Source organism: Chenopodium quinoa, unplaced genomic scaffold (genome assembly GCF_001683475.1).
Source record: "Chenopodium quinoa cultivar QQ74 unplaced genomic scaffold, ASM168347v1, whole genome shotgun sequence".
Lineage (NCBI taxonomy): Eukaryota > Viridiplantae > Streptophyta > Magnoliopsida > Caryophyllales > Amaranthaceae > Chenopodium > Chenopodium quinoa.
The window spans coordinates 3,936,555-4,064,862 of record NW_018743285.1 but is presented as its reverse complement, the minus strand read 5'-3'; the positions used below and the strand labels follow the sequence as shown (position 1 = coordinate 4,064,862).

Sequence of the window (128,308 nt, the reverse complement as noted above, 5' to 3'; positions counted from 1 at the left end):
CACGCGGAAGAGATAGTGCCGGGTGAGACTGGAGAAGCCCAAACCAAGCAACCTCAAGAAGCCCTTGCTGCCGGCCAGGGTCAGCCGTCACAACAACAGCAATAGCAGCAGCAGTAGCTTTATTTTATGCATGTCTTCATCCAGCCTGCGTGCCGCGTATTCTTTGTATCTTTCCCCGGACAAGGGTCCGGCTGACATTTTAACTATATATATATATAATTATATATATATATGCCGACTGTGTCGGTTTTGCCTTGATATTATTTGCTTCTATTTTTTGCAATTTTTGCCTGGAATGAAATATCTTCTTTTTTCTTTGTTGCGATTTGAATGGATATATGCGGTGTGTCAGATGCATTGGCTCTTTCTGCCCCTGGACGGTTGTTTGCTTATAGTTAATCCAACTCTAAGCGGGTAGCCGTCCATACAAGCATCCGGATTAACAAATAGGCGGCCCTTGACCGTTTTTAAAACAGAATTATGCCTAATTAAGTTGGATCTGCTGGCGGTGCGGCTAAACCCAACCTAGATTACTCGTTTAACTGACTGCGGATTACCCTTTGGGTATCTGACAGTGCCGTTGATTGGTATGCAGGCGGCCTATGGCCGGACGTATGCATTTTAACCAATTGCGGATTAAGTGACAAGGTTTTGACCTTGTTTATGGAATTTGTAGCCGGTTGTAGTGCTTTTTGGCAAAAGCCAGCTACAGACCAAGATTTAATTCACCGTCTATATCTTGATTTCGATTGATCATTCGAACGGCCATGTGTTGTCTTTAACCTAGACAGTCGGTTAAAGTCGTTTGAGTTATGACCTGTAGAACAATGTACCACCCGGAAGGGAGATGTTCTCTTTGACGAATTCACCCAAATGGGCGTCGCCGGATGCCTGCTCATGTTGGAGCAGGCGGTTTATAATATGTTCGGCCATTGGCCTTATGGATAGCTAAGTTCGATACTTAGCCTTATACTCGGTTAGAGAAAATGGTTGCCCGGTTGTGCATTGCACATGGGACTTGGTAGTTGCCTCGTTGTGCATTGCACAAATGGGACTTTATACAAGAGATAATAATAAAAATAGAATACCCTTACTATTTACAAAAAATTTACAAGTCCTTAGAAGTAGTACTTTTTCAAGTTATCTACATTCCAGGTTTTGGCTAGCTGTCTACCGTCTGAAGTTTCCAGGCGGTAGGTTCCGCCTCTAACTTCTTCAAAAATCCGGTAGGGACCCTCCCAATTAGGGGTTAGCTTCCCTTGCTCATTTGCCTTACCGGTTGCCTCCATATTTCATAACACAAAGTCCCCCACTTTGAGGGGCCGTTTGTGTACTATTTTGTTGTAGGCCCTTGTCATTCTCAGACGGTAAATCTAATGACGTAGGGCGGCGTTGCCCCTGCGCTCCGGGAGTGAATCCAATGCTACTCCCAATTTGCCTCTTCATCATAGAGCATGATTCTGAGTGTTAGTTCATAAAGTTCAATTGGCAGGACGGCTTCAGTGCCGTATGTCATGAGAAACGGGGTTTCACCGGTTGCCCCTTTTTCAGTTATTCTGATGGCCCATAGGACATGAGGCAACTCATCCGCCCATAGACCGCCAGCCCTTTAAATTTTCTTCTTAATGCCTTCTGAGATGAGCTTGTTGAAGGCTTGAACTTGACCGTTTGCTTGGGGGCGACCAACTGATGCAAAGCAATGTGAGATCCCTTGATCTCCCAACCAGCTCTTGAGGGTAGGTGTTTCGATATGAGGGCCATTGTCAAAGACCATAGACATCGGAACCCCAAACCGGGTGATGATGTTCCTCCAGATGAAGGAGATGACATCCTATGTATTAATGCCCTTGACCGCCTCTGCCTCAACCCATTTGGTGAAGTAATCTACAGCCACCAGGATGTACCTCCGCCCGCCTGTGGCAGCCGTATACGGACCTAAGATGCCTATGCCCCATTTTGCAAATGGAACCGGTCTGTAGATAGCCGTCAAGTTAGTGGCCGGACGGTGTATGAGCCGGCCAAATCTTTGGCACTTGTCACACTTTTAACCATTTCCATGGCATCTGCCTCAAGAGTGGGCCAAAAGTATCCTTGTCGTCTGACCCTTTTTGGCTAGAGTTCTGCCGCCTATATGTGATGCACAAAAGCCCGAGTGCAGATCCTTTAGAACCTCTTTTCCCCTTTTAGGGGTCACACACTTCAGCAACGGCTGGAGGTAACCCTTTCTGAAAAGTTCTCCCTTGTATATTTCAAAACTCGAGGCTCACTTTTTCAGCGCAGCCGCTTCTGAAGGGGCGTCCGGCAAAGTACCGTCTACCAGATAATCCCGGATGGCATCCATCCAGGTAGAGCTTCGGTCCAAAACTCCAATGGGATCATGTTCAATGCTTCTTTTTTCCATGACTTCCCAGAAGACTGACCTAGGCGCATCATGATGGGCGTTAGAACGGTCGTACATTCCACACTCAATCAAACACATTTATTAACAAACACCTTACAAACCAAGCATAATGACAAGTAAGAGTTCGGTCCACAAGGAACGGGATATGATTGCCAAAGATCTTTACACTTAAGCTAACTCGAAGTCAATTGGTGAATTGGGGTTCGTCAAGAAGACAAACAAACTATGGTTCTAAATCAATGAATTAAAGATACTAGGGAATGAGATCCACTCAATCAAGGCAAATAGGCAAACGGGGAGTAAAATAGACAAGATATAGCAAGGACTATATGTAAAATCAACCTCATGCAATTAGAAAACAACTCACACTACTAAACTTAGATTCCTCATTAGTTTAGCAATAGATGATACATAATCAAATTACAATAAGTAATGACGTACTCAATTTACACTTCCATGTCAAATTAGGCATATCATACTATCAAGCTCCTTAGTCAAGGGTAGCTAAACCTATCATGAGGAACTAACAAGCAATCTCATATAATCAATTTAATTGCAATACAAACATCAATGCTTCTCCCACATTTGCATAGTTAACCCAAAAGGTCGAGCTTCACCCAACCCCTAGCAAGAAGACTACTCACAACTCATGTTTATCAACATGCAATCAAGAATTAGGGTTCTAAATACTTCAATAATTGGGGAAAAGTGGTTAACAATTGAAATAACTATCATCCAATAACAAATTACCAAGAACTAAGAAGATTTAAATAACATGCAAATACCAAATAAAATCTGAAATTAAAAGGAAGAAGGTTGGAGAAATTACTAATTGAAGCTTCAAATGTTGAATACAAATTGCCAAACTTTGAGAATAATTCTTGAATTTCACTAATACAATGATTTGATTTGATGAAAACTAAGCTAAATTAATCCTAAGGAATGTTTCAAACTAAGAGAGGTTTCTGAAAACTAGGCTACTGTACCCCCTTTTTAAAATGAGCTAAAGGGGAAGTATTTATACTCCCCGAAACACATAGGGAAATCCGTCAAAAGAAAACGGATTCCCAGCGAGGAGCGCCCGCTCCACAATGAGGAGCGCCCGCTCCTTTCGGCTGCACGCCCTCTCCAGAATGCTTCAATGAAGGATCAGATTTGAAAGTGTCAGGGAGGAGCGCCTGCTCCTCACATGATGCACGTCCGCTCCCCTGTTCCAGCAGCATGGGCATATTCAATCTTCAAAGGGAGTAGCGCCCGCTCCTGGTGAGGAGCACGCCCGCTCCTAACAGCACCTGAACTTGGGCAGAATGTGGCTAGAGTCGAGGAGCGCCCGCTCCCCTGGAGCGCCCTCTCCAATCTTCAATCCTCTTGTCTTAAACACGATTCATGCACCGAAAGCCTGCCTAATTGAGTCCATAGACCTGCAAAACATGGACAAACACAAACCAAGAGGGGGGGAAAGCCGAGACAAAACATTTTCATTCAAAATTTGGTTAGAAAGAGGGAAAATGATTGCAAAATCGGGTTTAAATTTACACAATAAGTGGTCAAACAAACCACTTATCACATCACTAGTGGCGGATGATGCCAATTTGGACAATGCATCCGCCTTATTGTTTTCTGACCTGGGTACCTGACTTAGATGAAATTCGTCAAGTGTCCCAGCCTCCTCTTTGACCGCCTGCAGATACTTGATCATCGCCGGATGGGTGGCCTCATAGTCACCATGGTATTGGCTAACGATCAACTGAGAATCTGAGCAGACATCAACTTTTCTTGCCCCTGCCGCCTTACACATACGTATACCGGCTAGCAAGGCCTCATACTCCGCCTCATTATTTGAGGCTTGGAACTTGAACCGCAATGCGTATTCATATTTGTCCCCTTCCGGAGACTTGCAAATTACGCTTGCACCACAACCATTCATAGTAGAGCTCCCGTCTACATATAACTTCTAAACCTGATCAGCATTTTCCGGCTGAGCCGGCCTCGTCATTTCAACAATGAAGTCGGCGAACGCTTGACCCTTCACTGCCTTTCTAGGTTCGAAGGAAATTTCTAGACTTTGCATTTCAATAGCCCACTTAAGCATTCTACCGGATGACTCCAAGGTTGTCATTGGCCGCTTGAGGGGTTGATCTGTGTAGACCACCACCGGATGTGCCAAGAAGTATGGCTTCAACTTCTTAACTGCCATGAACAGAGCGAGGCCAAATTTTTCAACCAAGGGGTACCGTAGCTCAGCCGGACGAAGAACATGGCTAATGAAATAGACCGGGAGCTGTATGCCGTCTCTCTCAACTAGGAGAACGGCACTGAGGGCATGATCTGAGACGGCAAGATACATATAGAGAACCTCTCCTGCTAGAGGGCTGACCAGCCGTGGCAACGAGTGGAGGTGCTCCTTCAAATTCTAGAATGCCGCCTCAGCATTCTCCCCCCATTCAAATCTAGTCTTCTTCTTGATTGCCTGGAAAAAGTAGAGGCACTTGTCACATGACCGGCTAAGGAATCTCCCCAAAGCCACCAGACAACCGGTAAGCTTTTGGACTTCCTTGACAGCGATGGGTGACTTCAAGTCAATTACCGCCTGTACCTTTTTCGGGTTGGCCTCTATTCACCTTTGATCAATCAAGAATCCAAGAAACTTCCCAGACTCAACACCAAAGACACACTTTTTGGGATTAAGCATGACCTTATGCCGCCTGAGGTGGTGAAGGTTTCTCGGAGGTCAGCAAGGTGATCCGTCTGTAGCTTAGATTTGACTATCTTGTCATCAATGTACGCCTCAAAATTCCTCCCAATTTGATTAATAAAGACCGTATTAATCATCCGTTGGAAGGTAGCAGCCGCATTCTTCAGCCCAAACGGCATCACCGTATAACAGAACAACCCTTGATCAGTGACGAATGCCGTCTTTTCTTGATCTTTTTTCCATAAGGGTATCTGATGGAAGCATGAGTAGGCATCCATGAAGCTCATCAAGGCATGACCGATTGTAGAGTCGACTAGGTTGTCGATCTTTGGAATTGGATAGCTATCCTTCGGACATGCCTTGTTCAGATCTGTGTAATCAACACACGTCCGCCAGGTACCATTCGGCTTTTTGACAAGGACGACATTGGCTACCCAATCAAGATAGTAGCATTGCCGAATGAACCTGACATCTAGTAGCTTCTTGACCTCGACGACTGCTGCCTGAGATCTTTCCTCGCCGTGGTTCCTTTTCTTTTGCCTAACCGGCTTCTTTTTTGGATCCACAACAAGTTTGTGGACAGCAAGATCCGGGTTGACGCCTGGCATCTCTTCCACTTCAAAGGAAAAAATGTCTTTGAATTCCTTCAACAGTTGGTGCAAATCTGCACCCAACTTTGCAAAAGCAACCGTCCCCACTTTTACGGTTCGTTCCGGACGGCTGTCAGCTAGAACATTATCAATATTTTCACCGGACGGCTGGGGACGGAGATCCTCTGATCGTTCCCCAATCAGTGATTGTTATTGCTTCTCTTTTTTGACGGCCACCAGGTGGTCCACCTTTCTCTTTTTGCCGGCTGCTTTGGAAGTAGGCGCGGCTTCCTTAAAGTCATCAAGGTTGATGGGTTCCTCGCCTTGGCCGGTTGCGGCCATCGTAGGCTTGACGTCTGAGAGATAACACTCCCTAGCCGTATTCTGATCCCCGTTCAGGGAACCCACTGACTCGTCATCCCTCTCAAATTTGATCAGCATGAGGGATGGAATGATGACTGCCTTGGACTCGTTGAGGGTTGGACGGCCCAGAATCAGATTTTAGGCGGTCAATTCCTCGACCACCAAGAACTTTAAGACCATGTGTCATCCTTCCCCCTTCTCTCCTAGCCAGATGGGTAAGAAAATCCTCCCCACCGGATGCACTACTCCTCCCCCAAAGCCAACTAGGGGGTGAAAGGCCTTGTGCATGCTACTAGGCTTGTACTTGAGCTTTGCCAAGCACTGGTAGCTGATAAGGTCAGACGAGCTCCCGATATCGATGAGGATCCGGCTCACTCGTTGGTTGGCAATCTTGCATTCGATGACAATTAGGTCATCATGAGGCCGCCTGACCTTGCTCCGATCCTTCTCAGAGATGAGAACCTTAGGGAAGGTATCTTTCGACGCCTGACCCTCATCCACTGAGTTGACCAGCTTCCGGATGTTATCCTTGGTACCTCGGATGGTAGGACCCCTTCCCGCGAAGCCGTCTGCTATGGTAAAGATGTGCTCTTCATCAGTGTCAGAGCTCACAGCCGGCTTCTTGGATGGTTGTCCATTGTTTGTCTTGGGGTTACCCTTGAACTTTACCATATAGGACTTTAAAGCCCCCTCATCAGCCAGACAGTCCAATAGCCGCCTGAGGCTATAGTAGCCATTGGTGTCATGACCGACATCCTCATGGAACTGACAATACTTGCTCTTGTCCCGACTGTTGATGGGACTCTTCAATGCTGCCGGTTTTTCAAGAGTGAACTAGTCTTTGATCTCCGTGAGGATGAAGGAGCAGTCCTTGTTGAACTCGTACTTGGGGACGTACGGCTTCAACTCTCTCTTTTTCTTCTAGGACGGCTGACCAGAACGATCCGCCGCCCAGACTTCTTTTCTTTTCTTGCTCTCTTCTTTCTTTGCCGGCTGAGCAGACCGGCTCTCTTTCCTGTTGGAACTTTTAGGTTCCGACGAGTGCTTGACGGCGCAGAGCTCCGTCGCCTGTATGTAGGCTTCGAATTCCATCAATGCCTCTTGGAGGGTAGCAACCCTCTTGCGGACCAGGTCGAACTACAAGGTTGACCCGTCCTTCAGACCCTTAAAGAAGTCTGTATAGGAAACTTCGTCAGACAGCCCCTGAATCTGAATTCTCATCAGATTGAACCGCCTGACATAGGATCGTAGTCCCTCCTTGTCTCCCTGTTGAATAGCCCCTAAGTCGAGACTTGTCTTTTTGGCAGGGATGTTCATGGAGAAGTTGGGCGCAAACAGGTATGCAAGCGTCTTAAAGTTTTTGATGCACCCGGCTGGCAGATCGCCAAACCATCATTGGAATATTGCCCTTCAATGTTGCCGGTAAGCATCGGCATCTGGTGGCGTCTTCTAACCCCTGCAAGTACATGAGGTTGGTGTAAGCCATTAGGTGGTCTTCCGGGTTGGTGGTACCGTCATAGGTACCGACCAACACATTCTTAACCTTGGCTGGTTGATCCGCCTCGGTTATCTCCCTAGAGAACGCCGACGGCTGTTCCCCAAGGTTCGTTTAGCAGCCGGAGCTGCCAGTCCATAAGCTGGACCTGCTGTGCCGCCGGACCCCCAAAGAGGGCCGGCTGCATATATGGTGATCCATACGGCTTGTATGGCTGTTTGGGCACATACGGAGCCAGCTGGATAATCTGAGGGCCAGTACGTGCGGACATGCCACGTGACTGGCTCTCTGGGTTTGTCTCCGAATACTTCATTGAAGTATTGCGGAAACTGTCTGGGTAAGTCGACGTTGAGGCCGACTTAGACATTTGTTGACTTCTCTTCTCCTGGATGAACATCCAGGCGTCAGAGTAAGTCTTTTTTGACCCATCCGGCTGAACTTGTCGGATGACCTTCCTTTGCCCTGATTCAGGGAAACGAAGTCTGGAAAAGTTGATCAGGGGCCCATCCGTCCCCTTTGGTTTAGGGTGAGGAGTAGGCACCCGGTCTTTGATGTGCTTCTTCCCGGAGGGAGAAGGCTTCTTGGCCGACTGACCCTTGTTGGAGCCAGTTGACTTCTTTATTATGTCTTTGATTTCCCCTTTGAAACTCATCATGAATTTCATGAGCTCGTCTCTGGTGACGGGGCAGTACCCTCCGCCGCCTGGGGTTGTCCAGCAGGCTTGCCGGCTGAGTTGCTAGGACCAGCTTTGTTTTCGCCCTGTTCCCTTATTTCTTTGGAACGGGTGCGCCTTGTTCGGAATGACCCGTCTGGGGCCACATAGGTGTCGACCTCAAAGTCATCACCACTATCCTGGTCCGTATGGACCTGAGGTTCGGCCGTAGGCTGCTTGCCCTCACCAGGCGGTACAGAATCAGATGTCATCTTAGAAGTACTCTCTCCACAGACGGCGCCAAATGTTTCGGGGTTTTTAGAGTCCCTCGGGAGAGTTACAATTCCGGGAATGCGCGCCGACCGTCTATACCTGCAAAACCACGAAACTCCGGTTGGGCGGAGTTCCGCCTCCGACGATCAAGTTAGAACATATCCTGATGTATAAATGTGCGGAAAGTAATGAATTTTCTCTCTGATTCAGAGAGAATTCTGCAATTAATATTGCCCGGTTTTTTGTGTTTGTATTTATGAATGTGTAATAAATGAGGATTTTCCTCTATTTATAGTAGAAGAGGATCAGTTCCCCTATTAGGGTTACAGTGCCACGTGTCAGCATCCGATTGGATTCCATTGACCTCTCTGGGGGGCTGACACGGGTCAGTATGCCATTGGGCCACGTGACATAGGGTGATTTTACCCCAAATAGTACACATTACGAATCGATTAATATTGACTCGTGTGATCTCTCATTTTACTTTTTTAAGTTCGATTCAACGATATGTTATTCACATGTTTTAATGACATACACATTTATATTTGCTTTAAAAATATAATGATAAAAAGTAATGGTAAATATTAAACTTTACGGTTTTTTCACCAAATACCCTTGAGTTTTAACATAATTCATCAAATACCATCAACATTTTCAAATTCACCATATAACATTCAGTTATATGAAAATGTCACAACATGCCATTTTTGTTAACTCAGTTAGTCATTAACGTTAATTGTGCCACGTGGCAGCTTGTAATCGGTTCTTATAAATATTATTTATTTAATTTATTCACTTTAAAAAAATTATTTAAAAAATTAAAAAAAAAACACCACCATTACAAGCCATTGCCACTCCTGCCGACGACAACCCCGACTACTGCTACTCCCTGGCTGGTCGGCGACCATCCCCCTTTCCCGCCAGCGACAACCCCGACCCTAGCCACCACCTTAGCCGAAAACTCAGCCACCACCTTAGCCGAATTCCCCAGCCATCACTTTCACCGAATTCAACCCCCTCCCCGCCTTTTCACCTTAGCCGAAAACCTAGCCACCACCCCGAAACCCCTGCGCCAGAAGCCCTAACCCTCTCCCACACGTTGCTGCCGCCCAACTTGCCAAAAACCACCATGACGAAACCCAAAAACACCAAAATCGAAACCCTAGATTTTGGTTTTAGGATTTCGGCGTACGTAGTGGTTCAGTGGGGTGGAGATGGCACCAGGACGGGGCGAATTCGTTCGCCGACACAGGGGAGGGGGGTTTGGGTGCCGACTAGTGGTTAGGGGATGGTTTATCAAGGGAGGTAGGGGGTTTTTCAAGGGAGATACGGGCACAGAGGTTAGGGGAGGGTTTTTTGAGGGAGATGCGGCCACGGTGGTTCAGCAGAAGAGGAGGAGCGCCGACGGGGGGTTTTGGTTGGATTCCGCGCCGGTGCGGGGGTTTTGGTCGGGTTTCGTGCCGGCGAGGGTGTCGGGATAGGGTGGTGGTTGGCGGGGGGGACATTGGTGGTGGCTAGGATTTTTTTTTTAATTTTTTGTTGATTAATTAAACAATATTTTAAAATTAAATAATTTAGAAGGGAACCAATTCTATGTTGCCACGTGGTATTATTAGCCTTAATGACTAACAGTGTTAACGTCCGTTAGTCATTAATGACATGTTGTGACATTTTCATAAAACTGAATGTTATATTGTGAATTTGAAAAATGTTAGTGGTATTTGGTGACCTATATTAAAACTCAGGGTTATTTGGTGAAAAAATCGCAAACTTTAACTTCAAATTATGTGTTATGATAATTTATTGCATTTCATAAATTGATATAATTAGCCAATGAACACACATACACGCATTCACATGAACATGTGCGTGCGTGTGCACTCACATAGGGTGATAAGGCTAGTGAATAAATATATATTAACAGACACATTAAGAATTACACAATTTAATGTCATTTCTTGAGGTAATTTTTACTTGCCAAAATACTAGATTTTCTAATTTTTCTTTCCTCATATCTTCTACGTAGTACTCCCTCCGTCTCTTATTTACATGTCTACTTCCCATTTTACACGAGAATTAAGAAATTTAGATATTCCTTAGAAATCATGATTGAGAAATACAAATATGCATGTGGGGTTAGAGAGAGATAGAGAGAAAAAAAAGGTAATTGGTAATTAAAGAGATGGAGAGAGAAAGTGTTGGAAAATGATATCAAAAGTGCAAAAAAAAAAAAAAAAAAAGGATGACAGCTCAATTAAAAAGAGGGAATATTGTCAAAAAGTACATTCTTTAAATAGAAATAGACATGTAATTATAAAACCCCCAAAAAGAAAAGTAGACATGTAAATAAGGGACGGAGGGAATATATTATAATCTTGTACTAGTATATCTCTACATAAATAGCTAGTCTCAACAATTGCAGCTTGAATCATTTTTGTATTATTTTTTCCCCTTTTCCTTCTTTCATTTTTAACAGTTTGCCACAACATTCAAACTTTTACAAGTACTCTTGGTCCCTTGACGTTCTCGCAAAATTGGAAATTATTCCAGGGAAACTTTGTTATACAACGATTTAGCTTCATCTCTACAGTTCACCTTTAGCTAAAAAGGTATGCAAATTACAATTACATGCGATACTTTTGGAGAAGGTCAATACATCTTCCGCATTATGTAACATTGCTAAATAAATTTGGATGACTGGATGCTTTGACAATTGCTCAGATTTCAATCGTAAACTTTATTTATTTATTTATTTATTTATTTTTTTTTTTATTTTTTTTGTTGTTGTTGTTTAGAGAGCCACAAAGGACGAGTGATGAGAATCGATCTCATGATCACTGGACCGGAAGAAAAGTTTTAACTACTTGAGCTATCCGTCACTCTCTCCTTTTAGATTTGGTAACTATAATGTATTCTGGTTTTTATTAAAAGCTAGGATAGGGAAAACAACATAAGGGAAGTGTACGTACTTTGTTAGTATCAACTATTCAATTATGGAGAAATATCAAGTCGTGCTTCTATCCACACCTTGATAAAAGATGGATTATTCATACAATAAGAGGTATTTCAAGATCACATTTCTCGACTGTTAAGACTACACCCTCCTAAACTAGGACGTTTTGCCTCATTAGGCTTTGATGGAGCAATCATACAAAATTTCTTTGACCCGAGTACTAAAACTAACATAGCAACATCCTTGTTGATGGCTCTTGGAGTCTTGGATATATGCAGATAGAGCAGGGATGGGATGGGTGTATCAAAAATCAAGCTTTACAGACGAAAGTTCAAGCTTGTATCGGAAACTGAATCTATGGTTGTAGTTGTACTTACAAATTCACAAATACTAGTTAATAATTTGATATGCTTAGAATTAAAGTCAAATTAATATGCAATTGATTTGGCCTTGTACAAAAATCTTTGATATCAGCCAGGGATTCAAATGGTGTTAGTATTCACAATGTTGATAAGCAAAGAATTCATCCAACACACATTTATTGTAAGGATTAAAGTGTTCAACTAACTTGCAATCAACCCACAATAGCAATGAACAAACAAGCATAACAATCAAGAACAACTTTGAAGGAATTAAAGCAAGTAAAAGGAAGACAATGTTACCGTGGGAAAACCCGAGAACCGGGAGAAAAAACCCACCCTTGCACTATGGAGTAATATTGATGATGAATGAACTCAAGAATTACAAGCATGAATTGTATAGAATTCAAATGCTCCTCACAAACCCTCTCAAAACCTCTCTATGTGTTTAAATGTTTGTGAATAATCAACAAAGAGGCTTAGAAAAGGTATATATAGTCTAGGTAGAAAATACAATCCAACGGCTAAGATTAAAGCAAATCGCACAAGCCGAAAACGAAGCGACGAAATAGGGAGCAGGGAGGTTCGGCCGAACCTACCCAGAGTTCGGTCGAACCTGGGGTGGTTCGGTCGAACCTCCTTGGGTTTGGTCACTCCTCCTCTAGAAATGTAAACTGGTGCACCTACTGACTTAAAACCGGGTTTGACCGAACTTTTCACAAGTTTGGTCGAACCTTAACAATAAGGCAGCTTCTATGCAATCTCCTTATGTCTCCATGTATTTATCTATCTCCACACTAATCCTAACAATCTCCCACTTGGAGATAGGATCAAACATGCACCATAGACTACCACATACACACTCCTTCCTCAAGAACACTTAATACATTCATCAAAACAATTTCACCATAGCACAACACTCCTTCAAATTAATGATGGAGTCCAATTGAGGTCCTACACAACCTCAAATTGTCACTAGAAACAGCTTTAGTGAGCATATCCGCCGGATTCTTTAAACCGGCAATCTTCCTCAAACACATCGTGCCATCCTTCACCAAACTCCTAGTATAGTGATAACGCCTCTTGATGTGTTTAGTGCGATAATGAAACATAGGATTCTTAGCCAATTGAACCGCACTTTGGCTATCACTATACAACGCACAAACATCTTGTTTCATGCCCATTTCTTCAAGGAAACCCTTCAACCATTCCATCTCCTTTCCCGCTTCCGACATAGCCACATACTCGGCTTCCGTCGTAGACATAGAGACACACTTTTGGAGCTTGCTCATCCAACTAATGGCCGTACCACCAATAGTATACACATACCCTGAAGTGCTTTTGCTTGAATCATAACATCCTCCAAAATCGGCATCAACAAAACCTTCCAAAACAACTCCATTTCTCCTAAAGCAAAGAGCCATACTTGAAGTACCCAACAAAAACCTCAATAGCCACTTCACGGCTTCCCAATGTCTCTTACCCGGATTTGACATGAACCTACTCACAACTCCCACTGCGTGAGCAATGTCGGGCCTCGTGCAAATCATAGCATACATCATGCTACCAACGGCCGAAGCATAAGGAACAATGGACATTTTGTCCTTCTCTTCCCTTGTCTTTGGGCAATCCTCCTTAGTCAACTTGAGCTCACTTGAAAGAGGTGAGCTTCGAGGCTTTGCATCAATCATGTTAAATCTTTTAAGCACCTTCTTGACATACTCCTCTTGAGATAACTTCAACACACCCGTTGAGCTATCCCTAGAAATTCTCATGCCAAGTATTTGCTTGGCCTCACCCAAGTCTTTCATCTCAAATCTTCTTGACAACTTCTTTTTCAAGTCATTGACAATTTCCATACTAGTTCCCGCAATCAACATATCATCAACATACAAAAGCAAGTAGATATAGCCATTGTCATACCTTTGAAAGTAGCAACAATGGTCACCTTCCGCTCTCACGAAACCATTGCCTAGCATGAAATTGTCAAACTTCTTGTACCATTGTCTAGGAGCTTGTTTCAACCCATATAGACTCCGTTTAAGCTTGCACACCAAGTTCTCTTGACCCGGAACTTGAAACCCTTCCGGTTGCTTCATGTAGATTACCTCCTCCAAATCACCGTGTAAAAACGCGGTTTTTACATCCATTTGCTCAAGAAATAATTCCTCCGAAACCACTATAGCCAACAAGATCCTTATAGTGGTTAGCTTCACAACCGGAGCAAAGATCTCATGATAATCAATGCCCTCCTTTTGTGAAAAACCTTTCACCACAAGTCTTGCCTTGTACCGAATTGTACCATCCGGTTCTTCTTTCTTTCGAAAGATCCACTTGCACAAAAGTGCTCTCTTGCCCTTAGGCAACTCAACCAGCACCCAAGTGTTGTTTTTCTCCAATGAAGACATCTCATCTTCCATTGCTTGCTCCCACTTCAACGAGTCACCCATTCCCATTGCCTCTTTATAACATTCCGGCTCACCGGAATCCGTCAACAACAAATAATGCAAGGATGGAGAATATCGGTGTGGTGGCTTGATTGTTCTTGATGATCTCCTCACCGTTGCTGGTGTAGATGGATCTCCATGAACCACAACGGGCTCACCCATAACTACTCGCTCATCCGTTTCCAAGTGATCATCATCATCCGAATCACTTGAATCCGAATCCACCGGAACATGAGCACCATGTTGAGGAGATGCTTGTTGAATTTGCACCTCAACTTCTACCTGTTCAACTTCCTTATCACTTCTAACCTTACCATCTAGCTCAACAAATTCCCGCTCATCTTCAATTGATTCTTTCTCAACGGATTTCCCACCAAAGTTGTCTTTGTACAAAGAGCTCTCATCAAAAGTGATGTCACAATGCCTAACAATCTTTCGATTCTTAGGATCCCACAATCTATAACCATATTTCTCACATCCATACCCGATGAAGTAACATTTGATGGCTTTTGGGTCTAGCTTGTCTCTCTTTTCGGATTGCAAATAGGCCACACAACCAAAGGTCTTCAAGTGAGTGTAGGACACCTCCTTACCACTCCACTCCTCCTCCGGTATCTTGAATTCCAAAGGTACCGAAGGTCCACGGTTTATCAAGTAAGCCGCGGTACTAACGGCATCCGCCCAAAAACATTTTGGAAGGCCCGCAAACAACCTCATACACCTCGCCCTTTCAAGTAAGGTCCTATTCATCCGTTCCGCTACCCCGTTTTGGCGAGGTTTACCGGGAATGGTCCTCTCCAAAACAATGCCATGCTCCTTACAAATGTTTTTGTAAGCTTCCAACTCATACTCTCCTCCATTGTCGGACTTGATTGCCTTAATCTTCTTGCCCGAAACATTTTCAACCTCCGCCTTCCAAGTCTTGAACTTCTCATTCACTTCCGACTTGTGCTTCATGAAATATACCCATACTTTCCGGGTTGAATCATCAATGAAAGTGACAAAATAGTGAGAACCACCAAGGGACTTGATGGGGTATGGGCCCCAAACATCCGTGTGCACAAGTTCTAGCTTCTCCTTCTTCAAGGACCGTTTGGTTTTTGTGAAAGACACCTTCTTTTGTTTCCCAAAAACACATGTCTCACAAAATTCCATGTCGATTGATTTCAACCCCGACAACTTACCCTTTGAAGCTAGCAATTTCATCCCTTTCTCACTCATGTGACCAAGCCGAGTATGCCATAGCTTAGTCCCATCATTTGCGGTTGTAGCAATCATGCTTGTACACCCTAAGGTAGTGTACAAAGTACCGGTCTTCGTGCCCCTAGCCACCACCATAGCTCCTTTTGACACCTTCCAAGTACCCTCACCAAACATGGTTCTATAACCGCTTGAGTCTAGTTGACCCACCGAAATCAAATTTTTCCTTAGCTTAGGTATGTACCTAACATCTTCAAGTTTCCATGAGCTCCCACTTGAGGTCTTGATCATGACATCTCCCTTCCCCAAAATTTCCAACGGTTCATCATCCGCAAGGTACACCTTTCCAAACTTGCCACTCTTGAAGTTTTGGAAAATCTCCTTACATGGAGAAGAATGAAATGAAGCTCCCGAATCAAGGATCCAAGACTCAATGGGACTATCAACACTCAAGATCAATGCATCACCGATTTCATCGCTTGATGCCAAGCTAACCGATGAACTAACATCATCGTGGTTCTTGTGGTTTGAACCACCCTTCTTCTTGGGATTAGGACATTCCCTCTTAGTATGCCCTTTCACACCACAACCCCAACACACAATGTTCACCTTCCCTTTCGACTTACTCCTCCCTCTAGACTTCGATCTTCCTCTTTGAGCACCTCTTTGTTGTCTTCCACGTCCCCTACCTTCACTAGAATAAGCACCACCCGATGACTCACCCGAGTTCTTCCTTCTCAAGCTCTCACTCAAGATTAAGTCCCTCACATCATCACACTTCAACTTCGACTTTCCGGAAGAGTTGCTAATGGCGGCTACAACGGTATCCCAACTTCTAGGCAACGATGACAACAAGATCAAGGCCCTCACTTCATCATCAAACTTAATCTCAACCGAAGCTAGTTGAGAGATTATTGAATTGAATTCATTTATATGTTCGGGGGCGGAACCACTATCATTCATCTCAATTTCAAACAAACGACGCATCAAGAACACCTTGTTCATAGCCGATGGCTTCTCATACATATTGGACAATGCTTTGATCACACCAACCGTCGTTGTCACATCTTTGACATTGTAAGCAACACTCTTAGCCAATGTCAATATAATCACTCCAAGGGCTTGTCTATCCAATACTTTCCACTCCTCTTCCTTCATACCCGATGGTTTACTAGTAAGGGGCAAATATAGGTTCTTTTGATACAAATAGTCCTCTATTTTCATCTTCCAAAACCCAAAATCCTTCCCATCAAACTTCTCAATTCTCAACTTGCCTTCTTCCATTGCAAATCAAACACACAAAGTTCACAATAGGTTTTCAACAACAAAGAATGCAACTTGACACCCAAGACTCAAACTTTGAACACCTAAAGTTCCAAACTTTGAAACTCAATCACAATTTCAAGTTTAACACAAACCCTAAATCATCAAAACACCAAAGATTCAACCTTGGCTCTGGTACCAATTGTAAGGATTAAAGTGTTCAACTAACTTGCAATCAACCCACAATAGCAATGAACAAACAAGCATAACAATCAAGAACAACTTTGAAGGAATTAAAGCAAGTAAAAGGAAGACAATGTTACCGTGGGAAAACCCGAGAACCGGGAGAAAAAACCCACCCTTGCACTATGGAGTAATATTGATGATGAATGAACTCAAGAATTACAAGCATGAATTGTATAGAATTCAAATGCTCCTCACAAACCCTCTCAAAACCTCTCTATGTGTTTAAATGTTTGTGAATAATCAACAAAGAGGCTTAGAAAAGGTATATATAGTCTACGTAGAAAATACAATCCAACGGCTAAGATTAAAGCAAACCGCACAAGCCGAAAACGAAGCGACGAAATAGGGAGCAGGGAGGTTCGGCCGAACCTACCCAGGGGTGGTTCGGTCGAACCTCCTTGGGTTTGGTCACTCCTCCTCTAGAAATGTAAACTGGTGCACCTACTGACTTAAAACCGGGTTCGACCGAACTTTTCACAAGTTTGGTCGAACCTTAACAATAAGGCAGCTTCTATGCAATCTCCTTATGTCTCCATGTATTTATCTATTTCCACACTAATCCTAACATTTATATATACTTTACACCATTGTCGAAATTTTGAGTTATCTTTACCATCTATTGTAACTCATCATTATCAACACCCAAATCAAAAGGATAGAGAAGACAGAATGTTATGATATCTAGTTTAAAGGAGGGTAATCTGACAAGAGATCATTGGAAAAATGAGATTTCTACCACTATACTAATGATACCAGACTTATGGAGTTATGGATAAAAGAACATTTTTTCGTGAACCATTATTTAAAACATTACCACTATAACAAGTGAGCCCCTAATTAAGGTTATATCAGTAAAACAATAATTTCATTAAATCAATCTACACAATAAAGATACGAGTATTAAATTAAGCATTTTATGAAACACAGGCTATTCGATTAGCAAAATATGTAACACATTACACATGAGACGAACCATTGCTTAGAGACATTTATGCAAGTTGAACCCAAAATTTGTCAAAAGCACCAACATGGTCGTCTCACCTAGAGAAGCACCAACATATTGCTTGAAGAGGTAGGAGACAAAGACTTACATATGGGTTGAGTTGCAAATTATGGGAGTTGTTCATTTATATAAAAGGTGGAAGATAATAGAGATGTATATTATGGGGATGATGAGAAGTCCCTACAATTTGGCAAACAATTTTAGAAGGCATGCACAAAGCATAAGCTTATCACCATGTATTTTACAAAATCCCATCAAAAGTAAAGTGGGCCAGGTGGTTATAGGAGATACCAAAGTGGGCTCCAATATAACTATAATTGAGGAACTTTTGCATTGTGAATGGACCATTTCTAGTTCAATTCAACTCTAGCATGCGTGGCATAACCATTATTGTACTCTCATATAAACTAAGATTTAGAAAGAGTGTCAAACACCACTGGTTTGATAGTTTTTAATTATTTTCTAATGCTTACTTCTAATTGATTAAATAATATATGTAATATATTGTTGTTTATTCAGAAATAGTTGTCGTATTGTCTACGAATTAAAACATTATTAAAATTGTTTCATTGCCGTATTTTCTATTTCGTAATTGCTAAATTTAATTTAGAAAGTAGCGTACTAGAAAATCTAAATATAAAGCAAGGCATGTTTTTACGACAATTTTCCACACATTTTATACTCTGTAATGAATTTTCTTCATCCCATTAAGATTGCACATAAATTGGTATGAAAAAAAACTACGGAGTATAGTATTAAAGCATAAAGACCAGCTAAAAAGACAAATTAAATGCATGAAACAATTGCTCACAATCTCACATTCTCTAGAATGCCATATTTATATATGCCATAATAAAATCTAGAAATGAAAGTTAAGCTAAATAGTCCAGCTCACTCCCGTATGATGTTGGTTCAGTCCCCAAGAATGCATTCAGGCTCTTGTGCAGTTGGGCTTTTAAAAAAAGGAATGCATGCTTTACTATTTCAAATTTTCTATTCAACTGTATGGTTACGTGCACTTGAAACGTCACTAAACACCGAGTTTTCTTTATTTTATTGAAAATATAGTTTAATTATAACATGCTTTATATTTAGTGCCTTCTCATATTTTTTTTTTATTTTTTTTTATTAGTTTCATGTCATCATTTAAAATTAGGTTTGGTTTGGCCTCTTGACAAAAAATAAACTATTTTGAGACAAACTAAGCACATAATTTCAAATAATTTCATATTACAGTAGTTGAGATAAAATTAGTAAATCAATTCATTATCTTAATTTCTCTAAAAAAGTCTTTTATTTAGATAAAATATCTTGTATGTAATAAAATTAATTGTGTTTAAAAATTTACTTCGCCTAAAATGAATACATTTTGGTCAAATAGTCAAAATAAGTCAAATATATCAAGATCTTACAGGTTTAGTCATTAAAATATCAAATCAATTCATATTTGCCCAAATTGCATTGTTAAATGCATGTCCCAATTCTCTCACTACTTGTGTTTAGATAGGAATGTGAAGAGAAAGGGGGGGGGGGGAGTGAGAAATGGACTTCTATCTTTTCTCTTCAAACCTATCTAACTTCAAAAATAAATGATTATATTTATATTTATATTTAATAAGCAAGGATATGAAGTTAAACATAGGTCAAAATCCGATACAAAGTGTCCTAATAAGACACAAGAGGTATGGCAACATATCATGGGCCATATTAATGGACATCAATTTCAAAATTTGCACGAGCATGACGAAGTGACCTACATGTTGTCTCGCTTATGTTTAATTATCAAAGCTCTATTAATCACCCCTCTAGCACATCATTCGATATGATTATGCTGAGTGCATGACACATGGAACAAGTACATTATGCATAAGCCTTGTTTATGCATATCGGCATGAACTCGACATAACTTTTCCTTTGCATATTCCAATCACAGTTGCTAAACACACGAGGCCCGATGGCCTAGCATATATATAAGCTTGCGTAGTCTGGTCTGTGCCCATCTCTTGATCTCTATAAGGATAGATATAAAGTATGTCGTCCAATGTCTTCTTTGCCTCTACTTTTGTCCCGCCTCAACCAATATAAAGTTGTAGACTAGAAATTCCAATTATCCAAATAAGTTAAATTGAATTCATCATTTTCTCCCTACATGTCTCTGAATCTAAACAATATGAGAGTTTAAATTATGCCATTAGGAAATTGAATCATATATAAAGAATAGAGAAAAATCTTACTTTGTATTATTAATTTACAGAGTATTTATATACAAGCCTTGAGTGACCACTATAGAAAATAAGTCAACATACTACCTTAAATAAAGAGATTACAAAGTTAAGACTATACTATACATGGCACTAAAATATATTAGAATAATATATATACTAAGATAGGAGATTGTGATTGATTGTAATCAATCATGCTCATTCATCAAGGCTGCAATTTAGGAGATGATTTCTCCTTAATTACTATCTATGATATCTTTCCTTCAATATTCCCCCGCAAGATGGACGATCTTGGAGCTAGTCCAATCTTGGAAAATAAATCAAGAAAGCGTGGCTTAGCAAGTGGCTTAGTTAGAGCATCAGCGAGTTGGTCCGAACCCGAAATGTGTTGAACTCGTAATGCACCAAGCTGGACTTTTTCACGCACAAAATGGAATGCCAATGCTAAATGTTTCATTCGTGAATGAAAAACCGGATTTGCCGAATAATGAGTCGCACTTAAATTGTCACAATAAATACTTGGAGTATGTTGTAGCTTGATATCAAGCTCTGAAAGGAGAGATTGCAGCCATAAAATTTCTGAAGTAGCAGATGCTACAGCCCGAAATTCAGCTTCAGTAGATGAGGTTGCTAGACCTTGCTGCTTTTTAGAACTCCATGATAGAGGATTGCGGCCTAAATATACAATATAGCCTGTGGTTGAAACAAAATTATCTCGATCACCAGCCCAATCCGCGTCCGAATAGGCGTGCAAGCTTAATGGAGAATTGCGGTGAAGAGTAATTCCATGAGTTAAGGTGCCCTTCAAATAGCGTAGCAATTGTTTGAGAGCAGCCCAATGCAAGTCAGTGGGCTTATGCATGTATTGTGATAACCTGTTAACAGCAAAGGCAATATCCAAACGAGTTAGTGACAAGTACTGTAAGCCACCAACTAAGGTTCGATATTTTGTTGGATTTGGCAGGGGGGGTGCCATCAGTGAGAGTAAGTGGGGGATGGGTCACCATTGGAGTTGGGACTGGTTTAGCTTCACTCATGGCAGCTCGCACAAGAAGATCTTCAATATATTTCCTCTGGCTTAAAAACAAACCATTGGCATGAGGAAGCACCTCAACCCCTAGAAAGTATGATAAGGAACCAAGATCTTTCAAGGAAAACCGAGTAGCCAAAGTAGTGACAAATTCTTGTAGACTTGTAGTAGAAGAGCCTGTGATGATTATGTCATAAACATAGACAAGTAGGTAGATAGTGGTATCAAGTTGACGATACATAAATAGAGAAGGGTCTGATATGGTGTTGGTAAACCCATAAGATAGAAGAAACGTACGAAACTCTTGATACCAAGCTCGTGGTGCTTGTTTGAGCCCGTAAATTGCTTTGTGCAGCTTACATACATGAGAGGGATGATCTTTGTCTAAGAATCCAGGTGGTTGAGACATATAAACCTCTTCTTGTAATGTGCCTTGAAGAAATGTATTATTTATATCAAGTTGACGAATTGACCAACCATTAGTGACAGCAAGAGATAGAATGAGACGAACTGTTGTGGGCTTGATAACAGGACTAAAAGTCTCAGAATAATCGATCCCCGGCCTTTGATGAAAACCCTTAGCTACAAGGCGAGCCTTATAGCGTTCAATGGTCCCATCCGATTTATATTTAATGCGATAAACCCATTTGCAACCAACTAGATTTTGGGTAGAGTGGGGAGGAACAAGTTCCCAAGTCTGATTACGAGTGAGAGCATTAAACTCATCTGTCATGGCAACCCGCCATTGTGGGTCTTTTAATGCTTGTGTAATGTTTGTTGGTTCAGAGGTAGAAGCACCAACTGTGGTATGGTGGGCAAACTTAGGATTAGGCTTAATAATGTTGTTTTGAAGTCTTGTGACAATCGTTCTAGTTGAACGAGAAGGGGGAGGAGGAGAAGAAGGAGGAGAAGAGGAGGTAGAGTGGGTTTGAGCGGAAGCATTATTAGGAGATGAGGGTGAGGTAGGTGATTGTCCACTAGAGGAGCCGCTAGATTGTTGTAGAATAGGAATAGTGATTGTACACCATTCATCAACTGTAGTGGCTTTGGAAGGTGTGAAGGATGCACATAAATCAGGATATGGGAAAACATCCTCAACAAATTTCACATGCCTAGATGTGTATATACGTTGTGTGGGAGGATGAAGACAGTAGTAGGCACTTTGAGATGGTGAGTAACCAACAAATACACAAGGTAACGAGCGAGGGTCTAATTTGTGTGAGGAATATGGTCGTAACCAAGGGTAACATAAGCATCCAAAATTTCTCAACTTATGATAATTTGGAGGGGTTTGAAATAGTTTAAGAAAGGGAGATATATTTTGAAGTGATGGTGTAGGGAGTCTATTTATTAAATATGTGGCTGTAGAAAAGGCATGAGGCCAAAGAGTAAGAGGGAGCTTGGCATGTGAGAGGAGTGTTAAACCAGTTTCGACAATATGCCTATGTCGACGTTCCGCATATCCATTTAGCTCAGGAGTGTGCGGAGGAGTAGTAAGATGAGAAATGCCATTAATTGAGAGATATGGAGTGAGTTTTTCATATTCACCCCCATTGTCCGAGAACACTTGAATTATAGGATGCTTAAAGAATTTCTCTACAAGGGCTCTAAATCGTAGAAAAACATCATGTGTATCCGACTTTTTCTTTAAGGGATGAACCAAACATATTTTGTGAAATGATCTACAAAAAATACATAGTACTTGTAATTATCGTAAGAATAAACTGGAGATGACCACACATCAGTAAAAATGAGATTAAGAGGGGCTTTTGATGATAAAGTAGAAAGAGAGAAGGGCAACTTGTGACTTTTATTCATATTGCATGAATTACAATAGGACATAGCAAAATCTGAAATTTTTAAATCAAAACTGGAATTTAAAGTCTTAAGAATAGAATAAGATGGATGTCCAAGACGATGATGCCAATCATGCATCGGTAATTTTTGAGTAGTGTAGACTCGAGGAGGACTTGGATTCCATTCATAGACTCCGGCTCTAGTTGGTCCTTGGAGTAGGAGTGTGCCCTTCAAAAGCTCCTTAACACGAAAAAAAGAGGGTAAGAACTCGATACTTGTGTTATTTTCTTGACAAAATTTAGAGATGGATAAGATATTTCTAGAGATAGACGGAACATGTAGGACATTAGAAAAATTAAAAGATTTAGATGGGGTTGAGAGAGAGAAAGAACCAGTGTTTTGAATGGGTAGAGTAGAGCCATCACCAATTACAAGTTCCTCGGTGCTATCATAAGGAGCATGAAGGGAGAGGTTAGCAAGATCATTTGTCACATGATGAGACGCACCACTGTCTAAGAGCCATGTATTGGATGGCGGGACATTAGCAGTTGCAAGATGAGCATGAGGCGGATGATACCCCTTTTGTACAGCCCGGGCTTGGGTAGCAGTAGGAACCCGAATAGTGGGGAAGAGAGCCTTGAATGTTGTGCATTGATCAAGAGCATGACCTTGATTGCGGCACCATTGACATTTGCCGAGGTAAGGTTTTTGTTGTCGAGGGACCTGATTACTACTTGGAGTAGGAAGGAGAGCGGGAGCCGGTGTGGACAGATGTTGATGTTTGGTGTTGGCATGAGCACGATATTGAGCAGCATGAACCGTGGCAGGGAATGGAGTAGATGAAACTGATGATGCAACCATAAGTTCCTTAGTGATGAGCTTCTCATGGAGCTCTTCAAAGGAAATAGGGGCATCCCTAGCATTGACCGCATCAATAACAGATTTATAAATATCATAATCAAGACCAAGAAGTACCTTATCAATGATATCTTCATGTTCCATAGGCCTTCCCATGGAGGCAAGACGATCAGTACATTGCTTAATGGCTTGCATGTACTCTGAAATACTTTGAGTTGTTTTGGTTATTTTTACTAAATGATCCTTGATTTGTTTGAAGTGACCACGAGATGGGTTTGCATAGGTAGAGGCTAGAATATTCCAAGCCTCTTGAACCGTAGCCGATTGAGAAATAAGAGAAACAAGCTCTTGAGATAGGGTACCAACAAGAGCACCATAGACGAGACGATCTTGGCGAAACCAAGTAAGGGCAGCGGGGTTGGCTTTGTAGGTACCTTCAGCATTATTGATTGAGGCAGGAGGGGAGGGAAAAGAACCATCAACATATTTGTATAGGTCATAGCCTAATAACGTGGCTTGAATTTGAGCTTTCCAAGCGATATAGTTGGTAGGGGTAAGCTTAATTGCATTGTGAAGGTGAAAAATAGTGAAAGGTTTGGAAGGATCATTAGAGTTGGGAATAAGAGCTTGATGATCAGAAGACATGATGATAAAGAGGGAAAAAAAATCGTAGCTCTAATACCATATAAAGAATAGAGAAAAAGCTTACTTTGTATTATTAATTTACAGAGTATTTATATACAAGCCTTGAGTGACGACTATAGAAAATAAGTCAACAGATTTCTCCTAAATTACTATCTATGGTATCTTTCCTTCAATATCATATACGTTTTCAAAAAAAGAACATTGAACTTAATCATATACTTTTTATACCACAACAAGTAACGTATACGAAGTAAATCTATATATGTATACAAATGTATTGCTAAATCTTAACACCCTTAGATATTGTGTGACTAAATCTTAAACGATTAATCTTATAAATAGCTGATCACATATTCATAATTCACATTTCAAAATATCACCAATTGGAGTGTTGGACAATAGCATAATCAATGGGTCAAGCATGTCCATAATCACTTGTGCTGACACAATAAAGCTAGCATAAGGACTAACAATTCCATATTTCTATGTACTTGTGTACGAAGTAGTTGTTTTGTTGAATCAGAATGAATTGCATAATCAATACAATTATAGGCGTATAACGTTCATAGTTGCAACCTAATAAGAGGTATATAAAAGTATAACATTTTCCGTGCACTCTTTTTGACTTGCTTAAGTATGGACGTAAGAAGATCCCAATAAGTAATAATATCCTCTTTTATAGCCTAAACCTAGTATGAATGTGTGATAATCATACTTTATAACAAGATCACTTGTCAATCATGCTAAAAATTTTCCCCTTTTCTAAACGCAAACCTCTTAAACTACCCTTTGAATCAATTAGGTAAAGCGAAATTTCCTCAATGTACTTGGACATTAGCAATTAGCAACCATTCTAATATTCATTTTGCCAATATTATTACAATTGGTATTGTCCTCTTTAAATGGCTAGCTTCTGCCATTTCCCAACACAAATTGTTTACACTTGCATTTGAGAGGATTTAACCTAACCTCAAAACCTAACCAACCCCAACCCCAAAAAAAAAAAAGGAAAAAAATAAAGGAGAAAGCGAAAGATAACTACAAGAAAATTAAAAAAAAAAAAAAAAAAAAAAAAAAAGAAAAAAAATTCTAAGGAACATAATTGCTGAGGATCAGAATTTTTAATCAATGTGCTGTGCTAAACACAAGGTGACACGTAGAAGAATATTAGGCGTGTCCATTTAACGAAGGTTGCGTGTTGGGCTTTACTTCTTGGATATTATTATGGGCCTTCCCATTTCCATTCAGGCCCAATTCAACTGCATGTTCAGTTGTAGTCTTCCTTTTTTCCTCAGGAATCTTGTTCTTGTCATAGTATATGAAGTACAGGATCAGTTGCATTGCTCCTAGAGCTGTTCCAAATCCATTGGGTACCTGCCCAAAACATAGGGAATAAAATTATAAGATTACGTTTTCGTATTGAATGAGTTGTCATATTGTCTTAAACAGTTAAACCCTTGTAACTGAAATGGTCCCTTAGTTACATACGTTGTTTAGTTTCCAGCATGAATTATGACATTATCTAACCCGACCTAAATCCGATCTAGAAACCGAGCAACTTGTATTGTTGCCTATATATGTAATCTTTTTTACAATCAGAAACCAACAAAGCAAAGTTGTACACAAAGTGATTGAATTAGTGATTACCTTCATGCTCTAGGAAATTGTGGGCTCAAAGACTGTGACAAGGAACTACCATACACCCCTCCAAATTAAATAAATAATAATGTTTGCTAACAAAATATTCCATTTCAAGAGTATATAATGAAGTATCTATTTTAAGTAAACTGTAGCACTAACAAACTTTTAATGTAGCTTAATAATGAGTCATCACATACCCCTCAAAAACAAAAGAAAAACTAGTCATTTTCTACCTACATTGTTGTTGTTACATAGAAGAGATTTCTAGCATTTCACATGAATTTATTGAATTTTTCTAAAATAGGGTACAGAAAATTAATGTTAATCTATAATTAGAAATTATATTACTAAAACATTGCATATTATTATGATAATGTGATTATGAAGTACTTACAGCAACGAAAGGATCACGGCCGATTAATCCGAAAATGAACCAGGAAGTACCGCACAAGAAGCAGAAGAGTGATAGCAAGAATGGCATGTATTCCACACTCTTTGTCTTAATCACCAATCTCTGCATTAAGAATTAAACTAATTAATCCCAATTTTAATAAATTACAGATTATATCATAATCTTCAAATGCACAAAACTAAATAATAGCTAGTGATCCTTATAACAAAACTATTTGCACAAACGTAAGTCCTCTTTAAATCAAATGTACTACCTACACTAGGTGCAAATCTTTAAGTACCGGGGTACGTCCTAATGTGTAATCATTGAATTTTCGAGTTTTGAATTTAAATCTCCTTTGGTGTTTTGAGTTTACGCTCCTTTAAAAGACGGTCTACTACTTATCGAAAAACAAAATCAATAATAATTAATCAACATTTTGGGGATATGTAACCTCATGTCAACCTTATATCCTAATGATAGATGAATATCAAAATCTAGCAACTTGCTAGTGCCATCCCATTATAGGCAGAATTTAGGGAGGTCCAACAATTTTCCATTTTAAGACCCTTATTAATTACACACATTATTTACTCGTATTATAATGTATAACTACTTAACCAACTTAACAGAACAATAACATAACATAACATTATAAGAAAAACGTAACATATAATTCAATAAATAAAACTTACCATAATAGAAAGAGGAGAACCATACATGATGATGGAGAAAACACTAGCAGCAACACCACAGAAAATCTTCCTATTGTTGCCATGAAGAGCAAGGACTGAAACAAGCGCAACGGTGGCGAAAATCGAGAGGATGATAAGTAGTAGACCTCCGATCTTAAGCTTTTGTTTTCTTGGAGCCAAGATTAGAAAAACAATCACATAAACACTCTCAATTACTGCACCAGTTCCATTGATTGTTGTCACTAGGACGTTGTTAGGGGACACAAAGGGTAGTCCATACCTGTTATATGTTACATGATCATATAGTATATTAGTATATTTCAACATATTTTATCAACATTATTATTAAAAAAATTGATGTAATTAAGATATATGTTAGATACTTGGTCATGACAACTTCTATTTTTAGTAAACTATTGGTTGATTAAAATGTTGAATTTTATGACCAAATTCCATTTTTGGAAAGTGACATGCTAAAAGTGTAACATCATAGCACACATATTCATGATTTATTATTTAATAACCACTAAAAAAAACCCCATTAAAAAAAGAGAAATTACAGCTAAAATATAGGAAAAAAAATGGTTATTAAAAATTAAATTGAAGAAACTCTAGAAGATTAGAGAAAAGGGATTTACCAAGCAGAAAGGAGGTTGTTGAGCAAAGTCATAACATAAGGTACTCCAGAGAATTGCTCGGTTGATTTGTTCTTTATGATCCTCTTAAATGTCACACTGCAATTAATGTATTTGGTACCAAAAATTTAATTAATTTCTCAACTAAATTTCATTACTAGATCTTACTGATTGAATAAGACCCACATCATTTAGTTTCAGAAATATAAATGAAAATAAGAATTTATTGATATTTGTATGTTTGTCAAGAAAAGGACAAAAATGACTATATAATTCCAAGAAAATGTGGAAAATGAAAAATGAAATTTGCTTCATTTTATCAAAAATTACACAGAAAACAACAAAAGAAAGAAAATTAAATAAATTTTTTTTTAGAAATTAATGGATAAAATTGTGAAAAAATGGAAACCCATTTAAATTCTTGGCCAAAAATTCATGGGTTATTAATTTTTTTAAAATTGAACAACATACACTGGAGCTAAGAAGAGGAACAGAGCAGTTGCATTTCCTGCAAGAAAACAAAAAATTCAAGAAACAGAATTAAAATTGCTTCAAATTACACCAACAACAAAAGGATGAAACAATTAAAATTTGAGCAACACTATTAAAAAAATGAAAAACCCACCAAAAACACCGAAGATGAAATGAGCAACATTCATCATATTTTCTGTTTGTGTACTTCAAAGTGTTGACGAAAACAGGGGAAAAACAGAGAATGTTTTTCTTTCGCAATATTCTAAGTTTTCTAAGTATAAAAAAACTCGAATTATAAGCTGGGTTTTTATTGTTATGTGAATGTCGAAGAGAGAGAGAGAGAGAGAGAGAGAGAGAGAGAGATTTAGTATTAAAGTGAGGGAGTTGGGAAATGCTAATGCCGTTTATATAGAGAAGTAGGAGAGAGAAGTGAGGAGGGGAAGAGAGAAAAAAGGGAAGGGTTTTAATTGGGTTTGGGAGGCAACTATATTTTTTACTTCGTCTGTTTCTTTTCGATGTTTTATAAAATTCCGCTTTTCTATTGTATCGGGTTTTAAATTATTGGTTTGGTTGACAATCTTTGGTTATGTAACCTATATTTTATCCACATCTTACCTTAAACATTTTACCTATAGTTATTTACCCTTCAAATGTCGCATTTATTGGATCCTACATCCTACAAGTACTTATTAACTAATTAAGTCTACTTGATTATTTACCAAACTTACCTGACTTCTTTCATATCTAAACGAATATGGTAAAAAATAAACGAAGAAAGTATATTTTTTCTAACCCGCATTTTTTACAGGCCGGGACTGTTAAAATTTGTTCTTATCATTTGCTGTTTTTGTTAGTCTGATTTGCTGCGTAGACAGTAATTGTGGACGTGTGGTATAGAGTCTGAATTCTGATTATGTCACGGTGCCTTAGTCTTCATGGAATCATGGGTGGTTTGATTGTCCAAATTATAAAAATAAAAAGGGATAAGATAGAAATAAATGAGATAGGATAACATAGAGATATAACATTCATAGCGTATATGGGAGCAACAATTTTATAATAAGGTTGAAATTTAATGCCAATTTGCTAATTTCCATTGGATAAAATACTTCGGCTGTTTCAGTATATGAATTATTGTGTGTTTTTGGGAGGAGGGCCTTGGTTGATTGTAATTTTGAGAATCGGAATTGAGTGAATGACAAAATTAATAGAATGTAATTTTTTTAATTGAGAGAACTAGTTTAGACTTTGGATGAAGGATAATCTAAAGAATTGTTAAGGTTAAGGATGATAAGGTATATTGCTTTGCTATAAGTTTCTCGGCGTGAATTTTTTGATTATGTTATTACAAGTATCATACGTCCAAAAGTCTAAAAATGAAATTCTAAAACATATGGAAATCAAGTTGAAAAACAAGGTGGTTAACTAACTTACAAGTTAAAGTGAAAGAAATTAAAATACTTTTCAAGTAAAATAATATACCATACATTTAAAATAGATGAACATACCCAATCTTCTTTCACAAAAGAACATGAGCTATATATATTTAACTACCAAAAAAACCTTTGTATATTTTTTTTATTGAAAGAACATACAATGTATAACAATAGAGCATGATATTGTGATAACTAAACATGAAACAAGATTATGAGATATACATAAGTTACGGAATACTTTTTTGAATGCTAATTTTACGTACATAAAAAAGTTATTGCGTGTAATCTACTCCGTATTTCATCTTCATTAAAATGATTTCATCATTTGGAACATCAAAATAAATCATCAGTCAAATTCAACTGCAAAAACATTAATGACCTCACTATTTAAACACTTTATTTATTTATTTATTTTTTTTTTATTTTTTTTAACAATTACTCTATAATCCGTCCAAACTATTCTCTCTCTAAAATTATTTAATTAGAAAATTTAATGGAGCAAAATTAGAGACATTAACTTTTTCATCAAGCTGGACTAACATTATCAAGTACAAAAACATTAACAACTCACTATTAATTATTGTGACAATTACTATACACAAATTTTTATATGTGGCTAGCCACACCGTATGGCCGGAGTTACTTAACCCTGACCGACTGAGTAACCCCTGAATAAGTAACTCCTATAAGTAACCCCTAACCAACTGAGTAACTCCTATAAGTCATAACCTCTGACCGAGTAGCCCCTAAATAAGTAACCCCTATAAGTAATCTCGGCCACAAAAAAGCACCGATTACTATATATATGTACTCCCTCCAAACTATTCTTTCCCTAAATTATTCAATTAGTAAATTTATTTCTCCAAATATTATCTTTGGTAAAAAATTAATGGAGCAAGTTAATAAGAGACATTATTTAGCTTTTTCATCAAGCCGAACGAACATTATCGACAATTATATATTTATATTTATTATTTTATTATCACTAGTATATAATCGAGTGTACATTGAGCATTGTGCAACGAATAAACGAAGCACAAGTTAAAAATATGGGCACATACAACTCTCTTAAAACGCCCGTGATATAACTATACAAGTAAGCTTGTTGCGCGGACTTGCGCCTTGTATTTTACAGGCTATAGCACAAGTAGTAGTGCAAGTTTAAGAGTGAACCCCCCCTCCAAATGTCAAATTGCATAAACTTTCTATAGGTAAGCCTCGCCATTTTCTTTTCTTCGAATTCCTCTATAGTCTATATAATTGGTCCTACGATTTTGTTACTAAGGTTAATGTTCGTATGACATCAATTTCAGTGGGATGCATGCATATATATTCCCCAAAAATTAGGAAATACTCTCTCTTTAATTTAAATATAAGTGGCTATCTACCCAGTTTTCACACATTAATAGACTTAGTTATTTATTTATTTACTATTTTTTTAAAAATCTAATTTGTGAAAGGATACCTAGTGTTCATAAAAAGAACCTAGGGTAGGTTATTAATTGTAAACAAAATTGGATTGTTTGCATTTTTATTAGTAGCCCTATATACGGAGTAGCAAATTTTAACAATTTTAAGTTGAAACAAATCTAAATATCAATGTTTGTTTAATAATGTGGTTTAAAAGAGGAAAATCGGAAGTTGAAGAGAGAATAGGGAGAATCAATGATTAGTGAAAAATTGTAGTTTTATTAGTTAACCTGGTTTTAGGGAAAAAAATTAGAGTAGTAAACATGAGCAATAATGAAAATAAACAATGAAATTTAGCTTAGTAATATTTTTGGTTTCACATCTCCATTTATTTACTACTCCAATATTTTTTAGGGAGAAAGTTGCAACTTGCAACTCCTTACATGCAAGTAGACAAGTAGTTTTATAGTGACAATATGAGCACTATAAGAAAATTGTCTTTTTGTAGCGATTGTACATTCGTTACAACATGCATTTGTGTTTGTAAAATAGAAGAGAAATCTGTATCATTTTACATCAATATAGTAAACCCATATGAAATTGATACGATAAACATAATAATATATACTCACCTTTTTTATAAACATTTATAAAATTATGGAAAAGCGTATCGTTTACAATCGCCACTAAAACCCAAAAATCAATACGAAAAACCTTTTTTACACTAGATTTTAAAATTTTGTTTGACAAAGATAACATAAAATATGTCATACCTTATCGGAAAAACATTTAATATTAGAGCTTGAAGTTGCATGTTTGAATCTTGTATAGATCATATGTAGGGATTATTTTTTTAATTTTAATTTTTATTTTGTAGAAAGAGAGTTCAGATCAACATTTGTGCAATTGTATCGCTACAATTATCACCACGATTGGATGTGGTTTACCGTATCGATTAATGAGGACAACCCAAGCGAAAGCGAAAAACACTACTAAAGGCTATGATAACGGCCGATGTTGTATCGGATAACCATTTGTTGGGATTTTTTTGATAGCAATTACAATTGATACCTAATATTAAAATAATCGCTACGAAAAAGTAATTTTTGTGTAGCAATTGTGGAAATGGGTAACCTCTTGAGTTTCGTGTCTATAGATTTGCATTTTTATTGAATACTTGTATACGAAATATGATATTATATGTTATTTTGTTTGGGCAAGTTCCAAAGTTTTGGGTTCATCTTATGTTTTATTAACCTTGTGTTATTTTGCAGTGTGTATAATTATTTATTAATTAATTATCTCATTTGAGAGATATTTAATTTGTGGATTTGTAAACAAAAAAAAAACACAAATTATTAGAAGTGTCAACTAATAATAATAGTAGACTGTTTAACTAATTAATCATATAGTGACATGCAGAATATAGTACATGGAGACCTAATAAAGTTGTTTAGTTCACTTCATCAAGAAATTATATGATGTGAAGTAGCGTGTGGACTAATTAACCTAAAACTATCAACAGAATTCTTCGTCCCCAATAATGATTATTAACCTTTTAACATGACAAGTTTTTAATTGATTTGCTAAATATGGAAAAATTGCTTCTGAAATAAGTAGCCAACAATAATTGGATTATTGGAAGCTTAAAAAATATCATGTATAGTTAATTATAGGGCCACCAAGTACCAGCTATCAATTGAGCAATTGTGGAAGGAATCACACTAATCCTTCAATTACTTGTACACTTTCCTCTTTGTTTTTGTTTCCTTATGATCACATACTCATCACTCTATACTCAATCCGTTTCAAAATACTTCAGCCTTGTGCTCTTCGATTGTTATTTATTGAACTTAAATTATTTTTGTTGAATTTGAATTATTATTACTGAAATTTAATTGTTTCTGTTAATTAAAACTTATTTTATAGATTATATATCACACTTCCTCAGAGTTTTTAATACTTACAACACACTTTTTCGTCATGCTATTTGAGGAAATGATTAGAAAATGATAGCGGACGAAAGTTATAAGAGTAAACCGTAACAACTTAACGCATTCTTCTTATTGGTGGTAAAATAATTTCAATTAATTTGTTGGTTTACATAGTTCTTGGATCTTCTTTAAAGTCGTGCCAAAACGGTGTGTTGCAAGTAAATAAATATGGAGTAAGACAGTAAGTATATGTTTGATTTTTTTTTTTTTTTTACAGAATTTTACTAATTAAAAATTATTTTCACCGAATTTAACTTGTTCTTAATACAATTTTTTTTTTTTTAAATAAATTATAAACTTAATTACTTTTGCTGAACTGGACTAGATTTACCGAACTGCACTTATTTATTATTATTTTAAGGTATGTAATTAAAGAGAACAAGGCCTTCACTCTAATGGATTGCATTTAAGCTATCTCATCCTCAACTTATCTAGGTAAGAAGTAAATTTTCACAAAATTAGGTTGTTAATTTTTAGCGAAACATTTTTTCGCCCAAAAGTTCAACAAAAATTTGTAACTCGATGTCTCGATCTAGTAATAGGTTAACCTTTCTTTTTTCTCAACAAATTGAGTACTAAAAACAATACGTAGTAAATAATTAGTAAGAAGAATACAAAGCCTGGCCTCAAATCCTCAATTGAGGAGGACATACTTTGTGTTTGAAAATTTATAGAGTATCGTAATTCCTAACCCGGCCCACATAATAATAAAACATACACATATACGATCGCATAAAAAATGTGCAAGGTATTATTCTACAAAACATATAGCCATTATAATTATATTATGTGTTTATATTTGTCTCATTTATCTAATCCATTTGGTGATCAGATGTTAGCAAATTTTTTAACATCAAGTACTATTACATAATTACATATATATGCCACTGTTAATTTCGAACCGATAGAAGGGAGTAATTTGAAAAACAGATTCCATGCTAACTCTTGATAAACTAAGGCCCTGTTCTGCCTTGCTCTCTGAAATCTACTCTGCTTAAAACTAATAATAATAATAATAATAATAATTAAAATTTAATAAATATAAAAATAAAAATAATTAATATTCATTAATAATAACTAATATTTATAGATAATAATTAATATTTAATAATAATAATAGTTAATATTTAATATTTAATAATAATAATAATTATTATTATTATATAATATTAATTGATAATAATAACTAATTTAATGGTAATAATTAACATTTTATAATGTTATAAAAAAAGTAAAAAAATCTATAATAATAATAATAATAATAATATTTAACGATAATAATGCGATAATAATAATATTTAATGATGATAATAATAATAATAATATTTAACGATAATAATGCGATAATAATAATATTTAATGATAATAATGCGATAATAATAATAATAATAATAATAATAATAATAATAATAATAATAATAAGAGCAAGATTAGCCCTGTCTGGTCTTAAGATTTTAAGTCATTGCCACATCAGATTTTATATTAAATTTAATTATTTATTTTTTAATTTTTAATTATGTTAAGACTTCTTAAGACTCAATTAGATTTATCTCTTTATTCCTCAGACTTATTTTAGATTTCTATAAAATATTTATTATTATTTTTTCCTTTTAACATATATATTTCAATATATTTTTTTTGAAATACATATATATTTTTAATATGAATATTCACATTGGTGTTACAAATTTCTAATCCAATTTAGATATCATAGTTGAAAAATAATAGCAAAATAGATCAAGATATCAATTATATATGTATAAATAAAAATTAAAAATAATTTTTGTATATAAAAAATTAGAAAACAACGTACATATAATTTTTTTTTTGAAACAACTTACATACATTTTTTTTAAAAACAACGTACATACAATTTTTTTTTTTTGAAGAAATGTACATAGATTTTAATGTATTTGAAATATAAAAAAGTTTTATTTATTTTTTTTTTTTTATCAAAACACAGTGTTTTGATGTATATATAGGGATAACGCTGTGTATAGTGTGTGAAGTTGAGTCTTGAATTTTCAAGACTCCACTTCAGATTTTTTTAAGACTTGGCTACTTAAATGAATAAAAAAAAACAAAGTCTTGTCTTAATACCAAAAACTTTAAAAATAATGATGTCATCCTAAGTCTTAAGACTTAGGGCTAATAATAATAATAATAATAATAATAATAATAATAACAATAATAATAATAATAATAATAATAATAATAATTTCTCGACAAATTCTCTCGTTTAGGGGCGATTAGGGCTGGGTAGTTTAGCTTCCACGTCATTATTCCGGCAGCATCTCCGGCGTAGGGTCAGGTCAAGCGAAGGGTTCGGCTACCACGTCAATTTCCCGTCGAATTTCCGTCAAAGTTTAGACAGTTTCAGGGCAATTCGGGGGCAGTTCATGGGCGAATTTCAGGTATGTTCCGCGTTGATATTCAGGCAGGTTCCACGTCCATATCCCGGCCATTTCTAGGCGCTAATAGGTCCGGCGAGGGCTTCCATTTTCCGGCGGTTTCAATTGTATTTAGGGGCATTTTTTCAGGCGTAATTTTAGGCGATCATCTTATTTTTTGGGTGCAGTTTCAGGGCGTGTTTTGGTGGTTTTCCAGCTACGATTTTTCAAGGCAGATTTGCTTCGTTTTTGGGTTGTTTTCAGGTGTTTTGTGGTCGAGTTTGGGGCTGTTTTGGGCGAGTTTCAGGCTATTTTTAGCGCAAGTTTCAAATGGTATTCTCTTCGATTTTCAGGCAGTTTCCTGCTTGAGTTTTCAATCTGTTTTCTTGTTGATTTTCTGCCGGTGTTCTGTTCAGTTACTCAAGGTTTGGCAGTGTTGTTTTAGGTAGTGGTGAGTTTTGGGTGTATTTTTGGTCTGGTTGGGTGCTGTTTTCAGGGAGCAGTAGCGCTTTTCTGTTTTTGGTGGTTGTGTGTAGCTATGTCAGCTGACCGTGTGAAGTTTCATTGTCCCTTTGTGGGTCTTAGTGGTTGTCAAGGTGGAAGTGGAAATGGCCTTACTAGAATTTCTTTTATTAAGCATCTTTGTTATCGTCATTGTTGTATTGGTGCGCGGGATATCACACGACATTCTCTTACTTCTAATTTGGCTATTTATACTGAGGTTGAAGTTACTTTTTCGTGTATGGGGATTTGGTTATGTGGAGCTTGCTACAAAACGCATACGCATCGTACTAAGTGTCGTCATAGTATGGGTGAGATTGTGTCACCCCCGGATGAAGGAGATATTATTGTTCGTTTTGTGCTTCATGATTTCTCCAAGCCGCAAGCTCCCTCTTTTCCAGCTCGGCTTGGATGCATGGGTGGTTTGGTGCAAGATTAACATTGTGGTTTTGATGTGGCTTTTCTTGATTGTTTGTTCTCTAAGGGGTTTCGCACTGTGAAGTCTATCCCTCCCAAGTGTCGTTTGGGGTTTTCTCGGGTTCTAAAAGGTGCTCTTGATAAGGTGATCTCTAATCCTGATGACATTTCTAATTGGGTCTCTTTGTTAGTGTTACCTCTTTGCACCCTTAAAACCTTTCGCCCGTGGAGTAGCTTTGAGTCTAGGTCTTCGGTAAAACGTCGGCATCAAGAAGAGAGTATTTCTCGTGCTATTTGTTCTTGGAGTGCACCAGGTGGTAATTTGCAGCTTGTGAAGGATACTTTGGCAGAGGATTCTCCTACTTTATCAGTGGTTAATGTTGAGGACCTTGATTTGGAGGAGCGTAATATCAAGCAGTGTCGTAGGAAGATTTGTGATGGCCATTACACCACTGCAGTTCGGGTTCTTTCTTCTTCAGGCGTTGCTCCTTATAATGAGGCCACTCTCGCGGATTTACGGTCTAAACACCCTACTTCTCCAGCTCTATCCTTGCCTGATATACCTGTTGATCACCTTCATCTCGTTACTACTTCTACTGTTGTTTTGGATCGGATTAAGAGTTTTCCACGTGGAACATCATGTGGTAGGGATGGTTTACGTGCTCAGCAACTTATGGATTGCTTGAGTGGTGCCGCTGTGGCTGTCTCAGATGAGTTAGTTGACTCTATTTACGGGGTGGTTAATCTCTTTCTAGCTAGAAGATGTCCTATGCAGCTAGGAGAGTATATTGCTAGTGCTCCTCTTAAACCACTTGTCAAGCCTGGTGGTGGTATTCGTCCTATAGCCGTGGGTACTGTTTGGCGGTGTCTGGTTTCGAAGGTGGGTGCTGTTATGGTTGGCTAGTCTTTAGGAAGTTACTTTGATGGTCTTTAATTTGGCGTTGGGGTTTCTGCAGGTGGTGAGGCAATTCTTCATGCTGTGGATCGGTTGATTGAGGACCATGGTTCTGATGTTGGTCTTTCTATGTTGTTGGTGGATTTTCAAACTGCCTTCAATCTAGTTAATCGTACGGTCATGTTACGTGAAGTTCGTCGTCGTTGTCCGGGCATTTCGCGAAGGGTTGAATTATGCTATTCTAATCCTGTCAGATTATATTACGGGGACCACTACTTAATGGTCATCTCAGGGGGTGCAACAGGGTGATCCCCTTGGTCCTCTACTTTTTGCTTTGGTTTTACAGCCCTTGGTTTGTAAAATCAGAGATGCTTTTGAGTTATGTCTTCAAGCGTGGTATTTGAATGACAACACTGTTATTGGTGACACTTTGGTGGTGGGGAAGGTTCTGCAGTTGATTATGGAGAAAGGGCCTCGTTTAGGGTTACATCTCAATGTGGAAAAAACTGAAGTTTTCTTGCCTTCAGAAGACACTCGAAGCAGGCTTATGGGTGTCTTTCCGCCTAATATTGCTCGACCTTCACGTGGTGTTAAGTTTCTTGGTGGTCCCGCTAGTTTCGATCCCAGTTTTGGAGGTGAGCTTGTGATGCAGAGGGTGACCAAGACCATTGCGCTAATGGATAGCGTTGCTAAGCTCGATGATCCCTAGTGCGAGCTGTTGATGCTTAGGGCATACCAGAGTTTCTAAACTCTACTTTGCATTGCATACTTGTCCTCCTAGTACTTTTGAGGTGGCTCAGTGCATTTTCGGCGGGGCTATTTGATCTTCCTTGGAGCGTATCGTTACTGCTTCGGGGCCTGGGTTTGACGATTGGCAGTGGCAGCTTGCCACCTTACCATTTGCGTTCGGAGGGCTTGGTGTTTACTCCGCAGGTGATGTTCTTCATTATGCTTTTCTTGCCTCTCGGTTATAGTCTGCTGGGTTGCAGACAAAACTTCTACGGCATGCTGACGTTGTTGGTCTTGGAAGAGCCTTTGAGGATGCATTGAGTCTGTTTAATGGAACGGTGGAGTCTGACATTTTGAGTAATCCTAGTGAGGTCGCTGCCCCTAAATTCATGAAGAAATTGGCAGATATATATTTCACAAAGGTTACCGCTTCTGCAGAATCCGCCTATTCTTTATCTCCTCGACAACATTGTGGAAGTCACAGCAGGGAGATCACACCTCTGCTTGGCTTCGGGCGGTTCCTATTTCGGGGTTGGGTCAGACGATGAACGCAAAGACTTACCGATGTGTGTTGTGCTACCGCTTGGGTGTTCCATTGTTCTCTGTCTCGACGCCGTGCTCTGCTTGTTCACGGGTTTTCACTGGAGATATTTTTGGAGATCACGCAGTGTTTTGTGCTGGTATTGTGGGCATTAAACATCGGCATAATGTTGTTCGGGATACCCTTGTCGAGGTTTGCTATCGGTCTGGGATTTCACCTAGAAAGGAGGTTGACATTGGGTTATTTGGAGGGAACGATGGGGCCTTCAGACCTGCAGATGTGTTACTTTATTCCTGGGATCGTGGTCGTGATGTCTGTGTTGACTTGATAGGGTCTTCTCTTTTGACACAGTCTGGGTTATCTGACTTTGTTACAGGACGAGTAGTAGCTGATGTGGCTCATCGGAAGCGGGTTAAGTACGAATCCAATTGTCGGACAATTGGATACGACTTCCTTCTTCTCTTTCTCTTTACTTGGGGATTTAGAAAAGGAGGCGGTTGCATTGCTGAAGCGGATCCAAAAGTTCTCGAAAACTCAAGACATTGGGGCACTTGCTGCTGCTCATATCTTCACTAGGATAGGATTTGCTATAGCTCGAGAAGTGGGGGCTCAGATTGTATCTCGGCTTCCCATTAATTTTTTGTAGGTTGTATGTAGGGGTGTTCACGGTGCGGTTTGGATCCCAAACCGCAAAACTGTGGTTTGTATATTTTTCAAACCGCACCAAACCGTACCGCTAAATGCGGTTTGGTGCGGTGCGGTTTAACCATAATTTTTTAAAAATATAAATATTTTTTTTAAAAACAAAACTTTAATTTTATTTTGAGATTATTAGTTTATAATTCAACTATTAAACTCTTTTTTTTAACCTTTAATAGCTATTAGTCAATGATTAGCTCTATTTTTTTAGTTCTTTTATACATTTTTTTTAATAAATATATAGTATAAAAAGCGCAAACCGCATTAAAGTGCAGTTTGCGGTGCGGTTTGATCTAATTTTTTTTGGAAACCGCTCTAAACCGTAAACCGCGGTTTGGTCATTTTCAAAAACCGCACCACAAAATTGCGGTTTGGTGCGGTTTAAACCGCACTCTGAACAACCCTAGTTATATGACATTGTCTGGTTTTTAGATATAATAATAATAATAATAATAATAATAAAATAATAAAATAATAATAATAATAATAATAATAATTAATAATAATAATAATAATAATGATAATAATAAACTGAAATCTGCTCTGTCCTGCTCTGCTCTGCTCTACTCTGTCATGCTCTACTCTACTCTGTCCTGCTATGTCCGGAAGCTCAAAAGAACAGGGCCTAAGCTATACTCATTGTACTTCTACTTCCACCATGGCGTCATTTATCCAAATCACATGTTTCGTTTTAGATAGCTGCGACTTTGATACTGTAGTGTACAACACAACACTTTTATGGTGCTTTGCACACAAGTATATACACAACACAACTTCAACCGCAAATTAGATGATGTTTGCCAGCTTCAATTCATTAATACGTAAAAAGTATATCATGTAGTGTGTGTCATGCATACTGCCATGCATGCATTATGCAAAGATTTATATCAGAGTGTGTAATAGTTTCGCAAGTGCACATTTATGCATGGTTAGTTACATGATGATATGATCTATACAATATTCGATCAATAAGTCCTATTGTACTATGTTGGCTATCAAATTCTGTTACACCATGATGATCGTTGCCTTGTTGGTCTATTTGATTTTATCCATCCATAGTCTAAGGATAAGGCCATAAACTATTCAACAGTCTTTTCTAGTATGTATATACACTGTGTGCACGATACGATACTTGGTATACCTCAAGCCTTAATTTATTCGCCTTATCTTATATTCTTATTGCCTTTTCATGTTTAAGATTAGAACTGATTGATCAAATCAATTCAAATCAGACCATAAATTAAATATTTAAGAAAATGGAGTGATAATAAATTAATAACAACTCTCACTTGCACCATACAAAAAAAAAAAAAAAAAAAAAAAAAAAAAAGGGTTAGATTAGACTATCAGATCATATATATTTAATTTTGTACTCCATATATTTTAATTTGTGTATAATAAAATTTTGTTCTTGCGCCCTATTTTTACTTTTTTAGGTCTCATAAAGGGTTTTGATAGGTTAAGATAAGATAACGGAAGTTAGTTCAAGAAACCTATGTTCCGATATGGTTATTCATGTACAATTAAATTACAAGTTTTAATAAGTTTAAATAAATTGAAATAAGTGAAAATCAGGTGAATAAAACACATCCTAAATTTGGACTAATATTAATAGGATAGAACGTAGGGGTGAGCATAACAGGGTGCCCTGTTAAAATTCTTAGAACCGAAACCGGAACCTGTTGCAACAGGTTCCTCAAATTGGGAACTGGAACCAGAACCTGTTGAATAGGTTCTTGGAAATCGGGAATCGGAACCTACAGGTACCGGTTCCGATTCAGGATACTCTGTCTTGTAATTTACTTAATAATTTCTTGCAGAATTTTTTATAAAAAAACTAGGTGGTCACTAATGTATAATGTTTATAACTCGCAAATAAAACAAACTAATAGTAATTGTTGAGCAAAATTAATTAACACATATATTTATAATTGTAATTTTGATATTTATTATTTTAAAAAATAGGTTAGAATTGGTGTATAATTTGAACTTAAGTGATACTTTATCAAGTTACAAGGTATCCTACAGGTTCCGGTTCCAAAAAGTTGAGAACCTGAACGAGAACCTGTTACGGTTCACCATTTTGCTACCCAGAATCGGAACTTCTTGTATAGGTTTTGGTTTTGTAACCTGCAGTTTCTAACATGTTTCGATTCCGATTCAGGGTACCTTGATTTTCTGCTCACCCCTAGATAGAAGAGTGAATTAAACTATTTTATTCACGTTGAACAAGAAAAACTTATACAGATTACTACACGTCTAAACTTACTATATAAATAAACTTTTGAGCACATTTTGAAAAGTATGTGTGAACTAATTAAATTCATATAAAGTCGTTACAATATATTATGAACCTTTTCAACTCATAACTTTTACTTATAAGTAATTACAAAATTAAACGGTGAAACATGTGAGCTGGATATCATGCATAATGCAACACTAGTGTGGTTGTGTGAAGAGATAAAGGCAATGTTTTGAATTTACGATATAAATCTTGAATACAAGTTTCATGTGATGGTCTAGAATTACTAAACATATTTTGTACTTCTTCCGTTTATATTTTACTTATAACAGTTTGACTTTTACACTATTTATATGCTCTACGTTGACTAAATTTGATTACTTATAACTAAGTAAATACATTATCACGTGGGATCTTGTTATTAGATTCATCTCGATTTATACTATTTTTTAACTTCAAATGTATATATTTTTTTATATATTGATAATTAAAGATATTAACGAATAAAATAATACATCAGTAAGGGTGAATATCTAAAGAAGTGTTGCAAGTAAAAAAAAAAATAGAGAAGGTATGTTCTTATTCAATTCTCATTATGGCCAATAAAGCAACAATAATTTACAAATTTACAAATTTGTGTAATGCAAGCAACTGATCCAATAATGCACGTAATTATTCTCGTTATTATGTGATCCCTTATTTTTGTTATGTAACCTGCTTGGACAGTGATTGTTTTCAAAAAAAAAAAAAAAAATCGAAACATGAGAACATTAGATGGATTGGAAGGAGGAGACCAAAATGTTAATAGGCTAAAGTCATAAAAAAATAATGTTATTGTACAATAATAAGATTCATACTCATAGAATTTTTTTATTTTTTTTTACAAAGGTAAGAGTAATGAGTGACTTTAATTTGAAGAAGGCTATGTAATGAAATGAAAGATGACTCATTCTAGAACTATATTGACTGGTGCCAAATGTATATTGACAGCTGCCAAATGTTTACGCTCAATCATTCATGCAAGTGTTTAAGTGTGCATGCAACTAAATTCGATTCCAAGTGAGTTACTACATACGTAAAAATGTAATGAAAAATGATTCATAGTTAATTAATTAATCATGATATTAATTATAGCAATACTAATAATCTATATTTATATTTATACTTAGTATTTAAAAACACAAATCACAAATCTATACTAAGCCACATGTCACCTTAATCACTCATATGTCACATGTCATCTCCCTTAATTTTTCCTTTTAATATTCCATTTTTAATCTATACTTAGTACGAAGTATTTAAAAACACAAACCACAAATCTATACTAAGCCACATGTCACCATAATCACTCATATGTCACATGTCACCTCCCTTAATTTTTCCTTTTATTATTCCGTTTTTAATATAAAAAAAGTAAATAAAATAAATAATGTTTAAGTCTTTATGCATTTCGAAACTTGCAAATTTAAGTAATTAAGAAAATTAAGTGTTTCATTTCCAATATAATAAATTAAAGTTAAACTAATTATTATACATTACGTAAATAATAAAATAGTCTTTTTATCTCCTAAACTTAAAATATAACTTAAACTAATATGTCATTTCATACCCCACAATACCCATGTATATATACCTAATTAAATTTCTAAACAACACTGACGCATATAACACAAACATGCAACACATTTCAAGAAAAAATAACCTAAGAAATAACACTTACATGGAACGGGCCAAAAGGCTAGTTTTATTTAATAGAGAAATTAAACATTATGAACTAGTAATACACTACTGCAAAAACTTTTTAGTGTTGAACTAGTGATACACATAACTGTTAGGGTCGAGTTGTATAAAGAAATTAAATCGTTTACACATTTTCAAATGATATGGTATGAATTAATTCAGAAATGCATGACAAAATCATACATTATCAATGTTATTGATGTTGTACTGTATATGCTTAGATTGCTTACTGGTTTTCATCTTTATCTCCATAATATTTATACGCTTAGGTTGTATGTATCATTTTCCTAATAATTAAGGGACGACAATTAGAATTTATTTATTTATTTATTTATGGTTAGAGAAGGATTATAACCAACTTTCAAGTCTTTCAACCTCTATTGATTTTTTATCAAGTAGTTTCGCAAGTACCTATTTGTGAGCGGGATACGTCGTATCCTTTTCCATCACTTTCAAGTATGTAAATATTTGGCTTGTATATACTGGATCGAAAATCAATAGGGGATTTTAAAAAGTGAATGAGAGAGCAGGAAGTAAACATACATAGTTAATTACTTCTTTTGATGTGTTTTGACTTTTAATATTATTAACAAATTCTACTCACAACGCAAAACATAGTCATGAGGTCATGCGGATCTTGTTGGAATCCTGATCTCTTAATGAGTATTTTCAAAATATCAATTTTTTATTATAATTTCTGCCAATTGATATGAAGTAATTAAAAATAGGTCAAATTTTCATCTAATTTGAAACCGAGGAAATATCTCGTATACTTCTTTGTATCATTGTCAAAACGGTTTGACAGTTCGGTTTCGGTTCGGTTTGAAATCGGTTCGGTTTGAAATCGGGTCGGTTTCAGTTCGGTTTAAATAATTAACGGTTCTATTCGGTTTCGGTTTATTCTTGAACGGTTTAAATTTGGTTCGGGTTGTAAACGGTTCGGGTAGTAAACGGTTCGGTGCAGACGGGTTGCGGTTTGTTAATGATTCGGTGTAAACGGTTTTTTATCCCGGTTTAAATTCGGTTCGGGTTGTAAACGGTTCGGGTAGTAAACGGTTCGGTGCAAACGAGTTGCGGTTTGTTAACGGTTCGGTGTAAACGGTTTTTATCCCGATTCAAACAGTTTCGGGTTAGAAACGGTTCGGTTCTTTTTTGGTTAAGTTTTATTTTAGTTCGGTTTATAACTGGTTCGGTTCGTTAACGGGTTCGGTTCTTCTACGATTTAACATTATTTGGATCGGTTTTATTTCAAGTTTACTAAATTACGGTTCGGGTTTGTTTTTTATTTCAAAAAATCGGTTTTTTATCGAGTCGTTTGGATTCTGGCAATTAAACGATTTTGGTTTGAAATTTTATACTACTTTCTAACTTTTTGCTGGTTAACAAGTTTTATATCAAGCCGAGATTTCATCACTTCATATTGAGGCATCATATTATATGCAAATTCTCATTAATTTTATAAATACATATCATGTTATGTTTCCAGTTTAGCCATACTGATCTTACTAGTTTATTACGAATTAGATTATAAAAGTTTAGTGCATTAATGTAATATTGTTTTACTATCAGATTATTATCTGCTTCTTATTTGATCATTTAGTTAATAGTGGACATTATACTGAGGTCATAATAACGAGGGATGAATTGAGGAGATAATGACCCGCACTGACCCGTCCAATAACCACCCCTAGTAGGAAGTGGTTTGTAAACGGTTCATATTATAAGCGATTCGGTTCATAAACGGTTCGGTTTATAAGCGGTTCGGTTTATAATCAGTTCGGTTTATAAACGGTTCGGTGCAAACGGGTTGCAGTTTGTTAACGGTTCGGTGTAAATGATTTTTATGCCAGTTCAAACGGTTTTGGGTTAGAAACGGTTCGGTTCGGTTTCCTTTCAGTTCGGTTTAGATTTGGTTGGTTCTTAAACGGTTTAACGTTAACTCGGATCGGTTTGGTTTTGGTTTTACTAACATGCGGTTCGGGTCAATTTTCGATTTCATAAAATCGATTTTTAATTGGTTCGGTTCTCATTCGGATCGGTTGAAACAACTCAGTTTCACCAGCTGGGTTCGGTTTTTGACAGTGCTACTTCTTTGTATGGAACTTAAGATTAGGCATGTAGGTGGTACTAGAATGTGGCACGAATTACAAGTAGATTCCACAAAACTCAGCTAACGTGTCAGGGACCCATGCATGCAAATGCAAAGCCAATGCTGATGCTCCCATGCTTCGATTATTTGATTCTCAATTGACAAAACTGAAAAAGAAAAGGACTAAAGAATGAAAGATTAGCAGGATGAATGAAGATTCTCATTCTATTGCTCCAAAAACAGCCTCAGGCTAACAAACACGACCGTGCCCACCACCGCCACCAGCAATAAACCAACCGATTATAATACAATACATCGCTTCCTTTTGTAACTCCCTATACACCAAAAAGATGTAATCAACCAGACTAATGTTATGTCAATTTCAATTCCGTCGAATTTGACCTTATCCATTATTATTTCCCGAATTAAATGAAATAGATGAATTAAATTGACTATAAAGTTTGTCGTGGGGCAATTTAGTGATGTGATAAAATCTCAAAACCTCATTCAAACATGTGCACTTATTATGAATCGCTGGACATTTTATTAGACCTGTGACCTCATGATAAGTTGCTAGATAAGATAGATAACTCCCTAACTATATACTATGTAACTTCTTCATTATCATAAATATTTCGTCTTCATTCAAATAAATTGTTCGGTTTAAACTTTTAACAACAGTTCTACTCGATCAATCTGAACGAGGAAAATGGCTAGTGTTTGCATGAGCCGATAAGTGGAATGTTATTTTGGTTGCAATTTATTATTATATTTCTAGCTCAAATCTCAAGAAATTGTTGTTTTTTTTTTTTTTTTTTTCAATTTAGCGGTGTGTATACATTTATTACGTGTACATTAGTAGGGATAATATATAAAAATAAATAAATAAATAAATAAATAATAAATAAATAAATTTCGTCATGAAGTCACACTAAAATTTCTAACACCGTATAATTTTTTTAAGGGTATGCTATATGTAGTCTTTAGGGTTACAAAAATAAGCATTTAATATTTTTCTTAATTTGATAGTAATTTAGAAATGCATAACAAGTCACGTGCAAATCAGTGTAATTAATGTTATATTTTTATTTGTTTTTTATTTAATTTTTTTTTTTATTTTTTTCCTCCTATTTTAGCTTCTTATATGTAGCGGTCCTTAAGAGTATATATAACATTTTTCTATTATTAAATATATTTTTTTAAACTGATACATACTCGTTTGAGTTTAAAGTTTATGAAAAAAACATATATTGATCAGTATTATATAATTAACAATGCTTATTACTTTGTAATTCTTAAACTTCAGTTGTATATACTTTCCATTTTTTAAAAGAGAAAATTTAAGTGAAGAAGTTACATAAGAGAGGACGAAGCATTGATCGGAAGATCTACACAATATTTGGATTGCATGATCCGGTATATAGGCTATATATATTTAGTTCATCTTATTTTTGCTTATTTGATCTCATTTGAACCTATTTTTCTATTAGCTTGACTATGTTTAGTTCACTTTATTTTTACTTAGATTAAATAAGAAAAAAAAAAATTATGGCCATAGTTTACATGCGATTTTAAATACTCCCTCCGTCCCATAATAAATGACACGTTGGACTTTTTTCGCTATTAATATATTAGCTTTGACTTTAGTTTTTTATTATCATAATAATAACATATTTTATCATATAATATGTTGTTAGATAGGTATTGATAAAAGTTTCATAATATAACTTTTTTTTATTTATTTTTTTATAATTTTTCATTAATATTTACTCATATAAAAATAATGTCAAACTAGTGTATCGGCATGTATGCAAAGTTTGGCTGTATTAGTTATTCTGGGACAGAGGGAGTAGCTAAATATTTTTAATTTCGTAATGCAAAAAATTTATTAAAATCATACTATTAATAAAACACACATTATTTTGAATCTAAAAATAAACCCCATTTGATAGAGTTTAGTTTTTTTTTTCTTAGTATGATGTACGCACGTATATATGGTCAAAATTTAGTTAAATCAGACAATTAGATTAGATCGATCAAATCAAATAAGCTAATTAAGATGAACTAAACATAATATAGCGTTCTTTTGAGTTAATTTTTTAAAAATCTAATTTAATACTCATAGGAAACACAAAACTTATATTATTTTGTCGAGATTAATTTATTTTTGTTGATTTTACACTTAGGATATGTTCAATTAACTTAATGCAGTTCAATCACTTACTCGAACGTAACTGCAATTATTTGAATTTATAAGAATTTATTTTAGAACATAATTATATTCCAAAACTTATGTTTGACCTGTCCTTATGTAAACTTATCAATAACTTAATACTAAAACAGACATCGGGAGTGACACGTGTCACATCCTGGTGCTGTTTTTTCCCTCCAAAATTCCCCTTCCCTTTTTAACCATTTTTTTTTTGTGAATATTTGATACAATTATAATAATATCATTTCAAATCTTTTATATTATCTTTATGACAAAAATATTCCTTTTTATTTGGTGCTTATAACCTATTAACTATTACAAAAATAGAAAACTGCTGACATCATCCTCTCTCCCAAACTGTATATGTGTCTCTTTCTCATAAAAAAATTTCCTGCCAAATGCACTTATATATATATGTTCAATCTTTTGAGGAATTGATTATTTTTTTTTATTTTAATCATTTTCATTTCAATCTTTTGACTGTGTCAATAACTAAATAAATAATTTTTTTTTTGGTTGGAACAAATAAATTGATATCGAGCTTAAACTTTTTAGGTAACTAGGAAGTTTTTTTTTAAGGTTTTAATGTTATTATTAATATATATATATATATATATATATATTTTAAAGGATGCTATGAAGTAAACATTAGCATTGTTTTGTATTTTCAAGGTGCTTCTATTTATTTAAATTAGGATCTTTAAATTACATGTATTTTTATTTTGTATTTTGAACTCTTAGATATGGAGTATATAAATTGGTATGCATATGGTTTGATTAGATCAGATTGGCTTTCATTTTTATATTTTGTAACTCATGTAATTTATGATGATAGCTGGATATCTTTTATGATCTAATTTATAAGTATATACGGGAAAATAAATAATATATAGAAATAAGCTATTTCATTTCAATAATTTTTGTAATCCGTGCATCGAACGGGTCTAATATAGTTCTTCCCTAAAATATTAATCTAACTCCTTTTTAATTATCTGATAGACGGAGTAACATTAGATTTTGGTAAAAAAGTAATACTCCGTAATAAAATTGATTCATATTATTGATATTAAAGAAATTACTTTAAAGCATCACTTTTATTTGTTAGACATAATAATTTCCTTAAAAAAAAAAATTACACTTACCGTGCATGGCACGGGGCCTAAGCTAGTTCATAAAAAAATAAAGTAAAGAAGTTACACAAGAGTATTTATGGAATAAGTGAATATAACTTGAACAAAATCGAGCCTATTTTTGTTGAACTTTTGCTTAACGTAGCTTATTCTTTTATTCAATTAAGTTTATTTGTGCTAAACTTATTTTTATCAGATGTACTTATTATTTTAGTTGATTTTAACTTATCTTTGGTGAAAATTATTAAACTAAGCTATAAGTGTTGAAAACAAATGAAATGGGTAATAGATTGGTAATAATCGTGGTTTGGGTATAGTTGGTGGTGGTTATAGTTAAGAATATGTATACAAATTAATTTAGTACATGTAATAAAAAATACAAGTAAAAGTTAATACTAAGACATGATCACCCATCAAAGTAATCATTAACATGATATGATAAAGCAAAAGTTCATATTTAAGTGGAAGGCCGGAAATGTATACAACATATGTTGTAGTTTTCTATAACTACTCAATATAAATTTTTTAACCAATCACAAGAGGAAAGCGAATACACCAAAGAAGCTAATAACACTAAATTTATTTTATACGATCTCTAATAGAATACAAAATGAAATCAAACAGGTCCGATTCCTTTTCCAAAATAATTTAGTATGTAGCTATCCTATAACTTTTTCTTGGAAAGATTTTTTTATCCATTGTCACTATAAAAAGTGAATAAAAGGTGGTGGAGAAAAACAAAGAAAAAACAAAGGCATGTAAGCTAATCTAAGTATATTTCCAAACTTTTGTATCAATATTCTATAGTAATGTAACATTTTAAATAATACTTTCCAAAATAATTGGATATAAAAAAGAATACAAATGTACAATAATAACAATATTAGTGCATTTCCCTTCAAAAAAAAAAAAAAACCAAAAAAAAAATATTGCATTTTATACCATTTTTTTTTTAAATTTTATAACAATGTGGTGGCAAAAATGTATTGATCCATACCAAGAACCAACAAAGCAAATAATAATTGAAATAAAGAAAATTCCAATGTAAGTAAGTTGTGTTCCATTTTGCTATGTCCAAATCAACCAAAATCTATCAATTCAATGGTCATATACTCATATTACATGTGGTGCTATGTACTCCGACCGACCTACTAAAAATATCAACATTATTCGATTGAATTTTTGCCATTTTAGAAAATGTGGTAAAATTATGGGATTTAAATAATTAAATTGGAAACTTGCGCGCCAATTTATGGCTTTTTTTGGCTGGGCAGCTAGCACTCAATGAAAATTCTTTTTGCCCTCGTTAAAAACGGTCTTTAGGCAAATGTTACATCATAGGACTGCAATGAGTCAAATAATTGCTTATAAAGTTATTAGCAATACGATTGAGAAGGCCATGTTGCCAAATTGGTATAAATTATATATTTCGCATAGGTTTTAGCAATTCGAATATAGGTCAAAGCTAATATTCATAGCGATAAGGTTTGCCGGTTTGGGTTGATGTTGGAACTTATCAACGTTAGTCCAACCTGATAATGATCATATTACTAGGTTGGGCTAGCCTAGATCGAAATCGGCCAAAACATATGGCAGAAGTCCTATTCAGCTTAAGTTGATGCCTTTGGCAAAAGCCTGAGCTGCTTGGCTGTTTAGAAAGATGAAAAATGTTAACCATTCCTTATGATCTGCTATTTTGTATGCAGTAGATTACACCTTTTAGCTAGCACTTCTATAATATCCAAACTTCAATTATTCTACTAGGTGAAGACCACTAGCCATTATGAGTTTGTGACTGCAAGAGAATACATGGATCCATAAAATAGTTGAAGAAAATGTTAATACTACTTAAAAGATACTACTCCATACTCCGTAAGACCGTAACAGTTTATTTATATTATTAGGCATATTATTGATGTATATCTTTTGTATATATTTAGGCTTGTATAGCTGTCTTTCCTTAGTTAGTTTTGACCTAATATGCATGTATATATTGGAGGGGCTGCAAGGTATCACTCAAAAAATAGAGAAGAGAACAAACTGTCATTCCTTCATTCTTGATTCTAGCATGGTATCGGAGCAGGTTGCTCTATAAGACGATTTTTTTTTTCTTCTACAATTTTTTATTGTTAACAATGGGCGACAATAAGGGTATTGATACTACTTCTCCTTATTATTTACACCCCACATCGAACACTGATCGTATTATTTCTCCGATCGTCTTGCGTGGTGCGAATTACAGCGAATAGGCTCAATTGATCCGCAATGCCTTCAAGGCAAACAACAAACTTGGGTTTATTGATGGCTCGATTCAGCCACCCAAGTCGACTGAATCTACGATGTATAATCAATGGGTGCAGGTGAATTCTATTCTTGGGGCATGGTTAAATAACACACTTGATACATCCATTCGATCTTCTGTCCCTATTACTGATGATGTTAGGGATATGTGGGAGGATATTAGGGAACGTTTCTCGGTTGGAAACGGTCCTCGAATTCATGAATTGACGAGTCAATTAACTCATTTTGAGCAAGGAGGCGACTCGGTGGTCGATTATTATGGCAAGATACGGATGATTTGAGATGAATTGGCTAGTTATTCAGCCCCTGCTTATACTTGTGGCTGCAAGTGTGGTGCAAAGGCTACATTGGTCAAGGAACGAGAAGACCAAAAGGTTCACCAATTTTTAATCGGTCTTGACTCCTCCATACATGGTACGGTTCGATCTCAAATTCACATGCAAGAACCCCTTCCACCATTGAACACGACGTTCTCTAAAGCACTAACTGAGAAGCGTCATCATTCCATTGTTCGTCATGGTGACAAGAAGACCGAGGTCGTGGGTTTTGCGGCACAAGGTTTCTCTCGTGGACGTGGAGCACATTCTGGCAGGGAGGGTGATCGACCTCGCTACACTAGCACATGTTCTCATTGTGGCAAAGTCGGACACGACAAGGATAATTGTTTCCAAATTTTGGGATTTCCTGAATGGTGGTATTCTGAAAACAGGCAGCAGCTAGCGGTGGCGGGAAGTCTACTCGTGGTGGCAAAGGAAATGGAAAGGGCAATGCCGCTGGGAATACGGTCAATGTTGCTTGCCAATCTTCTAGTAGCACATCAGGACAACAAATTGGCAATTCAGATCACAATGGTGTTCAACTTTCGGATGCACAATGGCAGCATTTGTTGGGTATGCTAAAACCCTCCCCCTCTAGTGACACTACTCCGAAGCATGATGGTAAGTGTTGGTCCACTCAATGGATTATTGATACTGGTTGTTCGAATCATATGAGCGGGAATATTAATTTATTCAAAAGTTTGTATGATGTTTCTCCGTCGCCGGTTGGTTTACCAAATGGCAACCAAACGACAGCAATCAAGGAAGGCACAGTTGTTTTGAGTCATGATTTGATTTTGAAGGATGTGTTATATGTTCCAGATTTGAATGTTAATCTTATTTCTGTTCACAATTGCTTGCTAGATTGAATTATTATATCACAATAACTGATAAGCTATGTATCATACAGGACCGCAATTTGAGGACCCTGATTGGAACAGGTGAACAATGTGACGGACTATATTGGTTCAAGCCGAAGAAGCGGATTCAAGCTAATCAAGCTACTGTGGTTATTGGGCAGCGAGAATTGTGGCATCCTCGTCTTGGTCATCCTTCTCGAAAAGTTGTGTCTCTTTTGCCTTTTATTTGTCAAAATAAAGCTCACAGTGAGAGCACTGATTTTTGTGATTCTAAGGATCCATGTGGTATTTGTCTAATATCTCATCAAACTAGAAGTGTTTTTCCGATTACTGAAAATAAAACAGTTGATTTATTTGAAATGATTCATTGTGATATTTGGGGTGATTACAAAGTTGCTTCTAGTTGTGGTGCTTATTATTTTCTCACAATTGTTGATGACTTTTCGAGAGCCGTTTGGGTGTATTTGATGAGTGCTAAGAGTGAGGTTAGACAAATAATCAAAGATTTTTGTTCTATGGTTCAAACTCAATTTAATAAACGAGTTAAAATTTTTAGGAGTGACAACGGGCATGAATTTACTTGTTTACGTCGTTTTTATGCTGAAAATGGAATGTTACATCAAACATCATGTGTTGACACACCTCAACAAAACGGTAGGGTAGAACGTAAGCATCAACATTTACTTAATGTGGCTCGGGCACTTCGTTTTCAAGCTAATCTACCTTTGACTTTTTGGGGTGAATGTGTTTTGACGGCTGCTTATGTGATCAATAGAACTCCTTCTCTTGTCTTGAATGGAAAGTCCCCGTATGAGGTGTTGTTTGGAAAATCTCCAAATTACTCAGCTCTCTCATACGTGTCTTTGGTAGTTTGCGTTATGCTCATTATCGTCCAAGGGTAAAGGATAAATTTGGTCCTCGCTCTCGAAAATGCATCTTTGTGGGTTATCCATTTGGTCAAAAGGGTTGGAGACTTTATAACTTAGAGAGAAAGGTTTACTTACTGTCTTGTGATATTATTTTTGTGGAAAATAATTTTCCTTTTGACAACATGGATAAACCTGTGAAAATTGATGGGGTTGACATTAATGATTTATTTCACCGACAATCACATATTATTGATGATGGGAATTATGGGGATATTGTAGCTAGGGGGAGTCATGAGAAGGAATACAATGCAAGGGCCCATGAGGATTTGGATGTTGCTGCTCCCCTAGACAACCAGCAGCCTCCACGGCCTGGTCGTGGCATAGATGCTCCAGCCACGGCCACCCCGTGGCCTGCTCAACAACAGCTTGCAATGGAGCAGCAAGCATCGCAACTTGGGTCTGGAGATAAGGAGTCTGCCACAGCTCACTTGCAGCAATCTCACGCCAATATAGAACCCTTGCAGCAACCCCACAACAACCCACAATCTTCTAATGAAGCTCCTCTTGGTAAAGGGCATCGTATCCGAACTCCATCAACAAGATTAAGAGGTTTCGTCACCAACACTGTTCAAACAAATACTCCCGTCACTGTCACTAGTTCATCTCCTCCAAAGCGCTCCTAGGGTACACTTTATCCTATAGCTTATTTTGTTAACTATGATAAATTCTCTATGAAACATAGGAAATTTTTGGCGGCGGTGACTACTTGGGTTGAACCAAAATCTTATTCCGAATCGGTTAAACATCCGGGTTGGTGTAAGGCCATGAAAGAAGAACTTGATGCTCTTGAACGACAAGGAATATGGACGTTGGAATCTTTGCCTCCGGGAAAGGTCGCTCTTGGTAGCATATGGGTGTATAAGGCTAAGCTTAAGCAAGATGGGTCTCTTGAGCAATTGAAGGGGAGACTTGTTGTTTTTGGCAATAGACAATTACCTGGCATTGACTTTAATGAAACTTTTTCACCTGTAGCAAAAATGGTGATAGTTCGCATGTTTTTAGCGGTTGCTATTGCTCGAAATTGGGAGCTTCATCAAATGGATGTGCACAACGCCTTTCTTCATGGAGACTTGGAGGAGGAGGTATATATGAAACTTCCCCCTGGATATGCACCTTTGGGTTCGGCGGGTAAGGTTTGTCGTCTTCGAAAGGCTTTGTATGGCCTTAGGCAAGCACCACGTCAATGGTTTGCCAAACTATCTTCCGCCTTGAAATTGTTTGGGTTTAAGCAATCAACTGCAAATTACTCACTGTTTTACTACACTAAGGGAGATGTGTCATTATGTGTTCAAGTATATGTGGATGATTTAATCATTGCAGGTTCGGGTCATGATGTGATACTAAAGTTTAAGACATATTTGCGTGATTGTTTTCATATGAAGGATCTAGGGGTCCTTAAGTACTTTCTTGGCATTGAGGTGGCTCGTGGTCATAATGGCTTGTTTTTAAGTCAAAGAAAGTATGTCCTGGATATTATAAGTGAGGCCGGCCTATTAGGGTCTAAGCCTATATCTACTCAGATGGAGCAAAATCATCAATTAGCTCGTGTTGAGGGGGAGTTATTTTCAGAACCTGAGAAGTATCAACGCCTTGTTGGGAGGTTAGTCTACTTGACTATTACTCGACCTGAGCTATCCTATTCAGTGCATGTGTTGGCTCAATTCATGTCTTCTCCCTTGATAGCCCACTGGGAGGCAGCTCTTTGTGTCCTTAGATATCTCAAAGGGTGTCCCGGCCAAGGAATTTTACTACGTCATGAGTGCAATTTATAGATATATGGTTTTTGTGATAGTGATTGGGCAAGTTGTCCTATGACACGACGATCTTTAACTGGGTATTTTGTGCTTCTTGGGTCTTCTCCGGTACGTCTCTTGGAAGACAAAGAAGCAACCTACAGTTTCTAAATCTTCCGCTGAAGCAGAATATCGTTCAATGGCTACGACTACTTGTGAATTAAAATGGTTGAAGTATATTTTATTTTGCCTTGGTGTACGACATGATCGACCTATGCGATTGTATTGTGATAGTCAGGCGGCATTACATATTGCAGCAAATCCAGTATTCCGTGAACGTACGAAGCACATTGAGGTGGATTGTCACTTTGTTCATGATTAGCTTAAGGTTGGTGATATTGCTACGTCCTACATACAAACGACTAATCAATTAGCGGACATTTTTACGAAGGCTCTTGGGAAATCACAATTTTTAGTACTTCTTCGCAAGTTGGGCATTCGAGATCTTCATGCTCCAACGAACTTGAGGGGGAGTATTAGGCATATTATTGATGTATATCTTTTGTATATATTTAGGCTTGTATAGCTGTCTTTCCTTAGTTAGTTTTAACCTAATATGCATGTATATATTAGAGGGGCCGCAAGGTATCACTCAAAAAATAAAGAAGAGAACAAACTCTCATTCCTTCATTCTTGATTCTAGCATATATAGAGTGTGGAAGTATTGCGCGGTTGATTCTTTTTTATTATACTTCGTAGTAACAATTGACGTAAATGTACATAAGTAAATTTATACTTTGTAATGATTTTGTTACGTAATTGCACCTAGCAATCAATTTTAATTTCGTCTTCTTAACGCTATGTTGTTATGTAGTTATACTTTGATAAATTACTCATATAATATATACGTGCACAAATTCATCAATCCTCGCTCGTCCAACATGTATTACTTGGTCATTAATCTGCAATACAGTGGATGATCAGCTAATTTTAATTTTAGTTGGTTAAAGCCTTAAAAGATGATACACAAGACATAAGATCAAATCTCGTCTATATCAGCTCTCTATCCTCGAAAATTTTGACTGCAAACATCAAATACTTTGTATAAGCTTGTGCCAAGTTTAAAAACTGAAAATAAACTTGTCCTACTAGAACCATTTGTGTATGTAATGTCAAACCCCACAAATTTGCTTCATGTAATAAGAGATCTCCTCGCACAAAAATCACCAAGAAATGCCCTTCTTCTCTATTCCCAATTTCGACGCCAAAATGTATGCAATTTAGATGTAATCCCTTTAATTTTTAAGGCATGTTCTTGTTTATCCTTGAAAAACCATGGGAAATCTTTACATGCTGAATCAGTAAAGTATGGAGTAGATTGTGATGTTATGGTTGGAACTTCATTGTTGGGTATGTACTCAAAATGTGGGGAAATAGTTGATGCACGTAAGGTGTTTGATAATATGCCTCAGAGAAATGTGATCACTTGGAATGCAATGATAGCTGGGTACTTGATTGGTGGGGATACTACAACTGCATTGTCATTGTTTGAAGCTATGCCGGAGAGGACAGTTGTTACATGGAATGAAATGATTCGTGGGTTCGCGGTGATTGGGGATACGACGATGGCTAGGGAGTTGTTTGATCAGGTGAATGTAGAGATGAGGACTGTTGTTACTTGGACTATAATGGTTGATGGGTATGCTAGGAATGGGATGATGGAGGCTGCAAGAGAAGTTTTTGAGGTTATGCCGAAAAGAAACTGTTTTGTTTGGTCAGTGATGATAAATGGGTATTGTAAGATAGGTGAAGTTGAGGAGGCTAAGGCCGTATTTTATAGAACTCCTGTTAGGAATCTGGTGATTTGGAATTCATTAGTATCTGGGTTGGCACGAAATGGATTTTGTGAAGACGCGATTGATGCATACCGTGAAATGCAAGTGGATGGGTTTGAGCCTGATGAAGTGACTGTAACAAGTGTTTTATCTGCTTGTTCGCAGTTAGGTTGTTTGGATGTCGGTAAAGAGGTCCATTCGAGTATCTGTGAGAACGGGATTAAGTTTAATCAGTTTGTTCTTAATGGTTTGGTGGACATGTATGCAAAATGTGGAGATTTGAATACTGCAAGGTCGATTTTTGAAGGGATGCGTCAAAGGAATGGGACTTGTTGGAATTCTATGATCACCGGGTTTGCTATTCATGGATTATGTCAGGAGGCTGTTGAATTCTTTTATCAGATGGAAACTGAAAGTGTTAAGCCAGATGAGATATCTTTTCTTTCTGTTCTTTCAGCTTGTGCTCATGGAGGACTGGTGCAAGAAGGTTTAAACATATTCTCGAAGATGGAAAAGTACAGAGTAAAAGCAGGTGTTAAGCACTATGGTTGCATTATCGATCTGCTGGGAAGAAGGGGGAGGTTAAAAGAAGCATTTGATCTGGTTAAGAGCATGCCGATGAGACCAAATGATACAATTTGGGGAACTCTACTAGGAGCTTGTCGAGTGCATTCAGAGGGCACTTTGGCTGAGGAGGCACTCGAAGATATTATTCACATGGATTCTAGAAACAGTTCACATTATGTTCTCCTATCCAATATTTATGCTGATTCAGATCTATGGGATAAGGCCGAGAAAATAAGGACAGACATGATTGACAAAGGAATAGAAAAGATTTCTGCATCTAGTTCATGCATGTTTGGCAGTAGAAACAGCAACTTTTAACTTGCGAGTCCTGTCATCTGTCTATAAGACTATAATACATTAATTATAGGGGCAAAAATGATCTTTCTATCAAATTTCTGAAGGATAAATACAGCTTTTGCAACTGAGTAGTTGATCGTTGTTCACCTTGATACAATCAAGGAACTGCTTGTCAGATGATGCCAATGATCCAAACATTCTGCACTTGAGAGGGTCCTTACAAGGTCTAAACTTGTGAGTTGTGACTTGACTTTGTATGTCTATTTTACAATATGTTTAGCTGACTGCAAGTTTGCACAATAATAAAGCAAGATTGCTCTCCTATTCTTGGACTTCTTGGATTAGCCATTAGTCAATTCAAACAACACGGAAAGATTCAGCGATTTGTTTCAGATCCTGGTAATGCCTCTTCCATTGGAGACCTGTAAAAATGGCAGAAACATATGGAGTTAGAATGTATAGCTGCACTCTAAAAAATACAGAGTATGGAATTAGAATGTATAGCTGCTCCCTACCACTTCCAGTAACACAGAATAGATAGAGCCGATTTCCAGCTGCAGTAGCTGTGATAAATATGTGAGGTGGCTCCAATTCAAACTGGTAATATCTTCTTCCTGAATGCTCCGCCACATTCGTGCTTAACACTCTACCTTCTACATTCTCTCCTATTACTTCTGGTCCAAAGGCACTAATCACCTTCTCAGGTGTTCCAATTTCTTCAATTGTAGTATTGTCCCCAAGTTCTATGCACATAAAGTAGCCACATTGAATCATGTTACTCATATAAAGTGTATGAATTCTTAAAACCGACACATACTCATTAATACCAACATATAGATGCAAAGCTAATTAGCCAGAAATCAGTTGTTTTTTTTTTTTTTTTTTTTTGAGGAAAATCAGTTGGGTTTTTTTAGTTTTCAGCCAAAGTTTTATTCTGGTTATGCTGATAATTTACAAGAACAATGCCATTGTGCCAGGGTACTTACCGTCTGCAAATCTACGGACTGGAGCAACAACGACAAACAAGCGGCCTTGCTTGGGGCTTGCAAATCTAAGATCAATTTCTGTGCCACCTAGATCTGCAATAGAGACAGGAACCTGCAATATTGGATCATGAAACAACTTCAGGAGAGCTAGTCTTCATGTTTTTTTGAGAATAGTTTGTGTAGATACAGTTGTGTTAAATGTCTAAGTTACAGTCAAAACAAGCAAAGTCCTCGTGAAACTGGTTGAATTTCTTTACCTCATCCCAATCTCCAGGGACTTTGAAAAGGTAAGGTATTATTGGACTCCATCCAACACCGTGGCCTCCAGACTTTTCATCTGGTCTCTGGTATGTTCTCCAACCTGTCTGAGCGTTATATGACTTATTAGCATCTTATGAACAAGCCATAAATCAAAGGGATGACAGAGGGGAATGAAATAGCTCGGGAGTTAGGAATTATAGAAATTATGTTGTTTTTGGTTAATGTGAATATGAAACCAATTCTATCACAATGAAGAGTTTGAAAGGTTGCACTGTCTTAAATTGAGAACTTAAAGATTTTACCTTTCTTCTTAATGTCCATAGTCTATAGTATTACTTTAAACAAGGTTAGAATTATTATAGTAGAGTTACTAAGGGGGCTTTTGGTTCTCTGTTCTCACAGTGGTATAAGTTTGGAATTAGGAATGAAATCTAGGTGGTATGAGGTTGGAACTTAATACTTAATATCATCTGTTTGGTTTTGCTTAGAATGAACAATTTTCTTTTATTTGATACCCGAAGACATGGTATGAACCATGCTCACCTCCCCTCTTGGGCTTTTAAGCCCCATAACTCGTGGGTTTGAGGTATGGGTTTGAAAATTGTAATTTTTTTAAACAAACACGAGGTATGGGTTTTACACTTTTACCCATCATAAACCCATATCTCATACCTAAATTACTTGAACCAAACGCCCCTTAAAGAGTTTTTTAGACACATGAATCATGTAAGTGATATGAACACTAACTTAGTGACTTTTCAATAACATTATCTTCAAGGGCCAGAATATGTATTGTCTTCTCTGCTGCAAAGAGTTTGTTTTGCTTCAGCAGCCGGGTACACCCCTTAGGAAGCCCACTTACAAGCTACAAGCTTAAACTAGGAGAAGAGATATAGCTTTATTATACCTGCATTACTAAGCTAGACACTCTTTTTTGCATATGCAGGGTATTCATTGTTCATTGGTTTAATGTCACAAATCTGCAAAAACATGCCCCACATCATAGTCTTTGGATCCCACAGAAGGCCCTTAGAGTTCAATGGGAAACTTGATCTTCAAACTAACAAACTTTTGCAGTCACCAAAAGCAGTGCATGACCAGTATATACTCAAGTGCCTACATGATCACTTCATGGACCTGATTTTCTTTCGTTCAATGTACTCGACTGGTCATCCTAGAGTCGTTAACTATAAATAAAAAGGCCAAGAATTGATCATTTTGGTTGTGAAATGTCTGACTTTCTCCAGTGACTTCTAATATGTGAATGTGGCTAATTGAAAGACAATTCTTCTGTATTGCAGTCTTGTCAGTTTTTTAAAATCTAGAAATTGAGCATGTTGAAGAGCTGACTTTGGTGCACATGATTGATGATGGTGATGTTGGGGACCGAGGAGAGCAATTTATAAGTTGAAATTGATGAGCATCTCAAAATTGGAGATACCTCCTAGGGGCCTTGACTGTTTCACAGAGTTGCAGCACTTCAAGAGTTATCTATTTATTTTCTTTATAATTGGAGATCTCTGCCAAAATGCATTGGTTGACCTACCCAACTTTGTGAGCTTGTCATTTGGTATTGGCCCAGTCTAAAAATACTTCTTGAAATACTTGGTAGCTTCTCCAATTTACATTATTTTGAGATAGGAAAATGTCCAAAGGTATCGACGTATGGAGAATCTTGCCACATATGTCAATTATTCGGTTCAACCCTGATTTCAACTGAGGTAAATTATCCCTAACTTAATAACTAATCTTCTGTTAGATCCTTTGTGGAAGCTCTAAAACTTATTTTTCCTTTCTTTTTTTGTATTAATATTCCAGGACTGTAACTTCCTTTTATTCATCACATTAACTAAAGCTTCTCTTGGGTGACGGTTACATTTATGCAAACTTCTGTTGTTCAAGGTTCCTTTTACCTATCAATTTATGCTTTTGTGTTATTGAAGCAAACTCAGAAGCAGAGCCTGCCTTGTCTGATATATCATATTAGGTAATAAGCTTTCAACTGCTATTATGCTTGATATTTATTGTATGCTTATCCCCAATAAAATTATGTTTGCAAGACCTAAATATTCAATCACTGGTATGCTTAGTGATTGAACTTTGAAGCCAGGGCAGTATGCAGATACCCTATGCTCATTTCCTATCCTGAAACTTTTCTACTCATTAATGAGGCTATGAAAATGAGATTGATCATAAGGTTATAGTTATCTTATTTTAGGTCTTTTTTTCAATATCAGTCTACTGATACCTCATCTGAAAGAATGCATCTCATAAATTATCAGGAAACCAGCTTTTGTTCACGTTATGTAGACACTTAGAGAATACACTGATTATGCACTTCTGTTCACATTTTCCCATAAGAAAAATTCCCCAATTAGATGTCAGATGATGAACAGTAGAATATATGTTTCTCAATTTTATTTTATTTAAAAAAAAAAAAAGAAAAAAACAGAAAGAGCAAAAGCAATATGAAATGAAGTCTAAAAATCCATGATAAGTAATTTAACCTTCTTCATTTGGCTCGGACAATCCAGGTACTCTGCCAGCAAGAGGCCCTTGTTTAACGACAGCCGAACCCGGTGCTGGAAATCCTAGAGCTGTTAGAGAAGCAAGCAGAGGAACAACCCCAGATTTCAGAACTAGTGATCTTCTCTTCAATATTCCTGAAGGAAACTTCTCATGATCAGCTCTGTCACTGTCTGATGTTTCTGCTGGAGTAACTAATGACTGAACAAACTCATTACGGATTCGTCGATTCTGATTTCGATTATGTTTTGGCAGATATATTTTCCAGGCTAAACAAGAAAAGCTGCTGCACAGAGTTGATACCATCTTTTCCTCTAGTTGTATTACAGGAATAGGTAGCAAGAACTCAGAAGAATTATGTACAGTTTTGTGAATTATGCTTGTAATGGCAGATATATGGTGTTAATACTCTAGTGTTATCTGGAAAATTTGTGTGTTATGGTTTTTAAATGGAGAATTCTGTTGAAAATTGAAGTGTTCTTATTTCTTATTGGTTATGTGTAGTCTGTGTACCTGATTGTTGTGAACATAGGGATAGAAAGTTGAGCGAACAAAACCCAAGTCTTATATTCCAACGTTGCTGACCTGACACGTGGAATATCAGGATTATTGTTGCTCTTCATACTATATCTAATCTTCCTTTCTAGAAAATCTCACCGATCATTATTACTAGCCCATTCATCTCATAACATAGCTCAAAATAGGATCCGATTAGAGCGTCTTCAATGGTAAACTAACTTTTAAAAAAGTTTGTCATGTCACATATGATTTCAAGCTAGACTCCATTGTACTTCCTCTAGTGTTTTTTTTTAAAGCTACACTTGAGTTTGCATATGCCGAGGCAAAACTTTAACCATCAATATATTTAATAAAAGATTAGTAAAAAATATAAAAAATTAATATATACAAGTAGACATTATGACAAATCCAACAACATATTATATGATCATCTTTATATATTATATATTAGTAAAAAAAATTAAGTCAAGGATGGCATATGAATAGTGTAAAATCTTAAGTGTAACTTTTAAAAAAAACGGAAGGAGTAGCTATTTTGTGCCCCAATTTCTTTATGCAATGTGGTATAAATTGGTTTTGAAAGTGTTGGCCAATCGTCTGAAAATTTATCTTGACAAGATTATTTGTGTAAATCAAAGTGCCTTCACTTTTGGCAGAGTGATTACTGATAATATCTTTGTTGCTTTCGAGTTATTTCACTATATGAAAAATTTGCTGAATAAGGGTGGATGCATGGTTATGAAGTTAGATATGTCAAAAGCATACGATAGAATTGAGTGGGATTTTTTGGAGGTTGTTCTTGATAAATTCGGTTTTGCTCAAAATTGGTATAGTAGTGTTATGGACTGTGTGAGATCGGTTACGTTCTCTGTGCTTGTTAATGGCCGGCCTACTGATGAGTTTTCTCCTAGGAGAGGTTTTCGACAGGGAGACCCGATCTCTCCATACTTGTTTATCTTGTGTGTAGAGGTTTTTTCTCATCTTCTTAGAGAGGCGGAGGAGTGGGGTAGCCTTCGGGGTGTTCGTATTGCTCCGTCGGCCCCTTCTATTAGCCACTTATTGTTTGCAGATGATTGTATTATTTTTTCTAGAGCAGCTGTGAATGATGCGGAGGTGATTCAGGACATTCTTAATACTTATGAGCTGTTGTTAGGTCAAAAAATTAATTTTGACAAAACGACTATTTCTTTTAGCAAAGGGGTGTTGAAATCAAGATGGACTGAGTTGGCGGGTAAGCTTGGCGTACGCATTGTGAGTATTCATGATCGCTATTTGGGTTTGCCTACGGTGGTTGGGAGGTCTAAGAAGGTGATTACGAGGGCAGTTAAGGAGAAACTTTGGAAGAAGCTCCAAGGTTGGAAGGGGAAGGTGCTTTTCAAGGCGGGTAGGGAGGTTATGGTAAAGGTGGTAGCACAATCTCTCCCTACCTACGCGATGAGTGTCTTTAAGTTTCCATCGTCTTTCTGTGATGAGTTACGGTCTTTGGTGGCTCAGTTTTGGTGGGGTAAAAAACAAGGGGAACGTAAGATTCATTAGCTTGCTTGGAAGAAGTTATGTAAACCCAAGAATGAAGGTGGCTTGGGGTTTCGGGACTTCAAGTTGTTTAATTAGGCGTTGTTGGGAAAGCAAGCTTGGAGATTGTTGTTGAAATCGGGTAGTTTATTAGAGCAAGTGCTTAAAGGTCGATACTATCCTAATTCTTCGTTCTTGGAGGCTGACATTGGCATTAACCCAAGCTATACTTGGAGGGGCATTGCGAAGGCTAGGTGGGTGAATTCGTCGGGGAATGCAGTGGAGAGTTGGGAATGGTGAGTCTATTTGGGTTTGGGGGGACCCGTGGTACCTAGTACTCAGTCCCGTTTGATTATTTCCCCAAGAGCTGAAGGTAATGCTGATATGCGAGTGAGTGAGTTGTTGTTGCCTGCTGGTGTTGGCTGGAATTATGAGAAATTGCACCAATTTTTTCTGCCTTTCGAATGTGACCGGATTGCAAGCATTCCCTTGAGCTCTAGGCTGCCTAGTGATAATATATGCTAGGACTTAGAGAAATGTGGGGATTATTCTGTCAAGTCAGCTTACAAGGCCATGTTTGATGATGATTGGAAGCGTGAGGAGGAGGCTCCTTTAATACCCCGTATTTTTATACGTATTATAATTTAAATTGGTATTTCTTTAAATATTTAAATAATTCGAAATGAATTATTCATGGTGTTTCGTTAATTTAAAAATAATTATTTTAATTAAAAGTTTTTTTTTATTCTTTAACAATCTTGAAAATATTTTATTTCATGATTGGGAAACTTTGGGGCATATTATTTTATAAAAGGAAATATCATTCAACCCTTCCTCTCCGCCTCTCCTCTTATTCTCTTCCTCCTCAAAAACCCTAAAAAAAAAAAATCTTGTTTCTAGGGGCTACCACCAACCTTTTGGTTGATGGTAAGCCCCTAATCTCTTAGTTTCTTACTAGTTTTTTACTTTATGCTCACAATAATTGTAGTCTCTCTATTTGAGAGTTTTTCTATCTTTATATCGGGTTACTTCTACCCGTATATCGGGTTAATTTTTCTCTCTTTTTGAGAGTTTTGGGGCTATGTTCTTTAATTTCGTACGAAAAATTGATTTGTTGATGAGGAGTTGTGCTATGTTGCCATGGAGGTTAATTCTACATCTACAACCAATTGTATCGAATGGTGTTCGATTCCAAAGCTACAATAGATCGAAAGACCCCCTCGTGAAAAGCTGTATCAAACAGCAGTGTGAAAGAGAGCATTTAGAAATGTCAGATCTAGATAACAACGATCGTAGTTTTGTCAAATTAGAATATTATTTGATTCAGTTTGTATTGTATTTGCTAGTTTTGATTTATATTGTAGATGTCGTATGACTTTTCCATTAATGAATTAACTTTCTTTTCAAAAAAAAAAAATTATAAAAGGAAATTTTAAAGTCAATGGTATTTAAGGAAAGTCAAAATGTTAGTTTGAATAGGAAAGAGATCATTAAGGGTAAAAAGGGAATTTAAGTTTATGAGGGTTTTAGAAAGGGAGTATAAATACCCATCACATGGGCAAATTAAACTTTGCCTAAGGTGGAGAATACCCAAGGCACCACTCTCTTTCTCTCTCTTATTTTCTCTTATTTTTCCCCTTCCCCTTTCTTTTTATTCTACACACCCACACATACACGTGGCCGGTCGGCCACCATCGCAACCACCACCAGCCGGTCACCGCAGCCACCAGCGAACACGCCAGCAGCCGCGGCGATACCGGCGGGCGCGGCAACAGCCCAGCCGTGTGTCGTGGCTCTACGGTGTTTAAACAAAAATAAAATCTCTTTTGTTTTTAATCCTAATCTAGCCTTTATTTAATTATTGGTTTTGGATTTTGTGATGATTTTTATGATGTTTGATAATAAGTATTTTGTATATAAATTTTAAGATTTAGTTTTGAATTAAAAAGCCCAAAATTATAAACCCTAGGTTTCTAAGTTTATGTATATTGATGGAAATTGTTTATGGGTGATTTAAATTATTGAAATAAGTGTTTTAAAACACAATTACATCAATTTTAAATGATTTAATAAAGCTGGAATTTTTATATATAAGCTGTAATTATGTTTCTTGAAAGGATTTTTAATTACCCATTAATTGGGAATAAAAGTAAGGGTTTTAAATTAAATTTTAGCTTGTTTTAGAGGGTTTATGAGTGATTTAAAGAGTGTATATATTGCTGGAAATTTGTGTGGAATAGCCGAATAGGTATTAATTTCTCTTTGTAATTTTGGTTTGTAGGAGATTTCCAGGTGAGTGATTGTAATACCCCAAATTTTTGAGTATATTTAATCAACGATTTTTCTAGTATTGAGTTTTAAATTTATAGTTATTTTTCAAATAATATATCTTTTAAAAAAAAATTCTATCCTTTGCCGTGAGATTTGTAAACAAAGTGAAATTTATTTCTTCTGGCAACTTTTTATTTCATACTCCAATATCCATCATATGTCCATTAGTTTAATTTATATGAGAAAAATATATAAGTATTATTATTTTCAGATTTAAAAAAAAAAAAAAAAAAAAAAAAAAAAAAAAAAAAAAAAAAAAACTGATTTTGGGATAATCCAGGAACAAATTATTTGAAAGCTATTTTATCTAAAATTTGAATGTTTGACCTTATCATAGTTAGTTTCTTGAATCTATCACAAACCTCAATCTCACCCAATTCCCACATTATATAATTGCTGGCCGTGAGTTTATCTCCATTCTCCATTGATCAATAGGTATGAGAGCTCAAAAAAAAAAAAAAAAAAAAAAAAAAAAAAAGAGAACTACTGTTCTTCTTCCACCCTTTATCTCCATTGATCAATAGGTATGAGAGCTCAAATAGCTCATAATCTCTTCTTTATCTAGATGACTTTAACTAGTCAATCAAGCTTTAATTTTCGGCTAGTAGTCTTTAATTAACACCTTTCATTGCTAAACCCGTAACTCCGTCGACGAACCCGACGATTTGGCACTCAAATTGAATCTTGTTCTTGTCTCCATCTTAGACCACCATAGCTACCACTTGCCGTCAACACCGTTTCCGTATTAGCACACCTTCTTCTGAAATAGCCAAATTCACCAAACTGCTCTTAGTATATACCCTTTTTCCTTGAAAAAAAAAATAAAAATACAACACATAAGTGAGAAATGATAAAGGGGCGAAGGGAGGAAGAAGGTTAACATACCTGAAGCTGGTTGCAACCCGTAGAATGGTGGTGGAGTTTCTTAGGAGCACTGACTCCTTACCCTTTTAGTGGACTTTAATAGGAAAAGCATTACTGATTTTCCTTTACGATTTCGTTTCTATTTTTTTTTTTATGTTTTTCTTTTGTTACAAAAATAAAAAAAAGTGTTTTCTTTCGTACTACTTATGTAAACGAGTTGGAGGCATAGCGTATGGTATTACTGACTTAGTATTATTATCTGTTTATTTGTAGACGGAGGCCTACTAGGTGAACGTTTTGGAGGTTATTTACCTTGAGATTTACGCACAATTCAAGGTAATTTTCAATGTCCACCGTGTTTAGAGTCCCGTTAGGAATCGTTTTAAATTTATTGTGTGCCAACTATGTGCTTACATAATTATACGTGATGGATGTGTTACCGTATGATATTCTGGAATTATATTATATACTAGTTTTCTATAATTGTGTACTAGTATAATATTTTCAAAAATTTGATTATTTGGTATCGTATGAGTTTTATATAATTAAAATCTTGGGAATTGGATGATTGATTATATGTGATTGATGGTCTCCAAGACTTATTGAGAAACGAGTTGTAACTAGTATGTCTTGTAAAATGACTCTGTTTTAAAAATATTGAAGCTAAAATATTGTTACTTGAGATTAAATTGATTTTGTGCAATACTCGTGTGCAATGTGATCAGACAATTCAATCTAGTAAGATGTACATTAAATTAAGAAGGGAAATGAAACCCGAAAGGGTGAAGAACAGGTTGCCCACTAGTGGTTATGGTTGCTACTAGTTGGTTTAAATTGGCGTATATTGCTGTTTAGTCTTCCTCCTAATCAATGGGTATTAGTGAGGGGTGTGCACACTAGGGACATTCTGTTTAATTTATGGCCATTTGGGGTTACGCGTGACCCTCTGTGAAGTAGGTGGTGACTGGGACTAGTCCCGGCTTACTGGCATTCTCTTCCCCTTTCTTAATTAAAGTAATAAATTTTATGTGACAACTTGATTTTTTTTTTCTTTACTTATTATTATGGTGTCGATAAAAGTGTGTTGGGTAAAATGTTTTCGAACTAAAATTATTATTTTACGGGATGGAGTTGGAATTACTCAGTTTATCTGATTTTGGGAGTTTTCTCTCTTTTTTTGTTTCTGATTTATTTTTCAGGTTGGTTAAAGGGTACTCGGTTACGTGTGAGGAGACGTTAGAATAATCACGTAACTAAGACCTTTTTTTTTTTGTTAACTCTGAACTTAGTTATTTTCCTTTCATTTAATGTTTTAAAATGTTTTACAGTTTGGATGTAACGACTATTTTATTCTTGTCGCCACTTAGATCACTTAGTTATAAATGGTATTTCGTTTTGCTTTGCATTTATTTTCTATGGAAAATAAGTGTAGTAGTAACACTCTCAAGGTTCGATGGTCAGTTTTGAAAGAAAAGGGTTATTCTTATTGTTTACAATGACCCGAATTTTGGGGGTGTTACAGTGATGTTATTTAGTCGTGGCGATTTTGAGATCATATTCAAGGTACGACGTTTGCGTACTTGGTAATTATTTGAATATGTAGAAGCATTCTAGGCTTTGTTTAATTAATTCCAAGTAGTATCATGACATGTGTTGGTTGGAATTTGTTGTATGATTGATGTTGGTAAATGATTTGTGATGTATGAATTATTTATGAAGAATTGGTGATTGGAATTAATTATATTGGCATGTTGATTATGAACCACATTTTTATTATTATCATGATGGAAGGCATGTTTAATTAAACTAAATGTTTAATTTGGTTTAAAATATGAAAAGGAAATTTTATTATGGTTTATATAATTTTTATTGATGCTATAAGCACGAGGAAGGAGTTATTTAAGTGTTTATGTACACGAGGATTAAATTATATTTTTGGTGCTTAAGTGCACTTAAGGTGTTCTAAACACCGAGGGATAGGATTTGTGGTGCTTTATGCGCTTAAGGTATTATTTAACACCGAGGTAGTTTAAAAAGGGTTCAACATTAAATTTATGTGGTCACTAATTATTCAAGAATTAAATTGGTATGTTTGATTTCTTGAATGAATTATAATGTTTGATTGTATTATGGTTTGAGAGTCATCACCAAGTATAATAATATGTAAAGCAACGTAAAGTGAAAGAGGTTACGCACCAAAACTCTTGGAACGTATATACCTTGAGTATAAACATATGGGGGGAGTTATGCGACTTTATTTTTTACCATAACTTTTACTGAGAGTATATGACGCTGTATATTCCTTTTTATTATGCGCAGGGATTCCGCCACTTACGAGTGGTTCTTTTATACTAGCGTGGTTAGCTCCCGTGTTAGTACCCCTTTATTGGGGTAGGTTAGGGGGAAACCTGTTCGATGCGTAATCAAATTAAATGGACATTGGTATTTGTCTAGTTAAGTGTTGAATGTCTTGTATACTTGTTTACAGGTGTAACAAGGTAAGTTATGTGATGATAGGATGAAAGCATGTAGTGTGTTTTATTACGCTTATGTACTCAGCATTACTGATTATGTGTTATATGTTTGTTTTACCTTGGCCCTACGACGACCCATTTCTAATGGCGAGTAATGGGGACAAGTAGAGAGAAGTTTTTCAGGTGTTGAAGCATTTTCATGATGGACATGAGTGAATAGCGAATCATGCTTAGTTTCCATAGGAATATGATGTGTTTTATTTGCTTTGAATATTATTTATTTATTATGCTTATAAGACTAACACAAAGGGTTTTCAGTATTGTTTGGTTTTAAGGGCCTACAATGGTTCCAAGCTGTAGGTTGACTTTGTTAGACTTTGTTTGATTTTACTTTCGTTTGGTTTGACTTTTAAGTTGACTTGTTTTGAATGGTTTTAAAGAAAGTCTTCCGCTGTGTGTCTTTGATATTTGTCTTAGCCGTTTTCACGGTGGCGGTAATATCTTAGATTTTCCTATTTCGTATTTTAAAAAGGGCAAAATAGGTATTTTAAAGGAAAGAAATTTCTAGGGTGTTACAGCTCCGTCAGCTGCTGCTCACTCCATTTGGAAAAGAATCTGGCAGCTCCAAGTTCTCCCTCGTGTCAAAATTTTTGCTTAGAGGGCTTGCCAAAATGTGCTTCCTACTCGCCGCAACATAAGTTACCGTATTAGTGGCTATGAATCGGACTGTTGTATCTGTGAGAAGGAATTTGAGATAACTATACATGCCCTTAGAGATTACAGCTTGGCTCGTGATGTTTGGAGTCAGAGTCGTTTTGCACACGTTGCTCATTCAAGGACTAGCAGCATATTAGAATGGTGGGAAGGTTGTTTGGCTGAATTTGATGATTTTGATGCTGCGAGTATCATTACAACTTGCTGGGCTATATGGGGTGCTCAAAACTCTTGGGTTATGGAAGAGTGGTGCGAATTCCAAACAACATTATGAGCTATACTGAGAAGACTTGTAGTAAAGTCAACGAGGAACTAAGCAAGAGCAGAAGCCGAATGTCTGAAGAAGGAAGGGTTGTTTCTTCTTCGTGGTCTCCTCCAGAGATAGGTTGGTGCAAAGTGAATGTGTGATGCAAGACAGGTGGGTGTGTTAGGCACTAGTGCTGTGCTACGAGACAAGGAAGGGGTGGTGTGTGCGTGTGGCACTTCCTAGTCCTACGACAGATGGGAGACATTAATTGCTGAGGCTAAGGAAGTGATGTTTAATTGGGTTGCAGCTAGCGAAGTATGCAGGGGTGGATCAATTGATGGTGGAAAGTGACTGTTTGCAGGTTGTTAATGCTCTTAGAAATAAGTCCAGTGGCTCTAGTGCTTTCTTTTTAGTTATAGATGATATTCTTGCCTTTTGTAATAGTTTTTCTAATATTAAGCGGTCTTTTGTGAGAAGAGGTGGGAACAAAATAGCCCATGAATTGGCTCATCTTCAACCTTGGGAGGTTGGCCAATGATCATGGAGTAGTGTTATCTCGCCCCGTGTATTGGAGCTTGCTTCGCTTGATTTAATTAATTAATCTCGCCCTTTGGGGTTTCTTCAAAAAAAAAAATTGACTTTCTTGATAAACTTTATAAATTTAATTATTTTAAGGATTTTTTGTCAAAAACTACCTAATAAAGCCCAAATTTTGTGAGAAACTACCTAATAAAAAAAATGTTGTAACAAACTACCTAATAAAAGGTTAAATGTTGTAAGAAACTACCTAACAAATTGTAAGATGTTGTAAAATACTACCTCTGTGGGAAATCCACCATTGACTCGCCTCAAAACACCCCCAAAACCACTGCTTTCACCCCAAAACCAACACAACCTACTTGAAATTGCCTCCACCACGCTGAAACCACCTTCCAACCCCAAAACCACCACCTATAACCCCAAAAACCAACATCTCGAATCACGAAACTACCCTCACCAACTCGAAATATCCTCTAATCACCCCGAAAACAACCTTACCACCTTGAAAATCAACCCCCGTGGTGGTTTTGGGGTGTTTTGAGGTGGGTCAACGTCATAAAATTAGGTTAATGGTGGAATATTCGGTTAAAGGTAGTATCTAACAACATTTTACCTTTTATTAGGTAGTTTCTTATAACAATTTTTCTATTTGGTAGTTTCTCACAAAATTTACATTTTATTACGTAGTTTTTGACAAAAAACCCTTATTTTAATATAAAAATCTCCAAAAAGTTTGAAAACTTTTTTCTCAAGTAAATTAGCTTGGCCAAGCTAATTTGCTTGGCCAAGCTAATTGTTATTTTATAGCTCCAATGGTCAAGCTAGTAGCTATAGACTTTTGAAAATTGCAAGCAAATCCCTAGTTACAACCATTGGAGTTGCTCTTAGGAGTGTGTAAAAGTACAAAAAATCTATAAAAGTACATTAAAGAAAAAAGTTATTATGATAAATATACAACAACATCTATTAACCTATACTAAAAGCAAATCCTTTCATGACACTTGTCATTACTTTGTAATTTTCCCGCCTTTTTTTTTCCAAAATCTTTAAGTAAATTATTTATACCGATATTTTCTTTTCAGTTTGAGAATCATATTCCATATATACCCAAATGAAATATTTCTGAATATCTTTTATATACTTTATATTTTGTAATATTATTGTCAAAGATATTTACAACCGTGCATTGTACGGGATTTTAACCTAGCTAATTAAAAAAAGGCAAAAAAACTAGGGAAAAAGTAAGAGAAAATACAAGTTTCTCAACATGAAAAACGCTACTAATATCTCAAGGGGGTATAATGGGCTTTTCCCTTGATAAGTTGAGGATACATTAGTCAATTCATATTACCATGTGCCAACTACCCAAATGGCGTGAATGTCGACGTTAATATCAGAAGTTCAGGAATCCTCAAATTTGTAGCAATGGAGGTCAAGAAATCTTCAATTCCCACTCTTCAATGAAGAAAATTAATGAAAGAGGGAAAGCTCATATGTCCTTTAGGGTTAACAATACCCTTAATTTATATATTTTTATATTAGGGTTTTCGTTGAAATCGACCGGAATCGGTAGTGTTTGGGTTGGAGTTTGTCGTGGTGTTGGGGTTTGAATAAAGAAGTGAGAAAGTGGTGGACTGGTGAGTGGTGAACCAGAAGACAAAAAAGATGAATAGAGGAGGAAGAAGATGGTGGCCTAATGAAGAAGATGGTGGCCTAATGAAGAAGGTGAAGGTGGGATGGAGTACTCACGCCGTGAACCCAATGCCACATCACCCACTATTGTAGATGTATTTATTAACTAAACTGCCACTAGAGAAACAACCTATGTTTCTCAATTGAGAAATTGGGGCTTTCTTAAAAAGTAAAGGTAATTTGTATGGAAATCCAAAAAAATAGGGGCAGTATAGTCATTTCAAGTAATTTAAAAATGAAAAGAAAAGAAATAGGAACAACATTTGAGACACCCAAAATTGAATGAGGAAACTGTACTATGCAACTAAAATGTTACTTTTTTTTCTTCTTAACACTAGTTATCAATAATTAAGTAGGAACTTATGTAATTTTAGATTCGAAACCAAAGCTGGTCAGGGTCGGGGTTGATTTGTAAACATTTTGAACGGAAACCATCGGATATTGGTTTCGATTCCAAATACATGTTTATATATACACTCCCCTATTCCTTAGGAGGCTGATTGAATATTAATATAGTATCATAACATTAATCTTTTTATTCGCACTTTCCACAACCCAAACCTCCCTTCCTCTTGTCCTCTCCCCCATATTAACGATATGGTTGTGAAATACTCGCCACCTAAGCCAACTATACCTCTTCACTCGAAAAAGTTTCAAACCTCAATATTTCACTCAACTCTTTTAACACTTTGTAGTTTGCATACAGTGTGTGGTCTAACTTCATTCTCCTTTTCTTAGATCCTTCATGGAGAAACACAAGCACCCTTCAAACTATTATCCTTGCTATGACCTTTTCCTTTCTTTCACTAGTGTTGATGGAGCTCGTTGTTTTTAAGTTTTCCTCTGATTAGTACAGTGTTGGCGCATGTAGTAAAACTGTTATTCTGATTTACCTATTGTTCTGAAATCTCCTATATATTTCTAATTAAATTTCGTTATTTAAAAAACTATGAAACTTCTATAGTTGGAAAGTACATATTAATACGAACGTAATGACATCTCATTTGATATGTTTTTATTTTACGGATTATTATATATTTTGGTAACTTTGACAATCAAATTAGTAGGATCAAATTAAAAAATTTCATACCATACTAGATGAGATCATGTGAATTGAACCTAAGTTAAATCTCAAGTCAGATTCGATCGGCTTTAGGTCGAATCGGGTCTCAATATCAATCGGTTTGATTGGGTTTAGAATGGTAGATTGTAGATAGATTCAACCGACCCGAAAAACCCCAACAACCCAAATCCCGACCCGTTTAAGTTCCACGGGTCTTCCACACTCATCACTCATCCAAAACAATTACCCGCTTCTCTTATCAATTTTCATACGAAGTATTTCTCTCTCCTTCTTTAGGGCTTTTATTTCTCTGAAAACCCTAGAATTCAAACCTAAAAATCCCCAAATTCACCTCTAAATCACCCCAATTTTCTCGCCGATCTTGCAAATTCAATCATGCCTAGAGGAGACGAATACGAAGACGACGAAGATTTGGAGCCAGAAGATGGTGATGAGTATGGCGAAGATCTGTACGAAGAAGAACCCGAGGATGAAGACGATGAAGACGAATATGGCGGCGGAAGAGGGGCTAAAGCAAGCGAAAAGAAGCGTCGGAGATCGGATTTTATCGATGATGTTGCGGAGGAAGACGATGATGAGGAGGAAGAAGACGATGATGTTTATGCTCGCGCGCGCCGCCATAAGAAGAGCCGTGGAGGTGGGTTTATTGATGATATTGCGGCGGAAGTTGATGATGAGGATGAAGAAGAGGAGGATGGAGAAGATGGTAAATTGTTTTTCTCTACTTTGTTCTTGATATTATGAATTAAGTTTCTTTTTTTTTTTTTTATTTGATGAATTGATTATGTTTTTTTTTTATTTATTAATTTTAGCTGAAATAGCTTGTTTAGTGGAAATTGGCTCTTGTTTGGAATTTTTATCTGATTGGTAGCTTTGAATTTTATTTGGCTTGCTTAAGTAGTGGGTTCTGATGATGCACTGATTTGGATTGAAATGGAGAAGTTAGGGTGAATTAAGCAAGACGTTTAGTGTTATCTGGGTGTCGATTATGCTCCGAAAAGTTGAGGATTAAATAGATTGATGCTGGTCGAGAGGCCTATTTTGGTGTGAGTAAATATGGAGTGATTTTTGTGTGAGCAATGACAATTTGAGTTTACTTTTCTGCATTTTTTGATCTGGTGTCATGGGTTTATTGTTCTTAGTTTGTTCGATTAAAAGATGATAAAGTAAGAGCTTTGGTTAAGTTTGATTAAATCCAGTGATCATTTTTGGTAATTTTCTGAATATGGCATCTTTGGAAGTTCATGATATGGTTTATGTGATCTTGGGCTCTTGGCCTCTTGGGTACTCATGTTTAACAAGAACAGTCTGTTCTTACCTTTACTTATGTACGATTAAGTTTAGCAAATCACATGTTTCCTTCTCTGTGCAAATAACTGCACCAGCATGAATTTTACAGTTCTGCGATGTAGTGTCCTTAAAGAACCTGCTTGGAGATATGATTTGCAAATAATCACTAGGATGATTCTATGGTATACGGAGTAATGGAGTATGGATCTTGTAACTAGATGTTTTTTTTGACGTGGTGGATCCCTATGCTCGCTTGGAAGATACGTAGTGGTTTAATTTTTTGCTTGATGCCATTCATTAACATTGATGACATATTTGCGATGATAGCTGATATCCTACTTTTATGAATCCTTTGTGTAATGTTACCTCGAAGCAGTCTCTTGCTGTCTGTGTTCAAGAGCAAATAGCATAGAAATAAGGTTAATTCTGAAGTACTAAATGGAGACTGGAGAAAATTTCTTGTTCCTCAATTGTATATGAGTGAGAAATAAGAATGGCATAGTATACTGCAGCAATGATTTTAATTGAAGTTATTCTTAATTTGACAATTTTAGAGTGCATCATTCTCAAGTTGACAAAGTTAGCATGTATCTCTAGCCCGAAGGAATGGTTACAGGATGCTATGTATTTCGAGAATATTACTAGTTGCAGTTCTCAAATCTTTGTAGTTAGAAGGAAACTAGAGATCAATTTCTGCCTACAATGACTCTTGGAAATGCTTAATGGTCTGCGTTTTTCCTGTGAAGATTTAATTTTATTGACTTTTGCCTAAGTTATTTCTTACTGCCTTATTTATTAGTGTTCAATAGCTAAGACTTGGCACACAGCATCATCTGTGTCTTACCTGACTGTTTGTCTCTGTGCATCCTTATATTTATATCAGTGTTCTCCTTGTGGTTTTCTTTTGAACATAATACCTAGTGTTCTCAAATCCTTATCCCTTTGAAGACTTCATCTACGATGGTTCACTGTTTCCAATTTTCTGTAAAATTAGCCACACTGTTATTCTTTTACTCTAGTTTAAGTGTTCGACCTATGTCTCGTACTTTACACTATTGATAATTATGTACTACCTCTAATTTCAAAAGTTCTTTACACTCACTATATGCACGGACTCCAATGCAATCTTTTACCATTAATACCTCTAATTTTGTATTGCTAAAAATTATAAAAAATTGATATTTGAAAACTAAATACCGAGACAAATCAAACAAAATCCCACATGACTGTTTTGAAATACGTAATAGTGAAAATTAATTGTTAAAGTCTTCTAACTATGGACACATTCTAAAATGTCAAGATCTTTCAGGTTCAGAGGTAGTATGACATAAGAGATTGATGGTTATTTAGAGGCTAATTATGTTATTTATCCAATAAGTGCTTATCAGTTACTTGTTTTTTGCTTTCAGTTTAGTTTAGTGTTCAACCTATGTCTTGTGCCATGAGCTTTTTTTTTTATGCAGATACTTACCTGGTCACTGTAATTGTGTGCCCAATTGGTTATTTTCTAAAAGTATTGCAAAAAAATTACAAACAATTTGAAATAGTATGGACCCATGGGCATCTTCTTTATTGACTCAATTGTAAGAGAGCCAGACCCACTGGCATCACACTTTTAAGTGTGCCTTGATTTTTTAAAAAATATTCAGCTGCCTTTGTATGTAAATGTCTATATTTACGTCTTTGCCACATAACTATCTTTGTGGCTGTATATATATAAAACTAGCTTTATGGGTGCTTGCCCATATCTTTTAATTCTTCCTTTACATCACATTGAATGCAACATATTGTTTTTCATGGTCTCAAATAATTAACTTTGACTAGTGATATCATAATTACATATTAGTACAATCGTAAAGTAGTTGATATTTAGAAAATGCACATAGACACATTAGGAAAATTTAATAAAATACCGCAGTAATAATCTATATTCATACTTTTAAAGTTCTTTAAATTGCAACATGGGGAACGTGCACAAAATTAAAGGTAGAGAGAGAGAGAGAGAGAGAGAGAGAGAGAGAGAGAGAGAGATGATCACAAACTTGTCCATGTGATTTTTAGTATTTGCAAGAACCCTTAACCAAAATTACAAGTATTGTAAGTTAAGGTTATATCGGGTATGTATAGTGTAAACAAAGATATTTGTTTTCCTAGAATATGTTTGTTGCAATATTTGTAAAAATTTCTTAAAAAAGGTAAACGTGACAACAGTGGCGGAGCCAGGATTTATAATTCGGGGGGACAAATTTTGGAGGTTAAAGTTTCGGCAAAAATCTCAAGAAAAAAATTGATCACCTAAATTGTTTAATATTTATTTGAAATCACATATGCCAATTATTTCTATATGGCAAAAGAGGAATAAAAAAGTTTTATTGTATATTAAGAAAATTATCCAACAAAAATGAATAAATTTATGTTTGTAAATCCCGTTATGTAATCACTTAATTGATATATACGAATTAATTACCTTATCATAAAGTCAAATAATTATCGTTAGAACAAATTGATGGTAGATATGAAGGGTCTGGGTTTGAGTTACATTCGAAAAAATAAACTCAACTTTCTCAAATCAATCATATTATTACATATGTATTTCGTATGTATTAATAAAAGTTAAAACACAGTTACAAACAATTAATTAATAGTAATCTATTTATTAGAAATGTAAAAAAATAGAGTTTAAGCACATAATAAAATTAAAAATCCTAAAACAAGAAATAGGAAATGAAAAATAAAATTAAAAAGACTATTGAAAATTAGAGTAATCAAAAAACAAGTAGGGGAAAAAAAAACAAAAAAGCTGAAAAATAGTAGAGTGGGGAATCGAACCTAAGACCAAGGCACAGCCTTACTAAGGACTCAACCACCAAACCATATTCAATATTGTGATATTTACTGTAAGTATATGATATTTATAGCCTTTTACTGTATTTTCTTGATTTTTTTTTTTAAAAAAAAAAAACTTTTTTTTCGAAAATGGGGGGACAACTGTCCTCCCTTGTTCTAATGTGGCTCCGCCAATGCGTGACAATAATACTAAAGGAACAAAAGGAAGTGAGTTATGTTACAAAGATTATTAAAATTTATAAATTTTGTCTTCAATTATGTATTTATAAATATAGGGAGAAAATGGTTGATTTTCAATTAATTTACATTGAGACCAACCTAAAAATCCCATATAATATGATAATATATTATCGTCATATTACCCTATTTGTCCAGTCTACTTAATCCATTTTCCTATTTGTTGTGTCCCAATTTGGTTGTCCCATTTCTTTTTAAAGTAACTCTTTTTCTAATTTTATTTTGAGTTAGGCCCCACCCTTACCAACCCATTTTTAGCTCCTAAATCTTCTCTTGTATAAAATCCTGTGCAAGGAATTGTAACGGAGGGAGTAAATGTGGTCAAATTTATTAAGTTGGACCTCAAGGTTGTAAATGTTACATCTATTGTGAAACATTAGAAGTATTCCTTAGCATTGTTTCTTAGGCTTTGTTCTCTTTAAACATATATAAATGATAATTCAGTAACTAATTTTATAAATCTGATAAAAGTCACATTCAGGAAATCCTGTTCTAATCAGTATAATTCAAGCTTATATATGTAAAATTCAATTACGTGTTATTCCCTCCCCTATGATCCCTATAAATCTATTCATTTTTTCTTATGGCACAAATGTTAAGGATAATTGTGTGTTCAAATCTAATAAATTAGTTGTTCTTGGATACGGAGAGAACAAATGGCAACAGATTGTTCTGAAGCGGGGAAAAAGTTGATGTGGAGGGAGAAATTTATATATAAGGGAACTTATTCTGGGAAACAACAGTGAGTGATTTTATAATTGTTTTAATCATTATAATTTATAAATTAGTTTTATTCAGCTTTCTGAGGGAGTAAAAATCAGTCTTAATTAGCAAAGATCTAACAACCTGAAATACACCTTTAATCACTGTTATTCAGTTAAACAATTTTAGTTTAGTAAAAATCAACTGAATTGAACAGGGCATTGGCTATCATTATTTGCAGTTCTTATTCAATATTACCTGTGTGTGCAGATTTTATTGTAGACAACTCAGCAGATATGGCCGAGGAAGATGAGAGACGGATGCATCGGCGACCTTTGCTGCCGAGAGAGGAGCAGGAAGAAGATGTTGAAGATCTTGAGAGGAGAATACAGGAACGGTATGCTCGGTCTAGTCAGGCAGAGTATGATGAAGAGACCACAGATGTGGAGCAGCAGGCCCTTTTGCCATCTGTTCAGGATCCCAAGCTGTGGATGGTGAAATGTGGGGTAGGATTGACCTATCCTAATCAAATTGGCTATTCATGATTTCATGTCTGTATGATTAGATCATTCTTTGCTTTCATTTTCGTATGACATCGGAGCTATTATCTGTTTGAAATATGTCAGATTGGCCGTGAAAGGGAGGTTGCTGTATGTCTCATGCAAAAGTTTATTGATAAAGGATCCGAGCTGCAAATTCGTTCTGTTGTAGCTCTTGATCACCTGAAGAATTTTATATATGTTGAGGCTGACAAAGAAGCCCATGTTAGAGAGGTGAGCAGAGACAACTTTGTTGTATATTAAATTTTTTTACTTATTTTGTTACTTCTATTACTTAGACTCTTTACTGCTTTCAGGCCATCAAGGGTATGCGCAACATATTTCCTAGCAAAATAACACTGGTCCCGATCAAAGAAATGACCGATGTTCTGTCTGTTGAAACAAAAGCGATTGACCTCTCCAGGGACACCTGGGTGAGGATGAAAACTGGGATCTATAAAGGAGATCTAGCAAAGGTAAAGTGTGCTTTATGTTTGGACCTTATGATCGTGTTGCCTTGTCTGAAATCCTTATCCTGGGTTTCTGTAGGTTTTGGATGTGGACAATGTACGGCAAAGAGTAACAGTGAAGTTGATTCCACGGATAGATTTGCAAGTTCTTGCTAACAAGTTGGTATGTAGCTTATTATGCTGGAAATTCTTTTAGTTAATGTATTAATACGCTGTATTATGCCATTACCTCTCTTTTGACATCAATATTGGAAGAAATTGATGGTTGTTAGATGTTTGCATTAACTGTTGTGTACTTTGGTTCATTTTGTATTTTTGATCTGCTTGTGAATTGGAATTATGCTCGTGCTTACTGTTTCATTTTCAGGAGGGTAGAGATGTCGCCAAGAAAAAAGCTTTTGTTCCTCCGCCTCGATTTATGAATATAGAGGAAGCTAGGTATTGACTTGGCTCCCCCCCCCCCCCCCCCTGTTGTAGCTGGATTTTCTTCCTGGTTAGCCGTTGACTCTTGCTTTTGGGCTTATTGTTGCTCTTAGGGATCTGCACATACGTGTTGAGCGAAGGAGGGATGCTATGACAGGGGATTACTATGAAAATATAAACGGAATGATGTTTAAGGATGGATTCTTGATTAAATCTGTATCCATAAAATCAATCAGTACTCAGAACATACAACCCACTTTTGATGAGTTGGAGAAGTTCCGACATCCCGGTGAAGGTGATGGTGACATTGGCAGTTTGTCAACCTTATTTGCAAATAGAAAGAAAGGGCATTTCATGAAAGGTGATGCTGTTATTATTGTAAAGGGAGATCTTAAGAATTTGAAGGGATGGGTTGAAAAAGTCGAGGATGGAAATGTACACATAAGACCAAATGAGAAGGGCCTTCCGGTACCAAAATTGCTTCTAAATTATAAAATGCTCCATTATTTTTAAGGATTATTTTGTTTATGTATCTTACATGCACTCTTGGTTTTGCAGAAAACACTTGCGATTAATGAAAAAGATCTTTGCAAATATTTTGAACCAGGGAATCATGTTAAGGTTATTTCTGGCTCTCATGAAGGTGCAACTGGTATGGTTGTGAAGGTTGATGGCCATGTGCTGATAATAATATCTGATACAACTAAAGAACATGTACAGTTCTCTTGCCTTGTTTTTATTCTAACTATTTAACATAACTGACAACATTGTCTCTTGTTCTTCCTTGAGTGATTCCTGAATTAATTTTTTTTTTTTGCTATTTTGTGTAACTTTTGGTTATTTGCAGCTTCGAGTTTTTGCTGATCATGTTGTTGAAAGCTCCGAAGTGACAACAGGTGTCACGAAAATTGGAGACTATGAGCTGCATGATCTTGTGCTGTTAGAGTAAGCAGCTCTCTTATCACTTCGTCCTCTCTTTTTTGCTGTATCCATTTTTTCCGTAGCTATTTTATTTATTTGTTTTTTAACAATTTTGTGTGAATTGTTTGTGTATTAACATTTATGTGATCTTGTGCAGCAATACAAGCTTTGGTGTAATCATACGAGTGGAAAGTGAAGCTTTCCAGGTGATTGTCTGTGACTCAACTGTTGGAAATGAATATTATATTTTGATCTCTTGTATGAATATGTCATATTTGTTTCAGGTGCTCAAAGGAGTTCCAGATCGCCCTGAGGTTGTGCTAGTGAGGTTGAGAGAGATAAGATCCAAAATTGATAAAAAGTTGTTTGCGCAAGATCGATCAAAGAACCCTGTAGCTGTGAAGGATGTTGTCAGGGTTCTTGAGGGGCCATGCAAGGTGTGATACATCTTTCTATATATTCCTGTGCACTTCTCTAGCCTTTAATTATGCAATCCTCTATATCCTCTATGATATCGTAGTATTGGTATTTTTTATTTATTTATTTATTTATTTTTTTATAAAATTTTTATTTGTATTATCTTTTTGACTTGCAGGGAAAACAAGGTCCTGTTGAGCACATATTTAGAGGAGTCTTGTTCATATATGATCGCCATCACCTTGAGCATGCTGGATTTATATGTGCCAAGTCTCAGTCATGTTTAGTTGTTGGTGGCTCAAGAGGAAACAGAGATAATAAAATAGTAAGGATCTTTATTCTTTCTAATTGAGGACAAGGGAGGGATTCTATTCACGTTATTGGGAAAGAATATCTTGTGTTTATTTTTTTTTGGGTTTTAGTTTGCTATATGAGTACACAAATTTCTTCGCATATCCCTTGTTATTTTAGTTCCTCTCAATTGCAGATGTCCAAGTCTGTACTCTATAGACACCTCTCCTGTTACAAAACCTTTCATAATCTTTACTAATACGAGTATATAGTTAATGATATTGATGGTCTAAGTATTGTATTGAAGACCATGAAAAGAGATGTGTTACTATGTTTAGTAACAGAGGAAGCATTAGGTTATCATTTTTAATCAAATACTACCTCTGTTTCGCAATGTTCATTCTGTTTTTATAATGTTCTTATCTTGTATGTTCTACTCCCTCCTTCCTAAAAGAATGACCCTTTTGGGGAGTTTTTACGGGTATTAAGAAACTTAAATGGGAAATACAAATGTATGGGAAAGCTAATAAAGTACATTGAAAAGGTAATTTTACATGGGATTTGCAAAAAAGTAGAGAGAGAAAGTAATAAAAGTACATGGAAAAAACAAAATTTACATGGGGAACCTAATTTTGACAAATATTATTGTAAATTGGAGGGTATTTTAATGTAAATGGGATGAACATTTTGGGACTAAAATTTGGCCAAAAGGGTTGTTCTTTTAGGGACGGAGGGAGTATATCATTTTACTGCATTTGCTGACTCCAGGTCATGATCGGGTTCTCATTGATTCATTTGCGTTTTTATCATTCTTTATTTCCAGGGTGACCCATTGTCAATTTTGAGAACTCCACAACGAATGCCACAATCTCCTGGAAGACTACCACCAAGGGGTCCTCAATCAGATTGTGAGTCCCTTTGCATGATTTTCCTTCAACTTGGCATGTGTTATTGACCTCAGAAGTGACCATGTTGATTTTCTTCCAACTTGGCATGTATTTTTGCTTGTTCCCTCAACTTTTCCTTGATATTAAATGGAATAACATACATTGTAACTTGTGATCATGTTGCAGTTGGAGGAAGGAATAGAGGAGGTGGGAGAGGGCATGATTCTCTCATAGGGACTACAATTAAAATACGTCTTGGGCCTTACAAGGGTTACCGAGGACGTGTGAAGGACATTAAGGGTACAACTGTACGAGTTGAGTTGGAATCTCAGATGAAAGAGGTCACAGGCAAGTATTTTTTTACTGTGTGATTATTGACAGGCATCTTAGTTTCTTACACCATGAAGCTAATAGCTCAACTTTTTTATTTTTTTAACAGTTGAGCGAAGTTATATATCTGATAATGTGACGGTTACTACACCATACCGGTAATAGCCTTTTTCTTTTTTACTGTATTCTTTGTTGTTCTGTGATATGCCGTGTATCTTACCCTTTTTTTCATCTTAGGGAACCAACACGATATGGTATGGGCAGTGAGACTCCTATGCATCCTTCACGCACACCAATGCATTCACACATGACTCCTATGAGAGAAGCGCGAGGTTGGTGTTTTAATATGTCTTTGTAACTTTGCATATCATGCTATAACAATGTGACTGAAATATAAGTCATGTTTCCTTAACATGCTTTGGTTACTGTCTTTTTCTAGCTACTCCCATTCATGATGGTATGAGGACACCAATGCGGAGTCGTGCATGGAACCCATATGCCCCAATGAGTCCAGCCAGGTCAGTCGTTATGCTTTTGTCTTTGATTTTGTTCTTCTTGGTAATCCAGTCGAACATTATGGCCTCTAGTAGATATAAGACTAGAATGCAAAAAATTAATTTTTTGAAAAGGCTATGTTGATATTTTATACTTTACTCCATTTCTGTAATGTTGCAACATGGGGGAAGTGTACAAGATTTTCAGAAGTTGGAATAAGTAAGATAGGCAAAATTGCAAACTTGCAATGTGATTGCATGTATAAACTAAAGCAACAAGTGTCGACAAGGGTATGTTGGTGTTTGCAGTGTAAAAGGAGATTCTTGTTTTCCTTAAATGGTTATGTTGTGTTATTTGTGAAACTTCGTAAAGAGTTAAGTTGCAATATCAAAGGAATGGAGGAAGTTGCTTTTCTTGAGCTGTAGACATGCCCTTTCCAAGCTAAAAATTGTCGAAGAGGCTGTTGTGGTTAATTAAGCGAATATACATTATTAGTTGCTGAAAATTAATGGATGATGAAAGTATATTAAATGGATTATTAAGTAAATTGCCGAAAGAAAGTGTTAATTTTGATTGTTTTGGATGAATGCCACCCTGCCAGGTATCTTTTGTTTTAAATCTCCTGATATCTGTTCTTTTGACTGATTCCTGGATCTTGTGATGTCAGGGATGACTGGGAGGAAGCAAATCCCGCTTCTTGGGGAACAAGTCCACAGTATCGGGTATGGGTTAATTTCTAAATGTTTTATAGCAAGTAATTTTTTATTCTCTTGAAATTTGCTTGACGTGCTTAATGCTCTTCAGCCTGGAAGTCCCCCCTCGAGAACGTATGATGCCCTTACTCCTTCAGGCTGGGCTCCAACTCCTGGTGGCAATTATACTGACCCTGCGACCCCAAGAGATGGTGCTTCAGCTTATCGTAAGTTATCTATCCATTCACATTTTTTTTTTTTTTGTGAACTGTTGGTGTCTCTTGATCCTTTCTTTTAATATTTAACTGATTTGTATCCTCATTCCAGCCAATGCTCCAAGTCCTTATATGCCGTCAACACCTGGTGGGCCCTTGACACCAAGTTCTGTGTCGTATCTACCTGGTACTCCTGGCGGGCAACCGATGACGCCTGGTGGTGGCGGCCTTGATATGATGTCTCCTACAATAGGTTTGATTTCTTTCTTGTGCCCCCTTTTGAGCTTCATCCAATACAACATTCTTCTCTCTTTTGCATTTAATCACATCCTGTTGGTTGATAGCTTTGAAATATGGTTAGCTACTTCCACTGATTAAGTATTCTATTTTGATTATCTCTCTGGAGAGGTGTCAATATCTACTGCTAGCCTCATTTATCAGTCGATTGCTATAATGTAATTGCGGCATATTAGGGTGTATCATTTTTGATAGTTTTAGAGAACTTCCTGGGCTGGTGTTTGGGTAATCATGTTGTAGGCTTGTAGCACCTTTGCTTTGAATGGTTAGGATAGAAATAAGCTATATGACTTGTCTTTCAAGTTTTGGCTGCAAATCCTGAATTTTTTCAGTGGTTTTCCAGTGATAATTATATTCTAGGCTTGTAGCACCTCTGCTTGAGTTGCTAAGGTAGAAATAATTGGGTTTATATGCTACGACTGTCTTTCAAGTTTTGGCTGCAAATCCCGGAATTTTTCAGCATGGTTTTCCAGTGGTCGTCAGGTCCAGATATGAATCATGAGAATTTTAGTTCTTTTAGGTAGGCAAGCTCAAACTGCTAGGTTGCTTTTGGTACTTTTCTTTTCGCCTACACTGTTTCTTGCTTGAAAGCCTGGTCTTTTATTGGATGTCTTTTTTAAAGGCTCACTCTGAAAATGTGGTCTGATTGAAATATAAGTTGGTCTCTGGTAATCTCTCTCTTTTTGTTTTTATTTTTTATTTTTTATTTTTTTTACATTGTTGTCATTTTGTGGTATGGATTGATTTCTTTTATAGTTATGTTATCTGTCACTTATATAATGTTCGCAGACTTGGAATTATGCAAGCTTTTGAATTAAAAATTTATTGCTAATTTGCAATTAAAATGAACTTGGCTTTTAGAACAAAAGCAAACCACTTGGCCTTTTAAGCTTCTCATCTTTGGATAAAATGACATTGTTTGCTTCAGGATAGTATGTATTGATTTTCAATGAGGTGAAGTTTAACAAGTATATTTATGGAAAATGTAGTATGAGCATGATGTTCTTGTGTGGGTTGTCTTGAAAATTTGGGATGTTTGGTGGGAACTACTTGAACCTGACCTATAGGTATATTTGTATGGAAGGTGATCTGCTGCTTTACTCAGTAAGCCTTCTGTTTGCTCAATTTAGATGTATAGAGAATCTGAACATATATTAATTTTGTCTCTGCGTGTAACGTTGATGTGCAGGTGGTGAGAACGAAGGATTATGGCTCATGCCTGACATTTTGGTTAATGTGGTCAAGTCAGGTGATGATTCCATGGTGGGAGTTGTGCAGGAAGTGCTAGCGGTATGTTCTTTTTTGTTTGACTATGATTGCTTTGCAATCTCAGAATTTTTCTGATGGTGTGATTAATTTAGTTGGCTTCTCTTGTATGTTAAGTTATTCCAAGAATTGCTGAAGTGTCTTATCATGTAAACAATGCTTCATGAAAGTCCACATATTTGTCTGCTAATCTGCAGGAGTGCGCAAATGTATACATGCAAACAATTGAATATTCGTGTTCATATTAGTGTCCTTGAATCTGTCTCATCTTTATTATTCTCTCAGGATGGTTCTTGCCGAGTTGCACTTGGAACAAGTGGCAATGGTGAGGTGATAACTGCCCTGCCAAATGAGATTGACTTGATTACTCCAAGGAAAGCTGACAAAATCAAGATAATGGGAGGTGCACAACGAGGGTTTACAGGTAAATTGATTGGGGTGGATGGTTCCGATGGAATTGTAAAAGTAGATGAATCACTCGATGTTAAGATATTGGATATGGGTATTCTGGCGAAGTTGGCACAGTCATGATGCAAATAATTTGATTTTCCGGGATGGTGTAAATTTTGTTCCATGAAGCACAATGTATATTTTAGATAGATTAATAGAGACGATTAATTTATAGGTCTTTTTTTCCCTACTTGTACGTTCATATCTGTTTTTTGATTTAGCTGCAATAATTTAAAATTACAAAGTTTCGAAGGGGGTGTTGAATAAAACAAGGGCTTTGGTGATTTCAGTTGTGCCAATCCCTTAATACCCAAAAATTACCCTGCTTTGCGTTCCAGTACCTTTAAATCTAACCTTTTCCACGATCTCTCTTATTCCAGTTTTCGTCGCACAACTTGAATCAATCACGAAATATAAGCTTACAGTAATGTTTTGTATTACACATTACACAAACATTTATTAGTTAAGAAGTTTTAAATACAAAGATGACCTTGAAACATTTTATCAACTAAATATCACACGTAGTAACGTGAAATGTCTTTAACTATATCTTTCACTGTTGCTGTCTTTGTCGGATTATAAGTATGGTAAGATGGGAATGGTTGTGGTGTGTTATGTAGTTCGAAGAAGTCACTGGCTTGGTTTGAAACTGTGGTGGTTAGCCATCCCGTGGTAGTTGTAGTAATTGAATTTTGCCACTTTTAACTAAACCGGTGAAGGCCCTCTATTTCATAGTATGTCTTCTCTTTGGATCACATCTGGTTAAACTGACAAGTTTGTTTTTACAAATTTCCTAGCCTTTTCGTCTCAAACTGGTCAAATTGGAATCAGTAAATGGCCTATTCTATAAGGCAACTCACGATTTGGAATCAATCAACATTTGTCTAATCGGTTAAGAAAGTGACCCTTAGCACATTGGGGAGTTACCTTATGAGGTTTTTTCGTAATTTTTTAGGGGGCTTTTAGTTCGGATAATAAAAACGGAATGGAAAGAAAATAAATAAGAGGTAGAAAAGAATCATTAACTATTACCTTTTCATTTGTTTGGTTTGATCATGGAAAGAAATCGGTTAAACTTTACTCCTTTTGTTTGTGTTTGAGGAGGATAAGGTATTTATTACCCTAAATTTTTGAGAGGTAACCATTACCCTTAGGTAATGGTAATTGTTACCAAACCTTCTAACCAAACACTCGATAACGATATCGATTTAATCAAATCCGTTTCCAATCCAAAAATTACACTAACCAAACATGCTCTTATAATGGGTTGGTAGAATCCCTTGGAAGCACATACAAACAAAATTTCACTGGGAAAAGCCAGAAATTTAAGAACTAATTCAGTAAAGAACTAAGATTCACAAAAGCCTGCAATCATACTAACATGCACTCTTTAACATTTTGGTATATCGAAAGTTTAAACACTAATTCTCCAAAGGCAGTCGAAGCACTAAGGGAAAACCCTTCCATATACGTAAAGAGAATAAAGAAGAAAAAACGACATTTTATTCTTTTATTTATTTCTTCATTCTTAAACTCTAAGTCAGCTCTATATAACAGTTCAAGCATCCATCCGAATAATGCACCTGATACTTTCACCCTTCAGCATGAGGTCGAAAGCCTTGTTGATGTCCTTGAAAGCGACTTCATGGGTTATAAATTTCTCCAGCTCAAGCTCCTGCATCATGTCATAAGATGCTAATGAGCTATTTAGTAAATGAGAAATTTGTTAGGAAAGATAGCTAGAATTAGTGGGATTCTTACCTTGTTCATGTACTTCTCCACGACTCCTGGGATATCAGTACGAGGCTTATAGTTGCCGAAGAAAGTTCCCTTGAGCGTCCTCTCGTTAAGGAAGTTCATGGGATGAGTCTTGAAAGCATCATCTTTGTTGGGCACGCCAACAAGAACAGCAACGCCCCAGCCCTGAAGTCGATCAAATCCGTATAATATAAATCAGTACATATCTAAAGGCGTAAAGGATAGTTCAGGCCTATTTTAATAGAACAGGGAGAGATATTATAAGGGGTTGAGAAATTGGATTGTTAGGAACGTACATCATGAACACATTCAAAAGCAGAAATCATGGCTTGAATATTTCCAGTGCATTCGACACTTCTGTCCACACCTCCATTAGTCATCTCAGCAATTACCTAATGAAAGAAGCATAAGAACATGAATTGAATAAATTACAGTAGCAGAAAGGTCATGTTATGTAGTCCTTTAGGAGTAGGGAGTAAGAAAAACCTCTTGAACTGGTTTGTCATGGTCTTTCGGGTTCACAAAATCAGTCACACCGAACTTCTTAGCTGTTAAACCGCAGTAAAATCATCAAATTATACTCGTACATATTCTAGACTTGTAGTAATGTAAACTATCAAGGATGGTATATCATGGTTTACCTGCTTCAAACCTGCTAGACACCAGATCCACACCTATGATCCTTGATGCACCAGAAACTCTGGCGCCCTCAGCAGCCTAAAGACATCAAGATATAAATGAATTTTACTAAGGTCATTGACAAAGTTGTATAGACGAAAATAAGTACATAATGTATTAAAGACGAGGTACCAACCGCAAGGCCAACGGCTCCTAGGCCGAAAACAGCAACTGTGTGACCCTTCTTTGGTTTAGCAACATTCACAGTCGCGCCAAAACCTGTAAAGAAAGCCCCGGAAAACAATAATTCAATCACATATTAAGCTTCAGTGTATTGTGTCAAGACTCAAGAGTAATGAATTCGGATTTTTATTTAGTACCTGTAGAGATTCCACAGCTCAGAACACAGACTTTGTCAAGGGATGCTTCAGGGTTGATCTTGGCAAGACAGCCAACATGAAGCACAGTGTATTCACTAAATGTGGATGTTCCGACGAAGTGGAAAATGGGTTGTCCTTTGATTGAGAACCTCGATTTCCCGTCGTTAAGCATCACACCTCTGTCGGTGTTGATCCTCAGGAGATCACACATGTTACTCTCCTCTGATTTGCAGTGTGCACATTCCTTGCACTCACCAGTGAAGATAGGCAGAACATGGTCTCCTGGCTTTAGCTCTGTCACACCCTCTCCAACACTTTCCACAATTCTACATAATCAAATGCACAGAAATCACTATAATCAATGCATATCCAGTATTATCATTCCTACATAAATACCTCTAATAGTCTAATGAATGTACCATAGTTTAATGTGATCATTAGTTTCTTATTAATATACCCCCTCAGTAGTCAGTACATAATTCATACTAAAATATTCTACAACATTTAGGATGTCAGGGGAAATTATGTTATATCTTTGATCATGTGAAGTTGGGACAGTTTGATAACTAATTTCAGACGGAGACAACATAAGGTAGGCTTGATCAATTAAGAATGATAAATTATGCATGTGTTTCATTCAACAATTAGAACTGAATTAATACCATTTAATTTAAAGAAAAAACAGAAAAAATCAGGCAGAACATACATAAAAAGAACAAAAGTTGAATTTAAGAACAAGAAGAAAGTGTCATGTAGGTGCTAACAATTTCAGTTATCCAATAAATTCAATGGAAAGAAACACTGAAACACAAAATTAACCATGTAGCACAAGAATGTTGAAGAAAATAGACATACCCTCCAGCTTCATGACCGAGGATTCGAGGAAAAACAGGTGTTTGCCCCTGAACAATCAGCAAAAAACAGATCATATGAGTAAAAGATTACATTAAATTACACACATTGAAAACAATAAGTAAAACATTACATATCGAATTAAGTTTAACCTTGGCCTCCCAGAAGTAGACATCAGTGTGACAAAGTGAAGTGAAGAGGATCTTCACTCGAACCTCCATTTTTTGTGGAGGTGCAACCTCCACTTCCTCTATCACTAATGGCTTTCCTGCTTCCCATGCTACAGCAGCTGCATTTTTCATACAAAATTAATACCATTTCTTATATTTTTCCGTTTTACCTCCTGTCACTAAAAGTTCTTCCTGTTCGGTTTAAATGGTAACTGCCACTAAAAAAAAAGTGTCAGGAAGAACATTTAGAGACGGGGGACTCTAGAGTCTAAAGAGTAGCTTTTATAGTTTTAGGCTTTTAACACTACAAAGTACAAATTGATAAATATAGCCTTGTATTTTTTATCATTTAAGGTCACAATTATACTAGGATATTATTCTAACATGCAAAGTATTAATTCAACACATAAATTGACACTATTAAATTAGTTGTCAATCAAAGCTCATAATTTCACACTATTAGATAACCTCACTATTTAAGTCAAAAATTAGTAAAGGTTAAATTTGTTCTTTGATAATAATCCAGAAATGAGATAGTATCGGACATTAATCAAATAGTTAAAATTATTGGATTGGGCATATTAATAAATAATGTCGACACTTCACTTTAAAATTAACATATTCCATCCCACATCAGTCCACCATTTAGCTAATAACCCATGATCTTTTCAAATAGTTAATTGTAATTTAAAATTTCATCACAATATCTACCAAAAAAAAAAAAAAAAAAAAAGAAAAAAACACTGACAAACAAAATTCCCAAACATCTAGAAACAGTGCTTAAAATAATTAAATTAAACCAAAAAAAAAAAAAAAAATTCAAAAACTGAAATGAAACATAAACTTTTATCTTTATAAAAAATATTTGAAATCATAAAATGGAAATTAAACTAATACCCATGAATAAATGCAGTAAATAAATCATTATGATCATACCTTTGCAACGAATAACTTGACCAGCAGTGTTCGACATCTTTCTGAAATTTGATAATTTGTTACACTTCTTAATCAACCTTTTCTGTATTTATATAAAAACAGGGGACTTAATTTTTCTCCAAGAAATCAACTTTTTTTTTTTTTTCTTTTTTTTTTTTGGATAGAAATCTTTAGAATTTTCTCCAAGAAATCAACAGTAATTGTTTTTGAGGATAACCGAATATTTGTCAATGTACCCAAACTTCATGGGCATTTATAATAAAAGTGGGTGTCCTTAATTTTCGTTTTCCTGTAATAAAAATAAAAATTAATTGAGTGTGTATTACTGTGAGCTGGTTTCTTTAACAGGTGACACGTAAAAACAATAGGCTCAAACTGAATTTTAAAACCATTTTTGTGGGTTTTTAATTAAACCCCTGGTTTTGCTCTACCACTTGCTACAGTGTTAATTGGTACGTTAAAAAGGTTTAACTTTTAAGTTATGGAATAATAATTTAAGGCAAATAGTGCCAATAATTACATAAGATAGATGCTTTGTTAATCATCAACTTGAATGTATTAATATGAAAAGGAAGATGATTGGTTATTTTGGTCAATTTCTTGGTGCTATTTATCCCATGAAAGAAAAGAAAAAAAAAAAAAAAAAATCTATGTTTTGTCAATGGATTTATGTTCAATGTATGGTACGGATTTTGAAGTACTCCTCCGTTTTTTTAAGTGAATTGCTAAATATCGCCCGCAAATCTCCACATAAAGCCCCCAAACTTATATTGAAGTTACAATATTGCCCTTTACCTTAAAAAAAAAAACACAACCTCAATAAAAATCAAAGTACGGGGATGTCGAGGCTCGTGGCGGCAAGGTGGTTGGCTCGTGGCAGCAAGGTGGTGGTGGCTCGTGGCGGCAAGGTGGTGGTGGCGCCAGGTCCGGCAGCCACGTCCACCGGCCTGGCGTCTGGGTAGCCACGGTGAGTGGCGTTTGGGACAGGCGCCAGTCACTGTGGCTGGGCGTCCTGCCCAGACGCCAGGCCGGTGGATGTGGCTGCCGGACCTGGCGCCACCACCAAGCGTCGGCCGTCCTGGCCAGGCGCCCCACCACCTTGCCGTGGTTGTTTTGTTATTTTTTTTTTTAGTTTTTTTTTTTTGTATAATATTTTTTTTTTTGGAAATTGAGATTTTTTTTTTCTATTTTTGTGTAATATCATGTTTTTTTTTTTGTTTTTTTTTTTTTTTGTGTAATATTGTGTTTTTTTTTATTGGAAATTGAGAAAAAAAATTTCTTTTTTTTGTTTAATATTTTGTTTTTTTTTTGGTAACTGATAAAATTTTTATTTTGAATTTTAAGCAAGTTAAATGTAAAAAAAAAAAAAAAAAAAAAATGGCCGGACCACCACCCTGGAACCGGCGCCTGGCCGGGACGCCGCCACCATGGTGGTGGCGCCTAGCCGGGACGCCAGTACCATGGTTATGGCGCTTGGCCTGGAAGCCTCAACCATGGTACAGGCGTCCTGGCTAGGCGCCACCGCCATGGTGGCGGCGTCCCGGCCAGGCGCCGGTGCCACGGTGGTGGCGGCTCCTCCGGACGCCAGCCATCTTTTCCGATGACATTCGTCGTCCCCCGGATCTCCGGCCTCCCCCGGCGTCCCCGTACGACTCCACATTTTTCGGTGAGTGAAATTTTCGTTTTCAGAGAAAATTGACAAAGGGGCAAAACTGTCAAATCATATTAATTTTGTGGGCTTTATGTAGTAATTTGTGGGTGATGTTTAACAAATCCCTTTTTTAAAAGCTAGAGTTAGAATTATGCGGAATTTTAGGAGGTTTAATAAAATACGAATTAAGATGTTAGTGGGTGGTGTGAGAGGGAGTAGGGATTATTGGAGAAGTGAGAGTCTGAGAGATGATAAAGTAAGTGAGAGTGGAGACATTAGTTAGTAAATATATACTTCCTCTGTTCCACAAATATTGCAATAAGGATGAAATTACGAATCCTAAAGCACATTAAATGTGTTAAATATCTACAATTATATAAGAGTAAAAATTATAAAAAGTTGATATTGTGAAAGTATTTTACGAGACGAATCTAACAAGACCCCACATGACTATGTTTTACTTTATGTATAAATCATACTATGTGGTCAAACAAGCGTGACGAATAGTGTAAAAGTCCAGTTATTGCAATATTACTCGAACGAAGGAAGTATTATTAAATTGTAAAGAGTTTCCAAAAGTGGAAGAATAGCTTTTGAGTTTTTCTACATAGTAACCCTATGGTATTCACTTTTCCAAGTTGTGCCCCTCTCTTTTCAAACTTCCACGTTGTAACCTCAAGCTACATTAAGTGATTACGTTGTAACCTTGGCATTATCGTACTGTTAACGGTCACCGTTAGTGTGACCCACTTTGTAATTTTTAATATTTTTTTCTCGATTTGTGTGCTGAAAAATATCCCGTTAAAGGTTTTAAGAGGGTCCAAATTGAGCTCGGATTTGACAATAAAAAAAAAGAAATAAAAAAAAAGAAAAAAAAAGGTAAAATTCCCGCTTTGTGAATTCTAATTTTAACTGCGGAAATCTGAATTCACAAAATGGGGCTTTTACGTTATTTTTTGCCAAATTTGAGCTCAATTTGGATGATGAAGGGCTAAAATAACCCCTTAAACGTCTAACGGAACATTTTTAGCACGTAAATCAAGAAAAAAGTTTAATGGGTGTAACGTGGGCTCCACTAACAACAACAACTAACGGAAAGTTAATGTCAATGTTACAGCGTAATCACTTAATGTACCTTAGGGTTACAGCGTGGAAGTTTGAAAAGGGGAGGGTATAGCTTGGAAAAGTGAATATCACAGGGTTACTATGTAAAAAAACCCATAGCTTTTTTTTTTTTTTTAAAAAAAACGAACGAAAATAATAAGTTTAGCTTTAAAAAAAACGGAGGGAGTATTACATTTTAGTGTAAATGTTGTTTTGCTATTTTGGTCATCGTCAGGTATAGTATTATCATCACTTGAGAGTAGATGGGGGAAATAAGGTAATTCCCCAACTACAAAGCAAATGTAATTGGTGGGATTCGAACTTGTAACCTCAGTTACAAGGTGAGTACTCCACCAAGCATGCTTGGTTAATTTGGATGGATTAATTGGATTAGATGTTTATATTGACGGAGTTTCCTATGTTTTATACGAACCTATATTATTATTTTTTTGTGCGAATACGAACCTATATTATTCATTGTAAATATATACAAATTTGATAATTTGTTACACTCTCAAATAAATAATAAACCTTATTTGTATTTTATATGAAGGAAAAATACACTTTAATAATCCCAACTATAGGCGATTTACTTCTAATAATCCTAACTAAGGTTTATTATCTAATAACCCCAACTTTACTATATGTTTGCCTCCAATGGTCCCAACCGGTCAATACTAAGTCAATGATCTGTTATAACACGTAATCATGACACGTGTCAACAAGTGATTGGCCTAAAATAAAAAATAAAATTAAAACATAAAAATTAAAAAAAAACAAAAAAAAATCACAGCCGCCCTTTCCCTACCGTCAAACCCCAACCCCACCCCCTAACCTCGCCGGAACTGGCCGACCACCCCCTTTTAACCACCAAAACCAACCGACCGGCCAACCCTGACCCCCAAAACAACCTGCCCAGCCAACCCCGGAACTACCTTGTTGCTGCACCGCCAACACCAACTTTAAGCTAGCCCTTACTGCCTCTAACCTCCACACCAACAACAAACTGCAACAAATATTTCTCCAGCCACCTACTCCTCGCAGCCGCACAAACCACCAGCCACCAACTTCCATCACAACACCACGCAACCCGAGGATGGAGAGGAGAGAGAAAATAAAGATTGTTGATTATATTTGTCCATGATTTATGCTTATCCTCGGATTTTCCGAAATATGCCCAAAAAAATCGAATTGGGGCTTTCTTATGTGATGTATAATTATTGAAATTGATTATCCCATGTGATTTATGTTGAATTGTGAGCGTTTTGATAACAAATGCATGTATTTTGGTTGAGAAATGAGCAAGTTATGTTATATCCATGAGCTTAGTACGGGACCTTCAATGATCTTAGTGCGGGACCTTCAATGGAGGTTCTGCCATTGTTGACCTTTTAATTATTTTTATGTATATCAGCTAACAAAAGGAACATATCAACTAACAAATGAAATATATCAGCCAACAAAAGGAACATATCTGTCAACAAAAGATACATATCAGCCAATTGATTGAACATAAACAAAAGGATGAAATCAGCAAAGAAAAGCAACAGGTAAGCTAACAAAATAAACATATTAGCCAACTGTATATATCCTCTATCAAATAATACATATCCTCTATCAAATAACACATATCCTCCACCAAATACTACCTCACATATCCTCTAACAAACTGTACGTATTCTCTATCAAAGATAAATTGTATATATTCTCTATCAAATACTACATATCCTCCACCAAATACTACCTCATATCCTCTAATAAACTGTACGTATCCTCTATCAATGATAAATTGTACATATCCTCTAACAAACTGTACATATCCTCCAACAAATAATATATATCCTCCAACAAACTATACATATTCTCTATCAAATAACACATATTCTCCAACAAGTTGTACATATTCTCTATCAAATAATACATATCCTCCACCAAATACTACATATCATATATACTTGCCGCACGAATTCTTTAGTGCGGCTTGCCGCACCTAATACCTTCTCTTACCATTATTATTATTGTCATCATCTTTATAATTATTATTATTGTTATTATTCATGAATGAATTAATTTCAATTTCAAATACTTGATATGCTTCCATTTTGGTCAATATGGTTTTAGGCTAATAATCCTTTTTATATGGTATACATAAATATGCATAGCTAATCAAAAGATAGAGCTGAGTTTTGATTTATTTCATGATTTTGATCCTAAAATCTCTATTTAAGCACTATAACACACACTCTATTAGCTGTAAAAACCATATCAAAGGCAGTAGTTTTTTTTTTTTTTTTTTTTTTTTTTTTTTTTTTTTTTTTTTTTTGAGATAAGAATGACTTCTCCTATATTGTTCTTAGTGATTTGTTTTTCATTAGTTTTCAATGGGTTATGTAGGACATCCTTCCCTAGCAAACAAGAATCGAAGATTATCAAGGTACGTTATTTGATGATTATGTCCCTTAGCTTCCTTTATTTGCTTATAATGCTGGATTATGTAAGTATGTAACTAAAAGTTATTTAGTCTAATATTTTTTTTTCCAACAGACAAAATATGGTGTTTATGATTGTGTAGACTTTTACAAACAACCGGCGTTTAATCATCCATTGTTAAAACACCATACATCCAAGGCAAGTGTCTTTGTTGTATTAATGTATTTAACACGTGTTATGCTTTGTATTTACAAGTATATTTTCTTATTCCTTTAATCTTTGGTTGTATTGTCAAAATTATCATAAGAAAGATAGATGAATACTCAAATTACAAATAATAATCCGATTCAAAAGTAGGGTATGCTAGACGCTCTGATTCAAAGGTAGGGTATGCTAGACGCTTCGATATTTTTGGAAATTGATTTCCTTGCTTTGTATTGTTTACATTGTTACAAGTCTGTGTACCAACAAAGTGTTGGCTCACTTGGTAAGGTTCTTACCTTATATTTGAGAGATTTTGGGTTTGAATCCTAACAAGTGAAGGTACTTAGGGGTAGGGATTCGCTTACCCTCCCCTTTACTCCTAAGTATTTGGCCCGTAAATACTGGACAAAAAAACCGTAAGGGTTGAAGTCTGGTCAGAAACCTTCTTACCATTTAAAAAAAAAAGTGACAAGTCTATGCTACGAATCACTAGACCTAAAGCCCAATTATACATGACTAATTCAATAACATGGGCTAAATATGCTAAATAGTATACCCAAATAACTTTCAATGTTTTTCAATTCAAATTAAATGACATACTTTAAATTAAATTTCAATTAGGCTATATTCTATTTATTTTATTTTTTTAGAACTTAGATTATTTGTTTTTTAAGGTGAAGAGAACTTGACTTATTTTTCCTTAACTTTTATTTATATGCACAGGTATTGCCAAAAAAGATAGAAGAATTTCAAAGACAGAAAGTTAATGGCTTTGGACTTAAAGATGGCTGTCCTATAGGGACCGTTCCCATTTTAAGAACCAACCCAAATTCCCATTGGGGCGAGGATCCACCACCTCCTGAACCCAAACTAGTACATTGCGTAAGGGTTATTTTTTTTAAATTTTTTTGGGTACAATGTGTCATTTTTTAAATAACAATAATTAATTAGATTTTCCTATCAAGAAAATTACTTTGTATATAATTATATTTTAATAGGTAAACAAAATTGCACCAATACATAATCAATTATGTAATGACATATTATTGTTTAGAAATAATTGTTAAATAAAAGTAATAATAACGTGATATAACCATGCAAATGTTTAAATAGCTATAAATCTGTGTAGGTTGCTGGAGTTCAGACGAGTGAAGATTCAAGTAGGAATTTCCTTGGAGTTAGTGGTACACTCCTTATATATAAACCTACTGTAAATGATTTTGGCCAATATTCTTCTGCGCGAATAAAACTTTTAAATGGGAAAGATAGCGTAGAAGCTGGATACTTGGTATGAAAATTTTTTAAATTATTGTTTTCAAATTATATCTTAGATTATAAGAGAATTATTGTAACACTCACTTTTGATGTCAACTATGTTAATGTGGTCAAATTTCAGGTAAATCCGAAAGTATTTAACGATTTTGAAGCACATTTGTATGTGAGTTTTGAGGTAAGCTAATATTCTTATCAATGTACTTCAATTCGTACCTCATAGGACAATATATAATCTCTAAATTATGTCAAGCACTTAAGTATCCTCATGGTTTAGGACAAGGAGAGCCTCACTTAAAATCCGTTGTTATTTCGAAATTTGTGTCAACAAATAGATTTTTTTTTAATCTACTTTGTTATTTAAATTTAGGATTTATGAGAATTCTCTAAACCCCAAACTCTCAATTCTTAGCTATGCCACATAATTTTTTCAAAAAAAAAAAAAAAAGCTATGCCACATAATCATTGTATTTTTTTTTTTTTTTTGATAAAGTCCTAAAGGACACTATCCTTCAATACTAAAAGCCATACGCCCATAATCAAATTTTTTGGTTATATTTTATGTTGATTTTTTTTTTAATAAAAGAAAGTAAAGCACAATATTGAAACATTTATCAAGCATAAAGCATAAAGCATAATCAACATTTGATAAAAAAAATTAAGAAAATGACAAAATACTGAAAAAAGAAAATGGAAGATAGAAAGTTTCATATTTAAACGGAAAATGAAAAACTAGAAAATTTGTAATCTTTGCTCAATTTGGAAGATTGAAAGTTTCATATATAAACGGAAAATGAAAAACTAGAAAATTTGTAATCTTTGCGCAATTTGTTTTAATGGATACATATTTTTTGGAAAATGATTCATCATGCATGGAAAATCGTTTCCAAGGGCGAAAAACATAATTGTATAAATAGTTTTCCTTTGTTTGTATCCTTACAAGAAAAATTGTAGAGGAAGAAGGAAATAAAGGTGGAAGAGAGAAGATGGATCGATGAGAGGAGAGATGGGATGTAAAGAGTAGAGAGGAAATGTGGCAAACCTTCATTTTAAAAGGAAAAATTTTACTTTTAGGAGAGCTATTTTCCACCTTTTAGAAAAATGTTTTCCTATTAACCAAACAATGGAAAATAGGAAAATCGTTTATTTGAAAATTGTCATCCGTCAAAACAATTGGAGCTTAAACCAAATCTACCACTAGTTATATGAAAGAAAAAACTGCATATATATACCAAACAAATTCTTGGTTTCCCAAAATAAAAATAAAAATAAAAAAAAAAGTGTGTAAAGACTCTGTATGTTTTGACGGAAAACATTTTCCTTGCAAATAATTTTTTCATTTTCCGTTTTCCATTATTTGGTTAATAGGAAAACATTTTCCTTCTAAAAGGAAGATATGCCATATTTTCCTCAACACTCCTTCCATCCCTTACCTCTCTTTTAATCTATATTGTCCCTTCCACTCCTATTTTCCCTTTCCTATGTAATATTTTTTTGTAAAGAAACAAACAAAAGAATACTATTTTTTTACAATTGTGTTTTCCTTCAAAATTATTTTCCATGCAGAATTATTTTGTCAAAAAGTTGTTTTTAACAAACGCAACCTACTAAAAAGGAAGGAATATACTCTTTCTTCTATTTTATCTTACACTCGTCCACCTTTTTGTACACTCTATATATCATACTTTAGCTTACACTCACCCACCTTTTTACTCCTACACTCCTTTTTTCTTACATTCACTCAACATTTTCACTTTTTCTACTTGTACGAGGTAGACTCGCACAGGGTATAATGATAATTTCACGCACTTTTTTTCACTATCATGTTACCAAATAACCACATTTGTGTACCTAAAGAAGTCAATTGATATCGAACACAAAATATACCCAAAAAAAAATATTCAATTGGTATTAAATCTCGCACAAATATACATTAGGACTTCCCTCGTAAGTGATTTGAACAAAAAATAATAGGGATGGTATGATAAATGATGTGTGAGAAGCATGTTCACCCTTTTCACATTATCATATTGTGAACGTTGTTGTAAAAATAAGTATTTCAAAGGCTACAAATGATAGAATAAATAATAATGTATTTGTTTGATCAAAAGAAAGATGGTGTGGCGTGAAATTTCGTCACTATCTTTGAAAACGAATTTCGGCGCAACCGAGATGCTCACTGTATCGCCGGTACATTTTCTAAGGTTACACATCACTCTCATTCAAAGGCACTTTTGGGTGAGAGGTGGAGCCATATAAACTTATGCTCAAAAGAAGAAGAAACGTGTTTAGCTCTTTTATTATGTAAATTGTGTATGTAGTATATTTTCTGAAAAGATTCTAAGGCATATATTGACAATGCAAGGAGTGTGATAAGTCAAATATAATGTAACCATCAAATGAGTGATTAAATCAGAATAATGAAGATGATTTAATGACAACTAACAACCACTTGAATGAGGAGGTTACATAAGAATAACCAAAGATCAACAAGGAATTCAAGAAAAAGAGTAAAAAGCCAAAGGGTGAATCTAGGCATGAAAAAGTCTACTCCACAACTAACCTGTGGACAAACGTGATAGGCCACATTTTACTTGTGGAGTAAACTGATCAAACTCTAAAAAAACCACAAACTACTCGAGTAACATGACTTTTACTCTCTTTACTCCAACAAATGCTTCATTCATGTTGTAAACATCATATTTGGGTCATCTAATTAGGCACATCATATTTTTGATAATTATGTTAAAAGCTTGTTAATTTGTATGTGCATAACAACTTTAATAGGTTGGAGGGTCTAAATTAGGATCCGTAAATCTTCAATGCTTTGGATTTGTTCAAGTCGATAAAGACGTACCTTTGGGTTTTCCCCCAACACATTACTCAGTTATTGGAGGACAACAATGGTCTTGGGATTTATCGATTCAGAAGGTACAAGTTCACAATTTATTTTCAACTCATTGATTTGATATAGCTTATTATCATATAATATTGCCGCTCTAAAATAAAAGTGTTTCGTTTTTACATATTCAGATATTCTCATGTGCATTTTTTTTTTTTTTTTTTTTTTGCGAGGGTATAGGATATAATTGACAAAAATTGGTGGGTATTCATAGCATCAGCACCAATTGGATATTGGCCTAACGAAATATTTGATACATTAGTCGATGGTGCAAACCAAGTTGAATGGGGAGGCGAGGTTTATGATTTTGGATTGAAGAACCCTCCTAGTCCCCTACCCGAGATGGGCAGTGGCGTGAAAGGAAGCTATCAATCGTCTGCTGCGGCAATTTATCATGCTACATATCTCGATGATAACTATATTAATAGGACAAATCCTGAACGTACTAATACAATTGCGAATTGTGATCCAGATTACGTTGTTGTAGATAACGGCTATATTAATGATGCTTTTGGTAGGGTGATACATTTTGGAGGGGTTCGTGATGAAAATTAAAACTATCTTCATGTTCTATTAATAAATTAATGAGCATTTGACAACATTAAAGTTTTTTGTAATTTTTTCAATTGTGAGTTATTAGCAATGTGAAATTGTGTAAAAAAAAAAAAAAAAAAGTAAGAATGAAACATGCAGGGGTGAAGTTACTTGCATGAATTTGGGTGAAGTTTTAACTTAAGTTGATCTCATATTCTCATTACCATGATTTGGTTGTTTGTAATCTTCTTGGTAGTGCCAGGTACTACTTCCGTTTCGTATTATGTGCAACATTTTTTAAGAACGAATGCTACATATTATGTGCAACAAACCAAAAGTTTCCTCTTTTAATAAATTTTTATGTGAAATTACCAGTATACCCTTACTAAATGTTACTAACTTCAATAAATAAAATATTAACTCTTTAAATCAAATTAATTTATCCATAATTAAAACCCTAACCCACATTCTCTCTCCTCCCTCACAACCACATCCACCACCAACATTACCAATTTTTCTCTCTCCTCCATCTCAACCACCACCAGCAGCAACCCTATTCTTTCTTCTCTCTCTTATCTCACAACCACCACACCACCACCACCACTCAGATCAAGTTGCCGATCATTTCACCTTACCCTTGCCAGTTCGCCGCCGCCACTTTTCCCCTTTTCAAAGTCACCGCCCCTTTTCAAATTCGATGGTTTTTTTTAACCAATACGAGGTGAGGTCTTGGTGGTGCTGTGTTTTGGATCTTGGTGGTGGTGAGGTGGGGTTTCAGATCTTTGTGGTGGTGAGGTGGGATTTCGATTCGTTTCCTTGGTGGTGGTAAGTTGGGGTTTTTGAACTAAATTAGTGGTGGTTTGTTGGGGTTTCAGTCCATCGGAGGTGGTAAGGTGGTTGTTTCGGTTCGTTGGTGGTGACTGGCCTGGTTACGTGGGGCTTCGTTTGTTGGTGGTGCGAGTTGGTTGGGTGGGTTTTGGGTGGTGGTGCGAGTTGATTGGTGGTGGTGCGAGTTGGTTTAGTGGGTTTTGGGTGGCGGTGCGAATTGATTGGTGGTGGTGCAAGTTGGTTGGGTGGGTTTTGGGTGGTGGTGGTGGTGGGGTTTCATATCTTAGTTGTGGTGAGAGGGTGGTTACAAGGTGGATGCTGGTGGTGTTTACTTTTTCTCTCATCCAATTAATCACATGCCCCTTTTTACTAATCTTTGCTTAAGAAATTTTGTCTTAGGGATTGTGCAACCAAGTTTGTTGCAGATAAAAATGGAGGTAGTACTTATATTTGGGAATAAAATTACTCATTTATTGCATTATTACACTCGAAATTGAATTTGGTACCCTTTTGATATTTATTTATTTACTCCCTCTATTTTTTTTAAAAAGCTAAAACAAGGATTGCGCGGAGTTTTAAGGGTTTAATAAAATAAAATGTTAGTGGGGTAGATAAGGTAATAAAAATTTGTAAGAAAAGAAGGTAGAATTACTATTTTATTGAAAAGTAAAGTGGTGTGAGTCTATGAGAGGGAGTTTAGATCATTATTGGAGTGAAAAATGATTAAGTTAGAGAGAGTGGCCTGGGGACTATTAGTGGGTAAAGATATATTATTAAATTGTAAGGGATTTCCAAAAGAGTAAGTGTAGCTTTAAAAAAACGGACGAAAATAGCAAGTGTAGGTTTTAAAAAAAAATTAGAGGGAGTATTATCTTCCTATATATACATATATATTTTTTTTGAATAGTTTATCTTCCTATTTATTCGATCCTGTGTCGAAAAAAAAAATCCATATATAGCCCTTCATGACCCATGAAATTGCTATCTAATGTCGTGGGGGCTTTCATTAGCAAAATCCTTTATAAAATGATAATTATCCAAACAAGGCAAGTATATCGTGGACAATAAAATCAAAAAGTTGTCAAATCCATGCATGCAACTCGAGGGGAGCAATGTGTAATTTAATGAATTAACTAGTTTAGGCCCATGCATTGGCGGAGCCACATTAGAACAAGGGGGGACAGTTGTCCCCCCATTTTCGAAAAAAAAGTTTTTTTTTTTTTAAAAAAAAAAATCAAGAAAATACAGTAAAAGGCTATAAATATCATATACTTACAGTAAATATCACAATATTGAATATGGTTTGGTGGTTGAGTCCTTAGTAAGGCTGTGCCTTGGTCTTAGGTTCGATTCCCCACTCTACTATTTTTCAGCTTTTTTGTTTTTTTTTCCCCTACTTGTTTTTTGATTACTCTAATTTTCAATAGTCTTTTTAATTTTATTTTTCATTTCCTATTTCTTGTTTTAGGATTTTTAATTTTATTATGTGCTTAAACTCTATTTTTTTACATTTCTAATAAATAGATTACTATTAATTAATTGTTTGTAACTGTGTTTTAACTTTTATTAATACATACGAAATACATATGTAATAATATGATTGATTTGAGAAAGTTGAGTTTATTTTTTCGAATGTAACTCAAACCCAGACCCTTCATATCTACCATCAATTTGTTCTAACGATAATTATTTGACTTTATGATAAGGTAATTAATTCGTATATATCAATTATGTGATTACATAACGGGATTTACAAACATAAATTTATTCATTTTTGTTGGATAATTTTCTTAATATACAATAAAACTTTTTTATTCCTCTTTTGCCATATAGAAATAATTGGCATATGTGATTTCAAATAAATATTAAACAATTTAGGTGATCAATTTTTTTCTTGAGATTTTTGCCGAAACTTTAACCTCCAAAATTTGTCCCCCCGAATTATAAATCCTGGCTCCGCCACTGGGCCCATGTCACGCACAATTTTAAATATTAACAATTAATATAACACTCTATTTAATTAAAAATAATTGTCTAAAAATGTTGTCCCAAAAGTTATCAATCATATTTTTATTTTCTACATATTTCACATATTCAATAAATGAAACATGAAATATCATGAAAAAGTCTCAAATAAAATGAACATTTTAAACTTACAAATTTTGGCCTAATGTGTATTTTTAAAAATTTCAGCGACAGATTAACATCATTTTCCTCACTGTTTACAAAATAAGTAATTAATAGCTATGCATCTAATCACATGAGATGATGATATATACAAGTAAATTATAATAATATAAGTTAGGAAATTTTGTGAAAAACCTCCAAAAAGTTGTGTCTTTTTGAAAAACTAGTAGTCCTATCGCGCGCGTTGTGCGCAATAGTGCAGCGTCATTTTTGTTGCCGTGATTATTAGCTTATTTTTAACTAATTTAGCATAGATTAATCGAATGGGAGGAGAGTGAGAGGATAAAAAAAAGAGACGAGGATGAAGGTTTAGCGCGAATGGGAGAAGAATGAGAGGATTAAAAAGAGTTGAGGATGAGGGTTGAGCGCGAAAGGGAGGAGAATGAGAGGAGGGAAGAGGAGGCAATGAAGAAGGTACAAGAAGAGGAAAAATTAGTGTATGAGAAGTTTTTGGGAAGGATTAATCAAGAAAATATTCGGGTTCTTGAAGAGGTTTGGAGGGTTAAGGCTAAGATTTTGAGGGTTACTTGGAACAAGATTGAATTTGGGGAGTTTAGTAAGGTTCAAATTACGGATATGTTTGAGTTTTTTGGAGAGGTAAAAGATGTTAGGATTAATTAGAATATTGGTAAGAATGGTCATGCTCTTGTTTTTGTGAGATCTAAAGAATCTGTTGTTGCTGCTACTGTCGTGAGATGGGTTGATCATCCGGAGTCTCCTTTCATCATTAGTCCCCTTACGCTATGCTAAGCATGTTCATTGCATAATTGAAGGCGTTCTTCTAAACTTACGAGGAGAATATTTCGTGTATATCTTCTATTTGATTATGTATATTGTCAACTGTTATATTTACAAGTATATTTTCATTCTCCTTGTTATGTTTTTCAATTTCACTTTTATAAACTCATTAAAGATTGTTATAAAAAATGAATAATAGAATTAATATTATACTTGAATTAAATCAAGTAAGCATTAAGATTACATTTTACCGCTCTTCTTCTTGACATAGTATTTAGCGGTAGTATCATATCAACAATTTATTACAGCAATAGTGTATCGAAGAATAGAGTCAATCAATTGCATCAAACTTGGCGCTCAGGAAGGGTTAGGTTTTGGTTTTGGCTAGAACCACTAGCACCAGCGCTACCCTCTTGGCGCTCTCCGTACAAGGCCTTACCAACCATATCAATCTCCTCCTTGTGACTATCCTTGTGCACACGTACATCGTCATCCACCTGCACCAACACCTTCTTCGGGCCGTGAGGTCCACGTACGATCATTTCCTGAACTCTCAAATGCTCATCCACATCGACGTCTTTCCTCTCGTGAATGTTTTTCCTCTCATGACAGTGCTTACGCTCCTTGTGCTTCTTGATGAGCCACCAAATGCATAACAGAACGGCTCCGAATAAGAGGATACAGCCGAATGAAATGAAAACGACGACTATAACCGTTGGATGGTAGTCAGGAGAGGGTGGTGTTGGGCGTGGGAAGGGGTTGTTGACAGCAGTTGGTGAACTAGAAGCCATTTTCGATGGTTTGAACTGGGATTTGTTGGGATATTTGGTTAGATTGAATCGGGTTTTAGAGTTTGATGCTAAATGACAAGGTTGAAGGGAGTATTTATAGCTTCATGTTTATATGCATGCTTCTAAGTATCTTTTAGCTTAACACTTCAGTTAAGATATGAAGATTGTATTTTACAACACTACACAGGCTCTCTTTCCTTCATTTCTGCCTTTTTTCTTCCCACCAAACCAATAATATGAATAAAGAAATCAGTCATTCAAAAATATCTTTGATTTAATGACAGCTTCAACAGGAAAAAAAAAAAAACAGAACAGGCGCGCGCAACAAGATCTATAGTCTAAAATTTCAGCAAGACAACAACCGTATATATATAGCTCTTGTGAAAAGTACCTCTCCCGGGCAAAAATGTTCAACAATAATTCGATAATGTGTACAAAAAATCTTGAATTCTTAGGTATATAACCAAGTTGATATGGACAGAGGACTTCAAACAATGCACAGATGAACGAATTTTCAGGAATATCCACTGAGAATTTACAAACATACAGCAGATACAGCAAGAATACATACAACAATCTGCAGAGGATGAGTGGGCTCCTAGCATCTATGATTCTATCTCACATTCAATTCTAGTTTAGATGCCTGATGATGAGTGATGCCAATGACATCAACTGTTAATGACTGAACGAAACTTTACAGGTCAAAGTTCCAACTTTCTAAACACGTTGATACATGTATATTTATCCTCACTTGCATGGTTGCACCTCTTTGTCTCATAATTTGTAATAATACAAAACTGCAGAACAAAAGGAATTTATTCAATCAACAATTTGTTCACTAACATGAGCAATGCAAATGATTAATTTCCAGAACAAGCAGAAGAATATACAGAATCTATGTTGGAGACTAATAACCACAATGTAAAATTTACAATGGCAGGAACCTCACTTATTTGGTTAAGACATGAAAGTTAATCTATTCAAAATATACAGGATCGTTTGTCATATGATGATTATCCTTGTCAGTTATAAGTGTCTGGAGTCACTTGGAACAGAAGCTACAATTCAGGCCAAGTATAGTTGATTATTAGTTATTACTAAAACCCTTTACTACCACAAAGAAAGGAAAATATGTATGAATTGATCGTTAAACAACTTTTGTTCAGAATAAAGGGAAATGTCATAAAACAGCCCTTACTTTATCTTCTTACATGCCAAAGACTCAAAATTCATCAACAGGATTTTTATAGCCTATACAGGTGAAGTTCTCCAATATAGCATCTTCAACTATAGATACATGCCCTCAGTCTGGAATTTATACACATATTACTCCCTTCGCTTCCTAATATCATAGGATTTATACAATATTTTGGTTTCAACAGATTTTTTTTGTCTCCCTAATATACATTAATTTTTCAGCTTTCATTGGAAGCAAGTTACCCCAACCCATAGCAATTAAAATACTCTTTAGTCCATGCTAGACTAAAGGAGTATGACCCGGTCATCAATTAATTAAAACGGGAAATCAATTAATCATTTAAAATGGATAGGTAAAATGTACCGTGAAATATAAAAGTGGCAGATAATAAACACCTTTAAGTTGACAGTATTAAGGAAACGAAGTTATGGAAACCACAGCACTATATTAGAATGTTCCGAAAAGGTTGTTACATTTCTTAATAGAACTATATTACATATACACACAGATTTCCAAAGTTTAAGCATACACATAATTAGTGGGCAGTTTACGGTAAGAAAACAATTATACGGAGTAATAAGTTTGAGATGTCATCATATATACTTAATCATGGAGGTTTCAGACAACTAATTAATTCTGGATGGACAGAGTGCATTAAAGTTGGCAATAATCTCCCAACATTAATCAATATGAAGACTGAACTAAGAAGTATGTGAGACACTTTGCTATTTAGTTGTTTACACAAGTATTAAAAGAAGCATTGCTAAAGGTTATTGGTTGAATTCCATTCAAAAGTGAATTTCAGTAAGGAATACTTCAGATGATCATGATTTTCAACCTAAATTAATGGTTCCTGAACAGGAAATAACAAAGGAAAACAAAAAAATTCAGAAAATACCTTCATTTTGCAGTTTGTTGTTGGGTGATTTGATCTTTGTGCAGAAGGTATGTAAAAACGATTTCATTCCACATATCTGGCAAACCAGGCAGGCACCAGTGACTACAATCTGGTACTGATGGGTTGTCACTCCATCTGCCCACATGTGCATCACTGCGATAGGCTCCCATGGGAGTGACATGCAGAGGCGTAACAGGTGCTGACATACTCTTGATAACCCTCAATATCATATCTGAAATAGGGCTTTTGTCCCTACCCTTAGTTGTCAACATCGGTCTTCGAGTCACCTTGCATGCATTACGATTTCGACCACTGTAGTGATCAGCAGCGTTAATACCGGAATCCCAACAAATGTTTATTTGAACGTATAAATTGATGAGCAGGCTAAGAGAAGATCAAAACAAATAGACTGAAGCATAAAACTTTTAACTAAAGAAAAAGTATAGAAAATTATTGATTTATTCTGCTTACAAGGATACAGCTACAGGTCTACAGCCTACAGGTAAAAAATGCTCTTAACAACACCAATATACGCCTTACACAATTGACCATTTACTTCTCCAAATCAACAATTATGTTGCTCTAGGCATAACCAAAATATGAAGACTATGTTACTCCCTCCGTCCCCAATTAGAAGTCTCATTTGTCTTCTAGTTCATTTTGAAAAAGTATTAAATGTTTAAATCTTTTGGAACACGACATTGGTGTTACAGCACATACTGGCATATATGAGCTGGAAATAATACAGAAAGTATCCAGAATTCCAGAAGGGGAAAAGAGGGGGGTGGGGGGGGACCGTAAGGAATGTATGAAATTTTAATGTTTAGTAGGATCATGATCATGTATTGGAGAAAGATCACTTTAAACTTCTCAAAGCAAGTTCTAACTTTAAATTACACCAGAATCAAACTGAAAGGCAATTTATAATATGTATATTCTGAAGCCTGAAACAAAACTCACCTCCAGTGAGAAGCTTCAAAAGTGCGAAAGAATACATGGGTCCTATTATGATTGATCCTCGATTCAACCCATGATGCCCAGGTTTCAAGAGCCCTGGTCAGAGCTTTACTTACTGGCATTCCCAGTTTCAGAGATTTACCAACCTGAAAATAGGTACCCCTGTCTGAATAAACAAGTTAGAAGCAGTTACATACAAAACAACTAATTAACATATCACAAGATGGAGGAACCTTGGAATAACTAACATCAATAATTCCTAGAATAATTGGAGCAATTGAAATAAAATTACAGGTGTTTTTCCAATGATGTGTAATACAAGAAGTTTATTATAGCTGTAATTCAAGGGATTCCCCCTTCCTCCAAATATTATAGAAATATAAAAATGATAACTGGGACAAGAAGATACTGAAAACCTCACAGATAGCACATAGACATCTAATAATAGAGAATTGGATAGGACAAGAGCTCATGAGTTAATAACTGAAACAGGCAGCAAGCCCTTTCATTGAGGAAATCAATAACAAGACTATATCATTGATATTGATAAAGTCGTGTCATGTACATTCTGTGTATCCATCATTTCTGAGAATGATGATTTCAAGAATTCACGCTGTCCCTGAAGTCTATTACACTTGACAAGTTTCCCCACCCAGGCCTAATCCTTCAAGTATAGTCTTACAAGGTCTTCTTTGTGTTGGGCGAAATTTATGTCACGTGACATCATCACAAAAAATTTAAATTATATCATCATATCCTTCAATATTCACCACCTCCCTGATGCGCCCAGCAAAGTCAAATTAGGGGGGGGGGGGGGGAGGAAGCTGGTGGCTAGCATAGGAGGGAGGAGCTTTCTGCATCAGATCAAGATTATATAAGCGACCAGGTAAATAATAAATATATAAGGTTTAAGGGTGTTGAAGGAGTGATAGCGTATTTCAGCTTGAGTTCTAGTAAAGGCCTGTCAAGTGTAGTGAAAATCAGTAAGAGCTGGAAAGAGATGATTTTTTGACAGCACAATAAGGTTAGTTTATTAGACTAGTTACTGTATTCCATTGAGATTAGAAATCAGGGGAAAAAATTTAACTCAGTTTGCCATGCTCATCAGGGTCAATGACCCAAGCAACAAAAGGCAAACACAAGATTATTCCCAATAAGTGTTTGCTTGGATTGATAGTACTGTGTTACTAGGGTGATAAAAGTCAAACTACAGAAAATGAAAGTGGATATAAGAAAGGATGAGATAGCAATGGTGTAATTGTAGGGGGGATTTTATAGTGATGGAGTGCTGAGAGGTGAAGAAAAGGGAATTATTATCCTCATTTGGGGGGTTTTATAGTTATCCTAAGGGGAGGATGGGTAACTATACTTTCATTATGAATGTAATAATTCCACCATCTCTCTCTTTTCATCATGTCACAACTACCTTATTTCACTTATAAACACCTTGTCTCTTATAACACCGCCTCTAATCACTTATGTTTTTTTCTAGTTTGGCTTTCAAGACTCCCTTAATTCATTACCCCCAATCCAACCATGGCCTAAGATGGAAGTAACAAGGTGGCTTGTGCTACCATAAACCCACAACTGTAGAAGAGATACTAAATATAGGTCCAAGATGGATTTTGATTGGGGGAAAACCTTGCTCATGACAATTGGTTGATGTGCACTTATAACCAAAAACCTAATGGAAAATTATACCACTAAATATTTTGCATCTTCCTATAGCATATACACAATGGTGCCGTCATCATACATTTAAGAAAGACTATATATAGCCTCAGTATTGACTATATATATATATATATATATATATATATATATATATTACAAGTCATTGGTATCCCATCACTGCAACAGATTCATCATTACTGATGTGCCCTTTAGAATCTTTTACTCAAAATTATAGAATTTCACCATGTTCTCACCAATCACTAAGGTATAATGGGATCATGAGTTGTATTAAACTGAATGTGCAAAGACAACATTAAAATCGGATCATACTACACAAAATTTAGTGAGAAAGAGAACCAAACAAATAAGATCTGTAAAGTTTAGTAAGTCAAAGTTCCATAATACCTTCAAATCATATCAAACCATATAATAAGATCTTAGGAACTTACGTTTCAAAAAGCTTAGTCTTCGTCCACCAGTGCCCGGTATTGAATATCAGGACATCAGAATCAATCCATTCTTCATTAGCATTATCCATCTTGTCAAGTCTGATAGTCCACTTAACTCTCTTGGGAGCACGTTTCGGTGGAGTAGTAAGCCAGGACAGGAAAACAGACCGGTAAAACTCGACCGTGAAGTCATAAGAATCAAACCTCACATTCAAAAACCTAATCTTCTTCGAAATTGGATTCTGATTAACTTCGTACACAAATCGTTTATCTTCAACCCCAGACATAAGCATACAAATAAAAGACTCCCATTGTGTTCTAGTCAATGAATCACCCACAAACACGACCCGCTTCCCTCGAAGATAATTCAATAAAGCTTGCACATCAAACCTAGGAAGATCACAATCCTTAGGCTTCCACCTCCATTTCATATAATCACTATCTCTTCTCCCATTTGCCAAGCAATTAAACCCGACCTCAGCAAACGGGCAATCAGATGCATTGTACAAAGGATAACTATCATCAGGAACCCATTTCCCATCAAACAAATTACATTGCCCTTTTGCATCATTAGGACCAGGAATACTAAAACCCTGATCCAATGAATTAGGCTGCAAATCACTAGAAAGTAACCAATATGCAAAACCTAAAATTAGAAAGAAAATCAACAAACACCCAGTTGCTAAAACCCCATTAACAGATCTTATACCTGAGTTTTTACCATTATTACCCACTAAATTTAAATCCCCAAAACTAGAAACCCTAGTGTAAAATTTCTTAAATTGACCAAATGAACTCAAATTAAGACCATTAATCAAATCTTTAAGGAATACCCAGTACAATAAAGCAAGTAAATAAATCAATGTAAGTGAACCCAGAAATACAACTTCATAATCCATTAAAAGTTGCAGAATTTGTAATAACTTGGTATATAAATCAGAAGAAAATGAATTTGATTGAAAGAATTGAGTAAGTATGAGTGTAGAAAAAAGCAGAGATCTTACAATTACAATGTTTCTTGATAAAATGGCAACCACTTTGTTGGTAGTAGTACTGAGTGGGTTAGAGAGTTAGTGTAGAGAAGAAGGAAGATGGAGTTTAAAGTAGTAAGAAGACAGTAGACAACCTCCTATGTTGTTGGTGTTAACTGTTGACTATTTTAGTGTTTATAGTTTGGTGGTTTCAGAATTTGATATTAAAATTGTAGTCGGTGATTTTCAACAACAGTTTACAATTTTAGGTTGGTCGTTTGGGAATCAATTAAGCATTACTTGATGTTATTCATGTCTACTCTGTAATATTTTTAGTTGGATCTTGCTAATGAGTGCCTCGGGTTATTAGATAATTCATTAATATGTTACTTAATAATGGCTTATATGGAAACTAGAATTTCAAATGACATTGGACCAATCATCTTATTTGGATGTACTTGGAATTTGGGAATTGAATTTGGTTCAATTTCAAGATTTTGAAGACATATTTATACGTTGATAAATTAAAATTCCAATCCTAAAGCCAATTAGTATTAGGCACTCCATGATTACCTACTACCTAGTATTGTACTCCAGGCCAGGCCCAATCTAATAACCCAACTAACGAAATTAAAGCATACAAGACTAAATTTGACAAAATAACACTTTAGGAAAAGTAAATAACATGAAACTAACTCCATATATAAAAGAAAGGTGGATGAAAAAAAATCAAATCATTTCATTTCTACTCCACTACTTTCACTTTCTCTCTCTCCATTTGAACTAGTCCTGCAAATTTCTTCAAAGGTGGATGAACTAGTCCTGTAAATTTCTTCAATGGTGTCCATTGAAGGCCTAATTCAACTTCAAGATCATGTCCAAAACAAATATAAATTACAGAAATGCATATCAAGAGAAGTAAGCATTTGTTTAATTTTATTTATAAATTATTTCGCAATTTTACATTTATAATATGAAATTTGCAATCAAAACATGCAAGTATGGTAAACCAATTAAATGATAATGAAGAACTAGATGAGAGAATTTCATATTTAAAAACAAAAATTATAGATAAATTTTTCTAAAGCAAACCTATGTTACTTTGCGAAAATATTTTTTTCGAACTAGATATAAGTGGAATTGACGAATGTATTTCGTTTTACTATGGAATATATTTCAAGAATGGATTAATTTAGCTGAATTTTGGTTCCAAACTTGTTAATTTGATCAATTTAGTTTCTAGGCTTTTGTTATTCAGCATTGAATATTATATTATTTTATTGTGAAGTCAGATATATATTTCTAAAATGTGTTTTGTTATTATTTTTCTTTAAATCATGTTATTTTGCTTAATATCTAATGTTATTCTACTTAAAATCTAATGTTATTTTGGGTTGATCATCACGTGTTGTTTTAGTCTTTGGAACTAGATTTGTTTTGGCAAAATTATTTCATGTTTTTCTAAAACACCATTTGTTATTTTGTTTCATAAATGATGATATTTTATTTTAAGCCTAATGTTATTTTATTTTTATCTTGTGTTATTTTAATGAAATCCTAACTTTGTGTTGTTTGTTATTTTAATGTATTCTTTTATTATTCTACTTAACCTTTGAGTTAATTTATTGTTATTTTGTTTAATATCTTATGTTATTTTCAGTAGAAGTTTAAGTTATTCAGTTATCAAGTTATGTGCTATTTTAGGTTAAACTTTGTGTTACTTCGTACACAAATTGGTGTTATTCTATTTAAAGTCTATTGTTATTTTGTTTTAAACATGTGATATTCAAATAAACCATATCTTATGTTATTCTATTTTAAACTAGTGTTGTTTTTAATTTACAAAAATTGTAATTGGAAGAAAAAATTGATTAACTCACAAAAATTGAAAGAAAATAGAGGAAAAAAAGTATAGCAGGAAGAAAAAGGGGAAAGCGGGGAAGAAGGAAGGGATAATAAAGGGAGGCTGATTATGTTCCTAATGTCTAAGCAAATAAACGACAACGTTTAACCCTGGAATATCATGCTCACGATTCTCCAGGAGTAGGGTAGAAATTGCGTCATAAAGCTATCATTTTAAATTCTAACATTCAATAATAATGTATCAAACAGCCGTGCTCTCTTCTTCTCTCTCTCTTAAAAAAACTCAAAAACCTTTAATACTTTTGTTGCCGCAAGGGGATACCATCATCATCTCATTGATGGTGGTAAGTGGTAAGTCCTAATTCATTCCCTATTTACCTTAGATTTTAGTTGTTTTGTTTTTAATAATCCTCTTTTTTCTTACTTTATGAGAGGTTTCTTCTTAAATTTTTGGATTTTTTCTCTACTTTTTTGGGAGTTTGGACTTTGGAATATGTCTTTCTTCTCTTCCCTTGTAGGGAAGGTTAGAATTTGGTAATTTTCAGTTTGCTTGCAAAGGTTATGCTCGTTGATTGTTCGTCACGCTATAAATGAAGATCTAGGGTTTCATATTTTCTATCAGTATCTAGAATACCACATGCGTAATTTTAACCAAACGACTATGCATCAGTGGACCTTATGCCGAATTAGTGCTAACTCATAGACTGTATTGCTTCGGATGAAGTTTTTTATTAATGCTACTATTGATCAATTTAGTTCTAAGGTGTTTTGTATTTGTGTTGAAATTTTAGATTTGTCAGGAAACGTTTGTAAGTGCTGTTTGGATTTTGATTATCAATGTAATCCTAGTTTTGAGTAAAAAAAAAAAAAAAAAAAAAAAAAAAAAAAAAAAAAAAAAAAAAAAAAAAAAAACTCAACTCTCTCTTCTAAGCTTGTGTTCTTGATTTCTCTATCTTAGGGTTGAGTTCCTGATTTTCTCTCTCCTCCATTAAAGCTTTAACTCCTCCATTGAAGTGTACTCTCGATTCTCAATTGAAGTGGCCCATCGTGTGAGAATTTCTCTCCTCCATTGAACCGGCTTGTGAGATTTCTATCTTCCATTGAACCGGCTTGTGAGATTTCTATCTTCCATTGAATCGGCTTATGAGGTAGTACTTTCTTAAAATATCGAATTTCAATTTCATAATCTAGGGTTTATTGTTAATTATTTGTGGTGTTGCAGAATTATGTGTTTATTATTGGATGAATTAAGGTTTGGAATTGTAATTTCAAACTCGTATTTTCATTTTGTAATGTGGTTTTTAAGGTTCAATTTGTGTTTTTTTAGCTAAATTGTGTGAAGTTTTGGCTATTTTGGCCTTTTCTTGGTATTTTTGAGAATTTTGTGTATTGGACTATGGTTGAATTGATATTTGTGAACATGGGTCTTTGCGATAGAGTAGGTTAATGTGATAAAGTTTGCTAAGGCTCACCCCTTAGAGATCTCAGCATAGTACAAAAAGAATCATAGCAGCTAGAAAAGAATACACAATGATGTCATCCATGAGGGATTGAGCAATTTAGTGGGAAAATTTTATGTTTTTGGAAATAATAGGTGGTAAAAAAATTTTTAAAAATTATTGGTGATCATTACTAAAACGAGAAGAATAGTTGGTGGCAATTTTCAAAAAAACCCTAAACTTACTATAAAATAAGAAAGGGTAAAATTATTTTAAATTAACTTAAAAATATATCAGTGGTATTTCTTACGTGAGGCATCCACGCGCATGTAGCGCGATGTCAATTCTTACTAGTAAATCTTATCTTGATTTCCATAACTTCAAACTTCAAAGGTAACTTTATACAAGATATTAAAGTATATATCGTATCACTTTTAATTCCAATTAATTAAGGATCCAAGTAACTGGCAAGGATCCATGAGATACCATATCAAAAGTCGAGGAATTCTCAGCATATACTAGCTTTAGTCCTCAAGGACCCAACTAATAATAAAATATATTAAATTATATAAAGAAAAAAGAGAAAGATTATATAAGTAAAAAAATCATTTAAGAGGTGGGGATTTAATTTCAGAAATGGTCTTATTTTTGCATAATTACTGACGTGTGGTGGGAGAAAATTTTGCCCCTTTATTTCCCCAAATTTTTCACAAAAAAAAAAAAAAAAATAAGAAAAGAAAAGAAAAATTGTTTCACCTTAATAAAACTACAAAAAATTCCCCAAATTTCAATTTGTATGCGCACTTCCATGGTAGTAATGCTCCTCATCAAGGTAGTCAAGCTCGTGTTTGGTATTAGATTTCAACGGTTTGAAATATATTACGGAGTATTGCTTTGGGTGGTAAGTTAATTTGATTCAAGGTCGTTTGAGTTGCTAGAGAGTTGTGTTTTTGCCTTGTGAGCATTATTTCGTTTAGTGTTTGTTATTTTCTCCCTTAAGTAACATATTACTTGAAACTATTATTGGCATGTGACTAGTTCTAAATCCAATGGCACATTCAGGTTACACTATGATATCTCAACAAGCGTAGCTCCTTTCGATGGTATACCAACATCATTATACACTAGTATTACAAATTGGATGTCTAGACATTGGTATGGAGGAGATACCAACTATATGTATTTACACATCAATAGAGGACGTTTCATTTCATTTTCTTTTTAAATTTATAAACTGTGTAATTATGATTATGTCCTTAGTTGAGTCCTTGAGAACCAAAGCTAGTATTGGCTGAGAATTTTTCATCAAAAGACAGCTATGCTGCTATGCAACAAGCATCAAGTGTCAGGGGGCAGCAAGATTGTTGGCTAGCAATGTCGAGAAGCAAGATTTGAAAACTCTGATGAATTTTAAAATGCCATAGTTCCAATCCCTTCCATGAGAAAGGAGAAAGAAACCGAACTCCTTCGAACTAGCAAAATGTTTCACATTCAATAATAAAAAAATATTTAAAATGCCATATTGTATAGATAAAACACAAGCTTCTTCAAGTTATCTAATGAAATTCCTTTATAGAGCCTCTCTAGATTATCACAAAAATAGCGAGGTATATATAACAACATAATTTACAGTAAACATTGCAATGTAGTTCCCACAAGCGGACAGTTGACAAATGAAATAGCGATAATTGACTGTGCCTTTTGTTACAACCAGGTTAGTTCCCGTGCCATGCACGGTAATTTTTAATAATCATTATTAAACTATCATTACAGTTAGTATTTATAAACAAAAATAATTTTAAAAATATAGTTGACAAATTTTGATCAAAACAAAGGATTACGAAAGATATGTTAGATATAAATTGATGAAAGTTATGTTAAGAATTTTTTTTATAGCTATATAAATATTTGAAGATATGCCAAATCTTTTATTATTTTAAGTAATTATTATTATTTTTTTTTTGAAAAGTTTATTTTAAGTAATTAGGTTGTATAAAGATTAGGGATTTTTTTTTATTTTTTTAAAAAACAAATTAGGGAATTATTTTTGTATAAAATTTATTTCTTTAATATAATTTTATTCAGAAAAAAAAAAACTAAGGACACACCAGAAGATGACACGTGTCATTGCTGGTGTGTCTTTTAATATATATATAGTTATTGGTATGCTTGCAAGCTTGCAGCTCACGGATGACTACCCTTATGCTACCAATTTGATTTGCTAGGACGCCCGTATGTGAGTATATATATTACCAAGACTCAACTTCAATTGACAAGATTGATGTGAATTATCAAAAGTAGGCTAACTCAGAGTAAATGAACTAGAGTATGACAAAAATTCAATATTGACTAAGTTTTTCTTTTTACGGAGTAAATTTTTTTCTTGACTGGAGTTGGAACTTTAGGCTCGATCAAATCGAAATTGAGTATAAAGATATATAATTGATCCTCTCCTTGACTCAATAGATAGAGCGACGATATCGAGGACTGAAAAGGAGAATAGAGATAGACATAACCAATAGACATTGCAGCAAAGCTTTTAGCAGAAAATATTCATTGATTGAATTAATAGTGGCTTTGAATTAGTGGTGGAATTTTGTCGATTGAATATAATTATCTTCTTTTTTTTTCTTTTAAAAAAATTTCAGTTGGTTTGGGTTTGTTGAATTTGATTGGGATGGCCCAAATATTTTCAATTGGTTTGGTCTTGTTCAATTTAATTGGGATGAGTAGATGCCCAAATGTTCTTAATAGATCTGGTGTAAAGGTGATCATGAGTAAAAAAATATGGTCCATTTTAGGCCGAAGATCTAATTATCATAGTTTTCATTTAATAGGCCATAAAAAGTAAAAAAATAAAATATAAAATATAAAAAATAAATCATTTATTATATTTTTCATAATTTTTTTTTTCAGACAAGATATTGGTAATTTTTTCGATATGACCTTTCCATAATTAGATAATATCCTCTGCACCAAATTTTTTTCAATGGTTTGCTTTATAATTCACGATTTTTTTCATTTTAGACAAGCTATTGATTATTTTTTGAAATAGTTTTTCCTTAGTTAGAGAATATCCTTTATACAGTAAGTGCCAAATTATTTTCAACTGTTTATATTGCCTCATAGCATATATATATATATATATTTCGGAGTTGGATCTGATTATAAAATGGAGTCGGATTTATACTTTGGGATGGCCAAATAATAAAGTAGCAAATCACAACAACCTCTTTTTTTTTTTTTTTTTTTTTTGTTGTTGTGAAACCACAACAACTAAAGAAAGTACCTTATTAATTAATACTTTAGGGTGGCAAAAATAATCCGACCTGGTCGATCCGATCTGTGATACATTCGATTCGATTTGAAATTTTGGATATCCAATTTAATTTCCAAGTTACGGATATTTCTGATCGAATAACCTAAATTTTCGGATTGGATTCAAATTGCAATATTTTCGGATCGGATATCCAAAGTGTGGTTTTAGAAAAAATAATTACTAATTCCTTTAATTGCCATGAAAAAGATAAAAAAATAATAATTCTTATTTTTATATTATAGAAATTCCATATGGTGCCCTGTGCTTCTCCAACTGGACCATAAATAAGGGGGTGTTTGGTTCATCAATTTGGAATGGATTGGTATGGAATCTCATACTAGAGAGGTATGGATTTTAAAACCCATACTAGTCCAAAGTTGTTTGGTTTCATTGTTGGAATGAATTCTATCCTTCATTAATAAAATGGATAGTGAATCCTAGGGGGAGGGGTGGGTATGGGGGAGAGTTAGAACCCCTTGGGTATGAGATTACATTACTAAAAACCTCAACCAAACAAAAAACTATATGAAATGCATTCCAACTCCATTCCAACCCATTCCAAATTATCAACCAAACGACCCCCTAAGTGGTATCCTTTAATTACCTTTGTTAAGTAGATTGGTTTAGTTTGGTTTAAACTAAAATAAGTAGTATCCTTTAATTATTTCTTGTTTAAAGCGGGTTTTGGTTCAAAATTGATCGTGTCAAATCAGGTTGGGTCATTATTGGTTTGATAAAAAATTTACCCACTTTAGCCAATTTAAATTGGTTCAAAGTACTTTGGATCAAATTAGGTCGGCTCATTATCATTTCATATCATAATCGATTTTGGTTGAACTGGTCAGTTTAAAAACAAGTTTAACCAGTTTAAAGTAGAGTTGTTCATAGACGACACAACCTGCAAAGTCCGCCAAACTCGACACGCAAAACAAGCGACCTGGACAACTGGTGTGCCTCAGTCGTATGCAACCAAAAATATCACAACTAAGCTAACTGCAAATAAACGTAGTTAGGGAAGTCGAGTTCGAATCCACAGGGAAAAAGGGACTAATAACTGGAAACCTAAGTGGAAATACTCTAGGACGGTAGTAACCTAAGTAACGAGGGGGGTTTTCACGAGCAATGATGATAAATGAACTAAGTAAGAACAACGAACGTAATGAATAGGTAATCAATGAGAAGAACGGTCTTGGTTATGCGAAATCCACTAATGAACATACAAATTGATCATAGAAGTCTCCTCAATCAAGCTCTATTGAACACCTTGTTGTAGAATTCCTAGATTCTAAATTCTCATAAATAGTTAGAAATAGCAAAGCGCTCCTTTCTAACCCTTTCCAATGCACAATTCAAGACAAGCGCTCTAAATTATCCACAAGAAGAAAATAAACGGAGAAATCAACAAGGATTGAATAAATTAACACAAGCGGTCTAATTTCTTCAATAATATTATTCCCTCTTCAAGTTATCAACCAAAAGCATGCATCAATAACCTAAAGTTGCTACTTTGGAAAGATTAATTAGATGCAAGCGAATCCAATAATTCTAACCTAGCAATTGATTAAAGCAAATCATGAAATTAATTCAAGGAACAATATATATTCAATAGATATTAAGAGAAGAAAGATCTCACAATTCGTAGCTAAAAGCTTCAATCTTTAACCAAGAATCCGGAAGATTAAGCTTCCATGGATTCTAATTCCAAAAACAAAGAATTCTGAAAATTCCAAGAAAACCCTAGAAAGCTTTTTTTTCTCAAAACTTAATTCTCCTTTTCTCACTTAAAACTTAATTAAAACTAAGCTATTTATATGTTTCTATATTTTAATAACATAACACAATAATAATAATAAAATAATATCCAAAACACGAGCCAAAACAAAGCCAAATTGCTGAAAATTAACCAAAACAGCCCGAATATCTGCCAGAGCCGCTGGCAGCTGCTCTGGACCCGCTGGCAGCTGCTCTGGCAGCCCCTCACTCTGGTATACCCACTGCCAGCGGCTCTGGCCAGCTGCCAGCGGCCCTGGCAGCGGTTCCTGCTGTTTTTGCCTTCTTTCCTTGCTTCTTCTTCTTGCTTTGCTTCACCTTTTCCTCAAGCTTTCTTCCTTGCTCTTCCATGCTCCATCACAACTCTCAAATCACGAGCCAAGGTCCATCCTTCTTACATAACTCTTCATTGGTTCCCGAGCTCACTCACTCACTTATACTCATAAATCCCGCCTTTTGCACATAAGTGAGATCACAGCCCAAAACTCACAAAAGCTAACAAAAGTACATATAAAGCATTAAAACACACCCTAAAATGCTTCTCTCAACCCATGATAAGAAGGCTTATCAACAACCATTAATATATAATAGTTATTAATGTATAGTAATATTATTATAATAGCTAATAATAATAGCTATTAATATTTATAGTAATAAATCGATTAAACAAATGGATATAATAATAAGTTAGGCCATGGTGCATCAAAACACTAAAACATCAATTTAAGTTTAACCCACATTAATAAGTTAGGCTATGATACATCAAAACACCAAAACATCACACGGTATCCAGTATCACTGCCAAATAAAAAACAATCTAGTACTAACAAACAGCCATCTAAGCCCATATTCATATGCCCTGTAAAACAAAGTAATGCGCGCTGTAATAGATCTGAATAATTATTTTTGTAAAAAAAATAGAAAGAGGATAAGGAAATAAACATACCTCATCTCTTCCTAGTTCCTACTTCTTCTTTTATGCATTTTCTCTACATGTGATTCTGGAAATGTATAGCTTTCTACAGGTACACCCTTGTTGATTCTTAGGCCCAATACAAGTTTCCCAAGGGGAGGTGGCATACTACACCTCTTTATTACCTTTTTTTCCCCACCCCATCGCCCTTAACTGGATTGTTAGCTAGAGTCTTTTCTCTCCCATCACCTTCAACTGAAGGACTATGAGGCCTCCCCATTCCCACCATCTTTAGGAGGGGTATGAGGCTCTCTATTCCAACCATCTTTAAGAAAGGTATGAGTCCCCTTACTCCCATGACCTTGAAAAGAAGGGGTAGTAAACGGAGAGGAAGCAGTGGTGGACCGCTGCGAAGTGGATGCAGTGTGGGACTGCTCATTGAGGGTTGCGGAGGGAGCAACTTTGGTGGCTGCAGGTTGGTAGCTTTATGCTAACAGGCTATCCATCTACCGCCATTGTATCAACTCCTTTTGATAATCTTTCTCGAAGTCAATGGCATTTGGGCCTCGATTAGCCTTGAATACAATGGGTGTGAGCTAAGATTTAACAAAGGTTGGATCAAGATCAATGTTGTCAAGCACCTTGAACTTCCTTGATACAATGTGTGGACGATGATATTCCACAAAATTGTAGCAAAACAAAGGCCCAATGAACGTATAACACTGAATTTGATCATGCAGGTGGTTAGGCAACAATTCCAGAGTGTAGGGATGCCATTTTATATCTTATGTCCAATAAAAAAGAAATTAAAATAAAGAACATGATTATGAAAGAAGTGAAAGACCATCATACTAACAGAAATATCAACTTGGAGTCAAGCTAGAAGAGACATAAGGCAACAAATAACATGGAAACCAGAAGGAAAATAAGCCAATAAGAAGGATGGTAATAAACTTCAATCACAAACTAGCCAAGGGAGTAAGCAACCCAACACTCAAATGGGCAGTATAGGCAATTAGAAAAACAATTAAAATGGAACCAAGTAAAATCAATGCACCACAGACCCAAATTAGCAAAGTTTGTAAGCAAAGTGAAATCCCAACAGAACACATAATTCATGGCAGTAGCATAGTTTATCGTACGGGAGGTAATGGAGCAAATCATAGAGTAAAAAACCCAGCTGAACACATTATTAGAGATAATGTGATAGTGAATGCAGTAATAACCATGGTAAAAGGTGTCCAACTGGGTTTTTTACTCTATGATTTGCTCCATTACCTCCCGTTCGATCAACCATGCTACTGCCATGGTTTATGTGTTCTGTTGGGATTTCACTTTGCTTATTTACTACACTGTCCCTGTTGATTTCTTTCTTCTCCATTATTGCCTTTGTTTCCTTTGTGTTTCTCCCCCTTGCTGGCAGTCTTTTCAAGGTGCAAGGCACCTTCCTTCCCAAACCAGTTGTCCCCTTAGGGTTGGGTTTCGGCAGTGTTTGGTTGAAGGAATAGCCTTTCAAGTTGCTTAATGTTACCCATGGGGCTTATGGCCCAAGGATGTAGCTTTTTTAAAGCCTGAGGGCCTATTCATCCCCATCCCCCTAGCTCACCTAACTTTGGGTTCCTTACAATTTATGATAAGTTTGCAGTTTTCTTTTGGCTTGAGTGTGTTGAAAGCTACTTGTTTCCTTGATCAATGTTCAGTGTACTGCTAGGTCATCCCCTTCATTACTTGCCACTTCATTTTACTTGTTCTATGCTGGTTCACTATGTCTTTCGAGTTTGTTTGTCTATTGCCTTTGATTCTCTACTCTACTGCACTAATTTTTACTGCTAAGTTAGGTTCCTGGTGCATTGATTTTACTTGGTTTCATTTTAATTCTTTTGTTGATTTCCTATACTGGCCATTTGAGTGTTGAGATGCTTACTCCCTTGGCTATTTTGTGATTAAAGTTTATTACCATCCTTCTTATTGGCTTATTTTCCTTCTGGTTTCCAAGTTATTTGTTGCCTTATGTCTCTTCTTGCTTGGCCCTAAGTTGATATTTCTGTTGGTACGATGGTCTTTTACTTCTTTCATAATCAGGTTCTTTATTTTAATTTCTTTTTTTATTAGACATAAGATATAAAATGTCATCCTTACACTGCGGAATTGTTGCCCGACCACCTGTATGATCAAATTCAATGTTGTACGTTCATTGGACCTTTGTTCTGCTACAATTTTGTGGAATATCATCGTCCACATATTGTATCAAGGCAGTTCAAGGTGCTTGACAACATTGATCTTGATCTAATCATTGTTGAATCTCAGCTCACACCCATTGTATTCAAAGCTAATCGAGGCCCAAATGCCATTGATTTCAAGAAAGATTATCAAAAGGAGTTGAGACAGTGGCGGGAGATGGATAGCAAGTTAGCACAAAGCTACCGGCCTTCAGCCACCGAAGTTGATCCCTCCGTAACCCTCAATGAACAGTCCCACACTGCATCCACTTCGCAGCGGTCCCCCAATGCCACCTCTCCATTTACTACCCCTTTATTTCAAGGTGATCGATGGGAGTGAGGGGCCTCATACTTCTCCTGAAGATGGTGGGAATGAGGAGCCTCATACCTCTCCTGAAGATGGTGGGAATGGGGAGCCTCATAGCCTTTCAATTGAAGGTGATGGGAGAGAAAAGAATCTTGCTGACAATTCAGTTAAGGGCGATGGGGGTGGGGGAAAAAAGGTAATAAAGAGGCGTGGTATGCCGCCTCCTATTGGGGAACTTGTATTGGGCCTAAGAATTAACAAGGGTGTACTTGCAGAAAGCTATACATTTCCAGATCACATGTGGAGAGAATGCACAAAAGAAGAAGTAGGAACGTAACTAGGAAAAGATGAGGTATGTTTATTTCCTTTTCCTTTTCCTCTTTTTTTTTTTAAAAAAAAAATTATGCAGATCTATTACACCGCATGTTACTTTGTTTTGTAGGGCATGTGAATATGGGCTATGAATGTGGGCTTCGATGGCAGTTTGTTAGTACTAGATTTTTTTTATTTTATTTGGCAGTGATACTGGATACTGTGTGATGTTTTGGTATTTTGATGTATCATTGCCTAACTTATTAACGTGGGTTAAACTTAAACTAATGTTTTAGTGTTTTGATATACCATGGCCTAACTGATGTTCCATGGCCTAACTTATTAATGTTTATATTTGTTTAATCGATCTATTACTATAAATATAAATAACTATAATTAATAGCTATTATAATAATATTACTATTAATAACTATTATTAATGGTTGTCCAAACTCGCTTGTTTTGCCTGTCGAGTTTGGCGGACTTTGCAAGTTGTGTCGTTTATGAATAACTCTACTTTAAATTGGTTAAACTTGTTTTTAAACTTACCCAATTCAACCAAAATCTATTATGATCTAAAATGATAATGAGCCGACCCAATTCGATCTAATGTACTTGTACCAATTTAAATTGCCTAAAGTGGGTAAATATTTTTTCAAACCAATAATGACCCAACCTGATTTGACACGATCAATTTTAAACCAAAACCCGCTTTAAAAAAAATAATTAAAGGATACCACTCAGTTTAGTTTGAACCGTACTAAACCAATCTACTTAACAAAGGTAATTAAAGGATACCACTTAGTTATGGTCTAGTCGGAGAAGCATAGGGCACCATATGGAATTTCTATAACATAAAAATAAGAATTATGATTTTTTATCTCTTTCATGACAATTAAAGAAATTAGTAATTATTTTTTCTAAAACCACACTTTGGATATCCGATCCAAAAATATTGCAATTTGAATCCAATCAGAAAATTTTAGGATATTCGATCGGAAATATCCGTAACTTGAAAATCAGATTGAATATCCAAAATTTTGAATTGAATCGACCGTATCACAGATTCGATCGACCAGTTCGAATTATTTTGGCCTCCCCAAAGTATTAATTAATAAGGTACTTTCTTTAGTTCTTGTGGTTTCACAAAAAAAAAAAAAAAAAAAAAAAAAAAAGAAGTTGTTGTGATTTGCTACCTTATTATTTGGCCACCCCAAAGTACAAATCCGATTTCGTTTTATAATCTGATTCAACTCAAGCGGATATCCGACTCCGAATAATCTATTCCAACTCTGAAATGGAATCTATATATATGCTACCAGGCAATGCAACCAATTGAAAATAATTTGGCACATACTGTACAATGGATATTCTCTAACTAAGGAAAATTATTTTTTAAAAAAAACCAATAGCTTGTCTAAAATGAAAAAATTGTGAATTATAAAGAAAATAATTGAAAAAACTTTGGCGTAGAGGATATTATTTAATTAAGGAAAGGTCATATCGAAAAAATAACCAATAGCTTGTCTGAAAAAAAAAAAAAAAAAAAAAAACATTTTTTAGGAAAAATATAATAAATGATTTTTTTACTTTTTTATGGCCTATTAAATGAAAATTATGATAATTAGATCTTTGGCTCGAAATGGACCATAATTTTTTACTCAAGCCTAGCCCGACCCATGATCACATTTACACCAAACTAATTGAGAATATTTAGGTCATCTACTCATCCGAATTAAATTCAACAAGACAAAACCAATTGAGAATATTTGGGCCATCCCAATCAAATTCAACAAACCCAAACCAGATTTTTTTTTTTTAAAAAAAAGGGAAAAAAAAAGAAAGAAGATATTTACATTCAACTGACAAAATTCCACCACTAATTCAAAGCCATCATTAATTCAACCATTGAATATTTTCTGCTAAAAGTTGCTGCTGCAATGTCGATTGGTTATGTCTATCTCTATAATCTTTTTCTATCCTCGATATCGTTACCAAATAAATTCCTTAAATTAATTCTCACATTCCTTAAAATTTTAGCAAAATTTATCCCTTAAATTCAGCTAACCAACACCTAACTAGAGTAGTACAAAAAATTCCGGAGTACTATCAAATAATTGTCTAAGTAGATAACATCACGTAATATACTTGTAAGTAACCAATGTAGCTTGGTATTGTAACAGCTATATTAGACATTGCGGGCGTACTTATATAATAATCAACATATATACATTAGCCATTGAAAATTATATAAATAATCATATATAGCATGAAAATAACTCATATAAGCAATACTATCAGAATCCATAGTTGCTTAAAAAATCATATAACTACAAGAACAACATACTCCATACTTAGTAAAAGAAAATGGTCTGACTAAAACCATATCACAACATTATCTAAATTTGACATATCAGAATAAAAAAAAAAATTTAAAGTCAATTAATCCTCTTTTAGATTGTTAGCAAATAAGAAAATATAATACGATAAATACTTATCTCAATGTTGTGTAGACCAAATTGACAATTGCCGTGTCGTGGTGAACCACTGACCTAAAAAACGATTCCGCGCTACTTAAGTGCAGTAGACATCAAGCGGTCGCCCTCCAGGATAAGCACGGCGCCGGAATTTGTGTGCACTCACAAAACCCGACTGGAACTCAGAATAATTACCCAAAATCGAAGGAATATTTTTAGAGAGAAGAAGAGAATATTTCTAATATTTGTGTGTGTGTTAATTTGAAGTTGGGAATGCAAAATATATATAGCAATAGATGGAAGGATATGACAGCAACATTAAAGGGATAACGGTCAACAATTAAGAGGAGTAACTTCCTATTAATGGGATTAAGGGGCATAACAACGGTTATTGATGAGTGTAATTCCCGATTAACAACGAACATAACTCATACGAATAGCCCATGAATATTGTAATAGATAAAATATTCCAAAAACAATAAACCGTCAAGAGAATATGCCCATAACCCGCTTACCACTTCTCAAACAAGTAGTACGAAAGTACTCCATTGAATAAACGGCGCAAAGCTTTTGTAAATTATCAAAGTGAGACTTTATATTTCATTCTATCTCACATTTCTTTGTGTTTCACTCAAGAACTTCCAACACTTCTAAGAGACAATGCTAAACGACTCTTCAAGTACCTTCTTCTGCCTTTGATCTTTTGCAGCTTTATTCTTGAACCAAGTGTATTATCCTCACTCGTCTGCTTCATGGGAGCCACAACCATCTCATGGTATGACCTAATCTCAAATTTCAGTCTTGTTTTTCCTTGACAATGCTTATTAAATTCTTCTAGGTCATCCTTGACTCCACTGAATTGCCCTTGGCTGCCACAATTGGGTCGTCTCATGCTGAGGTAGATGGGGATTATATATATGAGGAGGATGAAGATGATGACTACAATGATGATGAGGATTATGTGCTGAGTAAAGACTCTGATGAAGGTCCACAAACCCATGAATCAAGGAAAAGTCATAGAAAGTTGAAGAAATGTTTTGAAATTGTGGACTTAAAGGCAGTGAAGAAGTCAGTGAGCCTTAAAGGCAGTGGCATTTCCCTGTTTGCCATTGGGACCCGGGAGCTATTGATTGGTATAAGGGGCTCCAACCACTTATGACTCACGCGAGGACCAAAGGTTCTCACCGAACTTTTGCTAATCTTTTAGATGAGGAATTTAGAAGAAAATAAACCTTTGTGGTGCCTGCTAATCATTTGGCCAATGGGAGGGTTTGAAGCAAGAGGTTAAAGATCACAACATTTGTGTGGCCTCCAATGATTGTGATCATGAACACGGTTCTAGATACTAGCTAAGAGGTTAGACATGCACAACAGTAATGTTGCTCCTAGTAATGCTTGGACCAACCAATCAAATGATCAAAGAAGAGGGGTAGGAAGCTTTGATTTCATTAATCGTCGCCTCCTCAGCCCTACATTTAGTGTTTGAGGCTAATGCCTTATATTCTTCAATCTTCCTTCGCTCCTCCTGCTGAAGCTTTTCAAAGCAATCCTCCTTAGCGTATGTTGCATTATGAATCTTTTGAATCTGATCCTTGAAGAAATGTTCTTGGAAATCCACCCGTTCTTTGTTCTCCTCATGCTGCATTTTGGTTCTCTGTCTCACGATCTAATTTTTCTCCAATGTTTTCTAAGCTTATGGGAAACCAAAATCTTAAAAGGAGTGAGAGAGAGAGATTAGCAGATTAAATGGAGCTCTACGACTCATATCGTCATATACTCATATGGGAAACCAAGAGCGCCTTCCGAAAGGGATTTGCTTATACGACTCGTATAGTTATATACTCATATGGGTACGAAACCGCAACAAGATATGTTAGATACGATAAAATAAATGTTACGAGTATATAATGTGTTTATATAATTGGCAATTTTGTAAGTTTGTCAGAATTTTTCAAGCATAGAGCCTCCCCCACCTAGGGGCATTCTAAAATCCACAACTCATTAGACCCGGATCGCCTACTCGAGAGTGAATGGGCGAGTATTTTTCTGCAAAAATTAGAAGTGCGGGCTGGGTAT

At 35.6% G+C, this 128,308-nt stretch overlaps 9 protein-coding genes and 1 long non-coding RNA gene across 11 annotated transcripts; 5 read left to right on the top strand and 5 right to left on the bottom strand.

Annotated features, from left to right (window-relative positions):
• Positions 1-25,305: 25,305 nt before the first annotated feature.
• LOC110735791 (bidirectional sugar transporter SWEET1-like) lies at positions 25,306-28,876 on the bottom strand. Its single transcript, XM_021915976.1, has 6 exons — positions 28,480-28,876; positions 28,326-28,362; positions 27,858-27,953; positions 27,220-27,499; positions 26,528-26,647; positions 25,306-25,866 (listed from the first exon to the last, which is right to left on the bottom strand). The coding sequence occupies exons 1-6, from the start codon at positions 28,514-28,516 to the stop codon at positions 25,660-25,662; spliced, it is 777 nt and encodes a 258-aa protein (XP_021771668.1). The 5' UTR covers positions 28,517-28,876; the 3' UTR covers positions 25,306-25,659.
• Positions 28,877-55,866: 26,990 nt separating this feature from the next.
• Positions 55,867-57,697, top strand: LOC110735788 (pentatricopeptide repeat-containing protein At3g21470-like). The gene has a single exon (XM_021915973.1). The coding sequence runs from the start codon at positions 56,063-56,065 to the stop codon at positions 57,611-57,613; it is 1,551 nt and encodes a 516-aa protein (XP_021771665.1). The 5' UTR covers positions 55,867-56,062; the 3' UTR covers positions 57,614-57,697.
• Positions 57,596-61,900, bottom strand: LOC110735789 (psbP domain-containing protein 4, chloroplastic-like). 2 transcript variants are annotated; one of them, XM_021915975.1, is made up of 5 exons: positions 61,347-61,898; positions 58,836-58,939; positions 58,579-58,690; positions 58,108-58,335; positions 57,596-58,014 (listed from the first exon to the last, which is right to left on the bottom strand). In XM_021915975.1, the coding sequence occupies exons 1-5, from the start codon at positions 61,669-61,671 to the stop codon at positions 57,950-57,952; spliced, it is 834 nt and encodes a 277-aa protein (XP_021771667.1). In that variant the 5' UTR covers positions 61,672-61,898; the 3' UTR covers positions 57,596-57,949. The 2 variants fall into 2 exon arrangements, with proteins under 2 accessions (XP_021771667.1, XP_021771666.1); XM_021915974.1 differs by having other exon boundaries at positions 57,596-58,335; positions 61,347-61,900.
• Positions 58,950-61,467, top strand: LOC110735790. The gene is made up of 3 exons (XR_002514177.1): positions 58,950-60,560; positions 60,658-60,826; positions 61,374-61,467. It is a non-coding gene; the product is annotated as an uncharacterized LOC110735790 (long non-coding RNA).
• A 542-nt stretch (positions 61,901-62,442) lies between the features above and the next one.
• On the top strand, positions 62,443-70,564 carry LOC110735833. The gene is made up of 5 exons (XM_021916015.1): positions 62,443-63,406; positions 63,515-63,692; positions 69,080-69,089; positions 69,811-70,014; positions 70,334-70,564. The coding sequence occupies exons 1-5, from the start codon at positions 62,443-62,445 to the stop codon at positions 70,562-70,564; spliced, it is 1,587 nt and encodes a 528-aa protein (XP_021771707.1).
• Positions 70,565-73,717: 3,153 nt separating this feature from the next.
• Positions 73,718-86,395, top strand: LOC110735787 (putative transcription elongation factor SPT5 homolog 1). Its single transcript, XM_021915972.1, has 22 exons — positions 73,718-74,048; positions 78,689-78,924; positions 79,045-79,191; positions 79,275-79,433; positions 79,507-79,590; positions 79,795-79,865; positions 79,964-80,318; positions 80,409-80,564; positions 80,698-80,795; positions 80,929-80,977; positions 81,056-81,208; positions 81,367-81,513; positions 82,303-82,387; positions 82,553-82,714; positions 82,806-82,854; positions 82,934-83,028; positions 83,136-83,214; positions 83,859-83,913; positions 83,996-84,110; positions 84,211-84,351; positions 85,585-85,685; positions 85,947-86,395. Exons 1-22 carry the CDS (start codon positions 73,718-73,720, stop codon positions 86,190-86,192), a joined length of 3,114 nt encoding a protein of 1,037 aa, XP_021771664.1. The 3' UTR covers positions 86,193-86,395.
• A 955-nt stretch (positions 86,396-87,350) lies between these two features.
• LOC110735786 (alcohol dehydrogenase 1-like) lies at positions 87,351-91,106 on the bottom strand. Its single transcript, XM_021915971.1, has 10 exons — positions 90,826-91,106; positions 89,872-90,008; positions 89,723-89,769; positions 88,868-89,193; positions 88,684-88,766; positions 88,511-88,586; positions 88,356-88,417; positions 88,166-88,261; positions 87,873-88,034; positions 87,351-87,786 (listed from the first exon to the last, which is right to left on the bottom strand). The coding sequence occupies exons 1-10, from the start codon at positions 90,860-90,862 to the stop codon at positions 87,670-87,672; spliced, it is 1,143 nt and encodes a 380-aa protein (XP_021771663.1). The 5' UTR covers positions 90,863-91,106; the 3' UTR covers positions 87,351-87,669.
• A 4,806-nt stretch (positions 91,107-95,912) lies between these two features.
• On the top strand, positions 95,913-100,943 carry LOC110735832. The gene is made up of 7 exons (XM_021916014.1): positions 95,913-96,014; positions 96,125-96,208; positions 96,938-97,087; positions 97,344-97,502; positions 97,611-97,664; positions 100,274-100,417; positions 100,569-100,943. Exons 1-7 carry the CDS (start codon positions 95,913-95,915, stop codon positions 100,941-100,943), a joined length of 1,068 nt encoding a protein of 355 aa, XP_021771706.1.
• Positions 100,944-105,019: 4,076 nt separating this feature from the next.
• Positions 105,020-105,466, bottom strand: LOC110735831. Its single transcript, XM_021916013.1, has one exon. It carries the CDS (start codon positions 105,464-105,466, stop codon positions 105,020-105,022), a length of 447 nt encoding a protein of 148 aa, XP_021771705.1.
• A 344-nt stretch (positions 105,467-105,810) lies between these two features.
• On the bottom strand, positions 105,811-111,874 carry LOC110735785 (protein trichome berefringence-like 7). The gene is made up of 4 exons (XM_021915970.1): positions 110,643-111,874; positions 108,523-108,681; positions 107,563-107,874; positions 105,811-106,263 (listed from the first exon to the last, which is right to left on the bottom strand). The coding sequence occupies exons 1-3, from the start codon at positions 111,539-111,541 to the stop codon at positions 107,565-107,567; spliced, it is 1,368 nt and encodes a 455-aa protein (XP_021771662.1). The 5' UTR covers positions 111,542-111,874; the 3' UTR covers positions 105,811-106,263; positions 107,563-107,564.
• Positions 111,875-128,308: the final 16,434 nt, after the last annotated feature.

Bases quoted from the DNA above. Each gene is read 5' to 3' on its own strand.
- LOC110735831 (XM_021916013.1), bottom strand. From the start codon at position 105,466: ATGGCTTCTAGTTCACCAACTGCTGTCAACAACCCCTTCCCACGCCCA.
- LOC110735786 (XM_021915971.1), bottom strand. From the start codon at position 90,862: ATGTCGAACACTGCTGGTCAAGTTATTCGTTGCAAAG. The intron at 89,770-89,871 runs GTTAAACTTAAT...CTGATTGTTCAG, and splicing joins TCTACTTCTGGGAGGCCAAG to GGGCAAACACCTGTTTTTCC. The intron at 88,262-88,355 runs GTTTTTCTTACT...TTCTTTCATTAG, and splicing joins ATGACAAACCAGTTCAAGAG to GTAATTGCTGAGATGACTAA.
- LOC110735785 (XM_021915970.1), bottom strand. From the start codon at position 111,541: ATGGATTATGAAGTTGTATTTCTGGGTTCACTTACATTGATTTATTTA. The intron at 108,682-110,642 runs GTAAGTTCCTAA...TTATTCAGACAG, and splicing joins AAGACTAAGCTTTTTGAAAC to GGGTACCTATTTTCAGGTTG. The intron at 107,875-108,522 runs GTGAGTTTTGTT...TGATCACTACAG, and splicing joins TTTGAAGCTTCTCACTGGAG to TGGTCGAAATCGTAATGCAT.
- LOC110735832 (XM_021916014.1), top strand. From the start codon at position 95,913: ATGACTTCTCCTATATTGTTCTTAGTGATTTGTTTTTCATTAGTTTTC. The intron at 96,015-96,124 runs GTACGTTATTTG...TTTTTCCAACAG, and splicing joins AAGAATCGAAGATTATCAAG to ACAAAATATGGTGTTTATGA. The intron at 100,418-100,568 runs GTACAAGTTCAC...GCGAGGGTATAG, and splicing joins GGGATTTATCGATTCAGAAG to GATATAATTGACAAAAATTG.
- LOC110735791 (XM_021915976.1), bottom strand. From the start codon at position 28,516: ATGATGAATGTTGCTCATTTCATCTTCGGTGTTTTTG. The intron at 26,648-27,219 runs GTAAGTTTTATT...TTCTTAATGCAG, and splicing joins GTTCTCCTCTTTCTATTATG to AGATTGGTGATTAAGACAAA. The intron at 25,867-26,527 runs GTAAGTACTTCA...TGTTTTGGGCAG, and splicing joins GCCGTGATCCTTTCGTTGCT to GTACCCAATGGATTTGGAAC.
- LOC110735787 (XM_021915972.1), top strand. From the start codon at position 73,718: ATGCCTAGAGGAGACGAATACGAAGACGACGAAGATTTGGAGCCAGAA. The intron at 80,796-80,928 runs GTAAGCAGCTCT...GATCTTGTGCAG, and splicing joins CATGATCTTGTGCTGTTAGA to CAATACAAGCTTTGGTGTAA. The intron at 82,388-82,552 runs GTGAGTCCCTTT...ATCATGTTGCAG, and splicing joins AAGGGGTCCTCAATCAGATT to TTGGAGGAAGGAATAGAGGA.
- LOC110735833 (XM_021916015.1), top strand. From the start codon at position 62,443: ATGTGGTATAAATTGGTTTTGAAAGTGTTGGCCAATCGTCTGAAAATT. The intron at 63,407-63,514 runs GTAAGATTCATT...TGGGAAAGCAAG, and splicing joins GGGTAAAAAACAAGGGGAAC to CTTGGAGATTGTTGTTGAAA. The intron at 70,015-70,333 runs GTTATGGAAGAG...ATTGGGTTGCAG, and splicing joins GGGGTGCTCAAAACTCTTGG to CTAGCGAAGTATGCAGGGGT.
- LOC110735788 (XM_021915973.1), top strand. From the start codon at position 56,063: ATGTCAAACCCCACAAATTTGCTTCATGTAATAAGAGATCTCCTCGCA.
- LOC110735789 (XM_021915974.1), bottom strand. From the start codon at position 61,671: ATGGTATCAACTCTGTGCAGCAGCTTTTCTTGTTTAGCCTGGAAAATA. The intron at 58,940-61,346 runs GTTAAATTACTT...ACGCTCAGACAG, and splicing joins GTCCGAGCCAAATGAAGAAG to GTTGGAGAACATACCAGAGA. The intron at 58,691-58,835 runs GTAAAGAAATTC...CCAATATTGCAG, and splicing joins TCCCTGGAGATTGGGATGAG to GTTCCTGTCTCTATTGCAGA.